Below are 144,179 nucleotides of genomic sequence, written 5' to 3'. Positions count from 1 at the left end.
TGAGAACATATAATTCCATAAAAAACAAAACAGAACAAGGGATGCAATGACCTTAAATCCACTAATTACTGTTCAGAGCAAAAAATACAGTGGGGTCTTGACTTAAGAACGGCTCGAGTTAAGAACATTTTGACTTAAGAACCACTCTCATAGGAAAATATTGACTTGACTTACATACTTAGATTTGAGTTAAGAACTGAAAAAAACCCATGTGGGAGGCAGGGAAAGTGCAAAATGTGAACTTTCAGTTAACTGTTGGCCAGTGAAAAGGGTGCCTGTCTGCTTCCTCACTCCTCCCAGCGTTTAGAGAGTGGATTGGGAGACAGTCTTCAGACTGCCTGGTACTGTGCTGCCTGGACTGTATTTTCCCTGCCTTCCCTGAACCTTTCTTGACCTAAGAAAAAAAGAAACAAAATATCCCCCTCTAGTGGTCGAAGGCGGAATAGCAGCTTCCCTTTACTTTCTATGAGCGGAAGAGAGCAGATACGGATCAAATGGTTTTCAATGCATTCCTATGGGAAATGCAGATTTGACCTGCGAACTTTTTGACTTGAGAACCGCCTTCCAATACAGATTAAGTTCTCAAGTCAAGACCCCACTGTACCAATTGTTGCCCAATGCACCACAGAACTGGAACATTAGGAGGTAACAGGCAATGTCGTGAAGAGTAACAATGCTGTGCAATATCAGAAATTTTTCCTACTTACAAATTATCCTCCATGGACCCACATTTTCCTTTATTCTCTCAGGCCCAAATCCATATGGGGAAAATTGAGCGCCTGCAAAGATCATAGAACCATAGAATAGTGAAGTTGGAAGGGGTCTATAAGGCCATCAAATCCAACCTTCTGCTCAGTGTAGGAATACAAGTCAAAGGATATCCCTCCTACCAAAGATGATCCATTTTGTCCTAGCCCTGGGCTCTGTCCCAAAGCCTTTGCCCAAGATTGATGCGAACTTCTCTATACTGTATGCTGGCATTTAAATTGTTGTTGCCATCCACACAGAAACATTTAATTATGCCAGGAAGGTGCATCTCAAGCCCTCTCCCTCTTTTGTGGTATTATCATCATCCTGTTACCAACCACTTTTTGGGATATTCAGATCCCTTCCCCTATTTTTAATGTTCACCAAGTGAAATATTGCTGATCTGTCAAGACATGGTAAGCATCGAATTAGCTCTATATCAGTTTAGCACAGTAACACTATAGCGCTAAACTAGAAGAAAAATAGTTTCGAAAATACAATTTAGAAAATGAATTGCAGTTGTAGTCCTTATCACTGTGAGCAAAAGGCAGGCAAAAGGAATAGGGTTGACTGGCACACTCTGCATATCATCACTGATATCATCAAGACATGCCCAATAACTGCCCCAGAGGACTTACAGAAGTGATCACACAAACCAAGAACAAACCAAAATAATGCAATTACAAATAACATAAGCCCTGCCGGCTAAACAAAATATACTATCCACTCATGCCAAAAGATTGGACTGAGTCATGACTAATGATAATGTTGCATAGTCAACAGAATAAATATTGAAAGGAATTGTGAAGAACACAGCACAAGTAGTGTTGCAAATACCTGTCCAGTTGCTGCCTGAGACACAGCAGAGATCATGCATATCTTGTATTGTGTCACTTCAGGCTGCAGGTTGGATTGCATGTCTGAATGCATGTTCTGTTTTTAAACTCCCCAAGTGCACAGAAAGTCAACAGGCGGAGGAGCAAGAGAACCTCGTGGCGCAGTGGTTAAAACGCTGTACTGCAGCTAAAACTGCTCACGACCTGGGGTTCAGATCCCAGGTAGCCGGCTCAAGGTTGACTCAGCCTTCTATCCTTCCGAGGTCGGTAAAATGAGTACCCAGCTTGCTGGGGGGGCAATGTGTAGCCTGTATAATTAACTTGTAAACTGCCCGGAGAGTGTTTGTAGCACTATGGGGCGGTATATAAGTCCAAAAAAAAAAAAAAAAAAAGTTGAGTGAAAACCTTTCTCCTTAACATGCTTGCTTTCTATTTCTATATGCTTCCATTTAGGAAGTGATGCAGTCTTGGAAGCGATGTAATGTACCATTCCAGCAAGTGTGGTTTGACCGTTAGGCTGTATACAGCAGAAATAAAAAGGATTAGAGGAATAAAATGTTTATGATAAAGGCACTATTTCTCTTTGCGTTATATGATTACCCAGAACCAAGTGATCAAACCCTTACTTAGGCTTTCCATTATTTTGTTTATGTATTTATTTTATTTATTCATTTAAATTATTTTCCCCCACTTTTCTCCTCGAAAGGATCCAAGGCAGCTCACATCATTAAAACGACAATATACAAAAGCTAAAAAACAGTAAGTGTGCAAATATTAAAAAAGAATTTTAAAAGTATCATATTAAAAATGGAGCCTTTGACATACACTATCCACACAATTTCACACTTTCCAAAACAGCAGATGCTGGCAATTTACTTTTTAAAAAGTGCATATGTGGCCAAAAAGGAACCAAACAAGGAGATTCTGTTGCATGAGGTCCAAGAGGCTGGAGAGATAGAGGAGTTGTATTTGTCTCCTGATATGACTATGAACAAGAAATATTGTATTAATGTAGGTTAATGCAAACGTATCAGTCCTTGTTTTCAGATAAGCCACATAGAACTATCTTGGCTCAACACAGGTGGTAATAGGTGGATTATCTTCACAGGACATAATCCACCTATTTAGTCACCTCCCCTACCATGCACTGACAAGCACGCAGAGACAAAGGAATGAGAAATCAAAAAAATGTTGCCATTGGGAGTTGCCATCTTCTGGTCCCTGGGGGCTGCAGCAACAGGGGAAGCCCAGGGACTTTTGGCTTTTGCTTTTGGCAATGTTCTTGATGAAATAAGGTTTTGTGTGGACTATAGGAAGCCAAACCAGGTTACCCAGCCTGATCCATACTACCATGCCTAGTAAAGTACATTTCTACCTTGGACTTGACTAAAAGAGACCGGCCGATGCCTCTGGATGAAGAAACCTTTATAAAGCCAGCATTTATTGGGGCACAATATCAGTTTACCATGTAGCTTTTTAGCCTATGGAGCTCTCTGGCTATGTTTCAGAGGCTAATTAATAATTTATTAGCCAAACTATTCTTTGTACAGTGGTGCCTCGATTTAGGAACTTAATTGGTTCTGGAACTCCGGTCGTAACTCGAAATGGTCGTAAGTCAAAGCACGATTTCCCATAGGAATGCATTGAAATGCAATTAATCCATTCCAGCCAAAGGAAAAAAATCACCCCCCCAAAAAAAAACCAAAAACCACTGCAAGACCCATTGGAAATGTGATTAATCCATTCCGGCCAAAGGGGAGGGGGAGAAGAGCAAACAAACCATGTAAGACCCATCAGATATGCAAAAAAAGGAAAGCAGAAAGCAAACAAACCATGCAAGACCCTTCGGAAATGCAAAAAAACCAAAGCAGAAAGCAAACAAACCCCACAAGACCCACTGGAAATGGGGAAAAAAACCCCAAAGACCAAACAAACCCCGCAAGACCCACCGGAAATGGGGGGGGGGACCCAAAAGCAAACAAACCCTGCAAGACCCATCGGAAATGGGGGGGAACCCCCAAAAGCAAACAAACCCTGCAATACCATTCACAGCAGAGAAACATAATTCCACTACCCAGCCCAAAACCACGCTGCAAAACCCACCTAGAACAGTTTTTTAAAAACAGAAAGCACCTTACCTTACCAGGCAGTCTGAAGCCTCCCCTGATCACACTCACTCTAACCGTTGTGGTGAAAGAGCTACAAAGAAGCAGCCTCTTTGCCACCAACTGTTAGCAGTTTTAATTTCCCACCTTTTCCCCCTGCCTTTTTCTGTTCATAACTGGAAGCTCTGGCTACAAGTCAAAGCAAAGTTTTGCGGCCGCAGCTGGTTGTAACTTGAAATGGTCGTATGTCGGGACGTTTCTAAGTCCAGGCACCAGTGTACATGTTTATATTGATGACCTAGCAATGTTTAGCCAGGACTTTTAATCTCATGTATGTCACTTAGAAATCTTGTTGAAGTGCTTGTAGGACACAGGACTGATTGTTAAGGCCTCAAAATGCCAGCTGGGATGAGGACAAGTTGTATTTGGGGGTCATGATGTGGGGGAAGAACAAATCCATCCTCTGGAAGACACAGTGCAGAGCATTAAGGAATGGCCCATTCCTCAGAATAAAAAGCAAGTCATGTCCTTTTTGGACCTGACTAGATATTACAGAAGATTTATTTCATACTTTGGTATCACTGCAAGTTCTCTGACACAGACTTACATAAGAAGTACATGCCAGTAAAAGTTACATGGACAGAGGCTCGCCAACAGGCCTTTGACACCTTTGACTTTGATCAACCTTTTATCCTGCAGACAGATGCTAGTGAGTTTGGCCTAGAAACATGTTGTTGAAGCAAAGGCCAGATGGAAAGTCTCACCTTGTTTTTTTTTTTTCAACAGTAAGAAGCCCCTGCCAAGAGAGAGAAATAACTCCATAATAGAGAAGGCACATTTAGCCATCAATTGGGTTATGGCAAAGTTCAGACTCTACCTGAGGACAAAGAAGTTTTTGTTACAAACCAAACACAAACCACTTATCTGTCTGAATCATATGCACAACCACAACTAACCTCTGTTACAATGGGATCTCTGCCTGCAGGATTACAACTTTGAAGTTCAACATATCAGAGGTTGTGAAAATATTGTGGTAGATGGTTATCTTAGATGCATTTTGGAGAACAGTGACTGATGGGAGTTGAGGAGTGGTGATATTATTATGGAATTGTTCTGGACTGGCATAAATCACTTTTCAGATTTCTGCTTTTCTGCACCCTTAAATTGTTGTGTCTTTCAGTGTTATTTTCATGTGTTTCATGCTGCTATGCTTCCCTAAGTTTACCTACCTGCTTGCTTATAGTTAGATAGCTAGCTTGCTCAGCTAGAGTAGAAATCAACACAGGGAATACAGGCTGTAGAAATACTTTTAGTAAATGTATTAGTTTTAGGAATTAATGTTATGTTTTAGTTCTGAGAGGCTATTGTCTTAAATGTACTTTTTATGTGTTATAGCTATAGTAGTTTCTTGTTGATTGCTTTAGCTGTTTTTCAGGCTTGCTGATGCTATACCAAGAGCTCAAGAAGTTGAAGTATGTGAAGAAACTGAGAGACTGAGAAAATGGAACATGGAATCCATTGAGAAAATCAGGCTTTTCAGTCAGTGCATGGGAAAGGCTGGCTGAAAATGAGGAGGTCAGTGTCTGCCCAGTAACAATGGGAAGCAATACCTGCAGCTTTTCACTTGTGAGAAAAGCCATCAAGGCCAAACCTGCCTCCTCCTTGTTATTGAACTAACTGGGGGATAAGTTCAGCTGTGTGAAAGGAACGGGGCAGAAAATGCTCTGGTTTTTGTGAACATCTGAGGGAACTTGAAGCCTGATGGTCTGGAACAGGGTGCTCAATGTATGCAAAGGGGTTCAGAAGTTATGTTTGTTGGCTTATTGTCAGTTGCTGTCCTGTCTGTTGTGCCTGGAAGGAGACACTCTCTGTATGTTTTAAAACTATGGTGAATCTATGCTAATGTGTGAGTAATAGATAAATTGTTTTAGCTTTATTATTTTCTTGTGTGTTGTCTTGGTTGCCTTAGCTTTGTCTCAAATCATATTCTGCCACAATTGCTCCTTGAAACCAATGTTGAACTTTTTACAATCTTTAACAAACTATTAAAAAAATCCTCAACCAATTGCTTGGGTTTTCAGACAGTTTGTGGTACTAAGACCAGATCTTGACTTGACAAGTTACTGAGCATGTTGGTGTTTGTGTGGGTTTAGTGGCAGCTGCACCTTGCAAGGTGGGTGTATTGGTGAAAAGTGTCTAGCCTTGTGGATTTTTTGTCCTCTTTTGAAGCACTGCCCTGTCTGGGAAGGTGCTGGTACCAGATTAGTTCCCCAGCCATCACCTCAAATGTAGCTGAATGGATAGAGAGGGGGCTCCTGAACCTGGTGATTGTCATAGTTAGCATCCAGATTTCAATGAAGGATGCATATGGATCCACAAAGTCTAAAACATCCTGGGATCAATTATATAATTACATGCCAACTTTCTGAATGTGTTAAAATTTTATGAGCAATAGCAAGCAAAAATCAAGGTACAGTATTTAAACAGTACTATGTTAAAAAGTATTTTTAAACACTTTTTTTCTCTTCCATGCTTCTGTTCCTCCCATCATGCTCCATTTTCTAAGGATCTTTAATTTATTACTGTTTACAACCTCTCAGGCAAAAACCTCTTTATTATGTTAATATAGGAGGTTTTCTCTTTCAAATCCAGAATAGTATGTAATTGCTTTTGCATGCTCTCTCTATAAAACAAAAATCAATAAATTTACCACAGCTTATATTTTCAAAGTAAATAACACAGAGCCCTAAAGAGAAGTAGTGGATCCCCACCCCCAACCCCACCCCACACTGTCTTCGTTTGATTTATAGCTGTTGAGCACAAACTGATCTGGGTAACAAGTGAGAATTCTCTAATGGAATGTTTGAAAAAGCCAAATTCCTCCTGGAGAATGAAAGGAGGAAAATATCTGAGCAGTAACAATCATTCCCAGGTGGGTAGGTGTTGAATAATAACTGCCTGGTTTCTACATTTCTTTTGTTTGTGACATATCAATCTAGTTAATGTGGAAAAATATATATTTAAAAAAGCACCAAGGCAGACACGTGCACAGCCCAACAAGGCTGCAGCCCAAGGTTTTAATGAATCGTAATTATTCCACTAGCTAAGAAACAAGCTAAATAGCAGAACACACCTCCACTGTAAATTCTTGAGGCTGGCAGAGGAAGGTGGGGGGATGACAGATTTCACATTATCTCACTGCAGAATTGAGGCAGTAGGCACAGCTGGCTCATATGTCAAAATGTGTCAGGACTTAAATGGTAAAACAGGAGTGCAACAGCAATTGGCTTTTCAATCAATAAAGCAATCAATATATTTCACAGATATTTTCCCATATCTAAATTACTCTGCAGAGATGAGGTAGCCTGACTGAGTGTTTATAAATCAATAAAACACAGGACTAAAGGACATTGGCTCCTGTTCTTTTTCACTTCAAGGTGCTGTTTGCCTTTTATTTCCAGCTCTCTTCTTATTTAAGAATGCACTCCTGAGGATAGACAGCCCACCTTAGGCGCACAAATCACCTCTAAGTGGGACTTTTTCAACTTCTTTTTAAATGGATATATTTCAAGGAATCAGATTCACACTCCAGAAAGATTAGATCCTCATTATATTTCTATTTCTATGCCTTTCCATATGAAAGAAAGAGGGCTATGTAGTATATTTCAAAATATGAAGTATGAAAATAAGAGGAAAGAAATATTTGGCCCTTTGGTTATTTATAATCAATAGGTAAAACTGAACTCCATTCAACTCATTCTGTAGTTCTCCAGCACCGTTTTCCTTATCCCTAGGCCCAGATTATATTTCCCTATACGATCCTGGTCATGCCAGTATTCCAACCAACAACATCCTATCCCACTGTATCCCCAGCATGCAATACCATTTAAGTAGATGCAACAGAACTATGTGTGAATTCAGAACCTTGCTTTTGACAGTATAAGAAAGATAAAGTTACTTCAGTTTTGTGAACATGCTATATTGTTATGAAGACTTACAGCTTAAGTATATGTAAGCTTGGACACACTCTTCTGCTGAGACAGAGATCATTGGCCCTTCTAGCCACCAGCAGTTTGTGTTCGAAACAGAAGCAAAGTGGTGTTATAACTATAGGATGAGGCATCCCCCACTTGAGCCGTGAGCCATTTATGTATGTATCACAATATTCTGTGTTCTGACTGCAAGGCCAGCCCTAATGTTAAGCTGAATAATCTTGCTGCCAAAAGAAGAAATCATTCAGGGACAGGACATAACGATGTGCTTGAGGACAGAGCTGTGTGCCTTACACAATGTATGTTGTACCTTCTAGGCAGGTTACATAGGACTGTTGCCCTCAAGTGTGGCAGAGAACACTGCTGTGTTTCCAGTTTTGAAGAAAAATCCAACTACCAGTCTGATTGTCTTCTGTACATGGAACAGGAGAGATACTGTTTGGTACCTCAGGGAACAAAATGTCTTGGATCAACCCTACTCAACTTGCAGTGGTTCCCCATAGTTTCAAGGGAATGAGGCTTTCTCCACTTCAGCTGTCCTGAATCATTTTCAATGTTGGCACTAGTGATTATTCCTTAGTAGACCATATGTTCTAAGCTGAGACATAGCTCCTTCTTTGACTTACTGATAGGCTTCAACGACCCTTTAGGAAGATTTCTACAGGACTGTGTATGCAAGTCATCCTGAATTCATTCAGGATAATTGTACATTATCCCACACTTGCACTGTAGCAGTGGCACCTGTAGTTCCAAAGCTTATGGTAAATACTGATGCGGGGATGAATCACAGCTTGGGGGTGCTGCTTTTTTTTTTTAAATTATACTTCCTGTAATGCATCAGCCTGTCGTAATTTAAAAAAGGAACAATTTCAAACTCTGGGAAAAATACAGGCGCATCTAACTAGCTGCAAAAGCTGACAACGTTACTGTCATCTCATGCCACCATTCCCTATAGGAAGCAAAATCACAAGGGGCTAAATTGGGGATGATTGTCAAATTGACATCCAGCTTTCAAAATGGTTAAGATATTTGACTAAAAGCAAAATGTGTGCTAAGGTTTTTTTTATTGATGATACCAACAGGGCCAATAATGTGCAGAATTATGTGTGATCAACCCAGTTTCTATTTCTATTAATCCAGACTATAAAAGGCATAGAGGTTAATGGGTTGACTGTCAGCTATATCATAATTACATCAGTACATGAATCAATAGTCCCTTGGGGGATGTAAATGAATGTATATGAACATAGCAGATGACAAACCAACTGCCAAGAAAAGTATGATTAAAAAGTCTCTACAATAATTTAGGATGAACAAATTAGAACATAAGGCAAGTGACAACAAATGCTTTCTTTAACTTAATTCTTGGTGAGAAATTTTATTGTGGAATCAGCTTTCATGGCCTAGAATCCTTCGTCACAGATGATACCTCAATAGTTAGTTATCTTTTGTTGGTAGAACCAACAGTATGCAGGGAGTGGGAGGAGAGAAGGAGGGAGGCAGAGATGGTAAACAGTGGGTAGGGTAGGCTCACAGCAGATCCACTAAAATCAGCAGTGATATCTTCCAAGTGTGACTAAGTCTAGAATCAATACATCATCTGAAATGCTGTTGTGCAGTTATATAAATGGTGCAATATCTGGAAGTGTATTGCTGTAAGTTAAGAAATCTCTGTAGACGTTACCTGTTGCACACTGAGTCATATGTAGAAATGAAAGGAAATTTATCAAATAATGGTAAACAGTTACTTTTTATGTACTAACTATTAATGCACACCACACCTTTCCCCCAGCTGAATTTAAGTTTCTTTATTTTCTTTTGAATGATATATCTTCAGTAGTCAATAGTTGGTTTTTAGTCTAAAGAGTACGTCTGGAGAAAAATGTGAAAAAATGCAGAAGTTACACGATGAAAGACTAGATTTACTCAAATTACAGGCAATCTCACCATTCTAATCATATCCCTTTTGCCTCAAGAAACCACTCTCTCCTCCTGAGGTTCTGTGATGCAACGAAAGCTGGCCCTTCAGTCTCATTATTTTAAAGAGACCACTGATCTGGGGCACAGAATGTAAAGTATACGGAAAACTTGAGGCTGCCTCCAAGTGATGTGGACTGTGGGTGCGAAATGCAATGCTTTCACCCCAACATGAGGATGAGGAAAGCAGTGACTTAAAGGGACCTTGAAGAAGCCCTCACCCCAAATCTCTCTGTTTCAGCACTTTGGGAATGTTTAGAAGGGAATGGCTTATGGGGGGGGGGGAGAGAGAAGAGAATAAAAGATGAACTCATTGCCCATTCTCACCACTTTGGAATGATGTTTCTCCCCAACAACAACAACAAAAGAATAAAACAAACACAGGAGGAGCAATGACTGTGCAAAAGTACTGAATAAAATATATAAAGATGCTGAATTTCAAAAGCCTGTTCATGATCCTTGCATGTTTTGAAGCTCTGCAGTCAGGGTGAACTGGTTTTGCTAACTTTTAACTTTCAATTTTAAACTTATGAATTTGAAAGTATTTTTTACTTTTGAAGCAAGAAAAATTGAATGAACTTGTAAGCATTGAAACAAAAGTTTACATGAGTGAAGGAAAGATACTGTGCTTTAAAAATGCTACAATGAAAGAAAATGTCAGCCTAATCTTTTTCTGACATGGTATTTTTTGGAAGCTGAGGCAGAAGGTCAGCTCTGTTGGGAGCACTTTTTTGGGGGGGGCATAGTTTTCTAGGCAGACCTTTGCTCTTCCTGACCACATGATCTAAGTGGGCAGGGTTTGGCTTTAAATGAGTGCGAGCAGAAGCACTAAATGAAATTCTCTGATTCTGTTTTTTACTCTAATCTGGTAAATATTTGTAAGGGCCTTACAAATAGCAGAGAAGAGAAGGGAAACAAAATGCAAGGGAGATAGGGAAAGTTACAGAAAATTGAATGCAGACTTCCAAAGAGTAGCAAGGAGAGAAAAGAGGGCCTTCTTAAATGAACAATGTAAAGAAGTAGAGGAAAATAATAGAAAAGGAAAAACCAGAGATCTGTTCAGGAAAATTGGAGATATTAGAGGAACATTTTGTGCAAAGATGAACATGATAAAGGACAAAAATGGGAGAGACCTCACAGAAGCAGAAGACATCAAGAAGAGGTGGCAAGAATACACAGAGGAATTATACCAGAAAAATTTGGATATCCCAGACAACCCAGATAGTGTGGCTGCTGACCTTGAGCCAGACATCCTGGAGAGTGAAGTCAAGTGGGCCTTAGAAAGCTTGTCCAACAACAAGGCCAGTGGAGGTGATGGCATTGCAGTCAAACTATTTAAAATCTTAAAAGATGATGCTGTTAAGGTGCTACATTCAATATGCCAGCAAGTTTGGAAAACTCAACAGTGGCCAGAAGACTGGAAAAGATCAATCTACATCCCAATCCCAAAGAAGGGCAGTGCCAAAGAATGCTCCAATTACCGTACAATTTCACTCATTTCACACGCTAGCAAGGTTATGCTCAAAATCCTCCAAGGTAGGCTTCAACAGTATGTGGACCGAGAACTCCCAGAGGTACAAGCTGGATTCCGAAGGGGCAGAGGAACTCGAGAGCAAATTGCTAACATGCGCTGGATTATAGAGAAAGCCAGAGAGTTCCAGAAAAACATCTACTTGTGCTTCATTGATTATGCAAAAGCCTTTGACTGTGTAGACCACAACAAACTATGGCAAGTCCTTAAAGAAATGGGAGTGCCTGACCATCTTATCTGTCTCCTGAGAAACCTATACGTGGGACAGGAAACAACAATTAGAACTGGATATGGAACAACTGATTGGTTCAAAATTGGGAAAGGAGTATGACAAGGCTGTATATTGTCCCCCTGCTTATTTAACTTATATGCAGAATACATCATGCGAAAGGCTGGACTGGAGGAATCCCAAGCCGGAATCAAGATTGCTGGAAGAAATATCAACAAAAAAAGTGATGACAAACCTTGACAGCATCCTAAAAAGCAGAGACATCACCTTGCCAACGAAAGTCCGCATAGTCAAAGCTATGGTTTTTCCTGTAGTGATGTATGGAAGTGAGAGCTGGAACATAAAGAAAGCTGACCGCCGAAGAATTGATGCTTTTGAATTGTGGTTTTGGAGGAGGATCTTGAGAGTCCCCTGGACTGCAAGGAGAACAAACCTATCAATTCTAAAGGAAATCAACCCTGAGTGCTCACTGGAAGGACAGATCCTGAAGTTGAGGCTCCAGTACTTTGGCCATCTCATGAGAAGAGAAGACTCCTTGGTAAAGACCTTGATGTTAGGAAAGTGTGAAGGCAAGAGGAGAAGGGGACGACAGAGGATGAGATGGTTGGACAGTGTCATCGAAGCTACCAGCATGAATTTAACACAACTCCAGGAGGCAGCGGAAGATAGGAGGGCCTGGCGTGCTCTGGTCCATGGGGTCATGAAGAGTCGGACACGACTAAATGACTAAACAACGATGACGTAAATAGGAAAGGCAAATAGCATCACATACACCTGGGGGGCAGGAAAGTTTTAGGGGTCAGATCATACTTCCACACTCTTAGGGAGCAGGCTGGGTAGGTGGGGCTCATCAGCCTTGGAAGGCAGCCATCTAGGAGAGAGAAAACTCTGATCTCAAACCTCCACTGCCTTGTGTCTGTATCCATGGATGGAAAAGGCTTCAGGATAAAATCCAGAGCCAGAGTCCCAGAGGCAGTTCATGTCATTCTGCCAACTCCTGCGACGTCACTGGAACCAATTGTATTGGCTCTTGCCTTTCCATTGGACTATTTCAGTGACATGGAGATTTGCTGCTTCGGTAACATATCCTCCATATTATTTTACCCAGGCTTTGTGCTCTGGAGAGGACACTCCAGCTTCACATACAGTGTCAAAACAACACGGAAAGGGATTGGCACTCTCGAATTGGCCTTCTCAGCCACACTAGATGCTGGTCCAAGTCCTCCATACAGAGCACGTTACCATAGTCTCTCAAGACTGAAGGATGCCTGACATTTTTTGGTCTTCAACTATTGTTTGTTTTTCTTGTAGAAGCATTCAGCTCCTCACACGCACCTTTCTCATCTGAAGAGAAAGAAGAAGAAATACATTTTTAAAGATGACAACAAATACTCAAAATGCAGCTCATGAAAGAGGAAGGAAAACAGTGCCTGCTAAGTTGTTCACCATTTAGGATTAATGTCCTGGAGCACATACATTAAATAAATGACATGTGATTAATCCAGTCCAATGAGTTGGTAGACTGGCACACAATGTTATAGTTAATGAAAGATATATACTTCAAACAAATCATAGCTGGCATGTAGAACAATGAACTCCAGAGGAAAAGAAAATGGTAAACAACTGTTGCACTGATCAATGAATCTGGAGTAGCTTACACTTATTGGTACTCTAATTAAATTGGGGTTCTGCCAGAGATGAGGAGAACTCCTTAGCAATTAAGGGGTATGTGCATCATAAAAGGCAAGAAGTACAGTCTTCCTGAAACTCTTCACTGTTTCTTTCTTATGGCCTGTAAAGATGGCTCCAGCATTTCTTTCTCTATGGCTTGTTCCTGCTCTCTAGGAATCATCCTTTCATCTTTCTCTTTGCAGGTAGCCTTGACTTTACATGCATCCCATTCCTTCCCTCGCACCAAACATCTTAACTGCAATCATGACTGGGTTTACAGAGGGTGGGGTGGGAATACTTAATTTCCCATGGAAACCAGTTATGAAAGAAAATCCCCAAATCTTGGGAGGGGGAAAATAAAATTATCTGTATAAAATGTCGTATAGGTTCTGGAGATCTCCACTCACACTCTGGGTGGAGCTCAAAGTGGAATATCAACAACTAAGTATCCAAAGTCTGGGTGGGGGTATTCCTAAATATAAAAAATGTATGGTATTTGTTTAAATCGTCTCTACTGTGAAGTCTAGCACTGTCTCCCACCATGTCTCCTTTCTTCTGTTTATTTTGCACATTAGCAAACAAACATTTTGATAAGTCTCCAATACATTCCTCTCACCAAGAAACTACCCCTGTAAAAAACACTTTCCTAAACTCCCTGCTGCTAGTGGAGAGTGCAGAACAACTCGCTGATCACAGCACAGCCAAATTAGAGCTGTGTGGACTTGCCCTAGAACTAACTTAGCAAAGTAATTATAGAATATAATTTGCAGTAAATTTAAATAAAAGGAAAGCCATTAACCAAAGCATTTGAGTTAGCTGAGAGCAGGAAGTGGAAACAATAAGAACAAACATCATCCATATGGCAGTGTCAAGTGCAGTATACTTTCCATTCTAGGATGCCTGAGCCTGCATTGAAATTAGCAGTAGTTAAGGGTGCCTGGAAAGTTGTGGGGCTCCAGGCTGTGAACTCTGTTTGGTTCATCTTTTATTTAATTCTCCAACAGATGGAAGGAGATACAGGTCAGTATTTGTTAGCAAACACTGCAGCTAATAAGGAAACGACAGAGGATAATGAAAACTGCTGACTTTTTCATTGGCCATGGTAGACTGGGTTGTGGTGGGAGAACAGTAAAGTTAGGTGCATACTTGTTCTTCGAACTCTGTACTTTCAACGGAGCAAGAATAAGAAAATATGTTCTTTTTCAGCCAGGGCTGGAAATATTTTGCCTGGCTCTTTTCTTTCAAAAGGAGAAAGGGATGGCCCTTTCATTTCATCTGGATAAACAAAATGCACACAACCATTCTGTTTCTGGCTCTGGTGAATGAATTTTGACATTGCCTCTATAACTTTCAAATTCTGTTTTTACTAGAATGAGACAGTGTGAATAAGGAAATATGTGTGGCAATGATACAGCTATTGTGAAGTTCAAGGCCAAATGAAATGTTTTAAATGATATTCATGGGTCTTTATTATAATTTTTAAAAATGCCCCAGCTTTGCATCAGGACTGTGGTCCAGAGGATTAAAACTGTATCCTTTTCATTTTCCCAGAGATGATATTGCACCCATGGCAGCTTTCCTCCTGGAATAAACAGTGCTTTGGGGTGTGTGTTGTATTCATTCTTTACTAGATCAGGAGAAAAGATTTATCTAGGCCCATGGAGCAATTTAGTAAGGTCCTCTTGGTTGATTTTCAAAAAGTTTAGATATTCAAATATGATCACACATTTTAAAAAAGGTAAAGGTTCCCCTTGACAATTTTTGTCCAGTCGTGTTCGACTCTAGGAGGCGGTGCTCATCCCGTTTTTCAAGCCATAGAGCCAGCGTTTGTCCAAAGACAATCTTCTGTGGTCACATGGCCAGTGCGACGTAGACATGGAACGCTGTTACCTTCCCACCGAGGTGGTCCCTATTTATCTACTTGCATTTGCATGCTTTCGAACCGCTAGGTTGGTGAGACACATTTTATGTATCCTCTAATTTGGCCCCAGAACCACTGAATATTTTATGTATACTTGAATGATAGTTGAATGAAGGCCAGGGAGCTAAAATCAGCCCACCACCCCACGATTTTCTAGTTCAGTCATTCATGCCAGTGGCTCTCATCAAACATATAACCAGTGAATCACTTCAGGCATATTCCTCTGAGCCAAGACCTAGACATAGGGCTATTGCTTGCTGTACAGGAAGAGAAGAAGACTTTGTGAGAGTAATTTCTATATAATATTACCTTGCTGTTTACTCCTGTAGGCACATCAAGGTAGAAGAAACCACTAGTAGGTAGCAGATAAGAAAAAGATTAGTCAAACTGTCTAGGGGAGAAAGGTGGCATATAAATAACATAATGAATGACTTAATGATACTCTTCAGTTGTTCCAGCTCTTTGCCTAGGTAAGGAGTTGGAAGAGATACACCCACTAATATGACAGGCATACTCCTGTACATTTAATGTGTTTTTTTAATCAGGAGGGGCTGAACAACTGAACAGAGCTACTCTTCTTACTATTCATACTGGAGAAAAGTAATTTAACAAGTCTTTTTCTCTCTCCGTTCGTTGGGAGGTGGTCATCAGGTAATGCCAGTTAGGGATGGTTCTTCTCCCCCCCCCCCCAGCCCCCAGGACAAGAACAGGAAGGTTATGTTGGAGCTAGGTCTCAAAGCCTTCCAGTTTAGGTTTTCCTCCCAAGTGAGTTACAATTATGTATTTGTTTTTCTGTCTAGTAGAACTCCCAGAATACAGAATTTTGGATTTGTCATAAAAAAACAACAACACAACTCATTCTTAATGGCAGTGTTGTTTAACAATCATCACTTCAGCTGCAAAAGTGGTGAGGATGAAATTTAGCTGCCAGACAGAAGCAATGACTTTTTCAGACAACTTTGAAACCTTTTGATGTCCAATGACACATTTCCAAGACTCCCAAAAAGGGTGGGTATTTTCTTACATTGAATACAAGTTAGATGAATCAAAGATTTTATATCAATGGTCTTTAATGCCTATTACTGATGTCCAAAATTAAGTGAAATGATAACTTGGTGAACTGATAGCTAGATGATTTTTATTGATATCTCTCCTTGGCTCAAAGCATGACTGCCAAGATATCTTTCTTCTATTTGATTCTTATGGCTAGGAAGTGGCATGGCAAGATACTGCCAGAATGGGCAGAGTGGGATTGAGAAATGAGGGAGGCAAGAAGGCAGCTAGTTCTATGGAAAACCTCTGTACAGCAGGCTTCTATGTCTCTCCTCCATTGTTTACATAGCAGACCATCTCCTGTGGGTAGTTTAAAAGTAGAGGCCTAAGTCTTACCTTACTTTCCCATTCTTCCCTGCCAAGGATTGGCAGTAGGTCAACAATTCAATAGCAACAACAGCACATTAACTTTGTATGGACATAGAAGATATTGGTATATGTCTATGGTTATTCATCAGACAGAGAACAGAACTTAGTGGTAGATAGTCTGATGGTGATCTGGGAGAAAATGTTTCAGAAAGCACTGAGTAGATTGTCCAACTTGCTTTCCAATCAGGATCCTATAGGTACATTTAAGGAGTTGAAGTTGTTTATGCTTAAGTTGCTAACATCTTTGTCTTTGAGGCAAAAAAGAAAACTGACTAAACAAAATACAGAGGGGGAAAGGGAATGAGAGAGAGAGAGAGAGAGAGAGAGAGAAGAAAGGAGAACAAAGAAGGTGGCCCCCCAAACAAATGAAACTCAATTTCACGGCACATTATCTCTCTCAATTCTTTTCCTCTCAGTTTTCATTTTCATTAAAATCACAGACAACCATAAATTAATAATTACTTCAGGTTGACTAAATGCAGGCCACAGTACAGCTCTCCGTTTTCCTACACTGGCCCTTCTTGTTCATGCTAGAAAAATGTTAATTTAGATAATGTGGCTTGGCCCTTGTCATATAATACTACTTTGCAGTTTCACTGATCTATAATGGTCTGTTCTTATTAGGTAGTATTAACTTTATCTTTTGTTCAATCGAGCTTCACCGTTTCCCCAGACAGATGATAACTATTGTGAAATATCTGTTTGAAATGTGTTTCTGTTCATGTCTGTTATATATTGGACTGGCATTGCTGAACAACGTTGGTAACAGTGAGCACTGTAAACATACTACAGTTTTACAACGGTATATAAAGTGTATATAAAGGGACAGTTTGTTTCCCATGGCTGTGTATGTCTTTGTCATCCCCTTTCCAAAAAAATAGGTTCATGGGGGAAAAAAGATACAGTACATGAAAAGAGAAGCCTTAACATGATAAAATTGTGGCAACATTTCCTTTATCTCCTCAAACTTAGTATGTAAAAAACAGGAAAAAAATGGAGATAAGACAGAATGAAATCTGGCCTACTCATTGCAGCTTATTCTGAGTTACCTTTACTGAGTTACCTTTACTTTACTCAATGAGTAGGGTACCTGGCTCTGGAGCCATTAGTCAGGAGTCCAATTCCGAACTGTGACTTTCTATAGGAGTGCTAGCTTGTGCATCCTTGGCAAACTGCACAGTCTCAGGTGGCACCCAGAAGAAGAGTTTTGCACTTGTGGATTTTTTGGCTTGCTAATAACAGTGTACCAATATGTCATACAACACATTACTTGTGAAATCGGAGCCATAATGCCACTAATAGCAAACTGGCTGTTGAGAAGAAATACATAATGCAAAATGTTTTTAGAAATATTGTGCAGGATCCTAGTGAATATTCATAGTTGCATAATTGCAGTGGCATAACTTGGGTTGGTGAACAGTTGCTAATTAATAGTTCCCTAATTGAATTCCTGGAGGATGCCAGTTACTTGACTCAGTATGCAACTAAGGTTTGATTGGGAATCTGTTAATTAGCAGATATTTGCAAATCTGTGTTATGCCAATACATTTACAAAGGCATAAATATCTACAGTACATGGATTCTGGACAATATTCCATATTCTGTTTTTACTATCTCCCCCCCCCTTTTTTTTAATAGTTACAATTCTGTGCTCAGTGTGGGAGTATCTGAGGGATGCCAGGATTATAGCAAAACTCTTCTATCAGTGGAGATGAAGGGTCTACAATCTGAAAAAAATTCTACTGTGAAAACCATCTTCAGATAGCATCAGAAATATCAGCTTCCATTGTGACTCAACTGTCAGTAATAAAGAGACAGGTTGATATTCAAACATTATTTGTTTGGCTTTTTCCAACATGTGAACATGTGATAATTTGACTCAGTCTCCTCTGCTATCCTAACATGGAAAATGGTGTGATGGAAGAGGAATAGCATGGAAGAGGAATAGCACATGTTTGTGTGGAACATTGCCTCTATGCAGACAAGAACTTCTCTTTTTCAGACATGACACTTTCCCTTCTAGATGGACCTTTCATCTTTAAAATTCCAAAAGAACTTGCATTAGATGAAACAGAGCCTCTGTTAGATAATTCATGATCTTTTCAGTTTAGTCTGACAAATCACCCGAGAAATGTTTTGCCTAATAGCCTTGCAAAGGTTGTCAACAGCCAGCCAACTAGAACATCCAGGATGAGAAGGAATTTTGAATCTATAAAATGGCATGGAGAACAGTGAGAAGTGTTCTTTGTTCCAGTCATTCCTTGTGGCATTACTATGTGCTGAACTTTTGATGCACTCCCTCTTGGATTGCTGGTTGCTGCTTTGCCTGTTATTCCTTAATCCCAATGCCCCCTTTCCTTGTTTTTTTGGAATTTTCCCCTCATTTGTTGGATTTTCACTTGGCATGCCTCCTAGGGGTTATTTTTTATTCCCCTCCTTCTCTAATTTCTTTGGGGATTTTGTGGGGAGACAAACCGTTTCCTTTCATGGATTATTTTTACTGCCAGCTTGTCATGCTTGCTGCAGCATGTTGTGCTCAAAGAAAAGAAAAGGAGACATCAAGTGGTGGTGTGAGAGAAACCTCCCCACATTCTAGTAGTTTTGGTTTTGGTGGAACTTTGTATTTTTTTTGTTTATTTGCTTCCTTGCTTCCTAGTTTTTTGGGGAAGAGGCTGTTTGTGTGTTATTGTTGTTTTTTTTAAATTGTGAAGTTTTCTTCCCTATGTGTGTTGGGAACATTGTTTTTCTTATTTGTTTGATTTTTTTAAAGGTACAACTGTTCTCCCCATTCAGAAACAGGTGGTCCCAAAAGAGCCCAGGTTTAAACTGGACCACATAAATTGAAAAGACCAGACTTGCTTATCTTGAAAGAAAATTGTTGGTCCCTCCTACAATTTTATTTGGAAAGAATCCAGGTTGTACGGGCTGAAATATTCACCCTCAAAAAAGGGCTATCATATGAGGAAAATCAGATTTTAATTACAATCCTGAGCATGTGTAGCACAGGCTAGCCGGCAAGAACTTGATAAAATAAAACATTGTATATATTTGTGGTGGAGAGGAGTGATATCCTGTAGGCAGAAGGCCTTTTCGGCAGCTGTCCCTGGTCTTTGGAATGCCCTCCCAAACAACATCCAACTGTTCTGGAAGTTTTTTAATTGAAGTTTTTAATTGAAGGTTTTAACTTTAATTAACAAAGTCATGGATCTAGATTGTTTTTGTAGATTGTTTTTGTTTTTACTTTTGCTTTTGTAGAGTGGATGTGGCCACATTGGTTTTTAGTGTCTGTTTTTAATTGAAATGTTTTAATTGATGCTGGAAGTGCAGGTGGCATACAAGTCAAACAAACAAACAAACAAACAAACAAACAAACAAACAAACAAACAAACAAACAAACAAACAAACAAACAAACAAACAAACAAACAAACAAACAAACAAACATCAATTAACATTTAGAGAGAAAGGTCACAGACAGACTGAAAAGACAGATTTTCTTTATAGAGTTAGAAAACCAGGTTTGCTTTAAAGAAAGTAGTGGAGTGACAGACCTCCAGAAATGGGGATATTTTGCCATGTATCTTCACTAAACATTATCTCAGGATTTCTGTGACTAAACAGTCTCCTCAGATATATTTTCAAAGGCAGAGTCAGTTCCATTGTCTGGGACAATCTAAACATTTGACCCTGTCAACCAGGATACAATTAGCTGACTCTTAGCTAAATTTTTAACTCTTTCCTTGCCAAACAGTCTTTTTAGAATTATGCTTGCAAGGGGATTCTGTGTCTGGTTGTAAAAAAAAAAGACACAAAAATAATATTATTTTTTTTTTAAAAAAATACAGATATTAAAATATTTAAAAATATATATTAAAAAAGAATACAGAACAAATATTCAGAAGCTCACTTGCTTAAATTATGACATTACTGTTTTTTTGTTTTGTTTCTTTTTTGCTTTGTGGCTGTAATGGTCTTAGTCAAGGTCAGCAGAGGTTTGGCATAGTTTCAACCATTCCACCTGTCTTATCACTACGCAATTTTTTAGTAATTAAGAAAAAATTCTAAAGATGTTGTGTGCCATCAAGTCACTTCTGATGTGTGCTAGCTAAATGAGTTAATGATCTCCAAAATGTCCTATAATTTGCAGCTCTGCTCAAATCATGCAAGAAAGCAACATCTCATGTTAGATCATTTTCTCTTCCTACTGCCCCCCCTCCCAGCAATGTTGTCTTTTCCAACAAATTCTGCTAGGGTCTTGCAAACTAACAGCTGTGGATTTCTTTGTTAAGTCAACCCATCTCATGTTTATTCCTCCATTCTTCCTACTATCCCTCCCCCATTTTTTTAGCCATATTGCCTTTTCCGGTCAGTTCTGTATTCTCATTCTACGTGCAAGATAGAATAACCTCACTTTACTCATTTTTGCTCTACCAAGAGTTCAGGTGTGACTTGATTGTGCACACACTGATTTGCCTTTCTAGCAGTCTGTAGTATCTGTAAGGCTCACCTCCAATACCACATTTCAAATGAGCTGATTCCCCATCTTTCTTCATTGCCCATTTTTTTAACATAGTATGGATGATTCTGACTTTTGTTTAAAGCAACAAACTTTCCTAACTCCTAGCAATCCCGTTTTAATTTCAAAGGGCAAGGGGATATCTTTTGGAAAGTGTGCCAGCAACATGTTTGTAGCGTAAAGGTTTGGAAACCGAGAGTCTGTTTTCTGGTCTGTATTCTGCAGAGCAGGCATAGCAACATCAGTTTACCTGAGAGGTTAAAAGGTGCATATCTTTCTCTGTTGTATGTATTGCAAGCCCTCACATATTTGGTTCATCGCTTCATTAAGTACAAAACAGCCCTTCAAAATATAGCAGAGGGAATACAGCCACATCTCTGCTCTTCCTGGTGCTGCACTCCCCCAATAACCATATTTGAGATCATGTGCTCATATTCTTGGATTCTATCACTGACTAATTCTACATGAGGGAAGCTGATGCTGGGATTTGTGTGTAATTTATGTATATTAAAACTTCTATTTTAAAAATCCAGGAAATTCAATTCTTAATAATAATAATAAAAAACCCTCTGGTTTTTTAATATGCGATATTCAAGGGGAGGGATATCAGGAGATGGGTATCTAGTTGTCTCGTGAGCACCCAGAGGCATCTGGTGGGGCCACTGTGAGATACAGAAAGCTGGACTAGATGGGCCCTTGGCCTGATCCAGTTGGGCTCTTCTTATGTTCTTATGTCCTTATTGTGTGTCTGTGTCCATGATTGAAATGCCAGGAAATGGCCCAATATTGCTGCATAATATCATGCCTGTGTTGCCAGGAGGAAAAAGGATGCCAAACTAATGAAGTAATTCTGTAAGAATCTCCCCAGTGTCTGCATCAGAGACCATCTTGAAACTGTATGTATGTTGGGTTGGGTTCTATGATGAAAGATGAGATGAGATATTAATGCAGTGATAAAAATAAATAAATTCCTGCCACTCAGTGAGACCTAAGTCATTTACTTGTTTTGTAGCACAAGTGTGCTTTAACAGTGTTCAGGACTGGATGCTTTGAGAAGAGTTGGAAAGATGCAATGAGTTGCTAAATAAGGATCAAAATGGAAATTAGCCATCTGACATGACATGGAGTAACATATTTCTCCTAATGCTAGAAAGAAAGAAGCAAGATACAGACCAAATAAAGCATTATTTCCATCCATTCTACTGCATGAGTGATAGAAAATGCTGTGATATAAGATTGAATCCTATGCTTATGTTTCTTAAGTCATTTGTAGCTTTATTTCATATTATTCTGATACATTCATTATTATTCAGATCATTCATTATAGTTGGTATTCATTCATTACAGATGACATTGGTGAAAGTTTTGCATTATATTTGTAATCTATATTTGCAAAAACAAAGGCTGTGAGATATGATGGCCTATAAAAATAATTAATTTCTATGTATAATTTTTCAGCATGCCAAATGAAAATTTGGTAGCACCTATCATCATTCACTATATTTAAGCTCTATTCCTCTTCTTCTGTTGTAAGTTCTCAGTTTAATGTCTGCCTGTTCCAAGGTCCATCACTCTTCCGGCTTGGTTTTCCTAATATAATTTGGACCCCTGTTTTGCAAGTCCCAAGACTATTTTCAAACTTAATCTCACCCAAATTGCACATTGTAAATGAAAGGGGGGTGGCCTTACAACTCACTTTTATGTTTATACATCAGGTGCTCTGGAAGCCTTTTATTGCTCCAGATCTATCAGTTTGAAGGTCAGGAGGCTTTTATGGACCTTTGATGACACTGCATTCCTCATGGCATTCTGTGTTGCAAGATTGTAGGAAGGAATGGAGGAGGCCCTGCTTCCTCGGGGAGGCCCATAACAGATGACAGGAGAAGCTGTGTGAAATTTGTGTCCCTTGCAATTTAACAATTTAATCTCCACAGTAGCTGTAATGTGCCACATAACGTTCTGATCCAATGAAACATTTAGGCTTCCACTTCTTATCTTATATTGGGGGGGGGGGGGTTTGGCACGCACACACAAGTACATGGTGTAACCAAAATCCCAATTTATCTTTGTAGACATTCATAGGTCACTGGCAGATCGGCTTTATTTTTGTGCGTTTATGGTATCTAAATTGCACCCAACTGTGCTCTTCTGTCTGCAGAGTAGCATCCTGTCGTTATTATCCTTTCATGTCTTGCTTAAAAAGCTTGGGAACAAAAAGTCCTTTGCATGTTGTATACAGCTACAAAATGCAGGAACACAGCTACCATTCACTGGCTAGTTCATGTGTATCACTTTGGCCAACACTACTGATATATTTAAGAACCTTTAAAAAGTATGATTCAGAATTCCATTAGTAATCTCAAAAAAGAGTAGACCCATTTAAACAATTGTTGTATGGCAAGTCATATTCAATAGGCTGCTGTTTTGTAGTTGGACTAGGCCTATTTGAATCAATTGAACCTATGGAGGAGTTGACTCACTAAATTTCCATTGATTCAAGGGGCTACTCTAGTGTGATTTACTACACTAAGCCACAGGATTTTGGCCAATACGTTTTCTTTAGTTGAGGTTCCCAGTAGGATCCCAGCACACTCAAACAGAGGCAATTGGTGCTGCTGTGAAACATATAGAAAAAAGGAATGGAAAGCGAGGCATAAGGATCTCACAAATGTAAACAGATTAGGCACTACAACCTATGGAGGTAGAGTCTTGAAAGGAAAATGCAGTTGCTTCAAATAGGTAACACTACATAAAACTTCCATAAGATAATGGCTTCAAGAACTACTGTTTTATGGAAATCCAATGTAGTTCTGAAACCACTCAGGAGAGAGCAAGTGCTGAAAAGTTAACAGTGTAGTTCACTTTGTACTCTGATACTGTCCTACATCTCAGAATCATGTACTGATGTGGAACAGAAACATGATGTGATGTGATCCAATGACTTTGGAAGGGTCGTAGGAGATCTTTCTTTGTCACAGGCAGCCAAATTCAGTGTGTGAATTCAAAATGTCCAATACATCTCAGTACTAATTTCAATATGTCACCAAGCTGTCATAGATCCTGATTTTTTTTTGTTAAAAATATCTGTTCCCTTCAAGAATATGAGAACAAAAATGATTTGCTATACTAAGCCAGAACCTGTCAACATTAACACCTTATACACATTTATCACAGTTCAACAAAGAAATATTTCTGCCTGGTGCATCTTTTTTTATTTTTAAACACTCAAATGATTAATGACATGAAAATATTTCATACAGATTACACATGTGATTAAGGCTGCAATCGCATGCGCCATTATCTGTTTACTGAATAAAGTGGGGTGTAATTTGGAGTGGAGCTGCCTGCATCTCAAGGATCTTCTGTTTCTGTCTCTGGGTTGGCTGATAATAATCTTTTGTGGAGAAGGGAAGAGAAAGGTCTCTAAATGCAATCCATATATTATTTGTGGAAGAAAGACTCCGTGGTTAGATTTTTTTAAAAGTACAGTCGTGCCCCGCTTAACGATTACCCCGTATAACAACGAATCCGCTTCATGACAATGTTTTTGCGATCGCAACTGCGATGTCAAAACAATGTTTTAAATGGGGTTTTTTCACTTTGTGAAGATCGGTTCCCTGCTTCGGGAACCGATTCTTCACATTACGATAATCAAAACAGCTGATTGTCGGGTTTTCAAAATGGCCACCGGGTGCTCAAAATGGCTCCCTGTTGTGTTTTTGGACAGATTCCTCGTTCTACAGGCACCGAAAATGGCTGCCCCTATGAAGGATCTTCGCTGAACCGTGAGTTTTCAGCCCATTGGAATACATTGAATGGTTTTCAATGCATTTCAATGGGCTTTTAAATTTCGCTTTACGACATTTTCGCTCTACAGCGATTTCGCTGGAACGCATTAACGTCGTTAAGTGAGGCACCACTGTAAAGTAGAAAGAACATATAATAATCATTCAGTGAACATAGAAGAGACCATTTCATGGAGGGGGGGAAAGCTTTCTGGCCTCCATGAAATGGCATCTTCCATGGTCACTCTCCAGAGGTGCTTGTAACTGTGGGCAGTATTAGAAATTAGCACATCTTGTAAGATAGGAAAACAGGGGATCAACTTAAGAAAATATTGACTTGCAAGACCTATTAACCCATCTTTTGGTATCAGTCATTGACAGGTCACTGCAGGAGCATACCAGCTGAGGACATGCACTGCCTTCAGACAAATGTGTAGAAATGGACAGAATTGGGGTATTTGGGCATCTCCTAGGAAGAGGAAGAGCTACTCTTCTTTGCCCATGTGGAGCAAAATACCACAACAGATCCTTCCTGTACAATTTGGCATTTGTAGATTTCAAAGGTAGTAAGGGACTTGAACCAAGGGAAGAAACGGCTGAAATTAGTGCAGTAGACTAGGCTGCTAGTGCCAAAAGAGAAGGAGAATAACAGCTGCATTTCTCACTAAAGTCCAAGATCTCATTTGGACACTTCAGTTACGGAAGTGCCAGACAGGACTTAGGCTGAGATCAGGGTATGGTCTAAAGATACCTTTGTTGCTGCAGCACCAGCCATTTTGTGTGAATGCAGGGGGAAAATAAGACTTGCATCACTGTATCAATAGCTTTTTTGCCTTCTGGAAAATCTTTCTTTTGCTTTGATTTCTCACTCAGGTCAGTATACTAAACTTTACTGAAATATTATTGCACTATTAGGATTGAGTGTATGCATGATTGTGAAAGGATGACGGTTGTATGGGCTTTGACTGAATAGACCACAAAATTAGGGAGCTCTGTAATCCTGCCCACCTCTCATAGTCATTTGTACCGTGTTTCCCTGAAAATAAGACAGGGTCTTATATTAATTTTTGCTCCAAAAACACATTAGGGCTCATTTTCAGGAGATGTTTTATTTTACAGTCATGGAATCTTCTTCTGGTTGCTGCACAATGGTGGAGGGCAGGGTTTCACTTAACTGGGGCTTATTTTTGGGGTAGGGCTTATATTATGAGCATCCTGAAAAATCATACTAGGTCTTATTTTCAGGTTAGGTCTTATTTTCAGGGAAACAGGGTATTTCTCCTAATTTACAGGAAGATTTTGTTTAGCCAGAGATATGAAAACATACAGATAATGTCACAAGCCTGGTGACCAAGCAGATCAGAATAATTTCTCAAGGGTACACAGTACCCTGATCTGCATGTGTTTACAGTACTTTAGTGGACTGGAGGATTTCTGCATACCTCTACTACAACATTTGCAGTAACATGTGCGATGTAATCTCAACTGAATACATAGCTACCTTATGGTATAATTCTGTAAATGTCTCCTCGGGGGGGGGGGGAATCACAGTTCAGTAGGACTTGTTCCTGGATACATGCAAAACTGCACTGCTATGCTAATTTGTATTTTGTAGGATTCACAAAAGATTATACCTGAAGTCATGCAGATGTATTTCAGCGGCTTCAGTGACTGAATTCTCCATCCAAAGCATTATCTCCACATTGAAAACGGAAAGGTAGTTAGTCAGTAGCTCTGTTCATGTAACCAGTCATTATTTTTCTACAAGACGCTATTTTTGATCTATCCAGAACTGTGAGAAAATGGAACTTTATTATTTCTTTTACCAATGTCTCTGAGTGAGTTATTGAGACACTAAGTGCCAGTTGATGAGAACAAACAATAAGTGGTGGTCCACCATAGGGAGACTTGAAGCTAATTCTGCTCTGTAGCTTGCTGAACATTCCCCCCTCCCCGCTGCATAGCTAGACATTTTTAGCCAAAATTTCACATTCTGCCAAGATATTTTTGCTTGCAATAACATTCAGTCAGGTGAGTCTCTTGCACTTCTTGAGCAGTAAAAATTCACAGTAAACGGATGCTTGTTAATCATTATTGGCCATGGCTCCACAATATATGACTGTGATGTCTCACTGCCTGAGAATGTCTCTCTCCATCACACTTTACGAGCCTGATTTAATGTTTTTCATTGAGACTTAAGGATCACCACCTCTCCTTGGATTGAAACTTATACAGTTATTACAATAAACATGGAAGGAAAATACCGCCATACTGGAGGCAAATGCAGTTGTGCCAAATCTGAGATTTACTTCATGGGCCTTTTGAAAATGTCTGAGATAATCTCCTTTCTGGAATACTGTAATAACCTTTAGAATACTTTGATAACAGGACTCTTGCAGCAAACCCTGATTATACCAAAACCAGAACAGTGACAGGAAGCATGACAGGGGTCTCAGAATGCAAAGCTGAAGATTTCAATGGGCACCAGTTTCTCATCTGCCCTAGTAGCCGTAGCCATCCGTGAGGCATCCTGGAGATCTGAGGACCCACGTAACTGATGCACAAGGGCATTCTTTCAGTCTGATGTCTAAATTTATATACCTGTTCTCCCAGGTAACACACTGGAGATGATATCTTTAGTTTGATCAAGCCTTTGCAGCCAAACGTTAGGAAGGGTGTTTCAATGAAGAAGTCAACAAATATAGTTCTAGATCTTGAAAGCTGATTAACGATTGCCTTCAGTCAGTGAAAAATGCTAGATTGGGTTTTGAGGCAAGCTGTGCTGTCTATGTTAAGCACAGGTGGAAAAGGTAACTTTTTAATATTACAGCTCCCAGAATGGCAATGCTAGATGGGGGTATTCAGAGAATTATACCCAGCTAGACCAGTTCTGGTTTAAGGTCTCAGCTGTATTCAAGGCTATCTGCACGCATTTTTCCCCATAGTTGGTGTGTGTCTGGGGGACAAATTTGTATAATAGTATGTTGGCATAACTTGTTCACACAGCTTGCCTTGCTACAACACAGCGTTTGTATCAGCTTGCATTTCGGATTTGGGATGACAAGCAACCTGTTGCTCCCCTGTTGAGACCCACGGCGGTATTTATTACTTCATATTTCAGCACAGAGTTAAGGCCAGTAACTGGTATCAGTTACTTAGGCAGGAACAGCTCCATTTTGCATCTACTATGCTTTATTTGAGTCAATTTTTGTCATAACTTTGTATCTAAACTCTATACTTAACTGAGTTTATTTTTAAATGAAATTTAGTTTTTACAGTCATTGATATAGTCTAATTTAGCCTTTGAATAGCATGCTCCTTCGGATCTTTAATCTGATTGCAAAAACAGATTTAAGATAGGATAGGTATTTCACAAAACACTGAGGTAAATACAGTACTATAGTTTCCAATAAAGCACCTGCTTCTTTGGCTAAGATCACATGATTGCCTATCTCCATTATCTTAATAATAATTTTCCAAAAGCAGGAAATACATTTAATCAATAGCTAGATGCCATGCATTAAGTAAATTGCATTAAATAATGTGAAAACATCTCCTGCATACTCCCATCTAGGCCACCCTATTGGTTTACCTTATATCAGCCTGACCTTGTCTAGTTGTTGTGGCATTTTTTAATTCTTTACTTGTTGACATTTAATTCTTTAATTTAATTCTTAATTTTATAATTATAGGATGAATATGCTAACCACCATTACCCATTAAAGAAAAGCACAAGGTGGATGATCTTTCCTGCTTTTGAAGTTACAGGTGGAGTAGAAAATGAAACAGCAATGTTGCAAAACAGGGACCATTTCCTGCCCTGGTCATGAGTTGTCTTGGAGGCACGTCCCTAAAGGGCTTTTTAAAATCCACTTAATGGAGCAAAAGTTGTAGTTGTTACAATAGGCAGCAAAGTGTAGGCAATGGATCATCAGAGACTGGGCAGGAGGCTGCATCAATTTCTTGTCCATCACGTGACAGTTTCACATGACAACAGAAACTGTCTTTGGACAAGCACTGGCTCTACGGCTTGAAAACAGGATGAACACCACCCCCTAGAGTTGGACACGACTGGACTAAAAATGTCAAGGGGAACCTTTACCTTTACTTTTACCTATCCATCAGCTACAGGCCTATTCTGCTTGACTAATAGATTTTCAGTGCTGTTTTAACATGGATTATGCTGGTTGGTTTATTTTTGTTTTTATTTCCAGTTTGATTTGGGGATTTTATACTTTTCATTTTTATTGCTTTTAATGTGTTGTTTTGCTTTATATATAATATTGTACTATGCTTTCAGGGCCTCTTTAGGTCTAAATGGCACCAGAAGAATTCAAACCAATTAATTACGCCAGTTATATCCATCCTGATCTGGCTACTTCCTCTTACTTTTACTCTGACAATACACCACTGTACTGGCGAAGAGAATGGTGATAAAGATTATGGCTGTCATAATAACTGTGACAAAAATACTAGGAAAAAGGGAATCTGATGGTTGGAATATGAGTTTCCAGCTGCTGCGTTAACTTTAAACCATTAAGTACAAGTTTTATCCTTATTGTTTTGCCAACTTAAGTGGTGGTCTTCAAGCAAAAATGAGCCAGCTATAATGTAGCATACGTTTGGCAGTGAAGCATCTGGCACTAGCTGGCTGAGCTAGTTTGATGAAATGGAATATTCATATACATTCCAGCTTCTCAGAAAACTCAACTGTCAGAAATGTACCTTTGAGTAAAGAGGAGATGAACAATTTGCCTGAGATTGAAACCTCCAACAGTAGAACTTTATAAGGACTGGGAGGTCATAAATACAGTAGTAACTCAGTTTACAAACACCTTGGTTAACATAATTTTCAGCTTATGAATGGAAATCTGTTGAAAATAATGCCTCGGTTTATGGTTCCCCCCCTTTTTTTCAGAGTACGAAGAAAGTTTCCCCAGGATGCATTGTGCTTGGAGGTTTGTAGTTCCCCCCCATTCCTATGGCAATCCGTGTTTTGTTTTATGAATTTTTCTCTCTACGTAACGTCCCATAGGACACATCAATTTTGTAAACCAAGGTACTACTGTAGGGCGCCACTAATGGGAGACTGCAAAAACAGCAGTGTCTGAAGTTAGAGAATTCCAAGAGAAGAGTCACTGAAAACAAAAGAGTCTTGAGCAAAAGGAAGAGGAGAATGTGCTAAACAAAAGAAGGTGAAATTAGGTCTTAATGTTGCACACTAGCTTGGCCTAGCATGCCAAGAGTTCAGCAACGGGTGTCTCCTCACCAAACGCCACAAAGACAATGTTCACATCATCTAGTGCAGAGGTGAACATAATGCAGCCCTGGGGCCACACACAGTCCCCTAGTGCTATTTTCTGGCACCCATCTGTCTTTTGTCCTCCTTCGGGGTGAGGGGAAGAAAGGTTAAATGCTGCTTCTAGAATTCACCAGCATTAGAAGTTTAGTTTTCTAATAGTACGCAACCCCCCCCCCCATGCACCACACCATGAAATACCGGTCTTCAAATTCAGAAGTATACTTTCTCCTACCTTCGGTTTCCTTTTGTGCATGTGAATTTAAGCATTTCGGGGGCATTAGCAGGTAAACTGATGGAAGAGCTGAGATTCAGGTAACCCTGGATATAATCCCGTGCACAGTTATTTGAGATTGCACCCCACTCAATTCAGTGGGATTTACATTTGCATTTTGCATTGCAGATTCCATTATTATGATGGATTACTTCTGATTCTTACAATGAAAAATTATTTTAAATTAATGATACATCACGATTTGGTACAAAGGTCTGTACACATGTTCCTCTGCACAAATATAATTGAGAGGGAGTAGGCCCCGCAAAGGTGGCACCATCATTCTTGGAATGTGCTGGAGGTATAGGAGTTGATTATCCTTTAGCTCAGAAAAAGTAAACACAGAATTCACGAGACAGAAAACCAAAATATTGCAGTATTAAATGGAGACTGTTCACGTCAGACTAATATCTTTTGAGATGCACAGCTCTTTCCAGATGCCAAGGGGAGAAATAAATGGGATTCAGCAGATGTTTAAATCCTGTAAAGACAGGGAGAGCGGTCCTTCTACTTTAGCATGGCTGCAGCAGTATATATCAGTTTGACAGTGAAAGGACACTCTAATTCCATCTGTAATAACCTAGGGAATGACACTCAGAGAGCATGTCAGGTTCTAGAAACACATTAATTACAATGCTTGCCAAAGTATTTTTCAATTTGATCAACACTGTGGGGCCTTTTATCAGGCTTTTTCTGCTGCTTTAAGTGTTGTAAGGCTCAGACTACATACGATGTTAATCACATGTAGCTTCCGCTCTCAACACACACACACACACACACACACACACACACACACACACACACACACACACACACACACACACACACACACACACACATATATTGCCAGAAGGAAGACTACATGTGATTAATAGAATAGATCAATAAACACACACACATTCGTGGAGGTGTGGACTAACTGACTGCTTTAGGTATGCAGCAAATTAAAAGTGTTCTGGGAATAATTATATGTGTTTAACATGATTGCCCCAAATCCTGTTGCTTAATGTAGAAAATTGCACTAGAGTAGGCCAATTGAATGAATGAGGATCTAGTGAATCAACTCCTCTGGAAGTTCCACTAACTCAAATGGGTCCACTCTATGACTTACTTTAGCACAGTAAATTACAGTGAGAGTAGGCTTATTTGAATAAATGGAACTCACTAAATCCCATTGATTCTATGGGCCTAGTTTAGTGTGACATACATACTAAACTTGGCAACAGTACTTATGCCCCTGTGTAGTTGGAGACTTACTGAAACCACACAGAGCCTCCTTGACTCCAGCACGTCTTGTTTTTATTAATTTAAAAAACTATACAGTGATATGTCTGCAGTGTATAAATAATGGTTGGAGTTCAAAGAGGTGTTCTCATCCCACAAAATGGCTGTTTGTAATATCAGATCTTAAAAGTTTGCTTTCCAGCATAGGGAAGCTGCTTTTGAGGATAACCTTACACCAAACACTCTTGATCTAATTAGAAAGTCAGTTGGGTTTCAGACTACAGTAGTACTTTGACTTACGAATGTCCCTACTTACAAACATTTTGACTTACGAATAGCTCCGCTTGCAACTTTTTGCTTTGAGTTGCGAACGGAGCTTCCACTTACGAACAGAAACAAGCAGGGGAAAAAGGTGGGCAATTCAACTTTCTAACCGTAGGTGGCACTGAGGCTGCTTCTTTGTGCTGTAGCTCTTTTGGCAGTTATAGGGTGTGTTACAGTTGGAGGCTTGGGAGAGCCTCCTGCTTCGGGGTGAGCCTGTGTGTGTGTCTGCAGGGAGGTAAGCTGCTGTTTTCTCCTTTAAAAAACTGTTCTGAGTGGGTTTTGATGGCTCTGCTTCAGAGTGTGTATGTGTGTGTGTGTGTGTCTGCAGGGAGGGTTTGTTTTTGTGCTCTGCTTCGGAGAGAGAGAGAGAGAGAGAGAGAGAGTGTCTGTATTTTTGGACGGTTTTTTTCCCTTCTTAAACCTCAGCAACAGAGGTGGCTCTAGTGTCTGTTTTTTTAGTTTTTTTCTTAAAGACTGGGCTTGCTGTGCTCTTTTTATTTTTTTGGTTATTTTTTTCCTCTGGGCAGCAGGGGGGGAAGCCATGGCTGCTGACCGGAGTGAGGGACACTCCGGAGGAGCAGGAGGAGGCGGGCAGGCAGGTGAATGCTTCCCGGCCAGGTCTCTGTCCCCAGCCCCGTTCACTTCCGCCAGCCTTTGAGGCTCCCTTTCTCTCCTGGGTTTTGTTTTGTTTTTTGCAACCCCAGCGCATTCCTATGGGGGGATATTTTTTTCTTCAGCCAGAACAGATTATTGGTTTTCAATGCCTTCCTATGGGAAATGGTGCTTTGACTTACAAACGTTTCGAGTTACGGACACTGTTGCAATATAGATTAAGTTCATAAGTCAAGGTACCACTATATTAGTCATTCTAAGTTTCCAAGGGAACTAATTTTTTTTACCTCAAGGATGGCATCAAGTGATGGGTGGTGGCTTGGGATCTGCAGGCAAGTACTGTAATAGGAATGGCTGAAGGCAGCAGTGATGAATACGGGACTCACAGTCAGTGTTGTCAAGAGTGGCACACATACGCAGTTTACCTCCCTTAATTTCACAGCCTGACACTTCTTCTCTGGTTTTCATGAGACATCAATTTGCTTCTGACTTACAGTAACCCGATGAATTAGTGGCCTCCTATTCCTTCAGCTTTGCTTAGCTCTTACAAACTCAAGGCCATGACTTCCTTATCAAGTCAATAAATCTATTATTTGGTCTTTCTCTTTTCCCGTGTCTTCCACATTCTCTGGCATTATTTTCATTTCCAATGAGTTTTTTCTTTTCACGTGCTCAAAGTACAATAATATTAATTTAGTCTTTTTTGCTTCAAGAGAAAGTTCCAGCTTGGTTTGATCTAGCGCAGTGGTGGTGAACCTTTTGGAGCCCGAGTGCCCAAATTGCAACACAAAATCAATTTATTTATTTCAAAGTGTCAATAGTGCAATTAAAACCCAAATGCTGAGGTTTAAATTTAGAAAAAATGACTGCTCCTGCACTGCAAGGGTTAAATGCTTATGTTTCCCCCCCATGGCGGTATTAACTTACTGGTCCTCTAATCCCCCATTGGGCTACACTGGTCCGCTGGACCACTGCACCAGTAGACGGGAGTGCCGAAATCCGGGCTCGGAGGATGGGTAAGTATTTCTCTATGGCGACTTTTGGCTCATGTGTCCACAGAAAGGGCTCTGTGTGCCAGCTGTGGCACACGTGCCATAGGTTCGCCATCACTGGCCTAGTGGTTCAGGTGTCTATGAATGCAAGCCTTGATTTCTCTCAGTTTAAGAGTGATCCATAGTTGTGTTATTTCATTTTCATTGGTGTCTAAGGCACTGAATTTGCTGCCGACTTACAAGACACGCAGAGAAGCTTCCTGTATTCTTGCTATGATGGGCAAAAGGCTGGCCTATGCTAAGATATGCATGCTGGAAGATAACTTTTTGGAGCACCAGCCTAGAATCCTGTCGGAAGGCCAGGAGATTTAACAATCAGAAGGATTGGTGACAGGGGATACATTTATAGGCTGCTAATTAAAATTGTTTTTTTTTAAAAAAATCATGCAAAATGCAAGCTTTGTGGGTGAATCACATGATCAGAGGAACTGTTGAATCATCTTCAGGGTGCTGCTGCTACTGCCTTGGGAACCCAACCCCATTCACCTGGGTCTTTGTGACCTCACAGGGCCCCACCTCTCTGATGGCAGATAAAAAGGGCTTGCTGGGCAGGGCAGGAGACCAGAAGGGAGGCCAGTGGCCAGAGGGCAGTCCAGCAGGGAGAGTGGAAGTGGCTGCAGGGGACCCAGCCCTTCTGCCCAAGGCAAGTTCTCTTGCAAAAGCAGATGAACCTGCTAAGTTGGCTGGCGAGTTAACAGCTCGAGGCTGGCGGAGATCCGTGGCTTGAAGCTGGCTGATGTCAGCGATGGACTGGGGGGAAGTTGGTGGACGTTGGCAGACAGAAGCTGCTGGAATCTGCCTGCGAAAGCTGAGGCCACAAGGCGGAGGCCGGCAGAGGTTGGCGGATGAAGCCAGGAGATGTTAGCCTTCTGAAACCAGCTGGTAGAAGCTTGGTGGATATTGGTGGATGGAAGCCCGGGCATGTCTGTGAATGGCTGGTGGAGTTAAGGTGTGTGTGTTGGGGAGGTGACTGGTGTTTAAGTTTGTGTGTGTGTGTGTGTGTGTGTGTGTGTGTGTGTGTGTGTGTGTGTGTGTGTGTGTGTGTGTGTGTGTGTGAGAGAGAGAGAGAGAGAGAGAGAGAGAGAGAGAGAGAGAGAGAGAGAGAGAGATGGAGAATGGAGAATGGAGAATGGAGAATGGAGAATGGAGAATGGGCTGGCTAGCATTCCGTAGGCATGTTCCCAGGGCATGAGTGAGACCCAAGCTTTCGGGAGCTCATGGAGGCTGGCTTCAGAAGCGGAGTGGAATAGATAAACGGGTGGATATTCCTGGTGGAAGCCAGCGGATGTTGGCAGGCGGAAATTCGGGATGAAGTTGCCAGAACATTGGTTGGTGGATACGCCTGAGTTGAAGCCGGTTGACAGCAGTGGATGAGCTCACCCCCTTAATTGTTTTTTTCTCTCTCTTTCCCTTGCAAGGCCCAAAGCTTCCTCTTCCCCAGGGGGATGTGAGGGACCAGAAGGCAGGCGTTCTGCTGGAGCTGAACCAGGCCGTTGTCTCCACTGAGGATACCCGTTTAGCTTCTTTTCCAAAACCAATAAAAGAATTTTTCTGGAATGGTTTTGAAGTGTTGTCTTGTTTGTCAGGGGCTGTCACAGGATTATCTTCCCCATCCTCTCATTATCTCTGGGGCCCAGTGCCTGGGATGGGTCTTTGTCAAGTCATGGTGTGGGCCCTTGTGATGTCACAGGGATTAGGAACATAATATTTCTCCAAGCATGTGTGAGGGAGTGAGCTAGGCATTGTGGGTTCCCTGTCTGAGCTCCTAAGCAAGTATATTATTTATTTATTTATTTTATTTATTTATTGGACTTATATACCGCCCCATAGCGCTACAAGCACTCTCCGGGCGGTTTACAATTTTTAATTATACAGGCTACACATTGCCCCCCCAGCAAGCTGGGTACTCATTTTACCGACCTTGGAAGGATGGAAGGCTGAGTCAACCTTGAGCCGGCTACCTGGGATTTGAACCCCAGGTCGTGAGCACAGTTTTAGCTGCAGTACAGCGTTTTAACCACTGCACCACGAGGCTCTTATGCGTGGTGGACAGACACAGGAAGCCAGTGAGCCCTGATGCCATTCGGAGAGGGTTGGAGCTGGGTACCCAAACACTATGGCTACCCTGTAACAATAAACGTGACTCGCTCTTTCATTTCCACCACTGCTCCTTACATTTGTTTGCCTGGCCTGGAGATTCAGGGGAGCCCAGCCATTTCCTGGTACAGGAACTCATTCTCTGAGACCTGGCAAGCCTCATCTTCATCATCAACACCATGAGCACCCCATTGACAGCTCCTTGCAGAGTACAAGCAGGGAGAAAAGATGCCACTTCCAAGAAACCTCCAGTCAAACCTCTCACACCAGTGCCACAACCGAGGAAATGGAGATGGGCAATGATTTGGAGATGACCATACATTAAAATTCATGTGGATCCATGCCATGGATAGATGGCAAAAATACACTGGTACTGCAAAATCTGCTGCTTGAGTGGAGTGGCTGCCTCTGAGTGCCTAGTTCAGTGATGGTGAACCTTTTTAAGCCCAAGTGCCCAAACTGCAACACAAAATCAACTTATTTATTTCAAAATGCCAATACTGCAATTAAAACCCAAATGCTGATGTTTAAGTTTAGAAAAAAAAACAACTGCTCCTGCATTGCAATGGTTAAATGCTTGTTTTCCCCCTCCCATGGGCAGTATTAACAAATAAATACTTACTGCTCCTCCAATCCCCCATTTGGGCTACACCAGTAATGGTCACCATTGCACTCCTCCACTGGACCACTGGACCAGCAGACAACAGTGCCGAAATCCAGGATCAGAGGATGGGTGAGTATTTCTCTATGGGGACTTATGGCTCGTGTGCCCATAAAGAGGGCTCTGTGTGCCAGCTGTGGCACGTGTGCCATAGGTTCGCCATCTCTGATCTTGAGTCTGCTTCTTTGCCTTTCTGGTGGTCTATGGTATCTGCAAAGCTCTCCTCTAGCACCACATTTTGAATGAAATAAGCTTTTTCCTCTCAGCTTTCTCCAATGCCCTTCTTTTTCATCTGTACATAGCAACAGACAATGTCAAGCATGATCCTGGCCTTGGTCCCTAGTGACACAATCTTAATGATAGTTTCTCGTTCCTTCATTGCTGCCCTTCTGAGTCTCAATCGTCTGATTTCTTTGCTGCAGTCTTCATTTGTTTTGACAATTGAACTGAGGTATCCAAAATCTTTTAGCTATTTCAGTGTCTTCACTGTTCACATTAAAGTCATGTAGTTTTTCTGTAATCATAATTTTTGTCTTCTTGGTGTACAATTACAGTCCTCCTTTTTCACTTTCTTGTTTCATCTTCATCATGAATCATTTCATTGCTGATTTCTGCCAATAATATGGTGTCATATTTCCCTAGAAGCAGACATATTCATTCTGTCTCTAAACATGCACTCCCCGTCCCCCTCCAGTCTCTGAATGTAGGAATGGCCTCTGCCTTTGCATATAGATTCAAACCAGATGATACCAATCACACCTTGTTACAAGTTGACAGCAATTCTCCAAAGCATTATCTCAAAGTAAATTTCCAAGTGAAGCCCATATTTACCTCCTGATGATGATAAATAATCACATGAAAAAGGAAGCTAATTTGCAGGACAGGGAGATGAGAAAACGAATGCTAAGACAAGAAACCACATTTAAGCATTTAAAGAATTTTCTCTTCCCTTGTTATCTGTATCATATACTCTGTCTCTGAGATTTCTTCAGAAAACAGCTGAAGAATGAGATGTGTGATTCAAACTAGGAGGACTCTGTGTGGGAATGACTTTCCTGATACATGTTCCTCTCCATTTAAGTTGTACTTCCAGCACCCTGACATTCAGCTGTTGGGCAGCTTGGGGAGAGGGAAATTACCCTGATTTTTCAGCATTTATATGCTGGTTACCTAGGGCCCTCTCACTTGGCTGATTGTTATCAGTGGCATCAGGTCTTTCTTCCAGCAAAGAACTTTGCATGTAGTAAAATGTTCAGAGCCAAAAGTGCTTCTTAATATTTTTGTTATGTCCCATTCAGGTCTGATCCAGATGCACATGGTTAGTAACACCATTGAGAATCAGTTTCTAAAGGCATAACGTGAACTTCAGTGAAATATGTTAGATGATTCCTAACTTCACCATGGACAAAACTAATGGATGGCCCAAACTTAAAGTATATTTATTTTAATTGAGTGGCGCTCACTTAAAATTGCACTTTTTAATTTAGATTTAATAACTCTATAAAAAGATAAATCTAGTTGCCATGTAATAAACAGTAATTAATTAGTTAATATCAATTAAATACTAAAAATATTAATTTACATTTAACATCTAACTACTGTAATTTGCTATAGCTATCTTATTAAATGCTAATTAAATTCCTAAACATTCTTACAAGTTTAATGCATTAATAATAGGAACGTAAGCACACACTTACTGTATCTGCACTTCTGAGTTCATTACATGGCAACGAGATTTATCTCTTTTACACTAATTAAATATACTAAGCAAACCTCAGTAACTTTTCTTAACACATACCATAACTGTTTTATTAATTTCAAATTAAATGCCCATTTAAATCTTCTAATCTACAGCTGCCCCAAATAGATTTAAAAGGGATTCTCTCCCCTCCGCTCCTGATTAGAACCAAAGTTATCATGATCTTAAGACATCTACATTTGGAACATTATGCACACTGCTTAGAGTTTGCAATTTTTTCACCTCTTTTTTTTTTTGTCTGTTTGCCTGTATTTAAGTCTTGTGGACACCTTCCAGCACAGCTTAACCACATTTTAGAAAGGGTGGTGACATTCAAATGAAAAACACACTCACAGAAAATTGCTACCAACACAGAACACAGGGTTATTTTGCAATGCTTGCTAGCACATTTCATTGTTCATAAGACTGATTTTGAACTTTTTTACTTAAAATAAGTCATTTCAATACTTTATATTCGCGAAGGCTTTCACGGCCGGGATCTAATGGTTGTTCTGGGTTTTTCGGGTTCTTTGGCCATGTTCTGAAGGTTGTTCTTCCTGACGTTTCACCAGTCTCTGTGGCCGGCATCTTCAGAGGACAGCAACCTGTACTCCAGTCCTCTGAAGATGCCGGCCACAGAGACTGGCAAAACGTCAGGAAGAACAACCTTCAGAACATGGCCAAAGAGCCCGAAAAACGCAGAACAACCATTTCAATACCACTACTGCCATGAGTAGTGTCATGAGTCGTTGGAGGAAATCCTGTACATTTAATTTCCATGATGTGAGGCTGATGATGTCATTAGTGGCAAAATTGTTTGGAAATGAAACATTTTCTCTTCCCTACTCCTGCTCCCCACAAGTAACAAGTAATCCCTTGAGAACAATGGGGGCTTCAAGATGGAAGGAGGATATTTTTAATTACCAATTGTCGTCATCGTCGTCATCATCATTGTGGCGGACAGCCCACATGTCACTCTAGTCAGTCATTTTAGAGCTCTATTGCAGGAGCCTATGACAGGACAGGAGGGCGGAGTCAACAGAACTGGGAGAGAGAGAGAGTCAGTGAGGGAGAAGATTGAGAACTGGGTGAGACAGAGAATCCGTTAGAAGTTTGAGAAGTGTTTAGACAAGATATTGGAAAGTTCGTGTATTAAAGAATATAAAAGAGTTCAAAGTAATAAGAAATGCCTAGACAGTCAGAATATATTGAGACCTTGATTAAAGTGAATGAATACAAGCAAGCTTACATGTAATCAAATCCACATTTATTGAATGAATAATAAAAGAACATCCATGATTTCACTTCTGTGATCTACCTACCAAACCATAAATAAACCTTGTTATATTTGGCAGCAATAGTCTGAGATTAATAATTGGTACATTGAGGGTAATACCCTCTGGTGGCAGCGAAAAAAGGTGAAAAGAACAAGTCGTGTCTGAAGGAGAACTTGTGTGAGTGGGAAAACAAATAAGGAATACTGGGGGTCCATGACAATCATCATCATCATCTTAGAACTGCAGAGGTGAAAGAAAACCTAAGGATCATTCATTGAATCTAGCCCAGTCAAGGAGGCACAGTGCCCAATCAAACTCCCAACCTCCGGCTCCATAACTAGATACTTCAACCACTAAACTATCCAGCAGTTCTGGATCACTACCACTAGGATGACTTTCCTGTAATTCTATGTGAGTGAATTTGGTTACAATCATCAGGGCAATCAGAAGCCCTGACTGCACAGGACTGCCAGTTCCATGAACAACTATTGCCACATTTAGGTTACTGAGGTTATTGTGTCTCTTCTCAACTTCCAGACCAGCTTGGAAGGCCAGGGGGAGGAGGAAGGGGGAGGTCAGTATATTCATCACTGTATCCCCCACAAAGCTTTGATACCTGCATACGGTTGCCTAGAACCAACTTCTAAGTAAAGTTCTTCCTAGGCCATATTTTTGTTGTTTCTGTTTGCTGTGTTCTGTATTTTAACAAAAAAAAAACTGACGCAAAACTGTCATGTTGGCTCCAAATGTTCCTTTAAACTCAAAATCTTCAGGATTTTAGGCACATGACCTCTGTGAAAACAATAAGCATGTCAGTGCAGTCCTTTGTAATGCCTGCCAAGGAAGTATGCATATGCCAAGATTATGTCCTTAAATGATTTCTTGGAAGACAGAAGAAAATGTAGTGTAGGTTGCATGTATCAAGATGATTTAGTATTGTGGATTTTTACACGTTATGATGAGGGCTGTCATAAAGACCAGAACCCACTGAGTAGCTAGAAATGCGCATTAGCTATTAACCTTCCCCCAGCTGATCAACTTTATTTTGCAGCCTTCCCTCAGAACCATTAGAATACCCTGAAGAAATAACTTTCCAATTAAAAAGGATCTCAGAGAACAAAGCCATTTTATCTCTTACTCGTGGTGTTCTTTATTCCAATAATTTAAATTGGAATTGATTTTTCAATTTAGCCGTTGACATGCTATGGACACACAGCTGAAAAGGCCGAACAGAATTGCAGAGCTGAAATATTTGTCTTTGTGATGCACTTCTCATAAATCCACAGGCGATGAAGACTCCCCCCACCCTACCTTTAATGCATTTTCTTTTGGCTGCTGCTGGCTTTGAGAACAGTTTTTTTAAAGCATAGCATTGCAAATAGGAGAAACACATCCACTATGGCCTCAAGGGTCCCATACCCCATTCTCCACAGATCTATTTAATTGTTACAGCCAGGGAAAATAAAATTAATAGATCTAGCATATACAAAGTGATGGCTGGTTCTCAGAGACTAGAACTACATTTTGTAATTTGTTATTCTATTTCTTTATATGAGGACAGGGCAGGACATTTCTACTTCTTGCTGTCTGTACCAGATATTTCCCACCTCTGTGTAAATAGGCTCATCATTGTTTCTATTGTTTTATTGACAAACTTATTTAACCTCATGACTGATTTTCCTGTGGAATACAGTCTGGCCTTAAGTACTTCACTTTAGGGCTGCCTTATGTTTTCAGTTAATACCACTATCTAACCTAAAATTTATACTCCAGGTTTGCTTATATAAAATCTGTAATGTTTCTCTGTGCTTCTCCTTAATCTTGAGAACTTCATCCAAGTCAGCAGAGAAATCCCTGAGGCACCAGACTGTCTTTGTGGCTTGGAAACTGGGACCCATCATTGCCTTTGATTCCAGTGGGCACTGGGAGAGGTGATCTGATAGCTGCATATTTACTAGTGACCTGTTCATTCTCAACTCTTAAGCTTAGGTAGGAGTGTTAAGAGCAGACCTCTCCCGCCCAGAGTAGACCTTTGGTCTAGATGGGTGGGGTAGAAATCCAATAAAATAAATAAATTAATTAATACTCAACATCTGACCACATTTTGGGCCTTCTGTTTCTTCTCCAGCCTCCAAGACATGTACCACCTACCCTGATAAAGGTGACTCTGTGTGGTGTAGTAGATAGTGATGGACTAGGATTCAGGAGATCTGAGTTCAATTTCTCACTTGTCCATATAAACTCACTGGGCATTTGCAATGGTGAAAAAAAAACATCCTTGAATATCTCACGTATCTTGCTCAAGGCACATGGCATATACAACCTTCATGAAGAGTTCCTGAGAACCTGAAGGCTTGCATGCAGCTGTGGCATTTTTTTCTGGTCTTTATAAAGGTGTTCTCCAACTAAAGGTTTAGTTTTTTTTCTTTCTTTCATAAACCAGTACAAGTCCCTTTTGTTTTATTTTTTATCTGGTACTAATGTGGGTTTAAAGGATAACCTTATCAAAGTTTACAATCACCTGGTTTAGAAAGTATCTATCTTTTAATGTTCAAGTATATCACCAAAAGAATGCTATTCCCTTCAAGTGTTCTGCTTCAAAATGCAAAATGGTGTTGCTCAAGCAGATTAAACAGATCAGATGGCACAGATTTGCTGCTTTATAGATGGATGCACAGAGAGCATGCAGTTCCTGTATCTCCACGCGCATCCAGAACCCCTCTGTATTCCATGAGGAATGGAGGGCAAAGGGATTTCTAAAGGGTTGGTTCCAAGATGGCTGACCATTTCCAAAGGCCATAAGTGTTCAGAGGGGGAGGTGCTTACTTATTGTTTGTTTGCATGCTTGTTTTAAAGCACACAGACATGCACACATCTAGTTAGGTCTATTCTCTTAAACTACAAAGGGTTTTTTTTCCATGCATAAACGTGTAGCCTCTAGTGTAGTCTCTCCCAACAGCATATTTAACTGTATTTCCAGAATGAAAGTTTTGCAAAATTATCAGTGTTGTGATAAGGGCAGTGATGCCAAAATGCTCTGGACATCAGCTAGAAAGGGCTTCATAGCTCATGACCAGCACTTTGAAAGGCAGGCCCGTGTGGAGCATATTACAGTAATCTATGAGGGAGGTAGCCAAGACAGGCCTCTTAAGGAACAACGGCTACTCTACAAAGTTTGGCTGTTTCTGAATTTTAAAATCAAGAAAAGTTGTTGAAGATGAATAGAATATAAATGCAATAAATATGTGAACGAATAATTCATAGGAGTTCTTTTTAAAAAATCAAGTCAACTCTCTGGGCTAGCTGAGCTGTCATGCTGAACTAAGGATCCGTGGAAAGTTTAACTTAGTTACAATCCACATAGTCCTGCAGGCTGCCTTGTTGCGGCTGCTTGCAATGGAATATCTGAATGATGCATGGGACTTTTTTTTTAAAGGGAAAAGTGAAAATGTTTGCACTCTGGCCTTAGGTGGGAAATTAACACTCCCAAGCTATGTCTATCTCAGCAAACATGGGTAGTAGGAGCTGTAACCCAGACAGTAACTTTTCCCATCGCTAGTTCTGGTGACACAATAAACCATTTGACTGGTCATACTGCATGCTGCTCTTACATGACAAGTTATGGCTTTCATGCTTACATTACGACATTCAAACTGGACCAACATATTTACGAATGACAAAGCAAGATCTATTTTTAGATTGATTGAAAGGCATGGATCCAATGTGAATTTTAACATGAATATAGAACAATTTATAGGGAATGTCCAGGCAAGACATGCAACTAAAACAAAGTGGGATGTTAGAAGAAAAAGAGAAGGAGCTGCTGGAGGTGCTGGATCAAACCTAACATCTATCTAGACCAGCATTCTGTCCACACAGTGGCCAACTGAAAGCCACAGGAAGCACATGAGTAGTGCATGAGTGCAACACCACCCCTCTCCCCTATTTGTGTTTTCCAGCGACTGATGTTTAGAAGCACAAAGCCTCTTGCACTGGAGAAACCATCTATCCATCATGACTAGTAATTGCTAATATCTTTTTCTTTTATTAATTCATCTCCTTCCGTTCTAAATATGTGGCTTAGCAATTACCCTTTCTTGTGGTAACAAATCCCACATTTTAACTGCAAAATGTGAAGAAATATTACCTTGTAGTTGTCCTGAATATGCCACTGTGTTGTGTCATTGGGTGATCTCAGATTCTAGGGTGACTACATTGGCCAGTTACCCTGCAGTTTGTGTTGGATTTCACATTAATGAAATTGAATGAAAAACTGGCAACTACAAGCTCAGTTCTAAAAAGCCTGCTGGAGAATCATCTATTTTCAGTGAGAAATTATCTCTTTTTGTTCCGCTGGCAAGGGCAGTTTTATTTTGCTCTGATTGGGCTCACATTGCTTTACTTTCTGTATGGTCATCTAATCCAATATGATCAGGTTGTGGAGGTTTCATTTCCCTTCAACTGAGCATCTATTGTCTCCAAACAGTTTTTTTTACTGCTTTCAAAGTTGGTGCTGCAACAAATTAGTGCTATGTCACTTCCTTAAAATTAAAATTAAAATAAACACAGCCACAGAAACTCCTGTCTTGCAATGTTTGCACTTGAGCACATCAGAAGGGACTTAAAAAGCCACACAACCCATATTTCCAGACAAGCGGGAAGGACTGCTTGGATCAGTGCTTCATGGGTTTCAAAGGTTGTGTAGTCAGCTGTTCTTCAAACTAACAAGAGTTGCTCTTTGGGGAAATGACTGGGTGTGCATGCTGTAGCGAAATGCCAAAATGTGACATCATTCCTGCCTGTCCATCACAGAAGCTCAAGGGGGAGGAGCCAAGGCTAGGGCAGGAGGGGCGGAGTTAGACAATTGGACAGTTAGAGAGAGAGACAGTTGGAGATATGGAATGGCAGTTAAGGTTTAGGATAAAGAATGAGAGGGTTAGTGAATTGACCTGAGAGTGTTAGGACAGGGAATTGAGATAAAAGATACTGAACAAGCAAGAATGAAGTTACTAGTACTACCAGAGAGATATTGATTGAAAGTACATATTAGTTGGAATAAAAGTGATTGCACACATAATCCAATCCGTGTTAAAACCTGATACAGTTCTTAAGTGATCTTACATTATTTACCTTTATGATTTGTTTGACAATAAAATAATACTTAATTAAACCTCTGATTCCTAAGTTCTATAACTCTTAGTTTGGGCAGCACATGGGTATAACATAATTGGTATTAGGAGAATACCTGGTGGCAGCGTGAAAGGAAAGGGCGTGATCCCTTGTGAGGTCCAAATAAATAGGGGCAACAAGGTAGATCGCCACACATGCTACCAAGATTGCTTCCGACCAAGGAGTTTCTGATCTGTAGGTTTCTTCCACACATAGCTAGCCAGCCATTCTTCTCAAGCCCTCTTAACCTTTATAAAACTTCCTAGCTTTGACAATTAAAAAAAAGGGGGGGGCAGAATAACAAAAGCACTCTGTAGAACTGCCAACAGTAACTCCACATATGCAGCAGAGGGAAATACCAACATGATTTTGTAAAGGGCACAAGGAATGAAATAGTTCTTGAATTTGGTGATGGCTTTCAAAAAATTAACCAGAAAATCTCTCATTGTTTCATCTTCTATTTCACCATGTACATTTAATTATTCTACACCCACAGAAGGACTGAATAGCACAATGAGTATTCACCTGTGGAAACCAACAAGGACTCAGTTTCATAAACTTCAAATCAAATCACAGGTTCTTCCCAATCATGTAGTCATTCCCTCAGAAAGGGCGAAAAACGTATCTCAGTGTATGTTTACCACAACACACATAATTTTGTATACATCTATGTGTTCTCCACATCTTTACTTGCTATTTTTGCAAGCTAAACAGCCACATATATTTCAGTCCCTCCTCACAGGAGACTCACAAGAGACTCCATGTGATTGTCCTTTTCTGCACCTTTTCCAGTTCTATGACATCCTTTTTCAGATGTGATAATAACCAAAACCGTCCACTGTGCATGAAGTGTGCTGCCATCACAAACTGCTTTAGGGGCAGATACTTTGTATGTCATAGATCCCTTGTATAAGGATTGAAATATCAATACTTAAGTACTGCCATTGAAGCTTATCTATGGCCTATAAATGCAGATGTTTCAATGTTGTATATCCTGGAAAGAATAGGGAATTATGAGCACAATATATTGCTCGTTAGTATTAATGTTATGGTTAATCTAATCAAATATTTAAACTATATATACTAGAACTATGTATATATAAATTTATGACAGACTGGTGTTTGGAAAAACTTGTGTTACCATTAATTAGAGTTCTGAGTTGATGGCACATAACTAACTGAATAAAATAATAATAATCATGTGCTATCAAGTCAATTTTGACTTATGGCAACCTTTTTTTTTTACATAGAAAACATTCAGAAGTGATTTACCCTTCTCTTCTTTTGGGAGCAGCCTGAGACTGTACTGCTTACTCAAAGTCACACTGGCTGTTAAATGTCCAGTAAGTGGCAGCTCTGGATTTGTCATGATTAATGTGAGAAAGAGCTTGTGAATAGTGGCTAGCACCCTGTTGCCTAAGGGTGGTGGTGGAAGGGAAACTGTCTCTCACAGTCCAGCAGGTTCACCACTGTATGATCAGTTTTGTGGCCAATCTAGCAACCAGTGTGAAAACAGACACTTGATAGGAGCTTGCCAGAGGGATGGTGGGAAATGATCATGCCGTTCTGCTCCTTGTCTAGGAAACAGGAGACTAGTCCTTGTGTGCTATCTCATGATTCAAGACAAAGATAGGTGATAACATGTTCCCTGGATCAATTTCCAAGTTTTTATCAACAAACGATTAAATATTTCTCATAGTTTCACTCAGAAATGTCAATTGAAAATGGCTGCTAAAGCAGGTGGGTTTGGTGTCCCTCGACTGAGTGACATAGGTGACTTTATTTACTTTTCAAACATTATAAAAAATTAGCATGGCTGCTGGCAGAACTAAGTGATCCACAAAGATTTTTCCAACTGTTACACAGCATTTCCTTCTTAGTTGATCAGAATTACCACAGGAATGATGGTATATTACACTATAATTTCCCCCTCCATGATAATTCCAAGTACATTCCTTGGTATTTTTTTCAAAACACCTCAACTGCAGAAGAATTAATAACTGAGTATGTAAATAAATAAATCCCTCTAATTTCACAGGGGATAAATTATCTCCAACATTGGGGGATATGTCAGAGGCATCTTTGTGCTACGGTACATGGTACCATCTTTACTTTAGAGTTTGAGCAAGCATGAGGAAGCCTACTTGTCAACAACAGTAGTCCCCCGAAAAACAAAAAATGGTTTAACACCCCCCCCCCCCCATTGTGCTCTGACATATTTTTCTTCTGCTTGGAGCATGTCCAAAGTTTTTTTTAAAAAACTGAGATCTGTGCATAGGTTTCATGTCACCCAACTTGTGTTAGGTTACATATGTGGTATAAACTGTACCAATAATGAGAAAACAGGCTGTATAACAGGGCTTGTTGGCAGTGAAGTGAATAATGATCAGGTTGATGGTGAGAGAAGAAAGGTTTCCCAAAATGAGTTCCAGAGGTAAAAGCAGAGCAGAGATACAGTGAAGTCATCATGTCTTCCTCCCTTTGACTCTTAACATCTATTTGCTTTGCTTTGTCAAAACATATGAAAAATCATTAAAGTGTTTTAATAAATGTCTGGTTTTCTTACTCATTCATCTTATAAATATTAATTAGCCATGGATCAGGCAATTAAAGTTTAATCAATTTGCACTAATTAGCACCACATACTTGCATAAAAAGATAAAACCAACTCCTGCATCTGGCTGTTATTTGCAGTTTTTGTCAAGTGCTGATGAGTTTAATCTTGAAGAGAAGATTAAGAAGAAAAGAGGAAAATAAGTCAAGAAAGTAGTGTTAATTTTATTAAAGCTTCAATCAAATTGCCTCTCATGAGCTGCATAGGAACAATACTAGGCAGCCTTTTCAAATAAAGCTAATTTGGAAAGCTCAAATACAAATTATTCCCAATCTATAGCCAGGCTTGAAAGTAAAAATGTTGCTGGCCCAGTTACAATTTATATAATTTCACAATTCCTGTAGTTTGGATTTAATCCCACAGTAAAATGTCAATGGCTTCCTTTTATGCAAGAGTGGCTCATGCACAGGGACAAGGGGTGCCTCATCCCAAAATTTCTGAGGTGTGCATGATTCTGCCCAGTTATGAACTGCCCTTGATTTTCGGCTTTTTGCTTGTTCCTTCCAGTCACACGAAATTTAAAGATAAATTCTCATTGGTTCATAGTGAGTACTGAAAAAGCTTTCTGGGAGCATTTTTTAAAATTCAGTTTTAAACAATAGATCCCCTTCCTACTACCTCTTTTCCAAAGGTGGGGATATTATTATTATTATTATTATTATTATTATTATTATTATTATTATTATTATTATTATTATTATTATTGTTGTTGTTGTTGTTGTTGTTGTTGTTGTTGTTGTTGTTGTTGTTGTTGTTGCTGCTGCTGCTGCTGCTGCTGCTGCTGCTGCTGCTGCTGCTGCTGTTGTTGTTGTTGTTGTTGTGCATTATATGCTGCGTTAAACAAGGGACCCAAAGCGGCTCACAACATTAAAATTCACACAATTTAAAAACACAATAAGTTAAATATTAAAAGAGATAAATTAAACAATATATGATTTAAAATACAATTATTGGTGAAAAATACAATTATTGGCCATATTGGTGAAATGGCTGGGTAAACAGCTGAGTGGCAGGCTCAGTGAGTTGGGCACCTGGTTGTGGAGGCAGAAGCTAGGAGTTCAATTACACTTATCAATGGCCTTTCAGTCCATTTCATGCAAACATAACACTTACAGGTAGGGAAATGCATGTACATGTAACAGCACTTGAAAAATCATTAAATGATTTTTTGTAGGTAGAAACTGCATCCACTAAAAATAACAACATCTGCACACTTTTCTGATGCTACAGTTCTGTTTGCAGTCTTTGATCTTGACTGTGTAGCTTGAACATGCAGGCTGCTTTGCAATCTTCAAATAATAAGCAGACATATAAAAATATTGATTCCTCAGTTTTAATATTCACACATATTACAGTTATTGTTTCTAATATGCTCTGTGAATTGATCACTTCAACTCTTCCCTGTCTTATTATTCTCAGGAAGTAGATATTGTGAGTAGCTGGGGTATTCTGCTAACCTCACAGTGGTGTCCTGCTACTTTTCTTTCTGATGGTATGAAAATGATGTTGATGTACAGCTAGATTTTGCAGGGGGAAGATCAATCTAGAATCTTGCTGTCAGCTTCAAGTCTTTGCAGAGTACTGTAGAAGCAGGCATAAGATATATACATTTCCTACTAAGTCTTGATTGGAGAAAATGAAATGAGCATTTGGATAAATTAATTATCTTCCACACTACAGAGATGATACTGTAAGAACTATGTGTTGCCAGCTCTGAGTTTATGCACACCAGGCAGTAAATATTTCACCTAGTCAATGAACTCTGGGTTCAGACAAAAGAAAAATACAGGCCTGTGAGACTCCAGTGTTACATTCAGCACGATGGCTATCTCAGGATCGATAAACAGCTTTCTGATGATGTATTATCAGGTGAAAAAAATCAGACTGTAGGAATAAATGAGAGAAGTGGAGATTCATTCACAGGAATTTGGATGCAGCTGTAAAATACTATAAACATAACTTTCTAATCTGCATTCTGCATGAACAGAAGTTTACCTGAGAGGTTAAAAGATGTGTATGCTTCTGCATTGTATGTGCTGACTTACTCAAACCTTTGCTTCACCATTTCATTAGGTTCAGAAATACCCCTTTAAAATATTTTGGCATAGTGCAACAACATCCAGACTGTGCTTGCTTCTGTCCTGTTCCAGCAACCATTGTACAGATCATGCATTGTTCTTCTTGGAAATTCTATATGAATTTCTGTTGGAGTTTGTGTGTAGAGTTTGTAAACTGAAACTCCCATTTTAAAAAGCTAGGAAATTCAATTTAAAAAAACAACAACTCTGGTTTATGAATGTGGAATATTGTGCTTCTGTATCCATGATTCAAAATTCTAGGAACTGACCCAATATTTCTGCACAATATTGTGCCTGCATCTCCAGCAGGAAAAAGCTTTACATAGCAAAGGACAGCCTGAAATTTGGCAGCACGCACAGAAACAGTCTACGTATAAGGATAACCTTTTGTGCTCACTACCATTCACAATAGTCAATGAACAACCCTAATAATTGCTTTGTGTTTGGATGAAAAGTGGTTCTCTGATGAATAAAAGAGCCAGCTTCTGGGATTTTTCCCTTGCTTGGTGTCAATTTGTAAATGGTACTAAGTATAAGAAAGTATAGTGAAGACTGATCTTTACTGCTGCCTATGGGTGTTGTCAACATTCAGGCTCCCCTTTGCTATGTAAAGCTTGGCCTCCTTTTTTCTGCTGGCAACATGGGCATGATATTGTGCAGCAATATTAGGCCATATGTGACATAAACTGGAGGATTCCTTCCTTCCTTCCTTCCTTCCTTCCTTCCTTCCTTCCTTCCTTCCTTCCTTCCTTCCTTCCTTCCTTCCTTCCTTCCTTCCTTCCTTCCTTCCTTCCTTCCTTCCTTCCTTCCTTCCTTCCTTCCTTCCTTTCTTTTCTGATACTTTTGCACATAGGGAACATTATAGATTATGTGAGGAACATCCAAAAATAATGATGGAACAAGGGAAAATATCAATAAAATATTTAAGATGAGGGCTGTGCGGTCCAAATGCAAGGTTTTTCTAATCATGCTCATTTTTCAATTAATGCACAATTGATTGAAGATCAGATTGCTGTTCTTATAACAGGGAGCTAATAACGAAAACTGAATAATTCATTCAAATAATGCCTCTTTTTTGTATTGCAATTTTTGTGAAAATTCGCTGTCCTCTTTATTTCTTATGTATGTTTGCTATTGTTAAAAATTTAATTTTGTTTTGAGGATGTGTTTTAATGAGTACATAAAAGATATCTTATTTTGCTGACTGGACAACTTGTGTAACACATCAGTAATTTTTAAAATCTACACTAAGATGTACTGCATTTTTTCACAGGGAAGCAATGTTATGCATGTATTTGGTTTTGTAGTAGAAAATTATGCCTAGTGTGAATTGAAGAAGAATGTAAAACATGGTAACATGGGGCTGTCCAACAGAGTCCTGAACTTTTGAACTTTCTTAAGCAAGATGTTTCACCATAGTCAAGACAGGTTGTCTCAACACATAGAGCCTACAGAAAACTCTTCAGCCCAAGCATAAACTTAAGTGGCTGAAACATAAGTAACATTTTTCTGTGTATCTTTCCTACAATCTGTGTAAAGAATTCTCAAGCCAAAATGAAAGACTTTCCTTTATTGTGAAGCTAAGCAAACTTTTCCTTTATTGTGAAGCTAAGCACAGACGGCAAGACAGAAAACCCTTTCATGGATTGCTGCCTTGCCGTGACAAAGGGGCTTGAGTAATTCAGAGAAACTATGGGCTATGCCGTGCAGGGACACCCAAGATAGACAGGCCATAGTGGAGAGTTCTGACGAAACACAATCCACCTGGAGCAGGAACTGGCAAGCCACTCCAGTATCTTTGCCAAGAAAACTCCATGGACGGAAACAAAAGGCTAAAAGATATGAAACTGGAAGACGAGGCCCTCAGGTCGGAAGGTGTCCAACGTTCTACTGAGGAAGAGTGGAGGACAAGTAGCTCCAGAGCTAATGAAGTAGTTGGGCCAAAGCCGAAAGGATGCTCAGCCACTGATGTGCCTGGAAGTGAAAGGAAAGTTCGATGCTGCAAAGAAAAATACTGCATAGGAATCTTGAATGTAAAATCTATGAACTTTTGTAAGCTGGATGTGGTCAAGCAGGAGATGGCAAGAATAAACATTGACATCCTGGGCGTCAGTGAACTAAAATAGACAGGAATGGGTGTATTCACTTCAGATGATTATCATATCTACTACTGGGGCAAGAATCCCATAGAAGAAATGGAGTAGCCCTCATAGTAAACAAAAGAGTGGGAAAAGCTGTGCTGGGATACAATCTCAAAAATGATAGAATGATTTCAATATGAACCCAAGGCAGACCTTTCAACATCACAGTAATCCAAGTTTATGCACCAACCACCGATGCTGAAGAGGCTGAAATTGACCAATTGATTGTGGCTCTCATCATCAGTTTCTCATAGCAAAATTCAAGCTTAAACTGAAGAAAGTAGGAAAAAAAACTGGGCCTGTCAGGTATAATCTAAATCAAATCCCTTATGAATACACAGTGGAAGTGAAGAACAGATTTAAGGAACTAGATTTGGTGGACAGAGTGCCTGAAGAACTATGGATGGAGGCTTGTAACATTGTACAGGAGGCAGCAACAAAAACCATCCCAAAGAAAGGGAAATGCAAAAAAGCAAAGTGGCTGTCCAATGAGGGCTTACAAATAGCAGAGAAGGGGAAAAAATGCAATGGAGATAGGGAAAGTTACAGAAAATGGAATGCTGATAGTTCCAAAGAATAGCAAGGAGAGACAAGAGGGCCTTCTTAAGTTAACAGTGTAAAGAAACAGAGGAAAATAACAGAAAGGGGAAAACCAGAGATCTTTTCAAGAAAATTGGAGCTATTAAAGGAACATTTTGTGCAAAGATAGATATGATAAAGGACAAGAATTTCAGGGACCTCACAGAAGGAGGACATCAAGAAGAGGTGGCAAGTATACACACAGGAATTATACCAGAAAGGTCTGGATGTCCCGGACAACCCAGATAGTGTGGTTGTTGACATTGAGCCAGACATCATGGAGAGGGGAGTCAAGTGGGCCTTAGAAAGCATGGCTAACAACAAGGCCACTGGAGGTGATGGCATTCCAGTGGAACTATTTAAAATCTTAAAAGACAACGGTGTTAAGGTGCTACACTCAATATGCCAGCAAGTTTGGAAAACTCAGCAGTGGGCAGAGGATTGGAAAAGATCAGTCTACATCCCAATCCCAAAGAAGGGCAGTGCCAAGGAATGCTCCAACTACCGTACAATTGCACTCATTTCACACACTAGCAAGGTTATGCTCAAAATCCTACAAGGTAGGCTTCAGCAGTATGTGGACCGAGAACTTCCAGAAGTACAAGCTGGATTCTGAAGGGGCAGAGGAACTAGAGACCAAATTGCTAACATGTGCTGGATTATGGAGAAAGCTAGAGAGTTCCAGAAAAACATCTACTTCTGCTTCATTGACTATGCAAAAGCCTTTGACTGTGTCGGCCACAGCAAACTATGGTAAGTCCTAAGGCATTCCAGTAGAACTATTTAAAATCTTAAAAGATGATGCTGTTAAGGTTCTACACTCAATATGCTAGCAAGTTTGGGAAACTCAGCAGTGGCCAGAGGACTGGAAAAGATCAGTCTACATCCCAATCCCAAAGAAGGGCAGTGCCAGGGAATGCTCCACAGCAAACTATGGTAAGTTCTTAAAGAAATGGGAGTGCCTGACCACCTTATCTATCTTCTGAGAAATCTATATGTGGGACAGGAAGCAACAGTTAGAACTGGATATGGAACAACTGATTGGTTCAAAATTGGGAAAGGAGTACGACAAGGCTGTGTATTGTCCCCCAGCTTATTTAACGTATATGCAGAATACATCATGCAAAAGGCAGGACTGGAGGAATCCCAAACCGGAATTAAGATGGCCGGAAGAAAGATCAACAACCTCAGATATGCAGATGACACCACTCTGATGGCGGAAAATGAAGAGGAATTAAAGAACCTCTTAATAAGGGTGAAAGAAGAGAGCCCAAAAATGGTCATAAAAACTAAGCTCATGGCCGCTGGTCCCATCGCCTCCTGACAAATAGAAGGGGAAGATATGGAGGCAGTGACAGATTTTACTTTCTTGGGTTCCATGATGACTGCAGATGGGGACAGCAGCCACAAAATTAAAAGACACCTCTTCTTGGGAGGAAAGTGATGACAAACCTAGACAGCATCTTAAAAATCAGAGACATCACCTTGCCAACAAAGGTCTGTATAGTCAAAGCTATGGTTTTTCCAGTAGTGATGTAAGGAAGTGAGAGCTGGACCATAAAGAAGGCTGACCGCCGAAGAATTGATGCTTTTGAGTTGTGGTGCTGAAGGAGACTCTTGTGAGTCCCCTGGACTGCAAAGAGAACAAACCTATCAATTCTAAAGGAAATCAACTCTGTGTGCTCACTGGAAGGACAGATCCTGAAGCTGAGGCTCCAATACTTTGGCCATCTCATGAGAAGAGATAGTTGATGCAAAGAAAATAATTTAAAGATTAATGGGACATTAACTACTAATTTAAATACATTAAAATATATTTTAAGAATATTATAATTTGGCATTATAAATCATAAGATACTTTCTTGTAAGCTATTACTAGTTAAGCCTAGAGTTATCTTATGTTTTGGCTACCTGATGTCTTTTGGCATAATGCCCAGAACAGTGACCTTGAGCACTCTACTGCTGTTTAAAGCTTGGAAACCTGTTTTTTTTATTTCCTTTTGATTTTTTCATGCCTGGCTGGAACATAGACAAATTAACCCTAAAGTGGACCTTTTTAAACTGTACTTTGGGAATCAGTATATTGGGCCAAAGTGAACTTTTTGGAACCACCTCCAGGGACTTGAAATTTCACTTTTGGCCAATGCAGAATTGCGGGAACTAGGCTACCAGGACATGGATACAAACACTGAATTGGGCTGTGATATTTGGGGGTTTTGAACCTTGGTTCAGGCCTATTTGGCCAAAGTAGATCTTCTGAAACTGCCCCGGGAGCTGGAAATATTTGTGTTTAACTAGCTGGCATAAACCTGTGGGAATTAGATCATCAGGCCACAGATACAACCATTGCATTGTACCTTGGTACTTGGGGGTTTAAATTTTGGTTCAGGTCTCTTTAGCCAAAGTGGACTCTTTGAATTGACTCTGGATACTTGGAATATCTGTTTGGCTGGCATCAATTTGCCAGGGATCAATTAGGCCACAGATACAATCATCGAACTGGACTGTGAGACTTGAGGGTTTCGAATCTTGGCTTAAGCTCTTGGGCAGCTGGAACAGAATGGCACAACAAGGACAATTTTGGGATGAAACAAAATCTACCCTTCAAACAATACTATAAATAGTGAGATCCCACTACCAAGAGGCAAAATTATTCAATGAACAACTGAAGAATTATAATCAGCAAGTGACAGGGAACAACGAAGAAGGAAATGAGAGTGTGCCAGATGATGTATGCCAATCAAAAGAGGAACTGGAGGAAATTAATGGGGAAAACCTAAGAGAAACAACTTCAATCTTGGATCCAAGGAGAGTATTAAGGGAAGACAAGGGGAGAAAATCAGCAAAATTAAATTTAAAAAGCCAGGAAGATCTATTGAAGATAGACCAAGTGCATAAAGATCTAGTGGAGATAAATCAGATGCACAAATGGTTTCAGAGGGCATGAAAGATGGCAGAATGCTTAGAGAGACAGAAATAAAAAGTGGAAAAAGAGAAATAAGAGAGGGAATTGCTTAGAAAGATGAAAAGGGGAAAAATAGGAAGGGGGCGCTTAATGTTGAAAAGCATGTATATATCTAACTTCGGTAATTGTAAAGGAGCATATCCTTTATATTAAAAAGGAGAATTAAATTGAAATAAGGGAGCTCTAACCAGGGTAAAGATGTAATGTGGTGGGTTTTATTTTTTGGTAAATTAAACTAGATATAAGGTTGGGTAGCTTGCATTTAAAGAAACTATGCTGCATGGAAACATGATTGCTTTACTTTCTGAAGTTGTTCCTGTTATGTTGATTTGCCCTCTTTTTGCTCTATTTTCTTTCTAAAGGGTGTGTTTTAAAAGATTTATTCAGAAACCTACACAAAGCTAACAGCTCTTCAAAGAAGAAAGAATCTAATTTTATTTCATCTGCTGTTTGAACCTGAATAATTGTAATGACTGTTGTGGGATTATTTTCTTTTTAAATGAACAAATCTGACACAAGCATCAAAGGAAAAGTAAATACATGTAATGAAGAGAATGTGATTTCTTTTTCATTCCTAAGTGATTGATTTTTTTTTTCAAAACCCAAATAAGTGTTCAAATTCTGGGTACTTAAATGGATATTGAGAAAGGCGGAAAATAGCTCCACCTCACTGAATTAAAATTTGCTAGTGTTAATAGAAAGCTACAGCCTTTTATTTTGATGATAAGTATATTCAGGAATTCTTGTAGTAGGCATTCTTCCAAATATTTATAATATTTCTTCCAAATATCCTACAGAATCAGTAGGAGATTCTGCACTGAGTAAAGGAACAGAGAGTCTCACACAACCACATGGACTGCTGTTGCAGCACACTTTTACACTGCAAACATCTACTTTGGGATTACTTCTTGACCTCCCCAGAACCTAAACCACTGTAGTTTTCACTCACCTTCCCTAACCGTACCTTTTCCTCCCATTATCTATTGGACATTTAGTGAAAGTATTTTCTGTGCATACAAATATAAATACTGAGGACTTCCTAACACAAAGCGTTTCTGATTGTTGAAGATCTTTTCCTGTTTGGGAGAACTCTCCATGTGAGTATCTACTCTTAGAGAACTTGAGTAGCTCCCATCCAATGAAAGTCAAAAGAGTGAAACTTAGTTGTGTGAATGTGCCCATGGTGTGCAAGGAGACCAGTATTCCATTTAACCAGCATTACAAATAAATCACTGTCCATTTAGTTGATGTAGGATAATTTTAGAGAGAGATTAATGCATCCTTGCTATGTTTCTACATGTTACAAGTTAGACCACTGCAAGGCTAAGCAATTTTGGCTCACCTGATAGCATTTTGAATTTGGTCCTGAGATGCAAGAACATTTTAACCCATCCCTTGATATGAAAATTTGAGATGAGGAAATATTAACCTAGGAGTTCTTTGACTGTGCTGCATGTGGCAAATGAGACCTGATATAGCACAATTACATATGTGGTTTTCATTCGGAATTAGATGTCAGCCAAAATCTGGAGCCGGAGTCCCGGAGGCAACTCCTGCAACGTTGCTGGAACCAGTTGTATTGGCTCTTGCCTTTCCATTGGACTATTTCAGCAATGTGAAGAGGGGGGATTTGCTGCTTGGGTAACAGCCTATCCTCCATATTATTTTACCAAGGCTTCGTGCTCTGGAGAGGACACTCCAGCTTCTCATACAGCATTGAAATAACATGGGAAGAAACAGTCACTGGTTATAAGTCTTTGCTCAATTGGTGTAGAGCAAAACACCAGTGGCTACTTCTGACGGTGGGAGAGGTAATTGCATTAGGTAGCTACTGCTCGCCTTAAGCTGGGCAGTCCCCAGCCAGTAAGGTGCTACCTCATTATGGTCTGTTAACCTCTTGAGGTGTGTGGGGTTTATGGTGAAAGCCGATAAGCAGATCAATAACCCTGCACCATGCAACAATCATAAGAAAACTACTGCCCTAAAGTTGGGCACCTGGAATGTACGGACAATGACCCCTGGCTTTTCTCACGACCTGCAGGAAATAGATGACGTGTGCAAGACAGCTGTAATTGACATGGGACAGACTAGGCGGCATATGGAAATTGTTGCCCTGCAAGAGACGAGATTGCCAGACATGGGATCTGTCAAAGAAAAAAAATTCTCATTCTTCTGGCAGGGAAAACCATTGAATGATACCACGGAATATGGTGTTGGCTTTGTGGTCAGAAATACTCTGCTGAGATCCATTTTTCCACCTATTGGGGGGAGTGAAAGAATCCTGTCTCTGCAGCTCCACTCATCAGCAGGACCAGTCATCCTCATTAGTGCATATGCACCAACACTGTCATCTACAACAGCAGTCAAAGAAAAATTCTACAAGGATCTGGCAGCTAATATAAAAAAACCCTGAGAGAGAACCACTGTTCATTCTTGGATACTTTAACGCTGGAATTGGTGATGATCACAATTCTTGGCCCACTTGTCTAGGTCATCTTGGCATTGGGAAGATGAATGCAAATGGCCAACGCTTGTTGAATTTTTGCTGTTATTATGATCTTTGTGTCAGCAACATGTTCTTTAATATGAAGTTTCCTGGAGACATCCACAAGATTGAAGCATGGGCATCAGCTCAATTTGATCCTCACTAGACACTCTAGCCTTCGGAATATTACGATCACACACAGTTATCAGAGTGCTAATTACATACTAATCACTCCCTGGTATGTAGTAGAGTAAACATGTGAACAAAGAGATTGTATCACATGAAAAAGGAAAGAAGACCATGTATTGACATCAGCAAGATTCGTGATAGATGAAAAGTGGAGGAATTTGCCCAAGCACGTGAGGAAACCCTTCCAGGCCCAGCTGATGCAAATACACCTGAACAATGGGAACATTTCAAGGATGCTGTTTATAGCACCACCTTGTCCGCATTTGGCAAGAAGACCAAAAAGATGGCAGACTGGTTGGAAGCCCATTGGAAGGAGTTGATGCCAACCATTGAGGAAAAGAGGAGAGCTCTAGCAGCATACATAGCCTGTCCTAGTGAGTACAACTTGCAGGCTCTTCGAGTTGCTTGTAGCAAAGTCCAACGGGCTGCCAGGAGATGTTCCAATGATTATTGGCTTCAGCTCTGCTCTCAGATACAGAAAGCAGTGGACACATGTAACATCAAGGGAATGGATGACATATCAAGCAGGCTTTAGGTCCAATCCAGAAGAAATCGGGTCTTCCTTGAAGGCTGCTACAGCTGTGATCATCCAGGACCAAGCACAGCAGATGGAATGCTGGATGCAGCAATACTCTGAGCTACATTCCAGACAGAATGTAGTAACCAAAGAGGCATTAAATAACATTGTGTGCATGCCTGTCTTGGAAGAGTTGGACAGCAAACCAACTTTAGCAGAAATAAAAGCGGTCGTGGATTCCCTCGCCTCTGGAAAGGCACCTGGAAAGGATAACATCCCCACTGAAGTGCTGTTAAGAGATCACCTGTAAAGAGACCACCAAGCTGTATGAAATATTTTGTCTTTGCTGGAGAGAAGGTGGAGTACCACAGGACATGAAGGATGCAAACATCATCACATTGTATAAGAACAAAGGAGACAGGGGAGACTGCATTAACTACCTTCGCATCTCTCTTCTCAGCGTTGTAGGGAAGCTGCTTGCCTGTGTTGTGCTGAAGAGGCTCCAGGTGCTTGCAGAGTCTATCCAGTCTATCCAGAACTGGAGTCTATCCAGAATCACAGTGTGGATTTCGAGCTAATAGATCCACCACTGACATGGTATTTTCCCTCAGACAGTTGCAGGAGAAATGTAGGGAACAATGACAGCTACTCTTTGTGGCCTTCATAGATCTTACAAAGGCCTTTGATTTGGTCAGCAGGGACAGCCTTTTTAAATACTTTCCAAGACTGGATGTCCACCTCGACTCCTTAACAACATCAAATCCTTTCATGAGGAAATGAAGAGCACTGTAGTTTTTGATGGCTCAACATCAGATCCCTTTGACATTCGAAGTGGAGTGAAACAGGGCTGTGTTCTTGTGCCAACTCTCTTTGGGATCTTCTTTGCTGTCATGCTGAAACAGGCCTCTGGAACTGTAACAGAAGGTGTCTATCTCCGGACTAGATCTGAGGGAAAGCTCTTTAATCTCTCTAGATTGAGAGCAAAGACCCAAGTCCAGCTGAAATGCATGTGGTACTTCCTCTTTGCTGATGATGCAGCTGTTGTTGCCCACTCTGCTGAAGACCTCCAACAACTTCTGAATCACTTTAGCAAGGCCTGCCAAGACTTTGGATTAACAGTCAGCCTGAAGAAAACACAAGTCATGAGCCAGAGCGTGGATTCACCTCCCTCTATTACCTTCTCCATACAAGAATTGGAGGTTGTTCATGACTTTGTGTACCTTTGCTCAATGATCTCTGACACCCTCTCTCTAGATGTTGAGCTGGATAAATGCACTGGCAAAGCAGATACCATATTCTCTAGATTCACAAAGAGAGTATGGCTTACTAAGAAGCTGACGGCATATACCAAGATCCAGGTCTATAGTGCCTGTATCCTGAGTACACTCCTGTACTGCAGTGAGTCCTGGACCCTTTGTGCATGGCAGGAGAGGAAGCTGAACACGTTCCATATGCATTGTCTCCAATTCTTTTTTTGCTATCACCTGGCAAGACAAAGTTCCAAATCAAATAGACAAAGTCCTAGAATGAGCTGGCATTTTTAGCATGTATACATTATTGAAACAGTGACGTCTACATTGGTTCAGGCATGTTGTGAGAATGGCTAAGAGTCGGATTCCAAAAGATCTCTTGTATGGAGAATTAGTGCAGGGAAAGCGCCCCAGAGGGAGACCACAGCTGTGATACAAGGTTATCTACAAGCGGGATCTGAAGGCCTTAGGAATGGACCTCAACAGATGGGAAACCTTGACATCTGTGCGTTCAGCCTGGAGGCATGCTGTGTGGCATCGCCTCTCCCATTTTGAAGAGACAGTTGTCCAGCAGGCTGAGGCAAAGAGGCCCGAAACCAGAAAAATCAGGGAGCTGGTCAGGAGACAGATTGTATTTGTCTTCAGTGTGGAAGGGATGGTCCCTCTCACATTGGCCTTCTCAGCCACACTAGACGCTGTCCCAAGTCCTCCATATAGAGCACGTTACCATAGTCTCTTGAGACTGAAGGATGCCTACTGAGAAGTCAGCCGTGTCTAGTGAAGTATACATGAGGCAAAGTAGTAATTGGGGGCTTTTCAGTTGTGTCAGAGTCTACACAACTCATGTTCAGAAAATCATTTCTAAAATCTGTCAGTCTGGAATTAATGTAGAACCTTTCTGTTTATGATCACTTTCAGGAGGACTGCCAGCTTCTGATTTCAAGAATACTAAATTCCAGTGAGCGGGAGCAGAAGATGGAGCCCAGTCAGGACCTGGATTGCCAGGATTGCATTTGTTGAAAAAAATATAGGGATGATCTTCTTCAGGGGAAAATAATAAAGAAATCTGTTTCCAAATATTTTGAGAAAGTATGCTTCCAAATTTCTTCTGAATGCTTCCAATTGTTTGTTTGGGGGCCAAATATAACCCTATTATAGAACTTAGAGATTCGTGCATGGAATGAAGGCAAGCTTTGGAGGATAAGAGATGGCAGAATCTGATGTTATTTGACTTCAGAGCCCTGTTAATGGTTATCTGGCAAAGCATGACAGATAACATTTCCAATTGTTGCCAATCTTAGTCTTCGGCAAATTTTTACAACTTCCAAACTTTTTCCTATAACTTGTGTTTTTTCTCCTTGCTGGGGCACTTAATAATATAGTTGAGCTTTCTGTATTATATACAAGGCTTAGATGTGCTGTGCACATTTTATGCATTTGTGGTAAGCAAGTGTATAGTTTTAATTGCTTGCCTGCTACTTGAACATTCTTATTTTTAAAAAAAGTTAGTACAAATAGGTGGGAAATATTTCAGTAGTGACACCTGAATACTAGACATGTGTTTAAAATAAAGATTTTAAATTTTGCTTATTTTAGCATGTCACTTTTGCTACATACTATTGATAACAGTAAATATTATAGGTTTTTTGTCTTATAGAAGAACCAACCTCCATTAATTATTCTAAGTATTACTGCATTTTAAAATAAATTGTCACTTGCTATTTGGGTTATACACCAAACTACTGTGACAAGTAGTTTGTGTAGCATAAGGGAATTTAACAGTTAAAGTTATAAGAGTTTTCATTTGTGCTCAGTCTATACATTTCACATCCATTAAGTTGGCTGGGAAGATTATTACGTCCAGTAAGCAGGGAGCAAGCTGGACCTGGTAAAATGGCTTGTGCTTGTTCCATCAGCAACAGAATTTTCACAGCAGTCTCTCGTATTACTTGAAGTTTGTTAGGCAGCAGGGAAACTAATAAAATGTGTGATAATATAAATAGGCTAACATGGGAGTGAGCAGGTTCCTTCACATTAAAGAGGGGACCTCTTTTGTACAGATGTTGCTCAGTTGGTAGAAAACAGATTACACACAGCAGTTTTATATATTTCATACCTGGTTTGATTAACATGCTTGGCTTCTAATAGTAATGGATAACTTTATATTGTTACAAGCCAATTCTGGGTTCAAGTTTTCCGGCAAGGACAACAGGCTAAGACGTATGCAGCTGATCAATGAGCCAATTCATTAGAGAAGAAATCAGCTGGTCCTTCCTCTTAACAGTAGAGAAAAAGGCCCCAAAAAGATGTATAGAGATACATTTATAATGATGTAGACAAAGTACCCCAACTTTTGGATCCTGGTCTTGATTGGATTCCAGGTGACCATACAGTTGACCCTTTGGTTAAAAAGAAATATACATTTTCTGCCTTGACCTCATACCGGGGATGTGCCTCAGAGTCTGGGAAGAAATGCAACTATTCTGTTATCTGATTGATATGTTGATGTATGTTTCTCCCTGAGTCTCGATGTGCCCTTCAAAGGAGGGTGATTCACGGATGTACGTTACAACTTTTATTAGTGGCCTTCGTGCCCTTCCAATTCCAATACCTGGCCATCTGGCCCATATTTTACCAGGCTGGCAGTTCCTGAAGCCAAATAAGGGGTCCCTTTGTTTGTTTAGATGGCCCATGAATGGGCCATAAATGCTATCAGGTATAGCTATCTCTGTTAGGTGTGAATGGTCTATGTTATCCCCAGGCAGAGGGTTTTGTGAATATGGGCTACGTGACCATTTGGATGAGCCTACATTGGGAACATTGCAGAAATACAAAGTGTAATGAAAATACAAGTATACAGTACAAGTATAAAGTACATTTGAGATAAGGTACATCAAGAGTGTTTTGTGGTATAGGTACAGAATAATGTTTATATTCTGCAGGTACACAGAGATATTTTCAAGAAGTTTCCAAGTGTTGTCAGCACATATGATTTTAACGGTTGTGTTAAAATACAGTTTCAGTATCCTCCCGTATCAATATGGATTGATTTGCAAGACTATTTTCTCACTACAAAGTGACTTTTGGACAAGAAAATATCTACAGGGCTTATTCATAGGAATGGGATTGAATTTTTACCTCAGTTGCTATTTCAACACCCTGCAAACAAGCCATACCCTTGAGTTTTGTTTGTTTGTTTGAACTTTACTACGTGGCCAGTAAATGCCAGTCACATTCTTCCATAGTGGTAAAAATAAGAGAAAAACAAATAGAACATAAAAGTAGAATTGAAACAAACAAACAAAACATGGATTTAAACACAATTATGAACATATCAATAAAAAGCGAACAATATTGAACTGAAGCTTGCCCTTGCTTAGCAACAAGCTTAAATACTCAAACTTTGTCTGAATAAAGAGGCATTGAGTGCTGGCAGGACAACAGAGAAAAGCCTAGCTCTCCACCCTGTCCTGAAGCTTAGAAGCAACCACCAAGAAGGTTGTCCCTCCTGTCCTCATCCATCTAATGGGCCTCTAATGATGTCTCAAGGAGAGAGAAAAAAAGACCTTCCCTACCCCTAGATTTCAACCTCTGATATGCAGATGATACCACTCTGATGGCAGAAAGTGAGGAGGAATTAAAGAACCTTGTAATGAGAGTGAAAGAGGAGAGTGCAAAAAACGGTCTGAAACTCAACATCAAAAAAACTAAGATCATGGCCACTGGCCCCATCACCTCCTGGGAAATAGAAGGGGAAGACATGGAGGCAGTGACAGATTTTATTTTCCTGGGCTCCATGATCACTGCAGATGGAGACAGCAGCCCCGAAATTAAAAGACACCTTCTTCTTGGGAGGAAAGCGATGACAAATCTTGACAGCATCTTGAAAAGCAGAGACATCACCTTGCCAACAAAAGTCCGAATAGTCAAAGCTATGGTTTTTCCTGTTGTGATGTATGGAAGTGAGAGCTGGACCATAAAGAAAGCAGACCGCCGATGAATTGATGCCTTTGAATTGTGGTGCTGGAGGAGGCTCTTGAGAATCCCCTGGACTGCAAGGTGAACAAACCTATCAGTTCTAAAGGAAATCAACCCTGAGTGCTCACTGGAAGGACAGATCCTGAAGTTGAGGCTCCAGTACTTTGGCCATCTCATGAGAAGAGAAGAGTCCTTGGAAAAAACCTTGATGTTAGGAAGGTGTGACGGCACGAGGAGAAGGGGACGACCGAGGATGAGATGGCTGGACAGTGTCTGCGAAGCAACCAACATGAATCTGACACAACTCTGGGAGGCAGTGGAAGATAGGAGGGCCTGGCGTGCTCTGGTCCATGGGGTCACGAAGAGTCGGACACGACTAAACGACTAAACACACATCCCTAGATTTAATATCTACAAGCAAGCTTGTGATAGTGGAACATCTAACTAGATATAATGTGAACCTCGTTAACACCAATGGATTCAGCCCAAATTCTTATTGCATCATATGTACTATAGCAGATTGAATGGAGGGCTGTTGCAGAATGGTTTACGCAAGGCCACTTCGAGAGCTCATGGCAAAGGCAAGGTCTGGAGAAGAGTTCATGAAAGTTGTCATTCAGCCAGCACAGTACAGCACAGTACACATCAATATCCATAACAAGCAACATTGCAAATGCCCACAGTAGGCTGGATTTGTATACAAAATATGGCAATTCTTCAGTTACATTGGTAACCTTTTCATTACAAAGAATCATTTTCACTTACATGATCACAGAAGGGCAATTCTATAACATCTCCCCCCCCCCCCAAGTCTGCTTCATGATCGATTGAGAAAGCAGGTTGAGAAACTGGGTGCAAACCAACTGTATGTCTGATTCTATGAAGGACAGCCCACTGAAGAAGAAACTCACCTGCACAACTGCTCTCATGTGTGCAGGTTTCTTAGTTGGATTTTAGCCAAAACGTTTGTGTTCAAAACAACGTTATTAACTTCCTATTGAACCATCTCTTTCTTGAATAATGTATTGACTTGTATTTTAGCAAAATGCTAATCCTTCATACACAGTGGGAGTAGCACTCTGGAATTTTCTAAAACAAAGAGTAACAGAACTCTCTCTCTCTCTCTCTCTCTCTCTGTGTGTGTGTGTGTGTGTGTAAGAGAGAGAGAGAGAGATCGTGACAGATTCACTACAGACCATGAATATTTTCTAAATTTGTAATTTTCTGATCCGCAAGTGATGATATTGATGGAGCTTGAAGAGTCTGTGACTTGTGTCTGTTATGTTCCATTACTGCATACTGTTCAAAAAGAACTTGATGGTGCTCATCATCATAACTCATTTCCTAGCATGCGGTGCATGTGGCAAGCTTCTCAGACTACCCGGTTATACTGCTTGCAATTAGTGTAATTGTAGAATAGTCTTGTTTACAATTAGCCCCTTGCTCTCTTGTTTCTCAACTGGGAAATACCAGTTCTCTCCTTTTATACCTTTTGAGATGTGCAATTCATCTCTCAGCATCTCTCTGATCCATTATTTATTTTCCTTTCCTTTTATTTTGTTTTGTTCCCCCCTTCCCTCCTCCTTTTGTTAGCTGTTGTTTGGGCTCAGGGCAATTTTTTGGTGTGCGCGCAGGGTTTTCTTTTTCACTTAAACTGCTGCCTTTAAAACCCAGCTTTTATATTCATTTTGCATTGCCAAACTGCTCTTTTTAAAAAATGCTTTTGCTGAACAGATTTCTACTCATCTGTCCATAAGGCACCTTGGAGCCAATGCTTTAATGTTAATTGGACTTTGGTTCTGGTGTGTGTCGGCTAGTTTATATAGCAACTGTGCATCCATCTGAGTGCCTAGTAGCAAAAAAGCCCTTACCAAACTGCAGCATCTGCTAGAAATGCAGCATATGCTGCTCTCCCTCCCCCCTCCACTACTAAGATACTATCTCTGAACTGCCAAAGTGACATATATAAGCAGACTACCACTTTCTGCTGTTGCCCTGTGTCCTTCTCAAGAGTAGCATATCCAGCTATTCATTAGCTTTACTCAAGTATTCTTGGAGTGCTGCTTAATCCAATCAGCTGATAAAACTTCCATTATTTCTATAGACCCATGGTGTGTGCATTACAGGAAACACTACACCTCATATCTGAAGCAGCATGTTTTAAAAAATAGGGAAAGCACCATAAGGAAACTTTAAGGAAAAAAAGTAATTTCTTGATACTGTGAGAAGGCTAATCAACGTGATTGCAATCTGACTGGAGTAACTGGGAATGGTTTCCAGATAAAAAGACCTGGTAATCTGAACATTAAATGATATAGAGTGACCAGCTTCTATAATTCAGATTGGGCCCATGTTGGCTTGACTCTTGCTGAAACCTGACATCTGTTGATTCCAAATCATCTATGAAAAAAATATTTTTCTGTGAAAACGTTGGCTTAACCATTTACTGTACTCTTTATTTCAACCAAAATGATGCTCAAGCAATGTTGGCATAATGCTTCTCCACCTCCATCATTGTTCACACAGTGTTGCCCTGTTTGCCCTGTTCTGAGTGGTGAGGTGAAGGGGCATTAGAGGTGCAGCCTACTTGGAAGATTAATTTTATCTTTGCAGTTATTTCGGTGTTAAGAGAATCCCTTCTAGTCATTTCTGATTTAGAATATTGGCAGTTTCATCATAGGTTATGGGCAAGATTCTATTTGTATCCTTGACCCTTGCCTGTCATCAATTGCCAGATATGGGCTGATTCATTGGATGGCAATGCTAGTAAATACCATCTCAAAAAAAGATGTATCCCCAGCAGATCTTAAGAAAGCACTTGTAATAAACTTATTTTAAATCATTACATGATCCAATCTTCTGGATTACCTGACTGGAATGTAGCAGGGGTGCACTATATTTTTTTGTCTAAGGTCTTTCTTGGCAAGATCTTGTCATCATCATCATCATAGAGCTGCAGAGCTACCAGAAGATCATATTTGGAAACAGATGTTCCAACTCACTTCTTCTGGAGAAGATGATGGCCCAAGACTTCATCTTGTTTCCCATCCAACTTTATTTTTTAGATTCACACCACTTCCTTCAAATATCTTTCTAAGGCTACAAGATCTCTAAACATTCCACTGTGCTCATTTTTACTCTGTGCCATATAATAATGCAGAAACAGTTTTCTTCTGGTATTGTAAGTAGCAACAATGGGCTACAAAAAGTTTTTCAATCTTTATGATCTATTCATCCATCAGGTGCCTACATGCCATCAGCAGCAAGCTATATATTTTTGAGAAATTTGACAGGCTTCAAGGAATGATTAGGAAAGGCTATGGTTAGAGGTTTATTTCTTCAGAATTTCTTTATAGGACTGATCTGTTTGTTTGTCTTATTGACTGTTCAGTTGCTAGTTTTTATTCCTTGCTTGCTAGAAAAACTGTTGGCCATGAGTAAATTACTCAGAAGATATTGAACAACTATGAAATATATAGTTCTAGTATCTCGGCATGGTTCGGAGGTGGAGCTGGGTCTGAAGATGAAGATGAGCACAGGTCAAGAACTTTATCTTTTGGTATTGAGGGGGCAAAATCCAGTATTTTTTCATAGGTATAAGTTTTAGAAGGGTCTGGGGCTCTGGATGAAACCAAGAATTCCAGCAGGGATGATGGACTGTTTATTTCTTTAGGGTTTCATTCCCACAGGAACAACAGGGATACAAGCCAGTGACAGATGAAACTGAAACTAGAACTGGTTAAACATATTCTTCTCTTTCTCTGTCTCAGTGTCTTCCTGTCATTTTCCTTCTAGGAATGAAGAGACCTGTCAAGACCATTTCTAAAGCAGATCTCCTCTTATTCCCAAAACTGTTTTGTACTTGTTCTGTGTGGAGATATAAACTGTGCCTTTATTTGGTGGACATTCTTATTTGTTCAGTTGTTAAATGTGTGCATTTTGTCAAATATGTTTTCTCTTCCTTGTAAAACTAGGTATTTTATATTCCAGTTCTCCAATCTTAGAAGCCTAATTTTCCTGTTATGCAAATCAGATAGCAGAATTTGCATATCATATGAATTTGCATAATATGCTAATTTGCTTTTAGTCCTCACTTCCTCTTGAAAACATTTCCTTTTAAAGTGACAAGTGCATGTTCTAGCACCAGAATGACTACCTTGTAGCTTATGGGTTTGATCCAGCATGCAAAGAATTTTACTTGGCCTGCCTGACAGTTCTTCCAAACTTGAAAAAGATCTTATGCACTATACATTATGTTTTATTCAGAAGGAGAAATGGTTTCAAGTTATAAGAAGTTCAGGTATTTCACACTTTCTTTGAGACTTAAGAAAATTTGTTTGGAAGTAACACTGAGTTTGAATGCATGTACTGAATCTTTGAATATTTTACAGGTATCATTGTTTTTATTATAGAATCCCCAAATTCATGAAGGTGTGCATTCTGAGGAAAAGAATACACTTCTAGCCCCCAAACCACCTTTCATAATAATTCCAAAGAATACTGATCTCTGCTTTAGAGCACAATTACAGGACACTACAAACAATTGTTATAGCCATACATGCAAGCCTGCCCTAAATACTGGTAGCATATAACATACTGTGAGGAGAAAAGAAGGCTGTAATGCTATCATCCATGTTTATCAAGCATTTCTAATGACGCTTAATCTTTAAGCAACCTGATGCGTAAATTGATTATTACCAGAACAAACAACTGAAAATTCATTGCCCCTAGTCAGATAACAGAAGCCAACAAAAACAGCTCTCTCTGAATTTAGCCTCAGACAATTAGTAGATAAATGCACTATCATGCTATGATCTCTTTTCGGAACAGTTTGTCTTTGATTAACCTTTAATTGTTTAAATTTCAGCAAGGATTTGGAAGTCTGTGAGAAGCCAGTGCACTCCGGACTGTACATCAAGCCTACAGAATCTGTGGCCTAATGTCAGTGTTAGCCTCCAACTGCATAGTGACCAGCTGAATGATTGACAGACCTGCTTTTCTTCTTTCTCTTCCTATTTTTTACCAGTCCCAAAATAACAGCAAAAGCAGAAACTTTATCAAGTACTTGTGGGCTTCTGAACTGGTAGAAAATATAATTTCTAAGGCACATGTTATGGGGTGACACATGAGCACTACTGAACCATATCTCCTCAATACTCTGTAACTGGGGGAGAGGACAAGGATGAAGTGATACATTGCATTTTTGTTCAGTCCAAATTGCACTTATTGACCAAAACCAACAGAGATGGGAATGTGATGTCATATCAGTTGGCGTTTGAAGGGTACATTGCTGGGGCAATGTGTAAAGGGAAACAATTTTGGTGGGAAATGCATACAGTAGATCCCGGCTGTGAAAGCCTTCGCGAATACAAAATGATGGTTGTTGTAGGTTTTTCAGGCTGTTTGGCCATATTCTGAAGGTTTTTCTTCCTAACGTTTCGCCAGTCTCTGTGGCCACCATCTTCAGAGGACAGGAGTCAAAACTCCCAGCCATGAAAGCTTTCAAGAATATAGAAAACAAAATCTTCAGATCCGTTGTTGCTCAGAAAATGCTTATTTTGTGGGGTATACAAATGTTGTTAATGTTGCTTCCCAAAGAACAAGAAGTAGTTATTACATTGTCAACTTCTGTCACTGTGTTGTAGCAAAATATTCACTCACCTGCTTGAAACAAATCATCCATTAAATGGAAAACTGGAATTTAGAGGTTTGCTTACATGAGAGTGCTTACAAGTTTGCAGAGTATATTTTAAAATTTAAAGTTAACTCCTTTTCAGATTCATATGGTCCCTTTTCAAACTATTTCTATATATGAGGTTTATATGAGAATATCAAATGTGTAAATTTGTTGCAGGGTTCAATATGTGTCAGGGAGCTTTGTGGGAGAGTGCCTCATGCAGCCCTTGTATGCAGTCCCCATACAAGCAAATGACAAAATTTTTTGGCAAAAAGATGGGGCAAGTTAAAGGATGCTATTCAGAAGGGAGCTTTGGAAATCAGATGGACTGAAGGGAATAGGAATTAAAAAATTATAAACAGAAAAAATAATCCAAACACTTGGTGGCAAAGCATCATACAGAACAGTCTAGAGATACAATGTAGTGAGATAGAAAATATTTTGCCCCACTCAAGCCAAGAAACACAGGGCTGCAGGTTTTGATGTATTTGTGTTCAGCTATTTTTCTTCGGAATCTATCAATTACAGGTTTATCTTCTGATTTCCAAATTGCACCAGCCAATTGGTCTAGTTCCCTTCTTACAAGTGGTTTGGATAGTGGCTTTTCCCAGTATACATGTATTAAATTGGTTATCTGTGCTTTACTTGTCGCTTCCTCAGTGACCTCTCAACAACTCCTAATGACCATGCTTACATCTGTACTTAGCACTTCCAAGTGACTATTTAATGAGCACTGTGAAAAGGGATATGATTAGCACTCACAAGATTTCTTGTTCTCAGAGATTTTCTGAGTCTTATCATGCCCGGACTCTTCACTGAGACAGCTCTCCTGCATCAGATCTCCTGGTTTTTTGAAAGAATGAAACCCAAACTTATCTTTCCTGTGCATATACCTATGTTTTGCCTATCATTCTGTGCAAAAACAAAACAAAACAAAAAACCCAATTGAATTCCATGCAGTTTAAAACCTTTTTGATGAATCTTGTGCTGGAAAATATGAAAGATGTCATTCTGAGTAGGAATTATAGCAATTCAACAGTTTGTTGTTTCTTTGGCCCTTTCCCAGGGAATCTTGTACAAAAAAGATGTCAATTGGTGTAATAATTGTAATAATCTTGCACAGTTTAGCATTTGTTCCTGGAAAAGCAACCATGAGACATCCAGGAAATCCCACAAAATTTCTAGGAAATAAACACCCAAGTCTTGCACAAAGAAATCTAGCTGCAAGAAGAAAAGATTGATACTAACCATTCTATTTCTTTCCAAGAGCAATTTTTTGGGTGAGTTTTATATCCCTGTTGTGAAGACTATTTCCGGGCAGGACCTTTTGCATTTCAATTACATTTTGCATTTTGTAGTACCTCGTGAGTATAAATGTGTGAGTACTGATCATTATACTCTATGTATCTGAAGATACTGCCTGCAATTCCACTGAAACATGTGCTAAATTAAATATTTTATCACTGCATGAGAGTGTGGCACAGCAAATCAAAATTCTACAAAGCAATTCTAAAAATAGGGGCAGCACAAACACAAACAAAAAAATATAACTTATAACTTTGAAAATGGACTTCAGAACAACAACAAATTTGGCACAGATGTAGCAGACAGTCTAATCCTCAAAAAAGGCCTTACAAGAATAAAACAGTGATCTTTGTGTAAACTGAGCATGCATGGAGAAGGCTTACCTCCAAGACCTTTCCAAAACATATACATTTGTGGCTGGGAAGGAAGATGTTTAAAGGGCAATGCAAGATCTCAGAAACAATGAAAAAACAAATTTTATTTGAAGAGTGAAAAAACAGGCTTGCTTTAAAGAAAGAGACAAAGTGACAGTCCATCAAAAAGGGACATTTTGCCACATATCTTCAGGGAATTAGCATACAGTTTTGTAAAGCATATTAAAAGTATTTTTGCATCAGAAAAGCACAGAGCAGTTTTGTTTGTCCCAAGCATGAGTAAATATTTTTGAAACCAGGCTCCTGATAAATCAGCTCCAGGTCTGGGACAATTGGGACCTTTGACCTTGTTAGTCATGACCCAAATAGCCAACTCTCAGGACTCCTTCCTGGCCAAACAAGCATTACAAAGGTATTCTGTACCCAGTTGTAAAAAATATTTTAAAAGATAGTTTAAAAAGCATAGAGAACAATATCTAGAAGCTCACTAGCTTAAAGCTCTGGAGTTACTGTTTATTGTTTTCAGACTGGGGATGGTCTTACTTGATGTTAGCAGAACTCCTGTCATAGTTACAACCCTTCCACCTGTCTTTTCACTATTATAATTGTTTGGTAATTAAGAAAAAAATCTCAAAAGATGTTATATGCCATCAAGGTACTACTGATGTGTGGTGACTATATGAGTTAACAACCTCCAAAATGTTGTATCATTCACAGCCATCCCGGAATCTTGCAAACCAACAGCAGCTCATGCTACTTGTTCTCTCTACTTCCCCCCACTTTCTAGCAAAAATATCTTTCCCAGTGAGTTCTGCCCAGGTGTTGCAAACTAATTATGGCTTTCTTTAATGCCTCTTATTAGCTGTTTCTCTCTTCCAACTGCCCCTGTCACTTTTCTAGGCAATATGGTCTTTTCTGGTCACTTCTGTATTCTTTATCATGGTAGGATAGCCTCCATTTAGTCATGTTTACTCTAGTGAGAGTTCAGACTTGACTTGATTGAGCATCCACTTTCTGCTTCTCTAGCTCTCTGTAAGGCTCTCCTCCAACATCATCTGTCAAATGAGTTGATTTATGTCCCTGTCTTTCTTCACTGCTATTCTTTCTCATAGTATGGATGATTTCACCTTGATTTCCAGTAATGATATTTGCTAACTCTAAGCTCTCTCTTTTTTTATTTTTAAAGGTGAGGAGCATCTTTTGGAAAACACACACACAGCATGTTCATAGAGCTTTTGGTCCAATATAGCTTTTCCTCCTCAGGTTTCCTAGTCCAAGAAAAGAGTTTGGAAACTGGAAGATAGCTTTCACATCTGCATTTTGAGGAACAAGCATCACAACATTAGTTTACCTGTTAAAGGGTGTATATGTTTCTTCACTGTGTGTATTGCACTCACACTTTTGCTTCACAATTTCACTAAATCCAAAACAATTTCATTGAGTCCAAAACATTAAGTCCAAAAATATTTTGGCACAGAGGGACCACAACCACATTCCAGCTGCTCTTGCTTTTGTCCTCTTCCAGCAACCATAGTACAGATCATGTGTTCATCTTCTGGGATACTCTAGCATTGGATAATTCTACACAAGGTAAGTTTCTGTTGAAATTTGTGTGAAGGGAGGAAAGCGATGACAAATCTTGACAGCATCTTGAAAAGCAGAGACATCACATTGCCAACAAAAGTCCGAATAGTCAAAGCTATGGTTTTTCCTGTTGTGATGTATGGAAGTGAGAGCTGGACCATAAAGAAAGCAGACCGCCGAAGAATTGATGCCTTTGAACTGTGGTGCTGGAGGAGGCTCTTGAGAATCCCCTGGATTGCAAGGAGAACAAACCTATCAGTTCTAAAGGAAATCAACCCTGAGTGCTCACTGGAAGGACAGATCCTGAAGCTGAGGCTCCAATACTTTGGCCATCTCATGAAAAGAAAAGAGTCCTTGGAAAAAACCTTGATGTTAGGAAGGTGTGATGGCAAGAGGAGAAGGGGACGACCGAGGATGAGATGGCTGGACAGTGTCTGCGAAGCAACCAACATGAATTTGACACAACTCCGGGAGGCAGTGGAAGATAGGAGGGCCTGGCATGCTCTGGTCCATGGGGTCACGAAGAGTCGGACACGACTAAGCGACTAAACACACATACACACACACGTATGTGTGCATGTGTGCATGTAAACTTCTGTTTTAAAAAGCTGGGAAAGTCAATTCTTCAAAAATACTCTGGCTTATGAATGTGCAATGTTGTGCTTCTGTACCCATGATTCAAAATGCCAGAAAATAGTTTGATATTGCTACATTATATTGTTCCCACATTGCCAAAAAGTTTCCAAGATTAAATAGCAAAGGGTAGCCTGAATATTGACAACACCAATGGCAGCAGTCAGGATAGTCTACAGCAGTGGTTCTTAACCTTGGGTTACTCAGGTGTTTTTGGACTGCAACTCCCAGAAGCCTTCACCACCAGCCGTGCTGGCTGGGGTTTCTGGGAGTTGCAGTTTAAAAACACCTGAGTAACCCAAGGTTAAGAACCACTGGTCTACAGCAGTGCTTCCCAACATTGGGCCTCCCAGATGTATTTGGACTAAAATTCCCATCAACCTTCATCAGTAGTTGTGCTGGCCGGGATTTCTGGGAGCTGTCGTAGAAGAACATCTAAGGGACCTAAGGTTGGGAACCACCGGCCTAAAAAAAAAAAAAACACCCCTCTTGTGCTCACTACCATTCACACTTGTTGAAAAACAGTTCTGACAACTGCTTTGTGTTTGGGTGAAAAGTGGTTAAATGAGGGAAAAAGGAGATAACCTCTGGGATTTCTCCTTACTTGGTGTCACTTTGTGAATGGTACTGATTGCAAGAGAGTAACACATCCATCTTGTTGGAAAATCATAGTTCCTCAAATCCCCTAAATTCCAATGTGTATCAGTGTGCCAGTTGGAAATTAGGGAGTGAATCAGCAAGTGCCAAGAAATCAAGTGATGTATTTGCATTACTACAACTTTATGACGAAAATCCTATTGCTTAGTGGAGTAAGTCACACTACTGTAAGTCCTATTGAATCAATTGGGATTTGGTGAGCCTACTTCACCTCAAGTTCCATTGACTCAGGTTTGCCATAGTAAATCACAATTAGAGCCATTTTTATGAATGGAATGTATGGGGCAGTTGATACAGCAAATCCCCATTGATTTTATGGTCATACTCTAGTGCAAGTTACTACACTAAGCAACAGGATTTCAGCTTGTATATGAACTGAACATGAAAGTGACATGACTGTATTCTGTGCTGTGTGCGATTAGTAAAAGTTCCTTCTCATAAACATATGAGTGGCTAACACCATTATTGTGTGATCCTTCTGCAGATGTGAATCAATAGTATACTGACACAGAATATTCAGTGGATAAAAGCTTTGGCACAAGATGACATTAACACATTTTAATGACACTCTTTCAGTTGAAAAGTCTGTGTAACCTCTATGTAATATAGAATCACATGCCTATCTAAATTCATCATACTTTGGGAAGTAGTTCTGGAATATTAGCAACACTCAATTAATTTCACCAGTGACCCTTCTTTTTGCTCACTGTTACATAGCATCCAGTAGCTGAAGTTGTGAAGTGTATGTGAAAGTAAATGGGAGAAATCTAGATACAGTATATCTGAAGCTGCATGATTCCCACTGCAGAAATCTCCATAATTATAGAGATTATAGAGATTACATAGTAATACTAATTCCCCACTAAAACTGATGCAATTAAAAGATAGCACCACTTCTAAATTAAAACCTCAAATTTGCATTTGAAAGATAATGATGAGATTAGTCAATAAAACTTTGTGAACTAAAAATGTAATCTTTTTGCCATAGAAAAACAAAAGAAACAAAGAAAAGAAAGCCTTCCCCTCTCAAATCACTGCAGCCTGTCATTTTTTAATTTTGTCCCCTCACAAACATACATTAACAATGTTTTCAGAAGCAATAGGCTATATTCTAAATAGTTGCTGTTATTTCGTTTTAATGCTTTTATATTTTATTAATAATTTTTTTCTATAAAAATCATAAAAAGTCAAAGGACATGTTCCATTTCTTTCTTTCTCATTCCTAAAGGTAATAAATATTGCTCATTTGCTCACAAAATTTATCTGTACCTCATAAATAATTTCTTTGTGTCTTCTGATAATATATCAATTTATCTAACAGATCCAGGTTCCAAATACAATTAAACCAGCTATTTACAGTAATAGCCCACTTTTTTCCTGTTTGTTTTTACAGCCATCCTCAGGACCAAGGGACGATGCCTTTAATATCAGAAAGTCACAATCAGATCACTGGTATTGGCTTTGTGTCTGCTGTCAGTGATTCAGTTTTCAGGTATTAAAGGCCCCTTCATCTCAAAGTTCCCAATGATTTCTCCAGTTTGGGAGGGATCCCTAGGGAGTCTCAGGAACATAAATTAAGGGATAGGAGTTTAAATTAAATTAAAAAGTAACATTGTGCTCTTAAAAAAAAAAGACCTGGAGCTGATCATGGCTCTGATCATCAGCTTCTTATAGCAAAACTCAAGCTTAAACTGAAGAAAGGAGGAAAAACCACTGGGCTAGTCAGGTATAATCTAAACCAAATCCCTTAAAAATACACAGTGGAAGTGAAGAACAGATTTAAGGGACTAAATTTGGTGGACAGAGTGCTTGAAGAACTATGGATGAAGGCTCATAACATCATACAGGAGGCAGCAAAGAAAACCATCGCAAAGAAAAGGAAATGCAAGAAAGCAAAGTGGCTGTCCAACGAGGCCTTACAAATAGCAGAGAAGAAAAGGGAAATGAACTACAAAGAATAAGCCGCTGCTGAGCCGGGGCTTTGGCAGTGTGGGTTACCTTTGCCATCTTCCCTGGAGGATGGCTCAACATCAAAAACTAAGATCATGGCCACTGGTCCCATCACCTCCTGGGAAATAGAAGGGGAAGATATGGAGGCAGTGTCAAATTTTATCTTCCTGGGCTCCATGATCACTGCAGATGGAGACAGCAGCCCTGAAATTAAAAGACGCCTTCTTCTTGGGAGGAAAGCGATGACAAATCTTGACAACATCCTGAAAAGCAGAGACATGGTAAAGCTTGGGAGGGTACTGTATTATATCCCATGTCCGAAACTGAAGGGTATGGCCAAACACCCACACCAGCCAAGAAGTACTAGAAGCCCCAAGAGTCTGTGGATTGTATGTTGGATAGGGCTGTGGAATAAATTGGCCACTACCAGGCCAAGGCCATGCTGGCAGTGACACTGACAAACCATGTGCATTGGCTAAACTGCTGCCTGGCCAAGGTCAAGCTGGGAATGATATGGACATGTCAGTTGTAGGTGCTTGCCCTGTACTTGGCCTGGGCCGTGCAGGGAACTGCAGTGAAGTGTCATGTGTAATTGGGGATTCACCTAACAAAGGCATTGTGACAGTCTCGTCCCTGCCCCTATGCAGTCCCAACCAGCTTACCCAGTTGTCTCCTGTCTGCTCAAGGCTGGCGTACTAGGCACTACCGTAACTGGAGTGGACCTATCTTTGTCCATATCCTGATGTGCTGCCTGCACCGCCATCCCCTCAGCTTCCAGTCCAGATGTGCCTTCATTGTGCTGTTCTGCTTCTAAAATGGTAAACCTAGTCATTAAATTGTCTGCCAGAGCCCTAAGCTTAGTTCTACTGTGACCTTTGGATTCCCTAGCTGACCAGCGTGGCTGCTCCTTGGTAGATTGAAGGGTTGCCCTAGCTGATCTGGTGGCTTCAAGGGCAGTAATCTTGTCCTTGCCAACAAAAGTCCGAATAGTCAAAGCTATGGTTTTTCCTGTCGTGATGTATGGAAGTGAGAGCTGGACCATAAAGAAAGCAGACCGCCGAAGAATTGATGCCTTTGAATTGTGGTGCTGGAGGAGGCTCTTGAGAATCCCCTGGACTGCAAGAAGAACAAACCTATCAGTTCTAAAGGAAATCAACCCTGAGTGCTCACTGGAAGGACAGATCCTGAAGCTGAGGCTCCAGTATTTTGGCCATCTCATGAGAAGAAAAGAGTCCTTGGAAAAAACCCTGATGTTAGGAAGGTGTGATGGCAAGAGGAGAAGGGGACGACCGAGGATGAGATGGCTAGACAGTGTCTGCGAAGCAACCAACATGAATTTGACACAACTCCGGGAGGCAGTAGAAGACAGGAGGGCCTGGCGTGCTCTGGTCCATGGGGTCACGAAGAGTCGGACACGACTAAACGACTAAACACACACAGCCTTCTTTATGGTCCAGCTCTTACTTTTATACATCACTACAGTAAAAATCATAGCTTTGACTATAGACCTTTGTTGGCAAGGTGGTGTCTCTGCTTTTTAAGATGCTGTCTAGGTTTTTCATCGCTTTCCTCCCATGAAGCAGGAGTTTATTAATTTTGTGGCTGCTGTCACCATCTGCAGTGATCATGGAGCACAAGAAAGTAAAATCTGTCACTGCCTCCATATCTTCCCCTTCTATTTGCCAGGAGGTGATGGGACCAGTGGCCATGATCTTAGTTTTTGATGTCGAGCTTCAGACAATTTTTTGTGCTCTCCTCTTTCACCCTCATTAAGAGGTTCTTTAATTCCTCCTCACTTTCTGCCATCAGGGTGGTATCATCTGCATATCTGAGGTTGTTGATATTTCTTCCAGCAATCTTAATTCTGGCTTGGGAGTCATCCAATCCAGCCTTTCGCATGATGTCACCACTGTATTCTTGAAAATATTGTCAATATAGTCAAACCACAATGAGTTATACTTAGAGTAGACTGACTGAAATCTGTGAAATCAACTTAAGGTATTGATATTATTCATTCAAACATGTCAACTGTAAGTATCACTAAGTCTTGATTTACCTTATCATTTTTAACCATTTTTGTTTCAAAATAAAAAGATAAAAATTACCTCCTTTGAACCAGATTTGAGGAGGAGCAATATTTATTACAGTATAAATTCTATTTTAAGTCATAAACAAACAAGATTAAACCAGCATTCCACCCCCCCTCCCACTGTACCTTTACATATTTCCATTTGTGAACATCAGCTAGATTTGTTTTGTTATACCCAAAATGTAATGGTTGCCTTCTCTTTCAGGAGCAAGCACTCCTGGTCAACCGCCAAGCTAAACGTTTATTTTCCTAACTGTTTTATAGTAGAGTTTGGTGAAAAGACTTGGCATGGTGCACAGTGATTTAATTTCAAGCCTGACAGCAGTGTTTCTTTGTGCGTGTGTGCATGTGCGCGCACGTGCATGTCTGTGTGTATGTGTGTGCATACATGTGTGTAATTTAGCTGCTGTACTACTGAAGTCTACGGAAGATTAATGAATGGTAAGGTTTTGTGGCAGATTTGAAGAGATGCAGGATAAAGCAAAACCAGCTACCATCTGTTCATAATGTCTCTTACAGCTCTTTTAAGGAATACCATTATCAGCAGGAGATAAAGGTGCAGAATGGCTTTAAATATTAATATGTTATACTTGGCTGTGGGCATTTTTTGTACTAAATTACATTTCCAATATTTTGCATTTATAGAGTGCTTTGACTTATTCATAGCCTTCATGTGCTGAGGTATGTGTTGTAGTGCTACTTAACCACAGTTCACAACCTCTGCAGATTGAACAATCAAGCCAAAGTCAGCATCTTTATAAGATAAGAGGAGGATTCCTATTGGTCCCTTGAATCACTGGACCCCTCTGCTGGTTAACGTAATAATGTCCTCTGGATGTCTGGCAGAAGTGGCTTGAGCAGCCACTTCTGCTTTTGATGACAGTAATGGTGGAAACGTTGGCAACATGGTCCTGATTTTGGATGAATGCCTCAAGGACCTTGATCAGTTGTCAGAAAGGATGTTTATAATGCCGGAACTTCACATTTAGAGCTGACCCAAGTCAGATTCCTGCCTGAGCCAAGAACAAGATCAATGCTGTTCTCTCCCCAACTCCATTCCAGATTTGGAATCATCTGGCAAAAAGACACCAATGGAGACTGGTCTATTAGGGCAAATGGGTCATTGTCCCACTCGAGGTTCATATTGCTCCCATCTAGCCCTGAATCTGAAAAGTCAGATTTACAGCTTGAGATTGCTCCTAGAGTCAACCCTGAACAGAGTTCTCAGCAGTGGCCAAGAGTGCATTTGCATACTTAAAGCTAATGCCCCAAATGAGCCTGTTACTTGAGATGCCTGATGTAGTTTCTGTGAAATATGCTTTTGTTACGTCCCATGTGGATTACTGCAATACACTCTATGTGGTGCTGCCTTTGAAGAGTGTTCAGAAACTTCAGTGGTTTAAAAATACTGTAGGCAGTCTGATGACTGGCATTGGTCCCAAGAAGCATATAACTCCCTTATTAAAACGGTTTTACTGGCTGCCAGTCTGTTTCCAGGCTTAATTCAAAGTGATAGTTATGAATTATAAAGCCCTATACAGATTGGGTCCAGGCTCTCTGGAAGAGTATGTTGTTCTAGAAAAGACTTTTGGGCTTTTAAGATCTTCCAGAGAGTCCCTCCCTCATTTGCACCATACTCCCAGGTTCATTTGGTGAGGGTGCAAGATAGCACCTTTTGAGTAGCTACTTTTATGATGTGGAATGCACACCCTCAGGAAGCCCGCTGGTTTCCTCCCTTTTGTCTTTCTGACATCCGACAGGCTTTTAAGCAATAAGTGGTGGTTTTAGGAATGCTGTATTTTAAAAATAATTTTCAAATGCTTGAAAAATATTTCAAATTTGGGTTTTCATGTTGTTAGATGTTAGATATTGTTCATTGATTTTAGAGTAGGTTCTTACAATGTTCTTAATGGTGATAATTATATACAGTGGTGCCTCGCTTGACAATGTTAATTCGTTCCAGCGAAATCGCTGTAGAGCGAAAGCATCGTTAAGCGAAATAAAAAAAAACCATCGAAACACATTGAAAACCGTTCAATGCATTCCAATGGGCTGAATACCTGCTCGTCCAGTGAAGATCCTCCATACAGTGGCCATTTTTGGTGCCTGTAAAGCGAGGAATCCATCCTAGAAAACAGCAGAGGGCCATTTTCTTCAGCCGGTGGCCATTTTGAAACCCAACGATCAGCTGTTTGCTGATTGTTGTAAAGCGAAAATTGGTTCCCAAAGCAGGGGACCGGTCATCGTTAAACAAAAAAAACCCCATTGAAACCATCGTTTTGCGATCACAAAAGCAATCGCAAAAACCTAATCGTACAGCGATTTCCTTGTTAAACGAGGCAATCATTAAGCGGGGCACCACTGTACTTTAGTTGATTGTAAGTAAGTAAGTAAGTAAGTAAGTAAGTAAGTAAGTAAGTAAGTAAGTAAGTAAGTAAGTAAGTGATTATGTGCCATTAAGTCAATTCTGATGTACGGTACCCCTTTTCAAGGTTTTCCAGGTAAATAGTATTCCCAAGTAGTTTACCATTCTCTTATTCTGGGATCACTTCTGGGACTGTGCAGCTTGCCCAAGGCTGCTTTTCTGGGTTGCACAGTGGAGAATCAAACTCTCAAACTCTGGCTCTGCAGCCAGATATCTAAATCACTGAACTATCCAGCCAGCTCAGTAGAATAAAATACACAACTGGAAACTTGTTTTCTGAATGCAAATTTGTTTCTCTGGATCAGGGTGATTACCCTCTGACTCCTTCTCTACAGAAAGTTACTGCTGGACAGAGCTCATATTCCTAATGTTACCCTGACCTCTATCATGCCTCAAAAAGTGTGCTGTGGAAACTACGGGGGATGCTTATCAAAGCCAAGTGTTACCTCTTTGTTCTCCTCCTATGCAAAGGACACTTGAGGACTATACATGCATATTATCCCTCTGGAAGTGATCAATTCCAGCTAATTAAGAACTTTATCACAAACCCTGGAGTCAAAAAAGCCATCTCCTATGTGTGTTTTTCAACTTGCATATCAAAAGGCTTGGAACTAGGCTATTTGTTAAGCAAAGGGAAGATTTATCTCCCAGAACAATTTCACAGATAACCTAAGGCTGAGAGATACTTTGCTGGATTTTATACTATCTTAACTTCAGCAAAGATTCACACAACTAAGTAAGGCTATTTCCCCCAGTAAAATAAGTCACCATTAGTTATGCCATGATGGGTAAGAGGCAAAATGTCAGCCTTGGACCATAGTGATCTGAGTTCAGTTCCTTGGTCTTCCACGAAGTTCATTGGGTCCCTTTGGACTTGTCACAATCTTTTATGAGTACAAATTACTTCACAGTGTACTGTTGGGATAAAATTAGACAGCCCTTAACGCAGTGCGATTTAGACTATTGTGGAAGTCTTGATTTTACAAGTTCTTCAAATAGACTGGTATCCTTTATATTCAGGTGAGGCATGTGTGTCCTCTAGATTTTGTGGGACTACAGCTTTTAGCAGCCATAGCCAGCATAAACAATGGTGAGGGATGATGGAAGCTACAGCCCAACATTATCTGAAGGTCATAACTTTCTCATCCTTGCTTTATATGTTCAGAATTCAAGATATCAATAAAAACTCTAGGTGCAACCACTTTGGCAAAAAAGGTGGGAAATGCTATAGGATTGGAGTGGGCTGATGCACATATTTTTCTATTGACCTCATGATGCTCAGAGAGAAAACCCCTTCCATAATTGTTGCCTCTGCGACTGAAGCTACTCTCTCTACCCCCCCTCCCTTTTACCATCAGTTTCATGTGCATCGATTTGGGAGGTGTGACTGCTTGAACTGATGCAAAAAAGTGTAATAGCTGAGTGACACAGAGATCTAGCCTGGGATCATTGCCATTTCTTTTTAAAATGTTTTGGTGCCAGTGCTCTGATGCTGGCTTATTTGATAGTTCTTTGGTTGCTGTGCCTCCTATAGGACTATAAAAGAGCTACATTAACAAACTGCTAACAAGGCTGTCTAACAAAGTTTCTTTTATCCCTGTGTGTCATTTGAAAAGAACCCTGGTGCAACTTCATCATGAGTGCAGTTGTATTTCTCTCACTGTGTAGACATATTCTCAGTCAGAATAAGAACTATGATTCCTATTTAAGCTGATGCATACACACCTACAAGCTGATTCATCCAGATGCCATTTTTTGTCTATTTCTTTAAAAAACATTTCTGTATTGATGATTACAGAATACTAAGTTGAACATTAGAAGACCAAAATCATGACTATACAAGAACTACACATCTTTAATGTTAACAACGAAGAAACTGAAACAGAGATTTTGTATATCTTGGTTCAATCATCAATCCAAGTGGAGACTGCAGCCAAAAATATCAGAAGACTGAGACTTAGAAACATAGCATTGAAGAAATTGGAAAAGATAATCAAGTGTAAGGTTGTGTCACTGGAGATCAAGACCATCCACACTCTTGTATTTCTGATAATCATGTATGGGTATGAAAGCTGGACAGTAAAGAAAGCTGACAGAAAAATAATTGATTCATTTGAAATATGGTGCTAGAGAAGAGCTTTGCAGATACCCTGGACTGCCTGACAGAGAAATAAACGGGTACTAGATCCTATCAAGCCTGAACACTCTCTGGAAGCTAAAGTTATAAAACTCAGGCTGTCATATATTGAGATTTCATGAGAAGGCAAGATGCTCTGAAGAAAGGCAATAATGCTGGGAAAAACCGAAGGCAACAGGAAAAGAGGAAGACCAAACATAATATGGATTGACTCCCTAAAGAAAGCCACAGCCTTGAATTTACTGAGCAGGGATGATTAAGAAAGTGCATGTTGGATATTTCTTATTCATAGGGTTGCCATAAGTTGGAAGTGACTGGATGGCATATAGGAATCGTGATTTGGCTCTGGGAAGGAAGAATGGGAGCAGGATTTACACTTCATATACAAAGGGTAAGGAGAACCTAAGATACTGCTTATTTCATAGGGATGATATGTTTAGACAAAACTAACTGGATGGCTAGCCAATATGTCAATACGTATTATAAGATTGGTTATTAAAAGCATGAAGGAAATTGCTTATTATGAATTGTGTGTCTGTGTTAAAGTGCCTTCAGGTTGCATCTGACTTATGACGACCTTGATAGAGTTATTTAAGGAGTTTGCACAGCTGATCAGGAATGCAAAATCACATTTTCCCGAGTTCTAATCCATCACACTATCCACTGTACCACACTGACCCTCCCTTTCGTGAATTAGATGGGAAAAAGAAAACTATATTGTAAGTATCATATGAACTTAAAATACACAAAGTATGTTTGGCAACATGTCTAGATCTCTTCATTTGGCAAAATTAAGGATTTTCAAAAAATTCCTAACGCCCTTACAAGATTCTTCCTTGAAAAGAAAAGGTTTCTTACACAAAGCTAGCGCCATGTATGATGGTGCTTCTTTATTCATTTGCAGAAGGGAATGGAGTTAACATGAGAGTTCTCTGTGAATTCATGCTTTCTGTGGGTGAGGAATCCATGCTGGAATTCAGCGCAGAGTACACAAGCCATGCTGTGAGCCAGATTTTCTTATTTTCTTCAATGTCTGAGACAGTTCCATGTGTTCAGTTGATTGTTTGTGCAGATAATTTCTTAATGGTGAAAAGAAAGGTAGCTCCTGTGAGTGCAACATAACTCAAATGATGAGAGATCCAGTCATTCAAGCAGCCAATCTCTCATCAGTTGATGATTCAGTGGTGAATACATAAATTGATTACTTCAAAGAGAATTGTGTGTTTGAGGTGAGATTGTATGGTAAGAAGGTTTTGCCTGCAGCTCTTCATCTACAATTGCCATTGACACTGTCAGGTGAGTGATGATTATTCCTGCATGTGTGAATGGATCCCATTATCACATATCACTGTGAATTCACATTTACCAGCAAATCTTCAAATGTTGCACAAACAAATAACAAGACCTCATGTAATGCACCTGTGTGTGTGAAAATATCAATGTAGGGTCATGACTTAATTGTTTAACACATGCTGCATAGACTCTTATAAAAGAAAATCATTTTTATTTCTGCCATTTCTCAATTTGAAGCTTTCTCTATTTTGCTCCAGTGAAAGACTTCTATCTTGTCATAACAGGACAGTAAACCTGAATAGTTTAAACTGCAGAAAAAGACTCTCACACTAGAATTAAACACAGGAACTAAGTTCCTCTCTTTGAAATGAAACAGCCTTAATTTTTATAATTCTTTCATCAGACCGTGTTATCATGTTTAAGCAGAAAATTATATTAAAATTAGTACAGTGTGTACAGAAGTCTTTAATCATTTATTATTCTTGATGAATGGTAAAATATTCTTATGCCATTAGCAATTCCATTCATTCTTTTCTTTTGGAAATGATTAGAAGCAATTAAGAAGAGTCCTCTCCAGTTGTAAAAAATTAGGCTTTTATTGTGTTTATCTTAAACTATGTAATTGTCTTTGTAATTTAGAAGCACACATGCTATGTGGATGGCTTCTTTTCAGCAGATTTCAAATAATCATAAACCCCCGATTAAAATGTCTAAATCTTCACATAGATTTTTTCATTTATTATGCATTTCCAGCAATTATATATACCAGCACTGGAAGGAAAGTGTGGCTAACAACTGCAGAGAAATTTCTCAATTCATAGCTACTGCAAGTAGAGAATTTTTACATTGCACTTGGTGAACTAAATGGAAAAGAACTTACTGTCCAAATATTGTAACCCTTTGCATTAAGGGGTGACCAGGGCAATATCTGAGGATTTTTAAGGAGGAACCACAGTCTGGTACCTAGAACCAGCTGATACAGATTCAGCATCCCACTAGATTCATCAGTAGAAGCATGAGTTCTTTAAGTGCTTGAAAGCCATATATTGGTCACAGCACAAGCTTTCTTGCCTCTTCACCTTGCAGACCAGCTTGTTTTGCTTGATGCTGGATCATTGGGCAGTATACATGGGCATCATCTCGAAGTCTGATTTGTTAGTCAAGGAGCTAGACTCATCATTAGCTTCTGTTTGTTATCTAGAATGTCTGCTCTATTGTGCAAATTTCAGTGAAAGTGAGATTTCCAATTAACTTGTTTAAAACAAAAAACAAAATGTAGCATACAACCTATGTGCCCCAGCCTCCTTTGAGAGACTGTGCTCTCCAGGTGAGCTTAAATCTGCATATATGCAGACAATGAGATTAATAACATGTGGCAATTATTATTTCCAATACTTCACGTTTTCCCCCTCAATTTATTTGATAAATACTATTGCTTGATATTTGATCAGCTCTACCTAGCATGATTTAAATGAGACAAATTACTCTAATTAAGTTATTCTACATTAAATTTCCCAGTTCTGGGACAACAATAATCTGATTAGAATTATTTCTAATACAGTATTTAATCATGCCCTATCATTGCTTAGGAGGCAGTAGGTCTTCAAAAGGTAGAACTGTCATCAATGGGAAACCAACTAAAAGAAAAGAAATAAAAATAACCATTTATATTCATACCCACAATGTTCCAATACTCTATGACTCCTTTTTCTTTTTGTTGAATATTTAGGTCTATTTTCCCTTCCCCTTCATAAATAATTGTTTAAAGAGAAAATATAGATGAGTAATTGGTTAGCATGATGTACATGTCATCATGTTGTCCACAGTCTGGTTCCAGAGTCCAATTAGAAATAACTTTATCTATTAAGGCCACAGATTTTGCATGTCATAAAAGCACAATGTATGGCTATGTTGTGTATGTATCTGTGTATGCATGTATGTGGTTATGTGTGCAGGCATGTATGCATTTGCTACTGTATGTTTGTTTGATGTTGTCTCTCATGTTGCAGTGTAACCTGGCTTGCATGTTGATGGGCAGGTGAGGTGTTACTCCCATGGCTGCAACCCCTGTACTTTCAGCCATATTTACAGTGCAGTGTTAGAGTTCCCACATCCTTCCCTCCCCCGAAAAACACCTCATCTTTAACACATGTACCAATATGCAGGTATAGTGGTGCCTTGACTTAAGAAATTAATCCGTATTGCAATGGTGGCTGTAAGTCAAAACGTTCTTAAGTCAAAGCAGCATTTCCCATAGGAATGCACTGAAAACTGATTAATCCGTTCCGGCTGTATTTTGTCCTTATGTAAAGGCATGGTTCTTAAGTCAAAACATTAGTTCCCATAGGAAGGACTGCAAAGCTGGTTAATCCGTACTCTACCACTAGGGGGAGAATTTTTCTTTTTTCTTCTTTTGACCTAAGATGAACTTAGGTGAAAAAAAAGGCAGGAAATTGTTTTTTGTATGTAAGTCAAGACACGGTTCGTAACTCAGAGCAATATTCCGCATCCGGAGCTGTTCGTAACACAAAACGTTCGCATGTCAAGGCACCACTGTACTGCACAGTTGCCTCCTTATTGGGATTTACTCAGCCTACTGAATCTGGCCAAGGCTAGTAGGGGATCATTCTATGCAAAAATAATAATTTTGCATGATTTATTTGCATTTTTAAACTCCATATTCAAGATGTAATGTGAGGGATCAGGATGAGATGGAGGCTTCAATATTCAAATGTAGGAGCATGCAAAATTGAAACATCCTTTCCTTCCCTAATTTTGATCCAAGGGACACATCACTAATGGGGCTCGATGTTGCTGGTCCTATGTCATTTAGCAAACCCTCTTTGAAAATGAGTTGAGTTTCTAGGTATCTTGTGATATGGCCTCATAGGCTGGGAGAGTCCTGTCTTAAACAGAGAAACAATAACAAAACACATGCCCATGCCTTTGGCTTATGTCCTCTGGCAAGGATGAAGTAGTTCTTTTTTTTTAGCCCTGGCTTAAAAATAAAACAATAAGCAAAGAATGGGAAAGTAAACCATGATTTTCAATTAAATGATTGGTGTTAATGATAACTAACTTGTGACATTAAAGCAAAAAAAAAGGTTTGATAAATAAGAGTGTTTTTAGTGATATTTGGGGAATTTTTATTGATTTTGTATTAATAAAAGGGAAGGGTTGTGTACTTTCACAAGATTGAATGATGTGTTTTGGAAGGCGGATGGGGCTTCATAAATGGAAAATAATAATAATATATCCCCCATGGTCCCAGTGGATGGATGTACTGTTTGTGTTAATGTATAATTTATGCTGTTTTTGTTTTTATGCCTAAGTTCCACCCCCAGGTTTGTAATGTTAGCTAATGTTTTTCTTTTGTGTTCTGCTTTTTTTTGTATTTTTCTTTTTTCTGATTCAAATAAGTAGCAATTAAAAAACGTTTTGAAGTTTCTAAGAATATTGCAGTCCCACATTACCATAACTTATCTTTTGCTGTTAACTAGCACTTCTCTTATACCCACAGTTAATTTGAATGAGTAAATATACTTTATTACACAGTTGGTATTAGGAGAAAACCAGCAGGCTTCTAGAACTCCTTGGTGGCCTTTCCTAAAACATGGGTACTTCAGGGCCAGGCTTCTGCCAAGTAATAATCCTTCTCTACACAAGCAATTAGGGATAGCTATGGCAGCCTAGAAATATTGCTTATGTAGATCTAATTTTGCTTGTTCTATGGGCAATTAGATGTTTGGCATGTTTAATTTATTTAGCTATCTGCAGAATTTAAGCTTTTCTATTGTTGCTCTCTGGCATTTGAAATTGGACTTTGAAGCTACAGTGCTAAATATGAAACAATGACAAACCATCTGTAACCTTGCTGTGGAAAAAGCATACAGTATCCCAATATTTTTTTAACAACTCATAGGAAATATTGTTATGTGCCTCTTTTAATGTTCTTTGATGAATGGTTTCCATTTATTCAAGTTCCTGTAAATAACACAGAAGAAGAGAATATTCTCCTTCACCTCAGACATACTGGGTCAAAACTACCATCTCTAATTCTCTTTTTAACAAAGCCAGCCTTAGCTATTGACAGAATGAACCAAATGCAACTGGCAAATGAGGTTGGCAGAGGGCTATAATAGCATCTCCACCCAGTGGTCATCCTGAGCCCCATGGCTCTTGGAGACTCAAATCTATCATTTCAGAGCCTGCTTCTAAACACTTGTTGTTTAGAATGCTGCTTGCAGTAACACAGAAGATTGGGTCTTGCTCCTGAGTCTCTAACAATATAGAAAGACAGTAGATACTGGGAGATCATTTGATTTAAATTTTAATTATGACGTGAATTTTATTTTGTTGAAAGTGGTTGAATAATGGTACAGATGAAAAGTGTCAGTATGGCAGGTTGATGGATTCAACCACGTTGTTATTCATCCTTCATGTTACAGGTTGACACAAAGCCACAAAAAGATATGACATATGTATGCAATGATGTTAGTGATGCTGATATTGGTGATTCACAGATGAATGTAAGATGTATTGTACAATGGTTTTTTTTTAAAATAGTTTTTTGGACTGTCCATGTTAGGGGACTCTGAAAAAAAGAACCCTCCAAACAGGAGATCTGAAATTTTTTTCTCTGGCATTGGCTTATTTTAAGGGGTGTTTTGGGAGATTCATCACATCGATGATAAAAGACAAGATAATAAAGAACTTGTGTTCTCCCCTAAAAAAAAAAAAAAAAAAAAAAGAAGAGAGAGAGAGAGAGAGAGAGAGAGAGAGAGAGAGAGAGAGAGAGAGAAGAATCAGTATAAACTCGTTACCAAGCTGACACAGCTTTGTTCATGAACAAAGATAAAACAGCTAGTTCTCTGATCCTGTACATTTCCTCACAGAGATATTGTGGAAAATTTAAACAGCCTAAAGCTTATCATGTTAATAAAAAACCTTACATGTTGCAGAGGTTGTACTGAGAATTGGGGGGGGGGTATGTTCTGAGTTTCTGTATCTCTGGAGAATAGTTCCTAAATGCTAAAGCTACTTTGAGGAACTTCCTCCCCCAACACATATTAAAACATTTCTTTTCCATGAGATTATAATGAAAGCTTTAGTTATATTCCTCTCACCCCCTTCTCCTTTCAGGGATTTGTTTCTGCATTTGGACTAACCTTTTTTTAATCACCTGAAGGGATAACCTTGCTCTGACATAATACCTTCTCCGTGTGCTTTTGATCTATTTTTGTGTATGCATTAGTCTTTTTTTCTCTATAGCTAGTCACATCCCAAGTCATTCTAAGCAGAAACAGAATATATTTCAGGCAGCTTGTATTGTGCATCCTGTTATTATGTTCAGAAGCACAGAAACATTAAGGAGTTATGTAGGCAGGATAGCAGCAATAATAGATGGGGGAAGGGGGAAGTTATAATTGTAACATACTGGACAGTGTACTTGAGCAAACCGGAAAAGTCCCCAATCTATTCTTATGCTTCAGCCTTTTATGCTGCCCCTGCTGTGATTCTAATGCAAACTATCACAGTGTGAGGTCTTCTCTACTGTAAACAAGAATTCCTCTCTGATTGTGACTGTGTATCTTCATAACTGATTATAATGATTCTCTGGCAACAGTAGCTAGGAAGGGCACATGTTTATTCTGAAGAGCTAAACAAACTAGAAGTTGGACCCAGGTCAGCCAAAGAGAGAAAAACACTCACCATGTAGTAGTAGTAGTAGCAGCAGCAGCTGCTGCTGCTATTACTACTACTGTAAATAGAGATGGGCACTTACTTGGTTTGGTGGTTCGGTGGAGTTTGGAGGATCAGGCCCACAGGTGTTGTGCAGGAGCCTCGGATTCCATGCCCTAACTCTTCCCAAGGCTGCCCGTTTAGAAGAGGAAGCCCACAGCACTGCTTCTGTTTGGGTGCCTGTAGAAGGAGGCAGGGTGTGGCATCTGGAATGCCCATGCAATGCCTGTCAGCCTGATCCTCTGAATTGCACCAACCTGCCAAGCCACGGTAAGTGCCCATCTCTAATTCTAAGCATATTTTTTTTTGTTTCTCATGATTTAGGAGGTTGATCCAATGTTCACTGCAGGGCTGACCTCTGATTGGTTTGGAATATGTTTGGAATGTGATTCTAAAAATTAGAAATCGGATCCTAATAATTTGCTGGTGAGGCGATGTTTGCAAAATCACTGATTTTTGAATTTCAGAAAGCAAATTACCAGCTGTTGCCAATTGTTTTGAATCAGTACACAATGATTTTGGAATGATTTTGTTTGCTGAAATTAAGAGGATGATCTAATCTTACTTCCATATTCTTTAAATTTTTTGCCTTAATGTTTTGTACTTTGCAATTTTTGTACTTTCTGTGCTTTTCAGGTAGACTGCTGATGGAACTCCAGCTTCTGTAAAGTATGTGTTTCTTTGTTGTGTACCCAGAAGTGCAGTATCCAGCTTGTTAAAACTGTTTTATGTGTGATAACTTTATTGTCTTAGTACAGTATTGCAGCTTTGTTTTCTAAAACTGGAGGTGTCCAGAATTTTTAATATGGAGGAAAAGTTGTTACTAATCCAGATGATAACCCATAATTTGGTTAACTGCTGAAAAATTATCCTTTCAGTTTGATTATGGCTGCACATATAATCCACTGATGCTAGTTTAAAGCACCCAGCTATAATATGAAACATTATTCATGATGGATCCTACATATATCATTTATATCTTGCTTCACAATTGAGGCACAAATCACTTATATACCGCTTATCAAAGTAGATGGAGACCACCAAAATGAGGCTGCAGAACTACAGTATATACGCCGAAGAAACTAGAAACAGTTCTGTCATGGTTTGTCCCTTACAAAAGGGAAGTCAGGAGCTACTGTATCACCTAAAGAGGATTTTGAGACATACTGAGCAAACGTGGTCTTGTTTCATATGATGATACAGCCCAGTCTTCCTAGCAAGGATGGGGGCTCACTAAGTCACGACTTGCTGTTCAGTTTGACTTGTCACACTGGCAACTTAACTTGGGCCTTTTAAAAAAAGACTCAGAACTATTTTTCTGAGTTGCATTTTGAGTCTCTATTAGGGATAGGCCTTCCTACCTGCTCCTGCCACCACTGTTATTCTCAGAGGCAGGAGGCCTGGCTTACGTTCCAAGAACTGGCAGCTGCCTCCGCCCATGTACCCATGGCCCAGCCAATTGGCCGGCACAAGGGTAGAGGCAGGGGCTGGCTACAGGAAAGGAAGTCAGCCCACTGTCTCTGTACATGTGCATGCGACTGCATGGCTTCACTTCCAGGCCTGTTGTCTCTGCCCATGCATCAGCCTAACAGCTGGGCAGTGCATGCATAGACCAAGTCCTTGGCTTTCAGTCCCAAATTTCAAGTCCCAAGTTGTTTGCCCTGGGGGAGGGCAAATGACTCAAGATTCAGACTCAAGGCTTGGGATTTGGGACTGAGACCCAAAAACCTGGACTTAGACTCTGGACTTGGACCCAAAGGCTTGGACATGAAGACTTACTGTGACCCGTCCTTACTCAGGCTTGTCACTTCTAAAATAACCTTCCTTTTAAAGGCTTGATTCCAGCCATCGATCATACTAGACCAAGTGATTAAAGAATGAAAAATGATATTCTCTTTATTACTAAGTAACAATTCCTAGTGCAACAAATTTCAACATTAATCTGTTCTTCAGCTATAGCCCAGTTGCCAAAACACAATCTCCTTTGGTTATACTCTTTCTCCTTCTTCTTCCATTTCAGCTCTCCAGGCCCCTCCTCCTTTGGGCTCTCCTAGATAGACTGGCCACCTGCACCCCACAGCCAACCACCTTGTTTCCCTTGTTACTATGCAGATTGGCCAAGGTTCTGTCACATTCCTCCGCCCTTAGAAATCATTGCTCTATTGAGAGCCTCCAAATGATTCTTCTTAAGGAGTAATGAACTCTAGAGTGGTCGACCAGACCAGATGGGCAGGATACAAATCAAATCAAATCAAATCAAATCAAATCAAATCAAATCAATCAATCAATCAATCAATCAATCAATCAATCAATCAATCAATCAATAAAGCGTATATTTAAATACATTTCTGTTACGGTAGCTTGGAAGCCACCTGTCCGTCATAGCTGTAGAGGCATGTCATCTGCCAATAGCGTGACGGAAGGTGGGACATAAGGGGTGGAGCCAGTGTATATAAGGGGAGTGAATGGGTGTGAGTGCTTTAGATAGGGATCAGATAGGGACCAGATAGGGACTGGTTAGGGACCGGTTAGGGTGTTAGGGTTTGTTCCTATTGTGAAGAACTGTGCTATATAGCGAGGGTCTGTGAGAGAGTGCATGAGTGAGTGGTACTTTATTACACTGATTGCCTTATTATTTGATTTATTAAAGTGATTTACCATTCCTTTTGTTGTAACCAATAAACACAAGTTTTTATTTTTAAAATCATTTATTAGTCTGAAGAGTCTTTTGAGGGAATGGTTGGTGGCAGCGTGAATAAAGTGAGTGAGTGAGAGTGACGTGGCACCTCCTTTGTGACGTGTGAGGAGGCTGTCACAATAAAACTGGTGTCCAGCGGCAGGATACGAGTTGTCCAGTAAAGCCTTGGCCAAAGTGACCAGAGCAAAGGTTTCAGTTAGGGGCACCTGAAGTGGAAAGCGTGGGTTACCTTCTAGGATTTGGCTCACGGGGAGCAAATCTAGTAGAGGCGCGCTATAACTTCAGTGTGTAAACTGATAGTGTCCTTCTCCAGCTCTGAGGAGTCCATTTTGTGAGGGAGAGTGACCCAAGGCAAAGGCTGTGGTGGTTTGGTCAGCGTGTCCAGAGTTTAGGGAAACTCTGAGGGGACATAGCGAAGACCAAAGGCAGCTAAAAGCTGAGGGATCTCCATTTAAAACAGCAGAACCTAGGTGTGGGTAGAGCTGTATTAAATTTTGAGTGGTGCCAAAGGCAAAATAATAAAGTATCCTTAGTTTGGCAAGGGGCCCAGTGTAAAAGGGCAGAAGCCAAAGACTCTTAGTTACTGTTACTAGCTGTGTGCTGGTGAACACTGCAACTAATTATCACAGACCATAGCACAGAAAGGAAAAAAAAGTCACTTTAAACAGAGGCTTGGAAAATAGAGAGAAGAGCCTTTGGTGTGAATAATGCCCTTAACCCGTAGTAGAAAAACTGAACTTGAACCAAGATCTGCTGAGATGGAGGCTAGTTCAGATGAAGAATTTAATGGTGAAGGGGAAAAATTTTCCTCAGCGCAAGAGGAAGAGTCCTCTAGTGAACATTTAACAGACCTAAGAAAATTGGAATTAGCACAAGCACATGAATTCAGAATGAAACAGCTAGAGATGGAGGAAAGAAAGAGACAATTTGAACTGGAAAAAGAGAGAATGTCTTTTGAAATCAGGAGGCTGGAATTGCTAAATCAAAATAATAATAACAACAGAAATTCCAATTCTGAAGAAGGGCAGTTGTCAAAATCAGATTTAAAGAAATTCCCTTTTTATAAACAGGGAGACTGTCCCAAAGCATTTTTAACTCTTTTTGAAAGGGCATGTGCAGATTTCTCTGTCAGAGAGTCAGAGAAAATGATAATTTTAAGATCTCAAATTAGTGGGTGTCTGGCTGAAGTCTACGCTGACATGCCAATCAATATGATTAAAAATTATTCAGAATTTAAAAAGATGGTGTTTGCTAGGTTTGGCATAAATGCAGAACAGCTGAGACAGAAATTCAGAACACTGTCAAAGAAACCAGATGAATCTTACACACAGCTTGGTGCCAATGTAGTTAAATGTTTAGATAAGTGGTTAGCGCAAGAGGGTGTGCAGACAATTCAACAATTTAAAAATATTATAGAGTTGGAACAGTTCTATTCCCTTTTACATGGTGAAATTAAATACTTGGTGAAAGACAAACGACCGTCAGATGTTAAACAGACAGCTGAGATTGCAGATTTCATTTCCCAAATTAGAAAGCCTATGTATTCTGAGGGAAAAAAACATGAGGAAAACATGTGAGGACAACACTAAATATTTCAAAGGGCAAGTTAAGAGCCAGCAGAAATTGGGCGCCCATTTTGTTGGAAAGCCTTCAGAACAGGGCCAAGCCAAGAGCCAGATTTTGGAGGGAAAAGAAAAATTAGCTGGAAAAAGCTCATGGAGTGACCGAATTTGCTTCCACTGCCATGAGAAGGGCCATATTGCTTCCCAATGTCATAAAACAAAAGAAAATAAAGAAATTTTACCTCAGAAAATGAATTTAAACAAGGCCAAATCTGTTTACTGTATTCAGAATGATCAGATAGCTTCCCCTGGAGAGGAGCCTGTTGTCATGGAAAGGCCAGCAGAGGGCTCTATAATTTATACTTTTAGTGGAATGATCTCAAGTTATGACGATAATCTTCCTATTACTGAAATAAGACACTGTCTATATATAAGAACTGATTCCCAATTATTTGAATCAGCTGGTGATAATATAGGAATATTTGAAAACAACTATTTAGCTTTAAGAGAAACGTTCTCACAAGGTACCCTTTGTCACCCTGATATTATACCTCAGAGGCACATTATTCCTAATGAACATATGACAATCAAAGGGATTGGAAAAGAAGTGGTAGTTTTGCCTGTAGCAGAAATTTTAATTCATTATCGAGGATGGCAAGGAAATTGGCACGTTGGAATTTCCTCGCAAATACCTGCAGCAGTACTTATAGGGACAGACCTCTCAAAACACGTTAAGAGTGCGTTAGTAATTACTCGATCACATCAAGAACAAACTGAGGCAGCTGAAAACGTTACTGACTGCCAAGGGGGAGATGAAAATATACCCCAAGCTGAGGCATTTTCACTAGAAATACCACAGAAAAATATATTTTCCCAAGAGCAGCAAGCAGATCCCACTTTAAAATGTTGTTTTGATAAAGTGGCTAGCAGAGAATTATCCCCTGAATCCCCTGAACGATTCCTTATCAAACATGGTTTGCTGTACAGAGAAACACTGATGAATATTTCTAAAGGGGGTCATGAGATTAGAAGCCAGTTAGTTGTGCCAGATAAATATCGCTCAATGATTTTAGAAAGGGGACATTCAGACATATTTGCTGCACATTTAGGTATAAATAAGATCAAACAGAGAATAACTCAGAACTTTTATTGGCCTGAAATAGGAAAACAAATTAGAAATTTTTGTCAGAGATGTGATGTGTGCCAAAAACAGGGTCACAACCGTGACAGGACTAAAGCTAAGCTATGCCCTTTACCAGTTATCTCCACACCTTTTAAATGTATTGGAGTAGACATTATTGGACCATTACCTAAAGTTACGAAAAGGGGAAACAGGTTTATTCTTACCATTATTGATCATGCCACAAGATACCCTGAAGCCATTCCTTTGAGAAACATTGAGACCCATACTGTAGCTGATGCACTGGTAAACTATATGAGTAGGATGGGTTTTCCTTCAGAGATTATAACAGACTTAGGAACATCATTTACATCCAAACTGATGAAGAGATTGTGGCAGATTTGTGGTGTTAAACATTTAGAAACTTCTCCCTATCATCCTCAAAGTAATGGGTTAACAGAGAAATTCAATGGGACCCTTATGAGAATGATTAAAGCATATTTAGCTGAGAACCCTAATAACTGGGACCAGAAATTACAATTACTTTTATATGCCTACAGATCAGTCCCACAAGAGAGTACCGGGTTCAGCCCTTTTGAATTACTATTTGGGAGAAAAGTGAGAGGTCCACTTGATCTAATTAAGCAAAATTGGGAACAGGTTGTAGAGGAAGATCCTCAAAATGTAGTCATCTATATAGACTCATTAATGAACCACCTCAAAAGAAATCTAGAATTGGCTGCTGAAAACTTAAAAGCACAGAAAGTCAAACAGAAAGTTTGGTATGATAGAAAGGCTCGAGAAAGACAGTTTAACCCTGGAGATGAGGTACTGATGTTGAGACCTTACAGGGTCATTTACAAAATGAGTGACCTTAATTACATTATCGAAGGAGGGGAACACCTAGGCAGGAGGGTGGTTCATGTAAATACCCTTAAGCCATATTATAGAGAAGAAAAAAATGTGCTTTTTGCAATGAAAGCAACTGAGAAAGAAGAACATGATTTACCATTCTGGGAAGGAAGGGGAGAAACTAAGTTTAATCCAGGGGACGTGAAGATTAGCCCTGCTCTAACTATAGAACAGCAGAGTGATCTAAAAGCACTGGTTACTAAGTATCAACAGGTTTTCTCAAGCAAACCTGGTGTAGCCAAGGGAGTGTTGCATAGAATAGAGATGGGTAACGCACCCCCGCAAGCTGTAACCCCATATAGAGTAACTGGACCTTATGTAAATAAAGTGCGCCAAGAGTTAGATGCTATGCTAAAAGATAACATTATAGTACCATCGTCTAACACTTGGTCGGCTCCAATAGTTTTAGTGGATAAACCGGATGGAAGCATCAGGTTCTGTGTAGACTACCAAAAATTAAATGCAGTGACCAAACCAGATGCTTACCCCATGCCTAGACTTGACAACCTGATTGAGACCATTGGGGGTTGTCGATACATTTCCTGTTTGGACCTAACTAAAGGGTTCTGGCAAGTGAGAATAGACCCAAGGGACCAGGAAAAAACCGCATTTTGTAGCCCTTTCGGCTTGTTTGAGTTTCGGGTCCTCAGTTTTGGCCTTAGGAATTCCCCAGCTACATTCCAAAGGCTGATGGACAAAACTCTGCAAGGGCTCAGTGCATTTACAGTGGCTTACATAGACGATATAGGGATCTTTAGCAACACCTGGCAAGATCACCTATGTCACCTGGAAATAGTACTGCAGCGGTTGAAAGAAGCAGGGTTAACTGTAAAAGCCAGCAAATGTCAACTAGGAAGCCCTGAGATGAAGTACTTGGGTCATATGGTAGGGGGAGGTGTAATCAAACCCCTAGAGGCCAAAATAGAAGCCATACTTAAGTGGCCTAGACCCAATACTAAAAAGAAGATAAGATACTTTCTGGGTTTAGTGGGATATTATAGAAAATTTATCCCCAGATTTAGTGAAATTGCAGCGCCTTTAACCGAGCTGACAAAGAAAAGGAGTGATGACAGCATCCCATGGTCCGAGGACTGCGAGGTGGCTTTCGGGAAGCTAAAAGAAGCTTTAACCAACCACCCTGTGTTGCATGCGCCAGACTTCAACAGAGAATTCATCATCTACACCGATGCATCTAACGCCGGGGTAGGAGCTGTGCTGTGCCAGTGTGATGACAACGGAGACCGTGTCCTACCTGAGCAAGAAACTCCAAAAGAGACCATGATTTTGAGGTTAAGGTAGTCAAAGGGACTATGAACTGTGTCGCTGACGCCTTATCCCGAAGACCAGAAGACGATGGATGATCTAATTTAGACTCTTGAAATTTATAAAGAAGTTTAATATGGTTTTAAAAGCATATCGTTATTAAAGTAATGTTTTTGTGTATGTATATGCAATTAATTACCTAATTGTAAGTATATTTAAAATGATATAGTTGTGTAACCTTGTATAATATTTTATTGGTAAGTGTTATAATATGGGAAATATATTGTTTAATGCTGTGTTCAGTTGTTTTGGGTGAAACGCACCTTAGCTTTCCCCCACAAAACAACTTTTATAAGGGGGGAGGTAATGTTACGGTAGCTTGGAAGTCACCTGTCCGTCATAGCTGTAGAGGCATGTCATCTGCCAATAGCGTGATGGAAGGTGGGACATAAGGGGTGGAGCCAGTGTATATAAGGGGAGTGAATGGGTGTGAGTGCTTTAGATAGGGATCAGATAGGGACCAGATAGGGACTGGTTAGGGACCGGTTAGGGTATTAGGGTTTGTTCCTATTGTGAAGAACTGTGCTATATAGTGAGGGTCTGTGAGAGAGTGCATGAGTGAGTGATACTTTATTACATTGATTGCCTTATTATTTGATTTATTAAAGTGATTTACCATTCCTTTTGTTGTAACCAATAAACACAAGTTTTTATTTTCAAAATCATTTATTAGTCTGAAGAGTCTTTTGAGGGAATGGTTGGTGGCAGCATGAATAAAGTGAGTGAGTGAGAGTGACGTGGCACCTCCTTTGTGACGTGTGAGGAGGCTGAAATTTATTATTTCATATATTTTTAACAATTAGTTCTTACAACATCTATAAACATACTTACCAAAATACACACTTTCCTAACAAATCACAAAATAAATTATACCTTACTATATTTAGTTAACTTACTAAGTATGCTTTTATATTTGGTATTATCTATCATTACATTTCAATACATTTATTTCAATTTTACCTTTACCATTTCTAATGTGTCTCCTTCCACATCTTTACCTTTAATACAGTTAGTTTGCATTGGTATGGCAAATCTATATGCATATTTAAGTTCCAAACCGTTCAGCAACAACTTATTATTCATATTATTCATATTATTCTTATTATATTACCACTCATTACCATTAGTAATTAATTTATCATTTTCCAAAGGAAAATTTATATATATAAAAATATGTCAATTACTTCTTCTTCTGAAAGGTCATTCATCATCACAACCTTGTTGAAGTCCTTTCTCCAACCCGCAAACAAATTCTGGGTACTCTTGGTTGAGGAAATCTGGTGCTTGTTGTCTAGACAGTTCTTTTATCTCTCCAGACTGGTTTACTATGGAATGACTATTTTGCAAGGTAGGCCAGGTAATCGGGATCTTGAACTATTTGTTGAGATGAAATTGTCAGCTCTTCTGATCTTGCATTCTCTGGCATTCCTGGGATCTCACTAAGTGTCTCTTTGTAACTAGGTGAATTTTCCCAGATGTCAATGGAGATTCTGGATTTGCAGTCACCAGAGCTACTGACTCTGCCATTTTGACCCCAGCAAATGGCACAGTCATTTGTTCTTCCCAAAGTTTTCTCTCCTGCTTTTATTTTAACCACTGCTTCTCCTTTCCTGTTTCTTATAAGTTCTTCACATACTTACTGCGCAGGACACACAATAATGGGCTCAGGTTACAGGAAACCAAATATAGTCTGGATATAAGAAAAAAAGTCTTATGACAGTTTTTCTTATGAGCAATATAACAATGGAACAAATTACCTCAGGAAGTGGTGAATGCTCCAACTCTGGAAGCATTCTAGAGAAAATTGGACAATCATATGCATAAATGCTTTGATTTAGATTCCTTCACTGAGCAGGGAGTTGGACTCAATGGCATTGTCCAAATCAATTATTGTATGATTCTCTGATGCTGTGCTGTAAATCACAGTCCTACGTGTGAGTTGGTAGGACAGTAGTTGAAGGAATATCAAAAAGATGTTGCCAGGAAATCAGAAGAGTAAGGAACAGATATGGCAAAAGTGCAAGAGAAAACAGAAGTACAGACTGGTTTGTTCATGAGGAGACGAAGCAGGAAGAAAGTTCAAGATGCTGGACAAGAATGTCTGCATTCCAGGTACTATCAGATGAAGGTCTCAGGAACTTCCTCAGCCTTCAGCTCAGCCTCTTACAACTGATTTGACCAGTGTCCCACCCAAGACTCAGCCATGGGCTTTTTGGCATCAAGTCTCACTGAAGGAAAGCAATCTTTTCAAGAACAACCTTTGCTCATCAGGAAACCTCTGCTTTCAAAGGTAAGTGAGCACTTACCTTTGAAAGCACTGACAGTGCTATCTTGGACTAGTAGGAAGCCCCATCTCTTCCTGGACATCGCACAGTTATATAGCAGGACCTCTGTCGGGCCGAAGGGGAATCTGTGCAAGCCTTTCTAAGTGTCCCAGCCACCTGAAGATGCCTGCTCCTTGCTGTTAGCTTGACCCCGGGGATCAGGGTTTTCTTCTGAGGAAGATTCCTCCAGTCTAGAGTCTTTGCAGGTGAGATATAAATATGCTAAAAAAAATCATTGATACAATGGAAACCAGCCCATAAAATGTCTTTCATGAGAGATCATGCCTCACATGTCATGCCAAGCAATCTCTTGGTACATAGAAACCTTGTGTCTTGTGAGGAGAGCACAAATTCCAGCCAGAGCGAGACTTTTTTTTTTTTTTTTTAGTAATTTACTCTTCAGTAGATTATTTTATTTTAGGCACTGGATTACTGAGGAAATATGGTTTTGCTTAAAAATAAGGTGCTCATCTGAAAGAATAAATAAGGAGGAAATGTGTGGAGCATGTAGAGAACTGGAAGATATGCTTGGGGTTGGAATCATGAGCATGTTAAGATTTGATAATATGGTTGTATCCCATTTCAAAAATTAATGAACGGTTTTGATTTATTTGTAATGAATTTGTTCTATTACTGTGTTGTTGTGAAAAACAAAATGTTCTCTCATCCAAAAAGTGCTATACTAGCAAATATCAGTCAAACTCTACTTGCATTAATTACAACTAAAGAATAAAAATAAATGGCTTATCCACTGTTTACTAGGGGAAAACAAGAGATCAATAAGGCCATTAATTGCCTGAATAGCAATAAATACCTTGGCTGCCTTCCAAGAGGTATGCCAATGGAAGGGTCTTTTCTTACTGCTGTATTCATCACATATGGCTTATAGTCATAAGTAACCAAGGGGGGTGGATTGAAGGCCAATCAATTGTATATTATATTCTTCAGTTGTGATAAAAGCATTGAAAAATAAAATAACATGAATGGAAACATGAAACATGTCACCCACTCTTGTGTCTTTGTGGTGTACACTCATTTGAAAAAGAAAGTACACTCTCTTTGAATTCTATGGTTTTATGTATCAGGGCATAACAAAAATCATCTGGTGCTTAGCAGGTCTGAAAAATTTAGTAAATACAACCTCAGATGAAGAACAACAAATAACATATTACACTGTGTCATGATTTATTAAATAAAAATAAACCCAAAATTCAGAACCCATATGTGAAAAACTAAGCACAGCCTTACTGCTTCTATAGGAATTAAGAGGCTAAACAGCAACTAGCTGTTGCTAACCCAATGGCCTTGAGTAATTGATCATCAGCAAGTGTGACCACTGCTATAAAAGTCAAAGTTGTAGCTGTTTGCTGGTCTAGAGCATACACGTGTGTGTTAGCACAATGTCAAGGAGGAAACACATCAGCAATTGTTGTTGCCCATCAATCTGCAAAGGGTAATAAGGCCATTTCCAAATGATTCAAAGTTCATCATTCTACAATGAAGAAGATTATTCACAAGTGGAAAACATTCAGGACAGTTGCCAGTTTTCCCAGGAGTGGACAGCCAAGCAAATTCACTCCAAGGTTAGACATTGCAATGCTCAGAGAAATTGCAAAAAACCAAGAGTTGCACCTCTGACTCTACATGCCTCAGTCAGCATGTTAAAAGCTCATGACGGTACAATTAGAAAGACTAAACAAGTATCATTTGTTTTGCAGGGTTGCTAGGAGAAAGCTTCTTCTCTCTAAAAAGATCATGGCGACATGGCTTGGATTTGGAAAGTTGCATCTGGAGAAATCATAAGACTTCTGGGACAATGTCCTTTGGATAGATGAGACCAAAGTGCAGATGTCTGGCCATAATTCACAGCACCATGTTTGGCAAAAAACAAACACAGCAGATCAGCACAAATATTTCATACCAACTCTCAAGCATGGTGATAGAGGGGTGATGATTTGGGCTTTTACTTGCAGCCACATGACCTGTGCACATTGCAGTCATTTAGTTGGCCATGAACTCCTCTGTATACCAAAGGATCCTAGTGTGAAATGTGAGGCCATACGTCTGACAACTAAAGCTTGGCTGAAATTGGGTCATGCAGCAGGACAATGATCGCAAGCACATCAGCAAGTCTACAACAGAAAGGCTGAAAGAGAAAAGAATCAAGTGTTGTAATGGCCCAGTCAAAGTCCAGATCTCAACCCAATCACAATGCTTTAACAAATGCCCACAAACCTCAACAATCCGAAGCCAAATAAAGAAGACTGGCACAAAACTCCTCCACAATGACGTGAGAGATAAAGTCATACATAAAATGATGACTTCAAGTTATTGTTGCTAAAGGTAGTTGTGACGTGTGCCATGACGTCACCTGCCTGTCTTGGCTAAGGCTGGAGTTTCCTGGCCTATGGCAGGGCAGGAGGTGGGTCTTAAAAGGGTGGAGTTTTTGTATATAAGGGGGGAGTGCAAAGAAGGGGGAGTTTTGTTGGAGAGTGAGAGAGATAGATAGAGGGTTGAGAGAGGGCTTGAAGGAAGATCTGTAGACAGGGTTAGATATAGGTTAGGTAATTGAGTAATTGAGTGTTAAGTAACAAAGAACTGTGCAGGGTTAAGGTCTGAGAAATATAGTGTGACAGGTGATTCTTTTACTCAGTGATTTCCATTTTATTTTTGTATTCAATAAATCATCATTTTTATTTTGAAATCCATACTAAGTCTGAAGTGTCAGGTTTATGTGTGGTTGGTGGCAGCGAAGTTGTGTGTGTGTGTGTGAAGGATCGTGACCTGTCATCTCTTGTGGTGACGTAGGAGGAGGTGGCAGTCGTGACAAAACTGGTGCCAGCGTGTGGGATACGAGTTGTCCAGTAGCCCAGATGCCCAGAAAAGCCTTGGCTAGTGTGACCAGAGCAAAAGGATTTCAGTTAGGTGCACCTGAAGTGGGGTGTGGGTAACTCTCTAGGATTTGTCTCCAGGGGGGAGCAGATCTAGTAGAGAGGCACCTAAACTTCAGAGTGAGGGAACTGACTTATGAGCTCTAGAAGGTCCATTTTGTGAGGGAGATTGGCCCAAAGTAGGAGGCTGTTGTGACTTGGTCTGAGAGTCCAGAGTTTGGAGAACTCGGAAGGGACAGACAGACCAAGGGCAGCGAAGATTTGGGATTTCTCTAGTGAACTACAGAACCTGAGAGAAGGTGAAGCTGTGGTGGATTTGGAAGTAGAGCCAAGGGCAGAAAATTAAAGTAGTTCTAAATCTGGCAAGAGGCCCGGTGAAGGGGCAGAAGCCATTAGAGATTACAGTAACAAGCCTAGCCATATCTGTTGGTATACCCTGTTAAAGAGTGTCAGACCTAAAACACAGCAAGAAGAAAAGTATTTTTAAACAGAGCCGTGGAAATTGACAGGAGCTTTTTGAGTTAGTAACATGCCTCTCACACGCAGTCAAATGGTAGAAGTGAGTGAACAAAGAGACCAAGCAATGTCAGACTGGTCTGGGGATGAGTCAAATGGTGAGGGAAGAGTTGCCTCAGTGCAGGAAGAAGCTAATGGGAGACAGTTATCAGAACTGAGGAAAATTCAATTAGCCCAGGCACATGAATTTCAAATGAAACAGCTAGAAAAGGAGGAAAGAATAGAAAGGGAAAGGATTGCCCTAGAAAAAGAGAAGATGGAAAGGGAGGCTGAGAGAGAGAGAATTGCATTAGAGAAAGAGAAAATGGCATTTGAGATAAGAAGAATGGAATTACTGAACCAGAACAATAATAATAATAGGGAAAATGAGGAGAGCCAGTTATCAAAATCAGATTTGAAGAAATTTCCTACATATAAACAGGGGGATTGTCCTGAAAACTTCCTTAAAATCTTTGAACGAAGTTGTGATGATTTTTCTGTGAGGGAAACAGAGAAAATGATAATTTTGAGGTCTCTCCTGAGTGGAAAAATGGCTGATGTGTATGCTGATATGCCAGTTGAGCTCAGTAAAGATTATTCAGAGTTCAAAAAAATGGTTTTCAATCGATTTGGCATTAATTCAGAACATCTTAGGCAGAAGTTCAGAAAACTTACTAAAAGATCAGATGAATCTTATACCCAACTTGGTTTTAACTTAGAAAAGTGTTTAGATCGGTGGCTTGAACAGGAGAATGTAAAAACTTTTCAGGAATTGAAAAATGTTGTGGGCCTGGAGCAGTTTTATTCCTTACTCCATGGGGAACTTAAATTTTTAGTTCAAGAACGGAAACCAACTGACGTTAGAAACGCTGCACAAATAGCTGATTTTATTTCTCAAATAAGGGGTCCTAGTTGTTATGAGGGGAGAGGTGTGAGGAAAACATGGGACCCAAAGTTCTCTAAGGAACAAGCACAGAGACAGACTAAAGTAGGCGGCCATTTTAGTGAAAAGCCCTCAGAACAGGGCCAGCACAGTAAACAAGTTTTGGAGGGAAAAGAGAAACTTGAAAGATTTGATGGGAAAAGCTCATGGGGGGAGAGAATCTGCTTCATTTGCAAAAAGAAAGGCCACATTGCTGCACAATGTTTTAATACAAGGCAAAATAAAGAAATTCCACCTCAGAAAGTTAATGTAAAAGAAGCAAAGGCTGTATTTTGTGTTCAGAGTAAACCTCAAGCTTCTTCTATTGAAAGTTCTGTTACCATGGAAACCCAGGCAGAGGCAGTTAGGAGCTCTGAATTGGATACATTGAAGGAGCTGCCTCTCGCTGAAGTTGTCCACTGTTATTACATAGAGACTAATTGTGCGTTATTGGAATCTGCTGGGGACAGGATAAAAGTTTTTGAAAATGACTATACTGCTTTGAGAGACACTTGTTCTCAAATTTCTATTTGCCACTCAGACATAGTACCACAAAGTTGTATGATTGCTGACCAGACTCTATCTGTGAAAGGGATTGGGTCAGAACTAGTTTCATTACCTGTGGCTGGTTTGAAAATTGAATATCAAGGTTGGAAGGGATTTTGGAGAGTGGGGGTGTCTTCTGAGATTCCTACCCCTTTTCTTATTGGTAATGACTTAACAAAGCATGTCAAGAGTGCCCTGGTGGTAACACGTGCACAATCAGTACAAAGTGAAGCCAGTAATGAGACTGACTCTCAAGGGCCAGAGAAATTTGTACCACAACCTGAGGCATTCTCAGTTGAAATACCTCAGAAAAGCCTCTTTGTCAAGGAACAAACAGCAGACCCCACCTTAAAAGACTGTTTTGGAAAGGTGACTGGTAAAGATTTATCACCTGAATGCCCTGAACGTTTTATTATTAAGGGTGGTTTACTTTATAAGGAAAAACTGAATAATATTTCAAAAGGGGGGCCTGAAGTTAAGAGACAGTTGGTGGTGCCTGAGAAATATCGCCCTATGATTCTGGAAAAGGGACATGCAGACATTTTCTCAGCTCATATGGGGATAAACAAGACCAAACAAAGAATAGCCCAAAACTTTTACTGGCCTGATATGGGTAAACATATTAAGAGTTTCTGTCAAAGATGCCATATTTGTCAGAGACAGGGCTCTAACTGTGATAAAACTAGAGCAAAGCTATACCCATTACCAGTGATTTCAACTCCTTTTACACGTCTAGGGGTGGATATCATAGGTCCAATGCCCAACGCCACTAAGCGGGGGAACAGATTTATTTTAACTATAGTAGACCATGCAACGAGATATCTGGAAGCGATCCCATTACGTAATATAGAGACCCAGACTGTAGCAGAAGCCTTAGTAAATTACATGAGTAGGATGGGTTTTCCTTCTGAGATAATCACAGATTTAGGAACCTCTTTTACATCCAGACTAATGAAGAGGTTATGGCAAATTTGTGGGATCAAACACCTGGAAACCTCCCCTTATCACCCAGAAAGCAACGGGTTGACAGAAAGATTTAATGGAACTCTTATAAGAATGATCAGAGCATATTTACAAGAGAATCCAAATAACTGGGACCAAAAGTTACAGCTGCTCCTTTATGCATATAGATCAGTACCCCAGGAGAGCACTGGCTTCAGTCCCTTTGAATTATTATTTGGAAGGCAAGTGAGGGGACCGCTAGATTTGATCAAGCAAAATTGGGAGCAATGCTTTGAAGATGATCCACAAAACGTGGTAGCCTATATTGACTCCCTAATGAATTGCCTAAAGAGGAATATGGATTTAGCTGTGGAAAATTTAACCACTAAAAAGGCCAAACAAAAGCAATGGTATGATCGAAAGGCAAGAGAACGTCAGTTCAACCCAGGAGATGATGTTCTCAGGCTGAAGCCCATAAAAGGGAACAAATTACAACTTAAATGGGATGGTCCTTACAGAGTGGTTGAGAAAATGAGTGACCTCAATTATATTATTGAGGACGAGGAAGGTTCAGGCAGGAGAGTTGTTCATATCAATGCCCTGAAGCCTTATTACAGAGAGACCAACCATGTGCTGTTTGCAATGAAAGCCGCTGGCAAGGAGGAGCCTGAATTACCCTTTTGGGAAGGGAGAGGGCAGCAAAAATATAATCCACAGGATGTGCAGATCAGCCCTACCCTATCCACTGAACAACATAATAGTCTTTTAGCACTAGTGACAAGATATCGTGAAGTGTTCTCAAGCAAACCTGGTGTTGCCAAGGGAGTGTTACACAAGATTGACACAGGGAATGCTTCCCCTCAATCTGTAACTCCATATAGAGTAACAGGGCCATATGTAGAGAAAGTTAGGAAGGAACTGGATGAAATGCTAAAGGATCAGATTATTGTACCTTCTTCTAGTGCTTGGTCAGCCCCGATAGTTTTGGTGTACAAGCCGGACGGCAGTGTGAGGTTCTGCGTAGATTACAGAAAGCTAAACGCAGTAACCAAACCTGATGCATATCCTATGCCCAGGCTTGATGACTTTATAGAAACCATTGGGGGGGTGTAGGTACATTTCTTGCTTAGACTTAACTAAAGGTTTTTGGCAAGTGAGAATTGATCCTAAGGACCAAGAGAAGACTGCGTTTTGTAGTCCATTTGGCCTGTTTGAATTTCGAGTCCTTAGCTTTGGCTTGCGAAATTCACCAGCAACATTTCAAAGGCTCATGGACCATACTCTGAAAGGGCTCAGTGACTTCACGGTAGCTTATATCGATGACATAGGGGTCTTTAGCAACACCTGGCAAGATCACCTACATCATCTAGAATTAGTGCTACAAAGATTGAAAGATGCTGGCTTAACCGTTAAAGCTAATAAGTGTCAGCTAGGTAACTCAGAGATGAAGTACCTAGGTCACATAGTGGGAGGAGGCCTAATCAAACCTTTAGAGGCCAAGGTGGAAGCAATCCTGAATTGGCCCAGGCCTACCACTAAAAAGAAAGTGAGGTCCTTTTTAGGTCTGGCAGGGTATTACAGAAAGTTTATACCCGGTTTCAGTGAGATTGCTGCACCTTTATCAGACCTGACAAAGAAGCAGAGCAGCAACAGCGTTTCCTGGTCGGAAGAGTGCGAGATGGCGTTTGGACGGCTGAAAGATGCTCTAACCAACCATCCAGTGCTGCGTGCTCCTGACTTCAACAGAGAGTTCATCATCTACACAGATGCGTCTAATGCCGGTGTGGGAGCGGTACTGTGCCAACAGGATGACAGCGGAGACCAACATCCGGTGGCGTACCTGAGCAAGAAGTTGCTTCCCAGGGAGAAGAGTCTTTCTACCATCGAGAAAGAGTGTTTGGCGATCATCTTTGCGATCCGGAAGTTAAAGGCTTACGTCTGGGGTCGACATTTTACCTTGTGCACTGATCACTCACCTCTGTCGTGGTTGCGGACTATGAAATCACAGAACAGTAAACTGATGAGGTGGGCGTTTCTTTTGCAGGACTATGATTTCGAGGTTAAGGTGGTCAGAGGGACTATAAACTGTGTGGCTGACGCCTTATCCAGAAGACCGGAAGACGACATCTGAAGAACTTATGGACTCTGTACATGGTATATGGCAGTGTAAAATGTTTGGACAGTTATGTGTTGTGTTATGATAAATGTTATGCATTGCATGTTTTTATATACCTGTATGGCGGAAGTGTAAGTATATTTGAATACTGTAGTTATATTAAACTGTGTTGATAAATGTAATGCTTGATGTTGGTTGCAGTTGTTTTGGGGAAAAAGCACCTTAGCTTTCCCCCACAAAACAACTTATTAAAGGGGGAAGGTATGTGACGTGTGCCATGACGTCACCTGCCTGTCTTGGCTAAGGCTGGAGTTTCCTGGCCTATGGCAGGGCAGGAGGTGGGTCTTAAAAGGGTGGAGTTTTTGTATATAAGGGGGGAGTGCAAAGAAGGGGGAGTTTTGTTGGAGAGTGAGAGAGATAGATAGAGGGTTGAGAGAGGGCTTGAAGGAAGATCTATAGACAGGGTTAGATATAGGTTAGGTAATTGAGTAATTGAGTGTTAAGTAACAAAGAACTGTGCAGGGTTAAGGTCTGAGAAATATAGTGTGACAGGTGATTCTTTTACTCAGTGATTTCCATTTTATTTTTGTATTCAATAAATCATCATTTTTATTTTGAAATCCATACTAAGTCTGAAGTGTCAGGTTTATGTGTGGTTGGTGGCAGCGAAGTTGTGTGTGTGTGTGTGAAGGATCGTGACCTGTCATCTCTTGTGGTGACGTAGGAGGAGGTGGCAGTCGCGACAGTAGTTCTACAAGCTTTTGAATCATGAGGTGTACTTAGTTTTTCACACGTCTTTTCCATTTTGGCTTTATTTTTTAAAAATAAATCATGACATCATGTCATATGCCATGTGTTGTTGTTCATCTGAAGTTGCATTTACCTAATACCTGATTTTCTGACCTGTTAAAGATCACATGATTTTTATTATGTCTTGATACATAAAACCATAGAATTCAAAGAGGGTGTACTTTCATTTTCACATGACTGTAAATCAGATATTACCAACCAAAGTTATTTAAGTGCTGGTTAGCTTATATTGCCAAACATTTGCTGTCTGCTTGATTTCTTCCTGAATGCTGAGAATGCACATTAAACTTGTAAGGATATCTGAACAATCTGTCTGCAGGGAATGTATTAGGTAGTGTAGAAGGACTGGTGTCAGGCTGCCATATATTTTGGAACCCCAGAGCCCCACATGGCGTGGAATTTTGTTCAAAAATGTACTTGAAGTGAAGGGCAGTAAAGTGGTGCCTCGCCTGAGACCTTGACAAAACTGAAGAAAATAACAAACATGATGAGAAGCAAAGGGGGCCATGGGGGAGAATGGAGGACAGAAGGCTAGTTAGGCCTGGTCTTGAGACCTTGTGCGAATATAAGTAAAACTTAACAAATCTATCGTCGGCATATAGAAAACCAGCATGTTTTATTTAGTGCTAGAAGAAGTATAAATATCAAAAGGGGGCTGCAGTCCACAAACAATTATGCTAAATAAAATGTCTTAGTTAGTTGATTTTATTGTATCCACATAGCATTTTAAACTTCGAAGGGACTTTGAAGGTCATGTAGAGCATGACTGTGGAACAGGAAGGCATTGTTATGATTATTTAGTATTTTACAAAAATCACCTTTTAACCAATTGAATGGGCAGATAAACTGAAAGAAGAGTAACAATATTTTTAAAACATCACAACATTGCCCATGGAGGAAGTTTTGTATTTTTGTATATGATATTACAGTATATGCAAATTAGGATAGGCCCTTCTTTAGTTACAATGGGTTCAATTAAAGATGTTCATACCTTCTAATATTCTTGCTTTGAATTGAAATCTAAATAAGCCATTCAAGCCATTCTCACAACGTGCCCAAGCCAACGTAGATGTTGCTGTTTCAATAATGTATATATGCTAAAAATTCCAGCTTGATCTAGGACTACTCTGTTTGGAACTTTGTCCTGACAGGTGATACCAAATATGCATTGGAGACAACGCATATGGAACGTGTTCAGCTTCCTCTCCTGCCATGCACAAAGGGTCCAGGACTCACTGCAGTACAGGAGTGTACTCAGGACACAGGCTCTATACACCTGGATCTTGGTATATGCTTCTTATTGAGCCATACTCTCTTTGTGAGTCTAGAGAAAATGGTTCTCTGCCAATGCGTTTATCCAGCTTGACATCTTGAGAGAGTGTCAGAGATCGTTGAGCCAAGGTACATGAAATCATGAACAACGTCCAGTTCTTGTGTAGAGACGGTAATAGATGGAGGTGATCCACACCCCGGCCCATAACTTGTGTTTTCTTCAGGCTGATTGTTAATCCAAAGCCTTGGTAAGCCTTACTAAAATGATTCATGTGTTGTTGGAGCTCTTCAGCAGAATGGGCAGCAACAGCTGTATCATTGGCGAAGAGGAAGTCCCGCTGGACTTTGGTCTTTGCTCTCAGTCTAGAGAGATTAAAGAGCTCTCCATCTGATCTAGTCCAGAGATAGACACCTTCTGTTGCAGTTCCAAAGATGTGCTTCAGCATGACAGCAAAAAGGATCCCAAACCAGGTTGGCGTGAGGACACAGCCCTGCTTCACTCCGCTTCGGATGTCAAAGGGATCTGGTGGTTTGCTATCTAGTTCTTATACAGCTCTTTTTTCATTGCTTTTATTTTCTTTGTTTCATGTTCTGCTTTGGTTATATTGTATTTTATCTCTCATGTATGCCACCCCGAATTTGTCTAGAGAGGCGGGGTATAAGTCTAAATAAAGTAAAGTAAAGTAAAGTAAAGTAAAGTAAAGTAAAGTAAAGTAAAAGCCAGTTAGCCCCATCAGGGAATAGGAATGCAGTCTGTGCTGGATGAAGTTGCTCTCTGAAAACACAGGTGCATAGCTTGGTGGTGATCCTAGATTTGTCTCTGAGCCTGGACACCCAGGTTTTGATGGTGGCCAGGGGTGCCTTTGCAAAATTAAGACGAGTGCACCAGCTGCACCCATTCCTGGAGAGGTCTGATCTGTCCATGGTGACACATGCCTTAATTACCTGCTGGCTGGATTATTGTAACACACTTTATTTAGGGCTGCTTATGGAAAGTGTCTGGAAACTTCAGCAGGTCTAAAATGCAGCAGCCAGATTGGTGACTTGGGCTGGTCACAGGGATCACATAAACCCCATCACAACAGCTCCACCTATCTGTTTTTGGGCTGAATCCAAGGTCCTAGTTCTAATTTATAAAGCTCTAAATGTCTTGGGTCCAAGTTATCTCAAGGACCACATCTCCCTTTATGAGCTTGCTCAAGTGTTAAGATAATCAGGAGAGGCCTTTCTCTCGGTCCCACCACCTTCACAGGTGCACTTGGTGGGGAACACAGGAGAGGGCCTTCTCTGTTGCTGCTCCTGGACTTTGGAACTCCCTCCTACAGAAGGCTAGGCTGAGACCAACTTTGCTGTCCTTCCTCAAGCAAGTGGAAGACCTTTCTCTCACTGACAGTCTGCTTGAGTAGGGTTTTTTAAAAAAATATTTGTTGTACCTTACTGCTTTGTTTGAATGCATTTTAGTGTTGTGTTTTTTGTATTGTATTTGTTGAATCCTTTTTAGTGTTTGTATACTCTCTGTTGTTAGTTTTAATATTGTCTTTTAACTATGTAATCTGCTGCAGGTCCTTTTGAGGTAAAGGTGAGGTACAAACAAACAAACAAACAAACAAACAAATAACAGTAAAAGAAATAGTAACCAGCTGATAGCAACCAACTCTTATATTTCAGTTAGCTAGCTGACTATCCCAATGAGCCAGAGTACCTGTCTGGAGCCAAGAGCTCAAAGTCCGATTCTACACTGGGAGAAAAGCCAGTTTATGTGGTCTTGGGTAAGTTGCATAGTACCAGGATGTCCCCAGAAGAAGAGAGTGGTGTATCACTTTTGAATGCTTCATACAGAGGAAAGCCTGGCAAGGGTTTTGAGGGCACATCATGATGAGGAAGAGGGCTAAGAGGAGGAGGATGTTTCTACTAAGAGGACATGAAGTTTAGCCTCCCTTTTTAAAATTTTAAAAAGAAAAGATGCCAAAAAAGTAAAAATAAAGTAACATTTTCGAAATGAGATGGGAGAGAGAAACTGGCTGCCTTATTTCATTACAGACTTGGAAGAATTTTTTCCTCCACAAAATATAGCATATTCACCCTACACATTCAGGTGAAAAAGAACTACCGTACAACTGTACAGTAGTGCTTCAGTACTATAGGAAGCATGAAAATAGGTGCTGGCAATTTGAAAGTGATAAAACTCATTGTATGCTCATATGGTGAGGATGTCTCCTAATTAATTGTTTTGGCAGGAATGTGGTAAGTGCAATACCAATAATTACACTGTTATGTGTAATGTGATACTGTGACACTTTCCCTTGGTTATGAAGATCAAAAGGTAGATCCTATATATGGATGAAGATCCATTTCTTGTTGCTAAGCATTTGATTGTCAGAAACTGTAGAAACAATGCTTTCCTCACTCTGAAATAACAGAGCCACAAATATGTTTTAGGCTGTGATGAAATGGTCAAATAGTGTAGTATTTGCTCCAGTTATAAAATAGATGAATTCAAATTTGTTTTTACTGATCATGATGCAAAGACCAATTTGAATCGGACTGGTCCTTTTTGTTTCCAACATGGAGGGGTTTCCCCCCCCCCTTTTTTCAAGCTGGAATTCAAGCTCCTTTTGATCAGTTGTTTCCTTCTGCAAAAAGACAGGATGTGTGTCTGTGGGGGGTGTAGTGGTGAGGTTGGCAGGTCGGGTGTGATTTTTGGGAATGTAGGTACACCCTTCCCCATGATCTGTCCCCCAAGTGATCCCAACTGAGCTGAATGGAACTGAAATGGAAGATAGGTTGTGAATCAACTCACAGCAAGAGTAATTTGGCTTGCTAGTGTAGTCACAGCCTCAGTCTACCAACTATATCCATTAAAAATGTTAGAGAAAAGACTCCCTTTAAAGGAAACATCTGGCACAATGGGAAAAAATGAAACATGATCCTTGTACACAATTGGAAAAGAAGAATTGGTGGTATCTTTATTAGACCACTAAAGTCACTCACACAGAGACTAGAATTCAGCTCTGCCAGTCTTCACCATTGCAAAGGTGGGGGTAGAAAATAGGGCATTCATTGGTTTTCTCTCACTCTAAAAGAAAGACATATCATGGCTTTAAAATTCCTTGTTGAGGTGTCTTGTCATATTGACATAGCCTGCATCAATGGAAAGAAGGTATTTAGTAAAGGTGTACTATTTTTTTAAAAAAACTCCAACTTTCATAATTCTCCAAGAATTCTCTATGTAGAGTTGTGGGAGTTCCAGCTCACAGTCCCACGCCTGTGGATGGGACTGATATCTACACTTCATTCACCTGGAACAGGATTAACTCTGGTCTCGTTTCCTGTTGTGAATGTCAAGGAAGGAAGGAAGGAAGGAAGGAGGGCAGGCACATCCCTGGTATTTAGTTAGTATCTTTAGAAGTCTACTCCAAATTAAGTCTCATTAGACTCATCCTGACAGTATCTTCAAAAATGCAAGTCCTGTTCACATTAAGAACAACTGTACTATGACCCCATCCTGTATGACTGTTGCCAACGTGATCAGGGAGCCAGTGGTTCCTGACAGTATTTTCTTCAGTTTTGACCGTATGTGTCTCTTTGGACGGCCGTTTAAATCTTATAATGCCAATAAAGCCATCAATTCCATTTTTTCTCTTATTTTTTCCTTTTGGTGCTGCTTTTTTTTTAAAGCAGCTGAAAATGAATAAGGAGAGGATTAAATAACTAAAGGAAAATGGAAAAGGGATAGCAGGCTTTGACCTCCAGGTCACCATTCGTATCAGGCCAAGTAATTAGCAGCTGAAAACTCTTCCATCTGTTGACTGTTTAGGGTTCTGAGAGAGATGCTGAAGATTTTAGCTGTATTCCTAATGGGCATATTAACTGAGTCCATGCACCCTCATTTGATAGATGCCTGTAAATTGAAAAGATTGCATGGGAATACATAAACAGAAGTTGCCAAGATTAGTACACTCAAAGAGAGGGAGAGAGACAGAGACAGAGAGAGACTTCCCTGAACTTAAGTACAGAAACAAGTTGTTGATTGTTGATTGTCATAATAATTAGTATTGTTCTTCATTTTGCCAAGGGAGTTATAGCTTCAGTAAGCTTTTTGTCAATGTGTTCAGAGTGATTCCTGGACAATACTGACACTGGAAGAGCCCAACACAAGTAAAATTAGTCAATTTTAAATCTTAGTGAAATTACCTGGATAAACTGGCTAAAGACAGTATCAGAGGGATCGATTTGATTTCAGTAGAACTTCAGCATAGCTTCAGCTGATCAGAAGCATTGATTATATTATTATTCTTATTGTTATTTTTACCTCAGTTCTTTCACAATCAACTGAAAGCATTGGCTAGAATGCAGTGGATGAAAATCAGATGAAACACAGGAGTCATAATTTCCCTTCAAACACAATCTCATCTACAGAAATACACAGAAAAATCCTAAATGCCTGAAGATACAAAGATACTTGTATTACTACCTGATTGAACACTTGAATATACGTTAGTATATTAACAGTAACTATCATTACTACAGAATAGTTAAAGTACTGCTTTTTTACTTATGGTATTGGATGTAACATAATGGCAGAAGCCCACTGGAATTTTTTTTAGTTCAATCAATGAGTATGATGAATGGAGGAAAACAGAAAGTAGAAGTTAAGTAGTTCTATTTTGGAAATAACCGGACTGAGTAGTCAGTGATTTTGGGAGAGACACTAGTCCTATCTGGAGAGATGATTTGTAGTAGTTGTAGCAGATGAGAAGAAAGGAATTAACTTCCACAGTTTAAAATAAAGGACTTCACTTATGAAAGTTGACAAATGCTCCTCCTCTGAAATCCACCTGAACCCATAACTGGTTTGCCTGGGCACATGCAAATCCAACTACCTTTGTGCAAGTCTCCTTTCTCCTCCTCCTGTCCCAAATTTGTATTGGATTTTGTGAAACAGTGACAGAGCTGACTGTAAAAGCAGTAATTATGAACAGTATGCTTGAAGTCAGCTTACCGTGTAAAAAAGTGTGTATCATGTGCTGCAATCCCCCTCAAAACTCCCCCAAAACAACAACAAACCAAACAAAAACAAAAGCCAAAAGCCACTTTATCTTACGCAAATAAATTATATCTTATTCCAAAATTACTCTTTTGGTAAAATGCAAGATTTTAAACATGCATAAAAAGAGACTTGTATGAGATTTTCTCCAGTCTTGAAACAGGAAACAATAGATGAGATTTTTGAAATGTTTCATTCTCAACAGGCACAAAAATGTTGTCTTTTTGATAATGCATCTCAAAACATTGGGAAAGCAGGGGCCTAACTAGAAAATACCTAAGTAAGGGACTGGATATCAAATCAAAAAAGAAATTATGTAAGAAAAATATTACTGCTTCTTAATAATAGAAATTTGCTTTAGTTCCTCTTTATACTTCTTCCAGTGTGTTATAAATATGTTTATAAAGCCATCCCAAAATGTTCACATATTCAGATTTAAACAGTGAATGTTGCTTTTTCATTGAGAGCCATCTGTTGTACTCTTGTCCTTTAGCTGCTTCAAAAAGCAAATTTCCACCAGTACTTTCTAGAGGCCAGTCCGAGGGATATGCTTTCACCAGTTTTCACTCCTACATGGTCTGAAATAAAAGTGTTATTTTATTTTATTTGGCTTTGAAAAATACAGAGAAAATCAACTGAGCTATTGAAAGATATAAAATGGGTAACACTGTTTTTAAAAAGAAACCACACATTATGATAGCAACGTTTACAACAAATGAGCACTCATCATGGACAAAAATCCTACTAGATATGCAAAACTTGTACAAGCAGTTATAGTAAAACTAGGGGTCCCCCACACATATTCAAAGGTTCCCAGAAGGTCTGAGCCACATTTATTTGATTTGGCACTAAGATACAGTGACATTCAATCATTTCAAGCAATAGATCATAAGCCCAATGAGACAAGAGAGAGAGAGAGAGAGAGAGAGAGAGAGAGAAGACAAAATGAATTCGTGGGAAATTGAATTATCTGTAGCCATTAATTGTCGTTATTTGGCAGAGCATAATGTATCCTTGCCAAAGGTGTCCATATGAAAATGTTATGTGAAAAGTGGCCCTGAGGGTGAGTTTAGAAATAGAAAGTGCAAATTCTGAGAAATAATGTGTGCACACGTCTTTTATTTTAGCCAGTCTGTTGTTGTGGCTAAGCATTTGAACATCACTGTCCTTATGATGGCTGAGTGCAGTTTCCTCCTCTGGGATTCACGGAGAGATACACATAGTAAATATGAAGGATGGCACAATGGGAAATGTGATGCCTATGCTACTGCAGGTGCTAACGAAATGCTGCATGTGCCTTATTGAGATAGGAGGAATGTGTCTTGTACTACAACAGCATGTCCATGTTGGCTGTGGGAGTCATAGAACCAGAGGCAACTACCACCAGATACCTCTTGTTCCTAAGGGAATATGCAATGAATTTTGGTTAGCCCAATAAACCCTGTATTTATGTGGATACTATGAAAATGTATGTAGACTCAAAACTGCTGTGTCAGTGCCTTACTGCTCTCTATCCTCCCAAGTCTCTTTAGGAAGTAAAGAATAAAAAGAAAACAACATGAATAGTGCTAAGACACTAATTAAATCTGTTTTCCAATTATGTTAATGAAACTACAAAGAAAATGCAAATCTAGAAGTCTCCAGAAATCCTAGCCGTTTTTTCATATAGAACTGTATTTGATAGTCCCACTGTAATGCCTCCCCTTGAAAGTATATTCTAAATGGTCACAAATGTGCATTAAATTCTTCTCTTTGATCTCCTAAGTGTTGAGGGAAAAGAAAGGGTTGCAGGGGAGAGGAAGTGCACTTTGAATAATGCATTCAGGGATTCAGAGATTCCAGTGGAAGGCCCCTGTTTGAGTTAGAAAATTACAACTAATAATAAAATAAAATCTGCCAGTATTTGTTGCTCTAATACCATATTTGAGGCTAGCAGGCAAAGTCTGTCTTCATTTTAAAACACAAGACACACATGTAAGTATTGCTATTTCAACCCACGAGAAGCCTAAGAGGTCCCACTACAGCAGTATAGCAGTCGCAGAGCAAATGATCGAGCACTTTAAGAGTACTTTGCCTGCCTAATCATATTATAAACAGATTCATATTAGTCCCAGGAAAGTCTAGTCTTGCTTTTGTGAGATGGCCCTCATATGGTGCGAATGAAGCTATGTTTGTCACTAAGTCAAATCTCTTTAACATTTCCTTTGGCACATGGGACTAAGTATGCTTCATGTTTCCATTTCCATCTTTCTTTACGAAAAGGGACCAACCAATACACTTTATCACAGTAATCTTTTGTGGATGTTGACAAGCATAGGGAAGAAACAAGGGGAAACAGACTGTGGGTTCTCAGAACTGAGGAAGTGTGTTTACAGTCAGAATACTGAGAACAGGCTGGTGTACACTGATGTTATTTACATGATTTAATTTAATCCAGCTGTCCCCTCTACCTGGCCTCTACTTTATGCAGAACCTCTTACAACCCAGCTTGCTGGCTGTATGGCCACTTTTGGAAGGAGATAGCTTAGCCATCAGCCTAACCCATGCCTTTTCTTGGCTGGATTACTACAAATTTCATCTGCAGGGATCCTTTGACAACAGTTGCATTTATAACTGCTAGACTGGTAAAGCTCGTTTGTAATAATCTTTCACCAGTTTTATAAAACAACTTTACTGGATGCCTGTTTGCTCCAATTCAAAATGCTGGTGATTTCCTTCAAAGTCTCTACTGCTTTAGATCCAGGTTTCTGAAGGAGTGTCTGCCCCTGCATTATCCAATCTAAACTGTAAAGTCACTGAGAATGTTATGCTATTGTTCAAGGCTGCCAAAATTGTAGTTCCATGTATGCTTATAATGAGCAGAATAGTCATGTGAAAGTAATCTAATTCATGGCAAAAAAAAAAGGAATTAAAATAATAACTGCAGTCTTAAGAAGCTCTTACTTGTTGTAAGAGAATATGGAAAAGCTGCTACCTTGTGGTGCAATTTATAACACTAAAAGCCGATACAAGTGATGTAAGAAATGAATTGTTTATTATTATGAAATCAGTGGGTAGCATGATGAGGTATTTAAGGTGATATAAATATTCCTGTTTATAAGTCATTGGTAGTATTTTGTTTTTTGATGTTTGATGTGTTTCATAGTAATAAGCTTTCGTACTCCCAACCTAGCATTGCGAAAGCATGTAAAAATGTGAGTAGATAAATAGGTACCACTTCAGTCGGAAAGTAACAGCATTCTGTGTCTAGTCGCGCTGGCCACATGACCACAGAAACTGTCTACGAACAAACACTGGTTCTATGGCTTGGATACGGAGATGAGCACCCTAGAGTCGGACACGACTGGACTAAATGTCAAGGGGAACCTTTACCTTTACCTATAGTAATAAGAATAAGGCATATTTTAATATAAACAACAAATAATATTTGATGGGATTTGTAGTGCAGAAATGGATAGCATTTGGCATATGACATGCAGTGTCCTCAGATTGGGATGCTAACCATTTCCAACATAGTCAAAGTACGGTATGTTTCAATTTCAAATTAATTTCAAATTATGAAGTTGAGTGACAATATATATAGTTGGCATATCTTGAATATTGAAAAATACTAAGTTCAGCTCTATCTGTATTCTTTCAACTAAAAACATGATTTTTTTTCTTACCTAAACACAGAATAAAAGAAAAGGGTGGGATGTTTGATGTTGTCTTCACCCAATTTCCCCAAGAAATATCTGTTCAATTGTTGTGTACCCTCACTTCATCATTCTTATGTTATGTGCTGTCAAGTCAGAGTTGACTTATAGCAACCCTAATAGGACTGCCAAGGTATGTGAAATATTTAAGGAGTGGTTTTTAACAGTTCTATGCTCCCAGTGAGCCTTTATAGCTAAGGGGGGATTTGAACCCAGGTTTCCTGAGTTGTAGTCCATCTCTGTATCCCTGGAGATTATGTTTGTTACAGTCCTAAACGTCTAGAGGAATTTATTTGGATAGATCCATTTCTTCATGCAAGGTGTCAAGGTCAGTTTTATCACACACTTGAGTTGTGTACTGTTGCATACAGAGAACATTCATTTTCTGTTCATAGCCATATACCTCAGAATATTCAAAATGAATTGTTCTTATTGCTACATGAACAAATGTCTACTTTGTGGCATAGTGAGGAGCTTCTCTTATGTTACAGGTTTCTTTTTTCTAATATCTTTATAAGACTGATGATAAGCTGAGAAAAGGCTTTTAGCTTGCATCTCAATATATGTTTTAGAATCCATCCTATTTGTTTTGAATATTGCCTATAGCAAACCATGATTACTTTAATAAAAAGTACAGTAAGTAGTCTATGTATGTAGGTGAAAGAAAGCAGTAGCTACTGACATTGCTTTGAACTAAGATTCACACTGGCCATTTTTGTCTGTGGTTTTAGCTCATTTATCTGACTACATAGGGGAAAAGGCATGAAATACTATAGGTTCAGGTGGACTGATTCACATCCCCCCCATGATGCAATGAGAAATGTGAATCAGCCCATGGTTGATCACATGACACAATGGGGAATGACAATCAGAGCAGAGTTTTTCCTTCCCATCAGAGAACTTTTTTCTTGAACTGATGCAGAAAGGGAGGATGTCGTATGTGTGCATACACTTACAATACTGTTTCTGCAGTGTGAATCCCTGCATCAGTGGGGACTCTTTGCCTTCCCTCACCTCCTGGTGTCTAGTATCTGGCTGGTTAGGGGTGGGACTTTCTGAGCCTTGTTTTAGGCCCACCCACCCCAAGTCAGTCTCCTTTAAGCATGGCAAGGAAGCAGGCTCAAGCCTCCTCCCTGTCTTATTAATACATGCTTCCCAGTGCTGAAGACATCACGGTTTGGCTTGTGGTGGTTGCGGCGGTGCTTCAGCGTTGCCACATGGTGATTTGGGCACCATCTGGGGTTCTTGGAGGGGGTTTGTGGGCTTAGGTTTTGCTGACAGGTGGTGTTTTGGAGACCGTGGTTGGTGGCTGGAAGTTCAGAAGCATTAGCCTCATTTTGCTTTAAAGCCCCACCCTTTGCAGGGTGGTTGTTTTAGTTTAAACAAACAAACAAACAAACAAACAAACAAACAAACAAACAAATAAATAAATAAATAAATAAATAAATAAATAAATAAATAAATAAATAATCAATTGGGGTTGAAGGCTACAAGGTGTGTGTTGTGCTTCTTGTCCAGCACCCTTTACCTCCTCCCTTTTGTTAGATGTATACATTTGTTAGATATAAAGAATAATAATTATATAGGTAATTACATTTTGTAAATTTGGATTGACAGTGGGGTGAGAGGCTTCTTGTGACACCCCAAACCCCTTTTTTCCTTGAGATGCCAGGTTATCCTATTGCTCTGGGATCCAAAGTTTTTTGGGAGCGCTTCACAGTTGCCCCAGTTTAGAGTTTGACTAGCCAAGTGGCCATTTTAGGGCTTCTTGTGTTAGTTGTGGCATTTAGGGCATGGCCTTTAGCTTCCATTTTCTCTGTGGTAGTTTTTTTTCTGTCTCCACTTTCTTTCTGGTTGGCTACTGTTGCAGCTGCTAGCTTTGGTTACTAGGTGGAGCTGATATCATTCGGGTTTAATTTAGATGGCACCCAAGAAAGGTATGGGTAATATCAGCCTGATAAGAGGCAAGCGCCTTCTTGATCCCTCCCAGTTATGTCCTCATCTTTGGATGGTGACAATTCTCCTGATCTGGCTTCAGTTATTACCAGGATTCAGGCTTTGGAAAAGGGAAAGGAGTTGCCTAAGGTGGCTCCAGGACCCTAATTCCAGCCCAGATAATCTGTCAAGGAAACGAAGGTTCACAGAAAGATCATGCAGAAGGTAGCTGAATTAATGGAACCTATTGCTGTTTTGGGGCAGGTTTATGGAGGACCTTCCTCATGGGGAGGGGAGATGGAGAGACAAGCATGCAGCAGTTTGGCGTTGGTTCTGGCCAGCTTCAGGTATGAATTGGCAGTGCAATCTTCTTCAGCATGTTTGGGTTCAGCTGCTTCCACACAGAGCTCTTCTGGGGAGGCCAACATGGTGATGAAAGGCAATGTTTTGGATGCAGCACAGACCTCCCAGCCAGGTGAGGTAGCAGCTACACCAGACATAGAGATGGGGAATATGGTTTGGCCTTGGGTCACTGGGGGCCAGTCGGCACTGGCACCCGCAGCCTTTGGATTCCATCATCTGCCTACACATGGGGGGGAGTGGTATACGTTACTCATTCTCTTTCAGCCCTTCTGTATGGATTGCCCCATATTATCAGTGGCCTTATCCTACCATGGGGATGAATTCCACTCCTGGGGTTGGCATGTGACCGTACTTCTCTGTTCTGGACACAGGCTATAATTCTGTGTTGGTTCATGCTCTGCCTTTTGGCAGGCAATCACTGCCTTTGGGGGATCACCTTCTTCCTGCCACTAAGGAAAAGATTTGGAAAAGGGAAAGTATGTTGACCTGTTTAGTCACCTTAATAGGCAATCAGAAAAGAAGGAAAAAGTCAGGGAGGGGGAGAAGGAGAAGGAGAGGGCCTGAAAAAAGAAGCCAGACAGATCCAGGGCTAATTGACTTCCCGTGTTTATTGTATACGCAGGAGTCATCATGAAGGTGCAGCCATGACAGACTTCTCTTCTGCAATACTTAGGTAAAGGTAAAGGTTCCCTTTTACAAATTATCCAGTCGTGTCCAACTCTAGGGAATGGTGCTCATCTACGTCTCCAAGCCGTAGAACCAATGTTTTGTTCGTAGACAGCTTCTATGGTCATGTGGCCAGTGTGACTAGACACAGAACGTCGTTAGCTTCCCACCGAGGTGGTACCTATTTATCTACTCGCATTTACATGCTTTCGAACTGCTAGGTTGGCAGGAGCTGGGACAAGCGATGGAAGCTCACTCTGTCGCGTGGATTTGATCTTACGACGGCTGGTCTTCTGATCTTGCAGCACAGAGGCTTCTGCGGTTTAACCCACAGCGCCACCACATCCCATACTCTGCAATACTTGGATCTCATTTATTGGGCATTTGTTGGTTTCTCAGGGAAATTGTGGCTTCTTTATGATGAAGCTTTTTGTATGCATGCAGCAATTACTCCTGCGATACGACAGGATGAACAACACCTGCAGTTGTGGCTGCAGCTGATGACCCTTGCTCAGCCTGTGTTGGGAGAGTGTTGCAATAGTGGGGATTTGGTTCAAAGGGCTGGGCAGCTCAGTGCTTCCTGCATGTCCGTGGGTCGGTCAGTTCAACCCTGACTGTTGTGGTGGGAATTTAGTGTTCATGGCTTCTGTAATAGGAATCCATGCAAGTTTAGACATGACTGTTCCATTTGTGTGGGAAAATCTCTTTACTGAATGCCCCAAGGTTGCTTAGTTAAGGGTTGCACAAAGGATGCTGTAGGGGCAAAGAAACACCCAGAGGGTGGTCCTCAGTCTCCAAAAGGGTCCCAGTTCAGTTAAGCTAGATGTGTTAGAACAGTTACTTAAAAGCTATCTGCAGTAGAAGATGCAGATTATTTGTTTCAAGGTTTTGAATTTGGTTTTCGTATCCCGGTTTTGGGAGAACATGTTGCATTTTATGCAGATGATATAAAGTCTGTAAAGGGAATGGAGCAAGTATTTAGGTGGAAGATTGAGAAGGAAGTTTGGGAAGGCTGTGTGTTGGGCCCATTTGGAACCCCCCCTAAAGGAATCTCAGGGTATCTCCACTGGGATTCGTGCCTAAGAAGGCAGCAGGTGAATTCTGTCTCATTTATTATTTATTATTCTCAGAAGGGAATCTGGTCAATGATGTCATACAAAGAGAATGTGTACTGTTTGTTACACATCCTTTGTTAAGGCAGATTAAGGCATATTGCTCAGGTGTGGAGCTGGCAAAATGAGACATTAAGTCTACATTTCGTCTCCCCCTGATGAACCCCCATTTATGTTATGAAACATAAATCCTAACAAGAATTAACTTGTGAGGATTTATGTTTGATGGGTTCTTCTATGTTGATAGGGATTTACTGATGGGATGTTCAGTATTTTGTGCTGCATTTGAGAGGTTCAGCACATTTTTGGAGTGCCCCTTAAAGCCACTGGGTTGTCCCATGTGGTACACTACCTAGATGATCTTCTTCTGGCAAGAGAGGTGATTCTGGTTAATGCCAGCACCTGCTGCTAGCATTTCAGGAACTTGCCAGGGACTTTGGGATCCCTTTGGCTGAGGAAAAACTGAGGGCCTCTCCTTCGAGCTCACATTTTTGGGGAGTTGAGCTTGACATGGTGCAGCAGTTATGTCAGCTGCCACAATCTAAGTTAGATGACCTCTGAAGGAGGGTCAGTTCAGTGCTGGGCAAAAATAAGGTTACTTTATCTGAACTTCAAGAGATGGTTGTACATCTTAATTTTGCCTGCAGGGTGATGCCACCAAGTGGGACCTTCCTACATTGGTTATGTGATGCAATGGTTGGGCTTAGCAAGCCTCATCATCATTGCAGGGTCACTGCCGAGGTGAGGCAGGACCTGAGGGTATGGCAGCAATTTTTAAGTGAATTAAATGGAGTGTCTTTTTGGCATTCAGAACTGCTAATGGGGGCCGAGCTTCAGGTGCACACAAATTCTGCGGGTCATTAGGTTTCAGTATTTATTTCAAGGGACATTGGTGTTTTGGGGCAATGGCCACAGGAATGGCATGAAATGGGTGTCACCAGAGTCTAAACTTTCTTGAAATTGCTTCCTGTTGTTGGGGCACTTTGGCTATTGGTTTCCAGCAGTGGTTTTTGGGTGTGATATTTTGGCTGTTCAGATTGTCAACTCACTGTCCTCAAGATCACTGTGGGTTATGAATTCAGTGTGGACCTTAATGTTCCAAATACGTTGTATTTTCTGCATGCCACATTCCCAGTGAGAATAAAAATATAGCTGATGACCTGTCTTGCAAACAGATCAGGAGGTTCAGGGCATTGGCCCCAGATATGCAGAGCCAGTCCAAGGTTCTCCTGTGGAGATGCGGCTTCTTGGAAGGCTGAAGTAGACAGGCCAATCCTATTATCTATAGCATCGGGTACATACTGCAGTTATGCAACAGGGTGGGCAGAGTTCCATGAATTTTGGGTTGTAAGGGGCTTGGGAGGATACAACTGGGGATTTTTGGATTCATAGGATTATTGAGGAATGGATGAGAGAGAGGAAAGCTGGCAAAGATCACAGCTCTTCCTTCTTCCCCGACATCCTCATGCACATGACTATTTGTTGGCCTATGATATATAGGTATTGTTTCAAAGCTGCTTTATTTAAAGCAGCTGCTTTGATGACATTTTAGTGCATTGCACATCAATGAATTGGTGGTTTATCTCAGTAAGACTTGTCGGGGAGAGCTCTCATGCTGTCTGAGATATTTTTGACAGACACTAGAGTGACACTGCATTTGAGGTGGCCCCAAATAGACCAGAGGGGTAGGGGGAATTACATTTCATTATGTAACTGTTTTGTTGACAGTTTATGCCCAGTTAAGGCTGTCTGGGACTACATAGGTTTGTAGGGAAAGGACCCAGGCCCTTGGTTTGTTCACAAGAATGGCAAACTCTTAACTAAGTTCCGCTGGGTAGGTGGGACTCGTTCAGCCCTGGAAGGCAGCCCATCTAGGAGAAGGAAAACTCTGACTTCAAACCTCCACTGCCTTGTGGCTATATCCACTGATGGAAAAGGCTTCAGGAGTCAACCTTAAGGCAAAATATGGAGCTGGAGTCCCAGAGGCAGTTCGTGTCATTCTGTCAACTCCTACAATGTCACTGAAACCAGTTTTATTGGCTCTTGCCTTTCCATTGGATTATTTCAGTGACGTGGAGAGGGGGGATTTGCTGGTTGGGTAACAGCCTATCCTCCACATTATTTTACCCAGGCTTCATGCCCTGGAGAGGACACTCCAGCTTTGCGTACAGCGTCAAAACACTAGACGCTGTTCCAAGTCCTCCATACAGAGCACGTTACCATAGTCCCTCGAGACTGAAGGATGCCTATGATGATGAACTAAGTTCCAATTTTTGAGGGATACATCTAAGGCTTTGAGCCAGTTGGACTTAGTGGGCTGCCAATTCAGAACCCACTCATCCTGGATTGGAGCAGCCTCCACGGCTGCTGCTTTGGGCTGTATGCCTGAGGATATCTAGAGAGTTGAGCATTGGTCTTCAGATTGCTTTAGAATGTACATACAACCTTTTCCCCAGTGAATAATACTTTCTCATGGTTGTTTTTTCAGCTGTTTTATTACAGGTTTGTGTTTGTTGGGCTCAAGGTCCCTGATGGCATGTCACAGTTTTGTTTTTTGGGCTTCCCATTATCCAGTTAGCTAGCGGTCCAAACCTAGGTTCGAGGGTGTGGGCTGCACTGGAATGGAAAGGTAATCGGGGTATGCTATGGGAAGAGCTACTTCCAATGATATTAGGAAATGGAGCTGATGCCCTGCCTAATATTTAGTTGTTGCATCTTGGGGGAAATGATTTGGGTAGGAGAACAGGTAAGTCTCTGATTTTGCAAATTTTGTAGGATTTGAGAACTTTACAGCAAACATGGTGTGATGTTCATATTTTGTGGTCAGCCCTTATTCCATGGTTGATCTTGAGGGCTGATTGTCATCCTACAGGTACACGAGGTGCTTTTTGTACAGCATCATGGCAACTTGGATCCTGAGATTTGCTTGCTTTGATGAGGAGTGTCTATGGCCACTGACTGTCCATGGTAAGGAGGATTGGACAGTTGGCAGCTGGCAAGAGACCCCCAATTTTAACCAGCTGGAAACAAGCGGTCTGGGGACTGCTGCACCCATGGGCACGGGACTTGCCTGTTAAGGGTAAGGAAAGGGATAAGATGTAACCCTGGAGCCTGCCCCAGGAATTCACACTATGTTCAGGCCCCTCTGCAGGTTGAGGGTGGGAAATGTATAGTTAATAAAGTTTTGTTATTGTTTAGTCGTTAAGTCATGTCCGACTCTTCGTGACCCCATGTATTAGAGCACGCCAGGCCCTCCTGTCTTCCATTGGGTCACATTCATGTTGGTAGCTTCGATGACACTATCCAACCATCTCGTCCCCTTCTCCTGTTGCCTTCACACTTTCCCAACATCAGGGTCTTTTCCAGGGAATCTTCTCTTCTCGTGAGATGGCCAAAGTATTGTAGCCTCAGCTTCAGGATCTGTCCTTCCAGTGAGCACTCAAGGTTGATATCCTTCAGAATGGATAAGTTTGTTCTCCTTGCAGTCACGGGGACTCTCAAGAGTCTCCTCCAGCACCACTACTTTGGAAAAACCATTGGGCCAGTCAGGTACAGTGGTGCCTCGCTAGATGATTACCTCGCAAAACGGTTAATACCACAAGATGATAGGTTTTTGTGATTGCTATAGTGCTTCGTAAAACAGCTTTCCCTATGGGCGATTTTCGCTAGACGGTGTTTTGGTCCGTGCTTCACAAGACTTTTTTTTTTCGGGACAGTTTTTCACAAGACGACGATTTTGACAGTTGGGTCCGCGCTTTGCAAAACGGTTTTTTAGGGACAGTTTTTTGCAAGACAGCGATTTTGACAGTCAGGTCTGTGCTTTGCAATGGCCGATTTTCGCAAGACGATTTTTCCCCATTGGAACACATAAAATAGATTTCAATGCATTCCAATGGGTAACCGCATGTCGCAAGACGATGTTTTCGCAAGGCAGCAATTTTCGCAGAACGAATTAACATCGTCTTGCGAGGCACCACTGTATAATCTAAACCAAAGCCCTTATGAATACACAGTGGAAGTGAAAAACAGATTTAAGGAACTAGATTTGGTGGACAGAGTGCCTGAAGAACTATGGATGGAGCCTCGTAACATTGTCCAGGAGGCAGCAACAAAAACCATTAATTAATTAGTTAACCATTAGTTAATAAAGTGCCCCTTGTTAAATCCAATACCCATGTCTTTCTCTTTATTTCGGAAGTGGATGGGCAAAGTGGTCCTTTGCCAAAGCTTCTTCCTCCTTGCCTCTCATCTCAGGAGTCACATGTTTGTTTGTGCCTGTGTGCACAGACAGCACCAGCACTCATTTTTGCCACAAAATTTCTCTCCATGATGTTTTTTATAGCTTTTCCTTAGTGAACAAAAATCCTGTTCCTTCCTTCCTTCCTTTTCAACCAAGCTGCCCCAGTAAGGTAAAATAAGAGGAAGAAATGAATAAGTGAGGAAGAAAGAGCCTTCTGAAAGAAGGAAAAGGCTTCTGAACCCCAGCACTTATGGGTGCTTCCATAGCACTGCAATAGCAACGTTTTTGCTCCTCTTTGTGGCCACTGAAATCAAAGAGAACCAAATCTTTCAGGGTGACTTTACAGCAAGCGGATGTGAGTAAATGTGCACTTCCCTCACTGTGTAGTCACACCCTTATTTTCTTGTTTTCAGCTCTTTGTGAATCATGGTGGAAAAAGCAAAAAAGCAAAGCAAAGTGTGCTGCTTATATACTGCCCCATAGTGCTTCAAGCACCCTCTGGGTGGTTTACAAGTTAATTATATAGGCTACACATTGCCCCCCCCCGCGAGCTGGGAACTCATTTTACCGACGTCGGAAGGATAGAAGGCTGAGTCAACCTTGAGCCGGCTACCTGGGACTGAACCCCGGGTTATGAGCACAGTTTTGGATGCAGTACAGCAGTTTAACCACCACGCCATGAGTGATATACGTGGAATTTTTAGGGTGCTTACATCTGTTATCAGGCTGAAATTTACATTACATATTTGTGCAAATGAGCTCAAGGACTTCTTATCTTCACATTAATCCTATGCGGGAGATTAGGCCAAAAGGGAGTGATTTGCTTAAGTCTATCTGTGAGTTTCATGACTGAACAGGGACTAGAGCCAGGATCTCCCAGATCTTAATCCTACACCCAGCATTAGGGGTTCAAGATCTTTATGTATCTATAATGCTTACAGCAACCAAGGAAAATGAAATCACCATCCCATTTTGGGAGAGGGTCTGATACTCAAAAATGGTACCTTGCCTACTTCTACTGATTTCACAATAGAGCCTAGAGTTCACCTAGCTAAGACACTATATAGTTCTCTCTTTTGTTTCTGTGGCTGAAACATTGGTATGTGTGTGTCTCCCAGGTTGCTACTTGGTAGCTTGAAGCATCTAGAACAAGTATGGGCAAAATGCAACTTCTAGGATTCCAGCATCTAGCATCCAAGTCCTAATTTTTAAAAAAGGTTTGCTTAGGAAGTCACCTGGTGTCATCTGTGAAGCATGGACAATTTTTGCTACATTTTCGGCCCCATGAATTCTATTGCGTGTGTGTAGGGATCTCTTTTTTTTTTTTTTTCAAAATCTGAAGTAAGAAAAAAAAATGCAGCAGCAGTTGAACCTGCTCCCAGAGACCACTAGAGGTCATGACAAGCCCTTTTGGCTTAATTTTTTATAGAAAACTATTTGAAATGGGGTATATAACTCTCCATGGTTTATAGTGGGGGGATGTGGCCCCCAGATATTTGGAAATTGCTGGCTTCTGCTGTAAAATAGTTTTGAGTTGAAAGTGGTCTGCTCAAGCTGAGGGTAGAACAGTGACTGCATATATTAGACATACATTAATTCACATATTTATTATTTATTTTTCTAGTACAAACTCAGACCTACATGCAATAAAATTACATCAAAATACTGTCACTATAAAAAATGCTACACGAGTGGCTGCACCCAGAGCACTGCATTAACTATTGTTACCCATGGATATAAGAGCATGAGGAGTATGTACAGTATGTGTAGTGTATAGTGTCTCTGACAAGTCTGCAACAAGCATATGACATGTGACAGCTTGGTGTGTAGAACTGAACCTATTGGAATAGGCTTTAACTTAGGAGGAAGAAGGCACTTTGTGCAATGCTTTAACTCAGCTAAAGAACAGGGCTTGGTAATGAAAAAAGTTTTGATACTTGCAATGAGATATTTGCTTTATATAGTTGGGTGGAAATCCACTTGTGGTCTAAAAGAACCATGTTATTTACAACACATGCAGACAGTTTAGCTCAACACTTAATCATTCCAGTAATTTATGTACTCTCCCTCCCTCCCTCCCTCCCTCCCTCTCTCTCTCTCTCTCTCTCTCTCTCTCTCTCTCTCTGTGTGTATATATATGAATTAAAGTACCTGGTATGAAAAGGAAGATGTTGACATCATTTTCCATTAGGCAAGAGTATAACTTCATTAAGGCAGAAGGCCATATAGTCTCAACAGGAGTTCTCTGCAGGAAATGCTTTATTCTTACTTAGCATATCTGCAAATTCTATCAGCATTAGTGTCTTTCACAATGTTTGCTCCTGCTGAATATTTATGAAAAACTGTCCAGTGACCTGCTTAGCATCTCTAGGTTTGCTCTGCATTAACAATCTCTCAAGTAGAACACAATCAAAAAATGCCTTCTCCTTCAACAGCAGCAATCAATACAAGAGAAGCCAAGGGAAATATCTGCAAGGGGAAAAAAAGAGAGATTTCTATCACTAAATATAATGGGAGAGGAAGGGCAGTGTCCTATGTCATTTGCATACAACACCAAGTGATTCACAAAGCAAAGGCATTTCTCCCCTTTTTGTGTAATTCGGAGAGCAAAAGTTGCTGACCTTATTTATTGAAGAGACAGAGTGATTAGGAAATCAGTTTACTAATACGTTATTGATGATGTCTGATTAATTCTCACAGTTTAACCCAGATATTGCCTCAGTACAAACTGTCAAGATTTGTTCCTTTAAGTGAACAATGGGTTAAATTTAATATTCTAGTGAGAATGCAAAGTGATGCCTGTAAATGTTAGCGGATGACTGATAACATGCAGCTGGAACAAGCTTAGGTAATGCTTGTTAACCAAGTTCAGCTGCTATGTCTGCAGTGATAGGCTGCTCTCACTATTTAAGCAAGAGAGTGAGAACAGCACTTTGGCACTCAGTTGTGAGTCTGGTGGTCATTACTTTACTTCTGTGAATGTTACGTTGCTCTGAGAGATCTATGCCTATGTATATAAAGCCATGTATATATATCTGACCAATGCTAATATATCAAGTCTATTATATTATGCTACAAGTCTTATCAAACTCTCTCCGTGTTTTTCCTTATATGGCCGCATCTTTGCTCTGCTTATAAAGGGGAGGATTTGAAGCTACCAGATAAGAGACTCTGTAACTTGTTATCTTGGGCTCCAAGGTTTGTTTTCCCTAACAGAGTGCTCTTGGAAGTTTCATTATCCAAACCTGACTCCAAGTTTCTGGAGAGGCAAACGCCACATCTGCCTTTGGAGTTAGACCCACACCAACAGGGTTATGGGGCCAGGAGACGTGGCGGCCCAGGGAGACCTTGAGACACCGTGACCAAGGAGACGTTGGGAGATATATTTCTTAACCCAGGAGACGTAAAGGAAAAAAAAGGCATTTTTAAGGCTGCATATCTGTGTAGGAAAAGCCAAGTATTGGAATAGCTGAGTCAGAGAGGGAAAGTGATGAGGAGCAGATCCAAGGAGGCTTCACCATGCAGCAGTCCAGTACCCTTCCTTTGTTGCATTTAAATACCCATAATTATAGAGGCAAACACCACATCTGCCTTGGGAGTTGGACCCATGGCAACACAAACTTCAGCTTTTAAGTTTTTTTTTCTTTTTATATCGAGATAGACAAACTTGTCAGTTTCACTTTCACCTGTGAATGAAGTTTTTTAAAATTCCAAGTTGTTTTCACTTTTTTCATGAGAAAAATTGTGATTGTTGGTAACTTTGTATTTTAAAAAATAAAATAAAATCCCTACATATCTAGACTGATCAAATTAAACATGTACAGCTATGCCTAGCATAGGAAGGACTACATGGTTCCTGCCTGCCATAAAGGTATTTAAAGGGAGATTTTTCACATAAAAAGAGATGTCAGTCCTAATTGAGCACCACAGACATTGCTGAATATGCAGGAATTCAAAGACAGACTGTAGAAGCTTAGCACTCAACAATCTCTGCTTGGATGGATGAATTCCTGAGTTCCACCTTCTTCTATATTCATTTCCCCCCCCAAAAATAAAATCTCTAGTTCCTTCTGTAGAATTTATGAAGAAATTTGTGATTTTTGACAGTTTCTAGAAAAGAAAAAAATGTAAGAAATTATTTGCTACTAAATTCCTGTGAAGTAGATTTGCTATTAATTCCACCCCCTTTTTTAATTACAGAAACTATGGACTTCAAGATGAAAACAAAATTTGGAGCACTGTCATTCTTTAGATAGTTGCCAGTTTGACATTTTTCCTTGCTCAGTGCAACTTCAATGTACAGTTGTCTCTTTTTGTGTACTTTGCCGGACCCTGCCTTCTTTCTACAGCAACTTTAAATGCTGTCTGTGGTTTGTGTGACTGGGAGGGACTTTTCTGGGCTGGGATGATTGTCTATCCAGCACTAACCAATGGTTCTTTTCACCCTTTGAATTAAAAAAAAGGCCCACTTCTCAGCAGATTATTCTTTGCCTGTATTTCCACTGTTGGAAGCAGTTATTGGTTTGCTGTTGAACTGTTCAGTTGGCTGCTAAGTATGTATGTAGTAAAGAAAGCAGTATACACAAGTCTGTATTTTCAAGCAATTATAAGTAAAGACATATTTTTATTATTTCTCCTATAAATGTCTCAGAGTGAGTTATTGAAACTTTGAGTGCCAGTTAATGAGAAAGGGTGGACTCTTGGGAACTTGTGGCTATTCTTCTCTGTGGGTCTTTGTACTTCTACTGCATAGCAAAAAAAAAAAGGAATTTTATCAGAAGTTCCAAACTCTGGAACAGAAAGGTTGTTTAATAATCAAGAAAGATAATAATCAGCTGTTTGTATGAAGTGAAGCTCCAGTATGTCAGTGACTGCTGCTGAAGGTATGCCATTACCTTCAATGTCTACTTCACAAAGTTTAATAAGAAACCTATGATTCACATACAGAAGACCCCAATTTCACTTCCTGGCATCTCCATTTAATGCTTGTTGAATCTGAGTCTTTGCCAATCAGATATGGCATGATGTTGACAATTCTAAAGTGACTTTGACCTGAAAGTGGACATTGTCTGACAAGAGAAAGCTATTGCTTTAGTGATCTCTTTATGCATCTACTGTGACCAACCTCTTCTAGTACGGTTTAGCCACTATAAGGAAAAATCTCAGATACCATATACTGTATACTACAGTTCATGCACTTCTTTTTTCTTTGTATTATTTCATCTTGTTCCTGTCGTAATATTTGTTGATTTCAGAATTGCCAACCAAAGCAGTTTTATTACAATTGTCATCGAGCTGCTGTCTAGCAATCTTCCAGCATCGTTACTTGTTTTTCAATATCCTTTGAAAAACCTTTGAGATTCTCTGTCACTCTGTGAACTGCTGAGAAACAAGTGATTCATGAGAGTTTGAAGATTTCTTTTCTCTCCTTGGTCATAGAAGCCAAACATGATCATGATGCTTGTTTGTTTCACTTGAGTCTCCTATTCCAAAAGGAGAGTAACAACAGTAAATGCTGAAGTGGAGACAGTCTTTTCCATTAGACTGTTCACCTGGAAACTTTTTGTATTATTCCTGTATGGAGGATTTGATTTGTTCTATTAAATGATAAAAAACCCTGAATCCAGAAATTTTACAGTTTCCAACTTCATTCCAGAGATGTCATTTCAGCAGGGAGACTGTTGGTTACACCAAGAGAATTTCCGTACTATTGTCAGGTTCAGCAATTGACAACTATTGCAGAGGACACCTGGCTAGAGACATGAAATCTTTCTAGACTAAGGTTCCCCATTTCTGACTCACAAACTGAGCTTGGTGTTGTTCAACAGGGATGGGCAACTTGTGGTTAAATTAAAGATTAAAAACATGAAAGAGGCTCCCTTTTGTGTAATTAACTTTCTTTCAGGAATGGCCAAAAGAAAACTCTTAAAATAGAAATGATCTGTGTTTATAACAGAGGGGCACACATCTTTTGTGCAATGTTTCTGAACCCTTTGTGAAATCACTAACTTCGACCCCCCCCCCCCAATCCAACAGCTTTGTGAGAACTGTCAGCAGCCGCCAAACAGTGTATTCAGGGAGGAGTGGGAATTCTGAATTTGTACACTGCTCTGTACAAGAAAGGAAGAGTACTCTTTGCTGCATTTGTTACTTTAGCTGTGAGCTGAGCTATGGGTGCCCTCTGTCATGGATTGCTGCCGGCTGACCTGCCTATGACTCTATGTTGTATTCTTCTTTCCTGGGTTTTTTTTTTGGGGGGGGAATATGGTCCCTCCATTTCTTTGGGCTATTTTTTTTGCTGCAGCTGAGCAGCCTACCTGTGCTAACATGGCTCCTTGTGATTATTTTCCTGGATTCCACAGCCCTCCTTGTTCCTTTGGGGATTTTCCTCATCCTTGGTTTTAGTTTTGTTCTTTCCTTTCTTGGATTGTTTTTGTTGCTCTCTGACCTGTCTGCTGCCACCTGCTTGACTCAAATAAGAGAAGCCATCAAGTGGTAATGGGGAGAGAATTCGCCCCACAGTCATGGAGGCTTGAATTCTTTTCTCTCTCTTTTTGCCTTTATTTTCCTGCTTGATTTTCTTGGTTTTCGGGAAATGGGGCTGTTACATACAGCACTGATGTTACCTGTCTGTCATGGGTTTGGAGGGAAAGTTCCATCCTATGGGGAGTGGAAGGCGGGACATCAGGAGGAGGGGCTGTACTGTATAAATATGTGATGCGTGTGTGGAGAAGCTAAGCAGACGAAGCAGCAGCTGGGAAGAAGGAGTTGGTGTGGGAGTCTGTGTGTCAGACAGGGTACTTCTGTGTGTCAGAGTACCAACCTGATAGGTTCAGGTGTCTGTTGGTTAGCCAGAACTGATAGGTTCAGGGTCTGTGCTTTAAGTTAAGGGTTCTGTGTGAACCAAACTGTATGCTTGTATGAGTGAGAATAAGCCACGTTACTTTATCCTATTCACCTGATTATTTTATTATCCCTGTGTGTGTATTTAAATAAACCTAATTCTTTTATTGTTTAAAAATCCATCCCTGGTCTGTGTGACTTCTTGAAGGGAATGGTTGGTGGCAGCTTAGTAACTGTGTGACATATCCCAGTAGGTCTGGGTTTGTCACATTGATTGGTGTCCAGCGTGTGGGATACGACTGGTCCAGTTGTCCAGTGGTCCAGCAAAGCCTTGGCAAGTGTGCCCAGAGCAAGGGGGGTCTAGTCAGGGACAGTCTGAGGCGCGTAGGTAATCTTCTAGGTGTACCTCACGGGGAGGTGCGCTAGTAGAAGAACGTGCCAACTGGGGAGACTTAGATTAAGGTGCTCTGAGGCAGCCTAGTTTTGGCGGGAAAAAGCTGAGGCAAAACTGCGTAGCAACAGTGATCTAGCTTGCCAGCTGAGAGGCCCAGCAGAGGGGGGTAGGCTCTGACTCGATACTGTTGCAAGTTAGTGCTGAAAGAACAGCAGCCTAGAGAAGGCTGGTTCTGAGGCAAGAAGGAAAAAAGTGGTCGTTTTATTTTGAGGCTTGACTTTTTAAAGCAGCCTGTTCTGAGGGGGGATTATGCCCTTGACTCGAAGCCAGATGGCAGAAATGAGTGATGTGAAAGACCCCCAGATTGACCAAGGTTCTGAGGATGAATTTGGCTCAGTGCAAGGTGACAGCACAGGAGAGCAGAACCCAGAACTTAGAAAATTGCTCATAGCCCAACAGCATGAACTGAGGATGAGGCAATTTGAAATGGAGGAAAGGGAAAGAGAAGAAAGGGAAAGGGAGAAACAACGGCAATTTGAACTAGAGAGAGAGAGAGAGAAAATTGCTCTGGAAAAAGAAAGAATGGCGTTTGAATTAAGAAAACTGGAACTGATGAACCAGAACAATAATAACAATAGGGATTCTGAGGGAGGCCAACTGTCTAAGGCTGACCTGAAGAAATTCCCTGTGTACCACAAGGGAGATTGTCCTGAGGTGTTCTTTTCCTTAGTGGAAAGAGCGTTTGTGGACTTCTCAGTGAGGGAAACTGAGAAGATGACCATCATGCGGTCTTTAATCAGTGGTAGCCTGGCTGAGGTTTATGCCGAGATGCCTGAGGAACTGATGAAAGATTTTGCAGAGTTTAAAAAACTGGTGTTTGCCAGACATGGGATAAATGCAGAGCAGCTGAGACAAAGATTCAGGTCCCTCACAAAAAAACCAGAACAGACTTTTACCCAAGTGGGGGCCCAATTGGTGAGGCTGCTTGGGAAATGGCTATCTCAGGAGGGGACAGAGACCTACGAGCAGCTTAAAGATTTGATAGCACTGGAACAGTTCTATTCAGTCCTGCATGGGGAATTGAAATTCCAGGTGAGGGAAAGGAAACCGAAATCTGTGGCAGCAGCCGCAGAGATCGCAGATTTTATTTCCCAAATAAGAAAGCCCTTGGGTGAGGGGAAATCTGTAGGTAAACCCAAAGAAACCTACAGCAAGTACTCTCAGGGACCAGGGAAAAGCCAGCAAGGGGGAGGGGCCCATGGTGAAGGGAAGCCCTCAGACATGAAACTAAGACCTCAGATTTTGGAGGGAAAACCAAAACAAGATGACAGAGAATCAAAATACACCAGAAAATGTTATTTCTGTCAGGGAAAGGGTCATCTAATCTCAGAGTGTGAGAAATTGAAGCAGCTAAAAGGAATGGTGCCTCAGGAGTCTAGTGGGACCAAGCCAAAAGCTGTGTTCTGTGTCCAGAAAGAGCAAGGCTCAGTGTCACAGAGGGAGCCTGTTGCCATGGCTACTCAGTCTGGAACAGCTACCTATGCTGATCAGGCTGAGGAAAATGGTCCTCTTATAGAGGTAAAGCGCTGCTTGCTGGTGAAAACAGATTCTCAGTTGTTTGAGACAGCCGGGGTGGACGTAGGAATACTTGACCGTCAGTATAGGGGGCTGCGGGACACTTGCTCCCAGGTAACCCTATGCCATCCAGATATTATTCCTAAGGAGTTCATAATCCCAAATGAGAGCATAAAGGTGGCAGGGATTGAGGGGCAGGTAATCTCTCTGCCAGTAGCAGAGGTACCTGTCAGCTTTCAGGGCTGGAGGGGAGATTGGCGGCTAGCGATTTTATCGACTCTGCCAGCAGCCGTGCTCGTGGGAAATGACCTGGCTGAACATGTGAAACGGGTGCTAGTGATTACACGCTCACAAGCCACCACGGGGTCAGTTCAGGGGGGTAATGATGAGCCAGAGACGGAAGCAGAGGGGAGTTCAGAAGCTGTGGTGGAAACCTTAACCACAGACAGCAGATTTGGACAGGAGCAAAAGGCAGACGCCACTCTCCAAAAGTGTTTTGAACAGGTGACTGACGCCCAGCTAACACCTGAAACCCCAGTGAGAATTCTGGAGGAAAAGGGGATTTTATATAGAGAAACCCTGAGGAATATCTCAAAAGGGGGAGATGGGATCAGAAGTCAGCTGGTGGTACCTGAAAAGTATCGCCCCATGATCTTACAAAGGGGTCACTCTGACATGTCTGCTGCACACTTAAGGGTGAAAGGGCCCCTTGATTTGATCAAACAAAATTGGGAGCAGATCACCCAGGATGACCCACAAGACGTTGTGACTTACATAGACACCTTGATGAATGACCTAAGGAGAAATCTAGAGCTGGCAGCAGAAAACCTGCAAGCTCAGAAGGTCAGACAGAAAACATGGTATGACCACAAAGCTAGAGAGAGGCACTTTGACCCAGGGGAGGAAGTGCTTTGGCTTAGACCCTGCAGAGAGAATAAACTGCAGCTCAAATGGGCAGGACCATATAGGGTCATTTCCAAGATGTCAGACCTGAACTACCTAATAGAGCAGGAGGAGAACCAAGCAAGGAGGGTGGTTCATGTGAATGCACTAAAACCCTACTACAGAGGGGAACAGAGGGTTTTATTCGCGATAAAAGCAGCTGAGAGTGAGGAAACTGAATTGCCCTTCTGGGAGGGTAGAGGGGAAGTAAAATACAACCCAGAGGAGGTAAAGATCAGTCCTGCACTCACCCAAGACCAGCAGCAAGAACTAAAAATGCTGCTTAGTAAATATCAACAGGTGTTCTCCAACAAGCCGGGGATAGTGAAGGGAGTGATGCATCGGATCCACACAGGGGATGCACCCCCGCAGGCAGTATCCCCATTCCGAGTAACGGGACCCTATAGGGACAAGGTGCGGAAGGAGCTGGACGAAATGCTGAGGGAGAACATAATCGTCCCCTCTTCTAGTCCTTGGTCCTCTCCGATAGTCCTTGTGGACAAGCCTGATGGGAGCATTAGGTTTTGTGTCGATTACAGGAAATTAAACCGTGTAACCACTCCTGATGCCTACCCAATGCCCAGGCTAGACAACCTGATTGAAACCATAGGGGGTTGTCGGTTCATCTCATCATTGGACCTGGTAAAGGGATATTGGCAATTAAGAATTGATCCCAGGGATCAAGAAAAGACTGCCTTTTGCAGCCCTTTTGGTCTCTATGAGTTTCGAGTCCTGAGCTTTGGTCTCAGAAATGCACCAGCCACATTCCAAAGGCTGATGGACCAGACCTTGGCAGGGCTCAGTGACTTTACAGTGGCCTACATTGACGACATAGGGATCTTCAGTAATACCTGGGAAGATCACCTGATACACCTGGAGTTAGTGCTGCAGAGGTTAAGTGCAGCAGGGCTAACAGTAAAGGCCAGCAAGTGTCAGCTGGGTAGCCCAGAAATAAAATACTTGGGTCACATGGTAGGGGGAGGAGTGATAAAACCCCTGGAGGCCAAAATAGAAGCTGTTCGTGATTGGCCTAGACCCAACACCAAGAAAAAAGTCAAATCATTTCTTGGGTTGGTGGGCTACTACAGAAAGTTCATCCCGAGGTTTAGCGAGATTGCGGCTCCGCTGACCGATCTGACGAGGAAGAAGGCTGATGACCGCATCCCGTGGACCAGCGACTGTGAGGCGGCGTTCCAGAGGTTGAAGGAGGCGTTAATCAACTATCCTGTCCTGCGTGCTCCAGACTTCGACCGGGAGTTCATCATCTACACCGATGCGTCTAACAGCGGCGTAGGAGCAGTTCTGTGCCAGGAGGATGAGAATGGTGACCAGCATCCAGTGTCCTACCTGAGTAGGAAACTTCAAAAAGGTGAGAGACATTTGGCAACTGTGGAGAAGGAGTGTTTGGCCATAGTCTACGCGATCCAGAAGGCCAAGCCTTACATCTGGGGAAGACATTTTGTTCTGTGCACTGACCATTCACCATTGCAATGGTTAAAGACAATGAAAACCCACAATAGCAAACTTATGAGGTGGGCTTTAAACCTACAGGACTATGACTTTGAAGTGAAGGTGGTCAGAGGGTCAGTGAACTGTGTTGCTGACGCCTTATCAAGAAGACCTGAAGAATGAAGACGGCGAAAGAAACATGGACTATGTGTATATAATGATGACAAAAAGTTAAATGTACCTATTTTTTGAATTTGGTTTGTATGAATAAAGGTAAATTGATGTAAGGTATATGGTAAATGTTTAAATGCCTAAATGGTAAATGGTTAACTTAGAGTGTAAGTATATGTAAGTATAATATGGTATGTATAACTGTTGTTGTGTATTTTATACAGGTTGTTTTTTGGTGAAAAGCACCTTAGCTTTCCCCCTACAAAACAACTTATAAAGAGGGGAGGTGTTACATACAGCACTGATGTTACCTGTCTGTCATGGGTTTGGAGGGAAAGTTCCATCCTATGGGGAGTGGAAGGCGGGACATCAGGAGGAGGGGCTGTACTGTATAAATATGTGATGCGTGTGTGGAGAAGCTAAGCAGACGAAGCAGCAGCTGGGAAGAAGGAGTTGGTGTGGGAGTCTGTGTGTCAGACAGGGTACTTCTGTGTGTCAGAGTACCAACCTGATAGGTTCAGGTGTCTGTTGGTTAGCCAGAACTGATAGGTTCAGGGTCTGTGCTTTAAGTTAAGGGTTCTGTGTGAACCAAACTGTATGCTTGTATGAGTGAGAATAAGCCACGTTACTTTATCCTATTCACCTGATTATTTTATTATCCCTGTGTGTGTATTTAAATAAACCTAATTCTTTTATTGTTTAAAAATCCATCCCTGGTCTGTGTGACTTCTTGAAGGGAATGGTTGGTGGCAGCTTAGTAACTGTGTGACATATCCCAGTAGGTCTGGGTTTGTCACAGGGGCTTTGTTCTTTAAAATTCTTCCTTGTTTCTAGGCTGGATGGAGGAGTGCTTTCTCTGTTGACTGATTTTTAAAATCTATTATTTGATTAATTCTTTGATGTTTTTATTAGTTTACAGTGTATCTATTATGTTATTCTGTTAAAGATGCATATTCTGATCAGGCTTTTGAGAAATGTGTTTGCTTCTGTGGAGGTATGTGTGCAGGGGGTGGGGTCTTCATGACTGTGTGAGTGATGGTTGCTATTAGTCTGTCACAGCTTTGAATATTTCTTTCTTGTTATTGTTGTTTTGTTGTTGTTGTTGGTTGCTTTGGTGAATGGGTGTCTCTGTGCACCAGGCTGTGTCTGGCTGGTTGGCTGCTTCTTTGCCTTTTTTCCTATTGTGTTGCCCAGACCCAGAGGGTCTCTGTTGTGGATGGCACTGAGCTCATATTGTTGTTTGAATAATAAAATATAAAACCACTGTCTGCATATGTCTGATTATGTTTTTTTAAGAGTGGTCTTAACTGACCAGATAGGCGGGATATAAATAAAATAAATAAATAAAATAAATAAATAAATTATTTTTCATGTAATGTTGCTTGCCTCTGAAGTAGATTGAGTCTCTGTTCTCTTTCCTCAGCTTTTTTTTTGAATAGTTTCTAAGGGTTCATTAAGGCTTTTGGTGTGTCAGCAAACGCAACCTAAAAGAGACAGTTTCTTTCCATGTAAAATGAAAGGACTGATACACAAAGAATCCCCCCAAAAATGAAAATAAAAGAAACCCTGAAAGAAAGATGACTTTTTTTTGCCATGGTCATTCATAATATTCAGAATAATCAAGAAGACACATTTGGGGGAAAGGTTAACCTCTCCTTCTTTGTTCAGTGATATAAGCCAGGTTGGTACACTCTTTTATAATCTTGTCATAAGTGATGAAACCTTTCCCATAAACTGATTAAGCATTTGTTAGCAGTACCTGCATATTCTAAGAAGCTTCAGATAAGCCTCTAAAGTTACTCAAATTGGGAGGTGAGGATAAATTTAAATGGGGAAAGCACAAAGATATTTAAAGTGCTCTCATTGCACATATCACAATACTATCCTCACACTTGCAATAATGCCCTTTGATCTTTACTATTGTTATGATGGTATCATTTTCCCATACTTTTTCCAACATTCTCTCTAGCTCTCATGAATACACACCATCCTAGATTCCCAAAAGACAGCCGTTCAAACATAAATTATTCATCTCAACAAAAAAGAAGTACACAGAACTACCACAGTCTTTCATCTTTCCTTTTTTTTTAAAAAAAAAAAAATTTCTTTCAGCCTTTGTCTGTCGAATCACCTGGGAAATTTTTCATCCCAAAAATATTCATCTGGCAGGTACTGCCTCTGAGTGGGTGCCCACTGTAGGAGGTGGGGCTTGGAAGCCAGGCTGACCACGAAACAGCTGTGTGGCTTGAGGGCTGAACCACCATCAACCAGCAATTCAAGACCATCTGTACTACAAAAGGGTGTGGATGAGGAAGAATAGGCAGCAAGCAATGGCCAATATCAGCAACAATAACAGTTCAACTTTACAGAGTCTGTGTTTTGCAGACTGAGGTAAACGAGTTTGAAAAGTACACGGGGAAGTCTATTTCCTTTTAAGATATAGTAAAATGGGTTTTTAAAAGAGGGACTGAAAAACAAATCTTTCCATTCAAAAAGGTAATCGTTTATTGTGAGTCAAACCCATATCTATTTAACTCTACCAGAACAAAAATGGCTCTTTCTTCCCTGCTTGTTCCATCTCCTAAAGTAAAAATCCAAAACCAAGTACCTCCTTGATTTTGTAAAAGTCAAACTGATTAAAATGGTTGCAGTTTATGGGACTTGAGTTGGGTGTCTTGCCATTGAGTGAGCGAACTGCACTACAAGTGAATGGCTATTTCTCATCACTAAAGTACAAAAAATGTAATGCAAAGAGATACCCTGAAACAACCATGAGATGTCTTATGGGATTTGTGAGCAAAAAACATGGCCCTCCTATTTACAGTCACCAAGAACACCAGTAAGACACAGATGGCATTCACAACAAAGATGAGTGTACATAAAAGGTAGCCCTCCCATGCACATCAAAAAAAACTGATGCCATTTCTAATTGTCGTCTAATGCTGGGAGGGCCATATCATGCTCATCTGAGGTGGTGTTCCAGCTGCTCTTAGGAAACAAGACTCCCAATTTTCACCTGCATCAGGATAGAAAGAGAAAGGAAAGAGCCTTTTTGCTGCCACAAGGCCAGCCACCATAGGGCCCCTCAAAAGGGCCCCAATAAAAAAAATCCTATCATACCTAGAAATAGCCCTGTATCATCAACTTCATCATCAGGCATAGCCACAGTATCCACAAAAGAGATATATGAGCAGATTTATTTTATTTAGTTTATATATCACCTTTCTCCATGTAGAAGGAGTCTCCAAATGTCTGAGGAAAGAGGTAGACAAGAAATTCTCAAAACGAGATTAAAATATGATCTGGAGGATTCAACTCATTTTAAACCTTCTATTGAAGGCATATAATATTACAGAGTTAATGTTCTGAGCTTGGAGCTATCCAGAGCTATAAGCAGCAGTTTTGTCGCCCAGAACAACCACTGAAAAATACACCCCCAAATCAACATTGCAACTTATGATGTGAAACTAATAGAAGTAATTGCAGAATTCAGCATCTTGCCAGCATTTCCTCTATAGTGAAACTCTCCTATTTCTTTTTCTGTGGTAGCAGACCAGTTTGCCAGGCCAAAGTCTGAGGGGAGGGGTGTGCCCTCTAAATATTAGCACCCTGGGAGAAAGCTCTTCATGCCCTGTGCTAGCCATGACCCTGTTGTTACCATGGCAAAACTGCTGTCCTGATATTGTACTTGATCTTATGTGCTTGGGTGTATGTATACATGCACAGTGTTAGCAATAGGAATATTTAAAGGATCAAAATTTAAAGATTTTTGATACTTCAGATGTGACATTTTAAAACTTTACTGCATTGGAAACTACAACAAACTACAGTTTCTCCCAATCCAATACCGAATTGTGTTTTGTGTCCGAAGAAGAAAAGAAAGAATTAAAAAAGAAGACAATTTTCCTTCTTTCTCAGCATGTTGGCCATGTCTCTGTTTACCACCAAACAGCTCAATAGAAGCTAAAAAGATAGGTAAGATTGTATTGTTACTTATAGGCTAAAAACACGTCTTTTGTGAGCTTTAGAAATAAAAATGCCTCATTCTAAAGAAGACACATAAACTATCAAATGTAATGAAGTGCTTTTGTTAAATAATAAGCAACAGCAGCACACAGAAATAAATATTTTTCATTGAGGTAAAATATATACAACTATAAAATCATAAATATACCAGAGAATTATAATGTGAATTTGTAAATTGTATGCAAATAGCTTGAAACCAGATCTACAAAGACATAAATAAAGGAACAAGACTGAAAGGTTTATACGTTGGCTTGTTTATAGAGTAGCACAAACATTTTTCTTTTTTAATTGGCAATTAATTTTCGGCAGCCATCGAGGTACTTTCATGTCAAATTACTTTCCCTATACTAAACAAGATTAGGCATCCAAGCAGCAAAGCACTTATGTGAAAAGTGAGAAACTGACTGTCAAGTAGATATTTTCTACCTATAACCAATTAAAATGTTTCCTTTGTGATGAATGGTTGCTGTAATTCTGCAACTTGTATTTTTTTGCCATATAGTGAGCACACCTGCATAAGTTTTCTACTCACATGGGCCAAGGAAAGATAAAGAAGTGTTATTAGCGACTTCCGTTGTTCGTTTTGCTCCCTAACAGGTTAGGACACAGATATAGTAAAAACTTCCATTATTGAGGGATGACTTATACATAATACATCCAGCCAGTAATGCTTCACATACATATTTTAGTTAGCATGAAAAGAAAAAGCCGTGCACTATGGGAAACCTAGGGCTTTTTAGCAACTCATTGTTTGATTATGTTCCTTTCCTCCACTTTCCTTCAATGTATGTAAGTGTGAGATACCTCAGCATCTCAAAGGCCACCAACACTCAAGGTGCAAAGTAATGTATTATTGATACACTTCAAGTGAGTGACATAAATGGGGAAATATTGATTTTTAAAAAAGATGTCTCATTTTTCTTATTTCACAGAAGACTGATGCAAGCTCGTGTGGCTATCAATATTATTTGAATTAATGCAGATTCCTCGCCCATTGATTGCTTTGACAATGATTGTCATAACTGATTTATGGACACTCACAGCTCTTAAATTTTTCAGAAGGCAAATCTCAGTTTTGCATCTACAAATGGGGTGACTTGAATAAACAAGACTGCTGAAGCTTGGAGAGGAATATTTGGGAGGATCTGCATCCATAATGTGCTTCATGAAATGGACTCCCCTACCCCCCCATTAAACATTTAACTGTATGCCTGAAATGTTAATGTGGATATTCCCTGTCTCCTGCTATATGAGTTAATTTTGTCTTAAAATATAGCAGGTTCCATGGTTTAACATATATTCATTACATGAAAGCAGGCTTCTCCCACATTGATCCCAACAACATTAATTTTTGATGAGTGTTGGTCCTGTTGGCAAAGACTGTTGGAAGTTCCAGAGAAAAACTTCTGAAGGCCACCAGATCAGGAAAGGCTGCCCTAAAGCACTGGTTCTTAACCTTGGGTTACTCAGGAGTTTTGGACTGCAACTCCCAGAAGCCTTCACCACCAACTGTGCTGGCTGGGGTTTCTGGGAGTTGCAGTTCAAAAACATCTGAGTAACAAAGGTTAAGAACCACTGCACCTAAAGCATGGAAAGCAGTTTTGTGTTTGAACAATAATGTTATTTGAGTTCAATTCTTATTAAGGTAGTTGAGCCTTCCTCCAGATATGCAACAACTGAGAATGTTCAGAGGCATTTTACCCAGTACAGAGCTGCAGAGTTTCATTGCTCACTTCATGGAGCAAAATGACTGGAGTTTGGACATTTGCTCTTAAAAAGTCATTAGAGTTTAGAGTTAGCGTTCCAAAATCCAAAAAAAAAAAAAAAAGTTTTGTTATGCTATATACAGTATAACATATATAACATTATTATACCTTTGTTATTGAAAAAAAGGAATTCATTACAGGTAACGTGATTAGTGAGTTACTTCCTAGCTCTACAATTGCCCCAGCAAAACCTCCTGTTCAGGTTGTTGGGATTTCTCAGAGGCATCCAGAGAATGCTGGATGAGATGAACTGCTCTCTCTGGCAAGGATTCTCCTTGTTTCTTAAAGAGCAAAGGATTCCACCTCCCTTTACTTTTGCCAAATAATTTCCTCTCCATTAGTTAACACGTTTCTGTGCAAACCCTGATATCATGTGCTGAAACACTATTCATTCTGACAAGTTGTTTAATTGCTGTCTATGTCCTAATAACCTCACAGAGAGTAAGAGCAACTACTGGCAATTTAGCACTACTAGCATCATGTTGGATCTCAGTAATGGATACAACCCATAAGGAAATAGTGGGTTATTGAAAGAAAAAAGTGCAATGCAATGAACAGAATACTAAAGACTTCGACTGGGCAAAGAGCTTTACACTGATATGCATGTGCTGTCTTTAAGGCAGAAAGCCACACAGGTAGTACGACACACCTGGTTCAAAAAATTAGGACCAGTCAGACTTTTTTTTGAAGGAGTTGATTTGTACAAGACCTTGAGGAAAAGAGGGCATGACACATCCAGAGGTATTTGAAGGGTCCAAGCTGAAGGAGCCAAATGTAATCTAGAACATGAAGATCACTTAGCTGTAGTTACAAACTAGATTGATTATTTTTAAAAAAATGTCCTTAAAGCAAAGGTTTCAACAGCTGTTTAGAAAAGATCAGTATCAATAAAATAAAGGTAAA

General features: G+C 40.3%; 1 protein-coding gene across 1 annotated transcript; it reads left to right on the top strand.

Annotated features, from left to right (window-relative positions):
• The first annotated feature begins 34,467 nt into the window (after nt 1–34,467).
• Nucleotides 34,468–132,032, top strand: LOC144588290 (uncharacterized). The gene is made up of 2 exons (XM_078390758.1): nt 34,468–34,481; nt 101,552–132,032. The coding sequence occupies exon 2, from the start codon at nt 102,479–102,481 to the stop codon at nt 105,965–105,967; it is 3,489 nt and encodes a 1,162-aa protein (XP_078246884.1). The 5' UTR covers nt 34,468–34,481; nt 101,552–102,478; the 3' UTR covers nt 105,968–132,032.
• Nucleotides 132,033–144,179: the final 12,147 nt, after the last annotated feature.

The sequence above is a fragment of the Pogona vitticeps genome, chromosome 3 (assembly GCF_051106095.1).
Source record: "Pogona vitticeps strain Pit_001003342236 chromosome 3, PviZW2.1, whole genome shotgun sequence".
Taxonomy (NCBI): Eukaryota; Metazoa; Chordata; class Lepidosauria; order Squamata; family Agamidae; genus Pogona; species Pogona vitticeps.
The sequence above is the reverse complement of the archived record's forward strand: the minus strand, read 5'-3'. Positions and strand labels throughout refer to the sequence as shown.

What these genes read in the sequence shown, in the direction of transcription:
- LOC144588290 (XM_078390758.1), top strand. Translation starts at nt 102,479, where the DNA reads ATGCCTCTCACACGCAGTCAAATGGTAGAAGTGAGTGAACAAAGAGAC.